Source organism: Melopsittacus undulatus, chromosome 1 (assembly GCF_012275295.1).
Source record: "Melopsittacus undulatus isolate bMelUnd1 chromosome 1, bMelUnd1.mat.Z, whole genome shotgun sequence".
Lineage (NCBI taxonomy): Eukaryota > Metazoa > Chordata > Aves > Psittaciformes > Psittaculidae > Melopsittacus > Melopsittacus undulatus.
Window position 1 is genome coordinate 124,127,166 of NC_047527.1, and position 126,669 is coordinate 124,253,834.

The window sequence follows — 126,669 nt, forward strand, 5'->3', positions numbered from 1 at the left end:
GAGATGGGTTTGGGATGCTCAAGGATCCAAGCCCTGGGCAGGCTTCTGTGACTTAATAGCACAGGCTGGCATTTTGGGGGAAAAGCCTTGGACTGCTTGTGTGCCTCTGGCTCCTATGCAGCCTCTGGCTCCTGTGCAGCCCTGGCTGCTGTCTCCAGTTCTGGGGCCAACCTTGCAGAAAGGTCAGACCAGCCCAAGACCAGCTGAACTGAAAAACCCTTCCAGGGCTTGTCTCATTCTTCAGTTCTCTCTTGTCTTCCAAAAATCAAATCAAGCTATTGCCCTGCCATGGTGAGGGTCACGATCTCTTTTCAGACTGGTGTCACAAAGCTCTGGTACTCAAGTTCAAGGCAGAGATCATCATGGAAGACCACACAGACTGACTAATCAGTCCAGAAAAACAGGCAGCTGTAACAGCAAAGTGACTACTTCAGTGGCCCATGATTTTAATTTCTGCATCTTGTGTGTAAAGGGTTCATTCTGAGGATTGCACATGGAATAATAGCAGGAGTTTGTTCTTTTCCCCTTGTCAAATCCTGCTCCTCTTACATTCAGCATGCTGTTTCCTGCAGCCAGCTGTTACCCACCCACCAAGATGCAGACTGGGTGGATGACTTCATTGTGCAGCACTTCTAAAGGGCTTTTTTTCCTCTCTGCAGCCTGTTGATGAAGCAAGCATATGGCTTCCAGCACCTGTCCTGGGGCCTTTCCTACTGCCGTGGAAGTCCAAAATGAAAGATACACTCTACAGTAGGTTTCTGGGCTGGGTTAAAGGCTTTTGTTTGAAGGGAAGACTGGCTGTAACTTCTTTAACAGCTGAGGTAGGTCTGTAGTCACTTCTTTTCTACTTTTTTTCTCCTATTTTGGTATTTATTACCCCATAAAGATTCCAACAGCAACCAGTGTAAATAGCTGGCAGGTAGAATGAGCCAGACCTTCACCTCCAAGCTACAGCACGCTTCTCTCTTTTTAATTTAAATATTGTAACTTGTTGAAAGCACCCAAAACTTCATACCCTTCCACCGTGGCTTAATTACAAGGTTGGACACACCAAGCTTTTGTTAAGGTAGAACAGTTAAAACTTGATGCACTTGATAGGAGTTGTATGCTGCTGCATGACAAATGGCAATCTCCTTGCTTTGTCATAGCAAGAATGGTTTGAGTTGGGACTTTTGGGGTTGAAAGGGACCTTTAAAGGTCTTAAGTCCAGCCCTCCTGCCATGGACACCTTTCACCAGACCAGGTGGCTCAAAGCCCTATCCAGCCTGGTCTTGAACACTGCCAGGGACGGGGCAGCCACAGCTTCTTCTGGGCAACCTGTGCCAGTGCCTCAGCACCACCACAGTGAAGAATTTCTTAGTAGCTAATCTAAACCTGACCCTTTTTCAGTTCAAAACTGTTGCCCCTTATCCTCAGGCCCTGGTAAAAAATCTCTCTCAGTCTTTCTTATAGGCCTCCTTTATATCTTGAAAACCACAATAAGGTCTCCCCAGAGCCTTCTCTTCTCCAGGCTAAACAAGCCCAGTTCTCTCAGCCTGTCTCCATAGCAGAGGTGTTCCAGCCCTCAGAGTATCTTCCTGGCCTTCCTCTGGACTCACTCCAGCATGTCTAACATGGTGGGCTCCTGTGCAGGCAAATACCTTGTATTACTTAAAGGGAAGATTATACTGGTTTCTAATTAGTCAATGAGGAGAAAAGTCAATTTTATGCTTAGGAGAGCACTGTTAATGAACAGCTGGGTAATGGTCTGATTGACTGTAACGTCAGTCTGCCTCGGAGCTGGAGGCTGGATGGGTTCCCAAGGCCAAATTTGCTGAACCTGCTGGGCCTGTTTGCCCATAGAACCCTCATTTACTGTCATGGGAATGTGAATGTGTGTGTGTTGTGGACATGGTGCTCACTTCCTGTGCACCATGGCAGCTGGTGTCTGTGCACTGAGTACATGCAGAGCGATGCCAGCAGCCCCAGCGGTGAGAGGCAGCTTGTTTGTACCTGGTTTGCCAGCATGACACTAGACCATCTCAGCATTTCTGCTTCTCAGATGAGGCAGACCCTCTGCTGCTTGGCTACTGTCAAGCATGGTTGTTGCTGTTTCCTGCCTTCCCATATGGTGGCTTGTTTAAAAATACGCCATTTGCAAGGAGCGGAAAGTAAAAGCAGGCTCATCAGAGGGGGATATACAGCAAACACTAGATGAGATAGTGTGCCTGGGTTGCAGTGAGGACTCAACTTTTGGTTACTTACATACCTCTAAACAACCCTTATAACCACTCTGGGTCCCTAGCTGGCTGTGGCTTATTATGGCCCAAGTCCAAAGCCTGCAACTAGTCCTCATGGAGGAGGTGAGTCAGCAGGGCTGGGCCAAGCTTCACTGCCCAGCTCTTCTGTGCTGGCCTGCCCTGTGCCCCCTGACAGGAAGAAAAAAACAGCTTGTGCTGGACGACATGGGTGGAAGCAATAACTGCAGGAAAAGAGCCTGGAGGAGAGATTAGGGGCTGCACCTTTACCATGTCAATGTCTTGCAGCTAGTCTGAAAAATCTTTGGGAACTGCACTCAGAGAAGGTAAGTCTTTCCAGCTCTTCTTCCTTTGCTCTGGGGCTATTCCACCTCACATACTCTTAGCAGAAAGCATGGACAGTACAACCACAATTGCTTAGTGGTGCTCATCCAGTATCCCATGATACTGTGGTGGGATGTGATGTCAAATGGAAGAGACAGAGGCCCTGGCAAACCTCATCATGATGCACAAAACCTGAGAGCTGTGTCTTCATGTTAATCTCTGGCTCTACTGAGCATTTCCAGGCTTTGATCCTGGAGCTGTCAGGGCTTGTAGGCCTGCTGCTATTCCCACTTGGAGCAAACCTGCTTCCTGTGCTCCTTCTCCACTCCCAGCTGCCTTGTTGTTTAGGCAGTCCTGTTTTTTCTAGCACGTGGAGCCCATAACATTTGAAGGGCACCCATTTAAAAAAGGGTGTTTGGGGAAGGTAGGTGGTTGCTTGTGGCCAAGTGGTCCCGCTTGGATGTACAACATGTCGTGCCCATGTAATGTTGGATATAGAACCAGCAGAAGGGAACAAGGTAAGTTGTATTATACTATGTTGGAAGTTAATTTTGATTGCTTAACAAAGCCAGAAAAGTTACTTGAAAAAGTTACTTGTTAGTTTTCTCTATGAGCTGTTCTGTTCCCAAAGCACATGCTCCAGTTCCCCTGGAGCAGCTGTTCTTAGATTTGCAGAAACCTCGACTCACCAAAATCAATTACATCAACTTTAATAAACTTCCTGATAAAGACAGTTAATCAATTACCTCTGTTTTCATCTGCCATAGGGGCTCTGCAGCTGTTTTTATTTTAAAACAAACCACTACTAACCCAGAATAAGCCATGAGAATGAAGCATATTAAATCAAGATGAACAATACGGGGGTAAGAACAATCAATCTATCTGTAACTTCACCAGGATGATGAACTACCCTGTTGTCCCCCCTGCTACATCACAGAAAATCTCTCCCAACAGCACTGGGGCATGGAGTGACACTGCAGCCCAGACTGCTGAGCAGCACGTGCCCTACACCTCATTAGAAGTGGGGAAGTATTGCTTGCAACTCTGTAATTAAGATTTTTGCCTGGAAAAAAACCCACCTATTTGCAGGATGCTAGCTTTCTTGCTCTAGTTTGCAGCTCAGTAAATGTTCATGATAATAATGCATTGTATATAGGGATTTCAATTGCTTTTCTTTAAGCAAAATTAATCATATTTTACATACCTTTGGCTTTTTTTTTTTTCCTTCATTTGAAAGTGTTAAAAAATTGCACAGGGCAGAGACTGAGAATTCAAAGCTAAAGTTTACTTGCAAAAATTACATACTACAAGGAACCTTAATGTGAACTTATTAGTAGTGCAGGTTGGTTAGAAGAGGGAGAAGAAAACAACCCTGCAGCCATATTTTTCTTGTGTAAAAGGGACAATCATTCAGATGTTTTTCTACCTAAAATCATGATGAGGATTCAGAGCATCTTTAGCTGAACTTGTGCAATGCCCTTAATTGTTCCAATCAAGACAGGAGCTTTTTTGTTTTTTAATTTAAATCCTGAAAGTCTAAAAACTCTGACCGAAAAACCAAACTCAAACATTTTTTAATGTCTTAAAGAAGAGTTAATTAGCTGTTTTGAAGGCAGTACAGCCTCATCTTTGCTTTTAGCCTAACTGCTTCAGCTACTAAAAATGCTAGAGTAGATTGTCCACAAGTGTTTCAGCAACTATCAAGGCAAATGTAATCCAGAGCAAATTTAGCAACCACAGACTTGCTTAAAGTTGCAAGAATCTGTTTTATGATTTCAGTGGTAACCTAGTTGGACTGAAAAGCAGCCTGTCTATCCCTTGAGCTGCTAATATTTCTGGCATTGCAGATAATTACAGTTTGCGATGAAGAGGACTTTGGGCAAAATCCCATGTTATGAGTGCAAAATACCAGTCATAAGCGTAAGTGCACCCCAGCATAAACTTTACGTATTTCCCAGTTAATCCACTTTGTAGATGTCTTATTTACTGCCAGAGGCTGAAGCACGAAGTCAGGAGTTCAGGCTACCCCTGCAATACTAAAGAAGGTTATGCATCTCACAAAAGACAGCTTATTGAGTAAGGGGTGCCAGTACTAAACACCAGGAAATACTATGGAAGGAATCAATTTTTATCTATAGAAACAGTCAGACATCTGCATTAGCTTCTATGTCTTCGTTAGCAGCCTCAGTGCTGGTAACAGGGGTGGGTCAGGTACTGCACAGAGAGACAACTGTTGTACATGAAAATATTCTACTAAACATCTAAAGAATTTCTCTGGCAAAAACTGAAGCACCTTGACACTTCCAGGCCTACAGTTTTGAATAGAGCTGTTTCAAATGTGCTGAAGGTTCAGCCAGATGAACTCAAGTCAGTTCAACCCCCATAGTCACAGTATGTAGTGTTTTAGCTAGGAGCTGTCAAGTGCACATTAATGCTGCTTAGTGTGGTCATCAATGATGTGTGCTGCATTTGAGAAGAAGCAGATCAATTCAGTTAACTTCTATGTTTATATAGCTATTTTCAAGTTTCCAGTGCAGGTATTTAATTATCTAACAGACCATGAGTCTGAGTGTACAATTAGCTGGTAGCAAACAACTTCCCCAACATAAAAGGAAAATAAACTGAATTAAAAAAAAGCCAAATATAATAAATTACAGAAGTACAGCACACACAACTTGTGCTCTTAAATGACTACTGCCCTATCCTTTTTCCCTTCCTTTGCTGTAAAATGAGAGTGGGGAGGCAAAGGGACACCGGATGAGTTCAAGTTTTCTTACTGTCCTACTGGATTACTGTTATGAAACAGGGTGAGTTATTAGGTACTGTCTAAAAACTGGTCATATGATTTATTCTCAGATGCTTGTTATGTATCAAATCAACAGTGCACCAGCATTCCAGTGGGAATAAAAGGTCCTTTTTCTCAAAATTATTTTATTAAAGAGTTAATGTCACAGCAAGCTCAAAATAACACATGCTTCAGAAAGAAACTGGATGAAAAATACTCCCAACAGAAATATGAATGTTTTAAAAGCATGGTAAAGCATCAGTCATGAGAAACTTCTGCAAACAGGTGTAAATTCTGTTGGTGCAATGGAGAGAAACATCAGAAAAGAAGCCTGCTGGGCATGACTTTTACTTATGTAGTGCAGTTTGTTTAATAAGTTAAATCAGAAAGGGTGCAATTTCCATGGATGCATGAACCCAATTGCATTTCTTCAGTAATTAGCCTTAGCACAGGTTTTTCACTGAAAGTACTAACAAAACAAATTTAGTTGGCATTTTAACAGAGCATTGATATATATTTTAGATACATGATAGGTGTTTGACTCATGCAGCCTCCCCAGTTACATGTTGGTTTTTATTTACTCAAGAAACATTATAAAAAAATAGGTCTGCAATTTGTATTTCACTCCAGTGTTAGCTTTGCATCACCTCAGGCAAAGATGGTGTTTCAGCTGATAATCTAATTTGGCAAGAAATCTGCCCTAATTCTTAACTTCATTTTTGTAAATCCACGTAGAAAATAAATGCGAACTCTTTATACAAAACAAGAGCAAATAACTGTACCTATATAAAAGGGGATTCATTCCCTTTAGTTTTATTATCATGGCACATACTTCAGTTTCACAACAGCATACTAATTTTCTTTTAAAACTCCAAAATAGTGTTGATGAATGGAAGAATGTGAGTTACCATAGGCAGCTGAGTCATGCATTAAGCAATTCATGTTCCTTATCAGTTTTCCCAACAGCATCAGGATTGGATAACGGGTCAAGGTCAGCAAAGAGACTGAACCAGGCAGTCAAGTCTTTAGGATTCTTTGTAGGTTCTGGAAAAAAAAAACAAGCAAAAAGAAAAAAAGTACAGACTTGTCAGCTATTTTAAAACAAAACTGACTGAATGTTTGACTGAGGTCAAACAAATGCTATGCTATTGTCTAATTTATTACTAAGGGCACTTCTGAGATGAAAACCGGAATGAGTGATGGCATTTTAAAACACTACTTTTAACTGAACGTAGAACTTTAGTAAGAATAAATGTTTTACATCTGTCTGCTTGGGCATTTTGTATGCCTCCTATCATGGTAAGTACAGGAATGCTTTACTTAAAAGTAGAAATAATCTCACCCTGTCTAGCTTTGTTTCCTGAAAGGTATTTTATTTGTGTGTAATGTACCTGCATGCCTGCAACAAAGTAAAAGGAAAGTGAGGGCAATTCTTACGTTTAACCTCTATTACAGGACTAAACTCTTTCACCTATATCCAGTTTGTGCAACTGTTCTGTCCCCACTATATATGGCCACACAAGGTCATTACTCATCTGGAACAAAGTTTAATGGGAAGGTATTGGTTTGAGAGAGAGAGGGGATATGTTTGAAGAGCCAGTCCCTAGTACAGCTTCTAGTATTGGAGCGTATTATTTGATTTTTATAAAAAAAAAGTGAGCCAGGAATATGTTCCAACAGCAGCTATACTATTGCACCTATGTGTCTATACTGATTTGCAGATTTCACAGAGGTCTCCTACCTTCTCTTATTCCAACAGGGCAGATGTTCAGGTTAAAGCAGTGGCAATTTTGGCTGCTATAAGGAAGGTCCATCATCACTTGCTTTGTTTTTTGTGACCCTATGCTTAATTATACTGATATTAAAATAAGAATTATACTGATAGTGAAGTAAGTTGTGCTCTTCCACTCAGAGAGATGACGTTGGATGAAAGCATTCCTTCTGACACAAGGAATTTATAGGTAAAATAGACTGTCTGGCATGACATTCATCTTAGGCTCTGCAAGGCTGGAGTATCTGCCACTTTCATAAACACAAGATTTCAAAGCAGCTGAAGGCTGTTCCTTTTTTCTGGTGCAGCACCATGGCTGTTGTATCACACTCATTTCCAAAAGAGCTTCCAAAACACCTTAACCTTCTTTTTTTGTTTTCCTGAGCTGAAAAACATCAGTCTTTTAATCCCAGGAGGCAGGGGAAAAAACACAAGTTACTCTTCTTCTGAACTGAACATCTCTGACATAACCTCTGATCAAACGAGAATGCACAGAACAGGCTACAAAACAGCAATAAAGATACAACATATTTTTGGTTCACTTATCCAGAAAACCCTAGTCAAAATCAGCACGGCTTTGTCTCAGTAGATGGCAGGACTATGCACTCTTGGCTCAGTTGAATGAAGTGATGATTACTGATATGATGTATGTTATCAACAAAATTTGTAATTAGGGCTCTTCTGCCTTATCAGTAGCCTGTATTTTAGCCACAGTATCCTCCTAGAGCTTCAAAACATTGTTCAGCATAGACAAAGTGCATGCAGATGCTACTCTGTGTGACTCAAAATTAGAGTAGTAGAAGAAACTGTAGTTTCAACGCCCTCATTACATAGTAACACAAAGTACCCTCCTGATATACTACAAGCCCTGAAGCCTGCCAAAGAAATACATATACACATAATCAGCCTGAAACAAAGTGATTCATTAGTGAGCACAAGCTTATTGAGATGTAACTACTATAAATACAAGTTTTATTAAGACAGAGTAGCTGGAAGATAGAGTAACTGGAAAGATACAAGAGTCACAGCTAAAAAGGAAAAGCAAAGTAACGGAAAAAAAACATGACTGAATCACCTCTTAAGGGGGGTGTCTTGTTAGCGTTCACATTCAGGCTGTTTGGTTTCTGTGCTGGCTGTGGTATAGATGGCGGGCTCACACTGTTAGCTGCCCATCCTAAAATTCAATAATACAGCAGCATTAGCATGAAAAATGACTTTGTTAACTATAAGTGTCTGGCAGCACAATGCACACATCATGTAACTGAGTAAAACATTACATTTATGGTTATGGTCATTCATATTTTTCCTTGTACACAAGAAATCAGCAGCCAGATACTTCAGACAAGCAACATCCTTAAGAAAAGAATATCTGTGGATCAGTTCCATCACCTCTAGATTCAGGCAACTGTATTCTTTTCAAACCTTTAACCTGGCTAAAAAAGATTTTCTCTTGTTTCTTTTATCTAATCACAGTTAATACTTGTTCACTGAAAGACTAGTACAGCAGTTAAGCACAGCCACAGGGAGAAGAGTATCACTTACATTTGGGTGAAAATATCACATATGCTAAACATTTTTTCCACCTTTCGGTACAGTTCCAAAGGATTTCATTTTGTCAACTATTCCAGAAAAAATTATTTGGAGACCCCAGATTTTCTAGTTAATTTTGAAATAATTAATTGTGGAAAAGAAATAATTCTTGAAAGGACTTTGAAGAACTGAATTCAAGATGCACTACTTTGAGTTAACTTAAAACAAGTTTTAATGGTGCAATTCTTTGTTCTTCATCTGAAACGGTTGTCTCATCAGGAAAAGAGTAACTATGCAGGAAAAAGTAAAATTGGGTATTAACAATATTTTGTTCTTATATGCATATTCCATAGCTACAAGAGAGTAATGATAAATACAGTTAGTGATGCCAGATGAACTAAGGAAAATGAACTAGAGGTGGCTTACCCCTAGTTCAGAAATGTCTTAGGAAAAAAACTGAGCATTTTTATCCTTGACTTAAGATACTTAAATTCTCATGCTTTATCACATTTAGAAGACTGGAGGTCACATTTCTACTTTCAGTAACATCTTCTTTAAGTATAGCCTGATTAATTATCCATCCATCCATCTCAGGGATCTGGTATATCTAACTGCAGTATGAACAAACAGGATACTCATCTGTACGCAGTTATTCAGTCTGGTTTTTCTACAAGTTCATGCTTTCACATCCTTTCCTAATCTCTTTGTCTTCCCCGCCCCCACCCCCCATCAGATACTAGCATCCAGTTGCTGTACTTTACTGACAGTTACTGTAACAGCCATATAAGTCACAAAACCCCTTCCTCTGATTATTCTCATCACTCTTTGACCTTACCTTGAATACAAAAGGTCTGAAGCTCAAGCTGTGTTATTAAAAAGTGGCAAGAACAGTGTTTGTATAAAATCACATGAATTAAGAAGTAAAATTAAAGCCATAAATATCCTCTGTATCTCTAAGGAAATAAATAAAAAAGTTCTTCAAAATCTGGATGCAAAGTGCTCACATATGTTTGTTCTAGGCAAGGGTGATAAAGGCTTATGAGTTAGCCTGTGCCCCCTGAAAAAGAGATTTTGCAGTTTACTCTTTCGAATAAGAAAATCTTAATCATAAATAATTAAAAGTATGGCCCTAACACTTCAGAATGACATACTTTTCCAGGTATTTTCTCTGCTTGTGTTACAAATGAGGAGTACGGCAGAGGACATTACACAAAACTACAATAAACTGCAGTGCTTTGGGGGTGTTTGGAGATGCATTGCTAGAAAGTGTTTTCACGTGTCAATGGATGGCAATGGATAAATTGAACGGCTTAAGTGAATAGGGCCAAATCCTAATTTTATAGAAATGAATGGGAGTGCTGCCTGGAAACTTTCTGTGCAAGTCCCAGTGACTTCAGTGAGATCAGGAGTTGGCTCTCCCAGACCTCACTGATGTTGGTTTAAACTGATGAGACTGGCAAACCACAGAACAAAACACTGGAGACCACTTAACTGTTTTGGAGCCCTCCTTTTGAGTCCCTGGACTAAGGCTGTGTAAGTAGCATGGCCATCCCTCAGGAGAGATGCTGTGGTCTGGTTTTCTGTTCATTGAAACACAGGTAGCTTAAGTACCACTTAGGAAACAAAAAGCAGCAACAAAATCATCCAGTCAAAAAATGCTTCAGAAAAGTTGTGATGCTTTCATAATTAACTTACCCACCTATGAAAGTACCTGGAAAGTCTGCCAGAATTTTTATTAAATACTTTCATGAATTATGTTTCTAGTGTCCACTCACAGTGAGCTACAGAGAACAAATAAAACCAACTGTAGCCTATCAATTTGAAAACAGTTGTAGGCCCTAAGCCTGTTCTGGTTTGCCTGTTCACAGGATGGCTTTGTTACGTGACTAGACAAAAGATTATTGCTGAGACAGCAAGGAAACCAAACAGCTTATTTTTTAGCTAGCATCTTCACAAATGCTACCACAATTAAATTTAGAAATGGAAATGGTGAGCTGCACATTTTCTTACCAACTAGAATATATGCACATGTACAGAAGATAAAGAGGAGCCCTTAGTGGTCTGAATAAGTAAACGAAGCCATAACCTTCATGAAAGAGAAAGCTAATGCTGAAAAAGTGAAAAGACAACCAAACTACAAAGCTGCAATTGGAGGAGAATATAAAAGATTTCTTGGAAGCATGCTTTGTTTCTTATATATAAACACACACACACAATTATATGTATTTTAAACCAGCACCTGGTAGTCTTATAACAATTCAAAGTCTCATTGTGCTAGATCCTGCCTATAAATACAGCCAGAAAAAAATCTGAGCTGGGAATTCCTGACCATAACAGTTTATAACCTGCATAACATTGTGCCTGTTTTACAGATTAAGATCTGAGACAGAGAGAAAACAAAGCCCCAAAGATTTATGAGCATGCTTAACGTAAAATAAGTAAGTAATCCCACTGAAGTTAATAGAAAAGTTAATGTGCTTAAAGTTAAGCATGTGAGTTTTAAGAATCCTTAGGGTCTTAAGGCCAAAGTCACACAGGAAGTATGCAACACTGAGGCTCCAGTGTAGCACCTCACACTGAATAATTATTAAGCAATCCTACCAATTAGGAGGGAAAAAAAAAGTGTAGAGATGTATCACAAATCCTCAGTAAAAATATCCCTAATTCACTTATTCTAATATTTGCAACTTGGATGTTGAGATATGTTTAAACTCTGGTTAGTATTTGGTTTTAAATAAAAGAAATAAAGTCTCTGTTTCCGCATTTGTTGATAAGATCAGATTATGAAAGAAATGCTGTGAAGTGAAATGCAGTTTAAGATTAAATCTGAGATTTGACAAGATATAAAATGGCCAGAATTTCATTTTCTATAAGAAAATGAGAAACAAAAAACTTAAAAAGGAAAATAGTCTATGAAAGTTAGTTTAAAAATGGATTTTACTCAGCAGCCAGAGTCAACTGGGAACACAGTGGTTATCAGATACAATCACTCAGCTGGTTAGCCCTGAGTTTTCAAATGCCAGTATATCAATTACTACAATCTTTTGCCAAAATCCTGGAAATTCACTTGGAAACATCAACGTATTTTATTCTTCCAATTCAGATTTATTCCTTTTCTTATTCAAAAAGGTTTTGGGATACCATGTTGACTGGAATGGATTTTCCACTTGTAGCATTCCTTGAATGCAAAATACGTGAGCTCAGATTTTGAAGTGCAAACAGCACAGCCAATGCCAGTGTCTTGTGCAAATGAGAGCTGTAACAACAGCCTCAGAAAGGATACCCAGCCCGTTTTTAATCTCCACCTCAAAAATATTTTTCTTTCAAAAACATGTTTACATATAAAAATATGTAAAAACTCTGAAAAAAAATTAAAACCCATAATATTTCTGTTGCCATTTTAAGTATTTTGCTTAAAATCTCTTTATGTCTCTGTATCAAGAAAAGGTTTTTTTCATTGTTCTTTTTTTCCCTTTCAATAGATACCATGTCTGCTTCTGTCACAAACTGTTTAATTTGACAATGCAATGACTAAACCTCTTGATTTTTTTTCAGCTCTTATTTTATGAGGTCAAATCCTACACTCTTCCAGTCCCTCTTCACTCTATCAGTCATTCTCATGTATGCATGAGCTCATCATAAAAATTCATTTAAAACTGTGCATCATTGCAAATTTGGCTCCTCCAGTTTCCACCTAAACACTGAAGTCAGTGAACACAAGTATCTGGCTTTAGGGGTGCTGGTGGTAACTGTACTTATAAGGTAAATTTGCCTGCCTTTATTCTTGCCAAAATGTCACAGGTCATTTTACATCATGTATGATTATACCAGTTGCATGGGTTCCAAGAAGTAGTCTTCATGACGGAATCAGTCTGCTAGTCTTTCCTACATCACTCTTCCCCATATGAGATTTAAATTACTTGGGTTAGAGCCTAAAATTGCATAGTCCTCCACTAGCCTGCAAAGCCCTAGGAGAAATCTAGCAGGACTGTTGGGAGGAGGAAGGTAGCTGCTGTTGGCTGGTTATCACCAGTCTGCTTTCCTCCCCCCCTTCCTCAAAGCCAAAGCAGCATCAGGAAAGCTCTGCCCTAGTTTCACCCCTCTTTCCTCTCCTCCCAGCAGCAGCTTGGAAAACCCAAGAAAATTAACTGTATCGAATAAAAGGGAAATAAAGAGCAGCATCTCTAAAAAGAAGGAGTTGATAACCAGCTGTCATGGTTTGAGCATGTTTTGAGGGTGTTTTTGTTCAAGGTTTTTTCCAGCCAGGTGGAGGAGGGGAGTCCAGGAGGAAGGAGAGACAGGACACCTGACCCAGGCTAGCCAATGAGGTATTCCATACCATAGCACGTGATGCCCAGGATGCATACTGGAAAGGAGAGAGCTAGAGGGGGGGAGCTCTGGAGGAAAATGGAGGAAGGAGCATGCGGTGCTCAGCCGGGCAGGGTGGAGTGAGTTATGGGTTGGTGGCTGGTGGGGTGTTGTATTCTCTTCACTTGTTGTTTGCTGTATCATTATTATTTGTAGTGGTAATGGCAGTGGTGATTCTGTGTTATGCCTTAGCTATTAAACCGTTCTTATCTCAATCCGTGGGGGCTACATTCTTTGGATTTTCCTTCCTAACTCTCCGGGAGTTGAGGGACTTGGTTTAAATCACGACACCAGCCTAAAAGAGGAATCCACCTGTATGGTTGGTAGGATGAGACAACCCATTCTATCCTCAGCCATAACCCTGCACACAACAGTATGGGATGCTTTAGGGGTAAAAAAAACAAACCAAACCAAAAACCCAGAAAATGAATGACTGCAACTGATTTTCACCACATTGTTTAAAAATAGTATTCCCAGACAAAATACAGTAATCATTTTTGGTTCTTTGGCCCCTTAACAGAGACAGTTGTGAGTTAAACAGTAAAACTGACTCAAGCAGATTTTCTGTTACAGAAAAAAAAATAAATCTCAAAGGCCTACAAAACATTTGAGAAACTCAATGAAAACATTCAAGACAGTAATTTTGACTTCAGGTTTTGGGTACATCATTCACAAACACTGAATGTGCACAGCTAGAAAAACAAATACGCTACTCACTTTTTTTTCTACAGGCCATGCTGTACTTTAACTTGAAGGTTTCTGCAGCTATGGCACAACACAAGCTGTCACATAAGCTTCTGCACATCAGAAACCCATACTCTAAAACCTAAAATGGAAACACTAGCAGAACAGGATGAGTTCTCACCATGTAAAGATGACTGCAAGTCATTCATGTTTTGGTCTAACAGCTGTGATGGCAAGTAGCCTGATGGTGTTGGTGCCACAGATGATGAAGTACTTTCCATATCTCCAGCTGAAGAGTTCATGGTGAGATCAGCAAGTGCAACCTGTCCAAAAACAGCTGTCCACTCTTTGCTGAATTCCCCATCGTCTGGGGAGGAAGCGTTGAGAATCTCATTCAGTAACACCATGTCATCACCAGGTTCTGACTCCAAGGACTTCACAAACTGATTCTTTGAAGCTGTCTCAGAAAAAGGAAGTCAAGAGAAATTATTTTTTAGATGAACAAATAAAAGAAGGAACCTTTTAAAAATATCCATCTGTTTTGCATGTTAAGTGAGATGGAGTTTTTTTACATTAATATTTGCTGTTTTCTATTTTAGACCTAATTCTTTTGGACATCTGGACTTGTAGCTTATCCAACAAATAATTCCTCAGTTATCTTAGATAACCTCACTGCTGTTAAGACTCATCTCTCATTGAAACCAGTATTACAAGTATGCTTAAAAAAAATCTATTGAACACCACACCAAAATCATTACACAGTCTAATATTTAAAACATTGGAGAAGACTACTTTTATGTTGCTTTTCGAAGTATTATATGAAGCCATCAATCCCCAGAATAGTATAAATTTTAAATAAATAAAAGTTGGGGATTATTGTGGAATTTTGTGAGAACACACTTAAGATCACCTTTCTGACCTTCTGACCAGTGCTTGAGTTATTTGCTATTTCCCCATATGAACAGGCAACTCTATAGAGAGTGAGATTTCTACACTGTTCAGTGTTGCAGTATCTTTATTTTTCCTCTCTTAAGCTGCTGAGAAATAACTGGGTACTTTCCTTCTGATTCTCCTTGCTAGTTTTCTAGCACCAGAACTGCAGCTGAAAAAGCTCTTAGATCACTTGAACCATTACTCCTTAAAATCAATTTTTTCCTATTTTAGAAATGTTAAATGGCTATATAAAATACATGAAACATGTAACCAGGATTGTAATCCTTTTCTCTAGCTTACAAAATATTTGGAAAGTGAAAAAACTACCACGGAAGCCCAAGAGTTACTGTACTTGGAAACTAGAGCTCTACTGTGGGAGTACACAGAGTACAAAAATGGCAGTTAACAATATTGATAATGTTACTTATAGCCAGATCAGTTTATCTTAATAATGCTTGCTTCAAACTTGTGGTAAGGTACAGAAGCAACTTCAGTTTTCCAAAGGTCAGGTAGACCAGCTGAGCTCTCCAAGTTGCATACAACTTGCAAAGATGTCTTTAACCCTTTCTGGTTGGGGTAGAGGATTGACAGTAGCAAAATGGTTGCAAAAGGCCATTTAAATGCCACTGCCTTCTCAGGAAAGTTCCCTTTCAATAGCTGTAATAATTTATAATGAAATGGCTGAAGTTGAGTCAGAGGAGAAAAAAAGCACAAAAGTGTTTTAAAATAGGCAGATGAGTCAGAATCCACACCTACGTACCAAGAAACAAACAAATCAACACATAAGGATTTTATTAATCACTGAAGTGAGCTCTGAGATTCAGTTCCATTCTAATTCACTTTTTTATATATCTCTGTATGCCCTGACAAGGCTCAAAAACTAGAAATAGAAACATTACGAGCACATCAATTCTCCTGATGCTCTCACTAGACTAGAACTAAAATACCGTAGAAGACAATTTGTTCTTACAAATTTTTAGGTTGCTTTCCCATCTTCAGATAAACAGCAAAGAATGTTAATGTTGTCCAAGCATCTACAATCCCCCTCAAGTTATTCACCAGGTGAGGCAGAGGGGTAAAGCCTTCTGCAGGGAAAACACATTTGCTAATTTAAAGGCACTTAAGAACTCCGATCTCTACAGGGCATCACCATCTTGAAGGTGATTTCAGGAGGCCCCTTCATGAACCTGAAAGGCTTGCAGGGGGAGATGCAAAGGCTGCATCATCAGTAACAGATCTACTAAGACATACCGCCAACACTGCACCTAACCACAAATGACCTACAACGGAACAAAAGCTTTGCAGCAACACAGCTCAGTGCAAAACTCTGCTTCACCTAGGTACCCCATTGTAGTAGTCCCATTTTTACTGGGGCAGAGAGTACAACATATAGCTTTACATCTGATAAGCTGGTCTTGCTGTAGTATGAACGACCACCAGAAACCACGGGAGTCACCATTTCTCATCTCAGCAGTTGTCCTTCCAATCCTCCTGCACGGACAACGCACCCAGGGCAGGGGAGGACAGGGTGGTGCTTATGCTCAGGCTACCTCAAGTAAGCAGTGGTAAGTTCTACTCTTGTTGGCAATATATGTAATCTTGAAACCAGTCTTGCTTATTGAGATATTACTCGTGTAGTATCTCTGCAATTTACTGCAATGATGTGGACTTTATCACCTCACCCATAAATGTTCTATTATTTCTTTTCCCGTTTCTGTTTTCACTGCCCATTTTCAGTCAAAATCTTTTTTTTCTGTCTGCACATTCAGACCTAAGCTTATAAATGTCCATGAAAAAAGCCCCAAATTCCCAATAAAACACTGAAAAAGGAATGTCATTATATTTTTGTAGCTGTTTGTAAAAAGCCCCTAGCAACGCTCGCTGCAAACACACCTCATTTTTTTGGTAAAAATAAAAAAAAATGGGAAGAGAAACTAAAAACATTTACAATGATACATGATTGGAAACACAGGATAAAGAATTGATTCTGAAACACACAAAAAGGTACCTCTAAATGAACAGCTTCACTTAATACAGTATTCACTAGTCTAAAGCTAGGTAGTGTGTAAAATTAGGGTAAACAGCTGATATTGTAACATTAACATAATCATCCTTATCTGATGTAGCTACCCCACAACTGTTTTCCTATTGATTAACATTGATTAACTATTTGACTTAACAAAAAAAAAAAAAAAGCTTTCCAACTGACATAGCTAAACCTGGATGACCAACAATTGTACGCATTATCTGTATCTCCACTAAGAAGGTCCAACAAGGAATGGAAGCGAGTAAGGGGAAAACCAGAAGAAAAAAAGACCTTTATCAGACACGCATTCACCTTTTTTTTATTAACCACAGAAAAGAAGTCATCACTACCTTATGTATCCACAGATTAGGGCTGCTTCTGAACAGACAGCTGAGGAACTTTCCCTGTTTCTGCCTTCATGCGTGATTCCCCACATGAGTAATTTCCCCATCCCCACAGTGCAAGAGATTGCCCATGGCAAATCCAAAATCAAGGTGTTTGCAAATTCTCTCTTCCTTACCTACCATGAAGGCAGTGCTTTAAATACCCCAAATTACTCTCTCAATCTGGCTAATTTAGGGATTCCTGACAAAGCGATTTTTTTCTTTGCTTCTTTACTTGCTTTTTGAGTTGCCACAGGTTTTTTTTTATTGTTGTTGAAGATTTTTTATTCATTCTTTTGAGATATATGAGTGAAAAGCAATTGAGAAATTATAGGCAGTACTCCTAGTGCAAAAGAAAACTCACTATAAAACATTTAGATAGATCTTTACACATAGTAAACCAGCAACCTTTGTTGAATTTTTTCAACCAACCAAACAGCACATCCCTTGAGCTGCCACAGATCTAACAAAAGCATAAGGTAGGAGTAGAGCCTGGAATGAAAAATTGCTTTCTCATGTGTGTATGAGAACAGCATAACTGATTTAATTCACTATCTGGCTGGAAGAAGTCACCAGTTCTTACACTGTTTTAATATGCCAAAATAATTTGTACATTTCTGATGTAAAATCTGGTTGTTACTAGTGTATTACCAAGGGTTGTGGTATAACAACTAAAGAACCCAAAAGAAAAGTTTGTGACATGTTATAGGAGGGGTAAGGTTTACAGAGTGGAACCTACTTAAGTGGGGTAAATTTGATATACTCTAGTACAGCTAATCTTGAGTCACCTACTACAATGCATTTTATCCCCAGTAAGGCTTACTTCACATTATAGCATCAGGAATAGTGCCTCTGCATGTATATGGAGTTTCCGTTAACACTGTTTAAATATTGCAGCTGTATAATTTCATTCAGCCTTTCAGATTATGAAAACAATTATGATCTAAGATTAAAATTATACTTGGTGTCTGTAATAGAAAAGCAGATGAACCAGACATGCACTAATTTTTCATACCATTTTCTTCAGGTTGCAGGTCTAGCAAGTCATCTATGGCACCTAAATCAAAAAAGAAAAAAAGAAGAAAAAAAAGAAAAAAAAACAATAAAGGAAGATCCGCAGTACACTGACAATCGGTATTTATACATCTAAAGGCAGTTTTCTTAAATCTCTTCACCTGAGTTCTGCTTGTGGTTACAATTTCCTTGTAATGTAGATGTGACATCCTTGCCATTGTCAGCTGTAATCAAAATCCATAAGCATGTCAAATTGCACTTTGCACAATAGCATGCTTATAAACAACATCACTACGAGATCAAGATGCAGTGGCTAATGGCATTCATGTTTAAAATGAACCTGGTAACAATGGATGAAAGGCCCAAGATATAAGCATTTCTAAGAAGTGAAGCAAACTTCTGAATAGTAACCTGGGGGGAAACTTCCTTTGAATCACCACCTGCCATAGTCCAACTCCAGGCTGAGTGCACCCAACTGAGGTGACTAAAGGGATCAGACAGGTCTCTGCTGTCCTCCAGAAGCAGAGACACTTCTTTTAGAAGCCTGTACTTACAAAGGCCAGAAGACAGCACAAAAATGCCAGGACCTTATGAGTCTCTAAATCACCTTCCTTGGCAACTATGTTTTTCTCATGAAGCCAAGTCCAGGAATGGGGAAAAAGAATCTTTCCCCAAAGTACCCAGGTCAGTATATAAGAAAAAACACCTTTTCTCCTGGAGAAAAATAAATGGGCTAATTTCCCTCCCAGTAGGAGAGAAAAAGTACAGCTGAGGGCTATAGGCTATCAGAGGTGAAAAAATACCACAGTGCTCCAACTACGACTACCTTTAGTTTTGAGTAAGTCTCTTAAATTAGACATGGAGTCAAAACAATAATCTAGATTCCATCTATCAGTGAAGAGAAAGACATCTCCCTCAGGTCAGTAATCCCATTTAAGATATGCAGCAAAATAGGAGGGATGAGTTACCTGCTGAACATGCCTTTCCCCATTAACTGTTGAGGAAATCTAGCTTCTAGACAGCTAAGTCTGTAGCTCTGAAGGCAAATGAAGGACTTGGTCACAGTATTGCCAGAACTGGAAGGCAGATCTGCTGGAAGCCTCGAACTTGAGGCTCAGAAGGAGAAATAAAATTCTCTATAGGGTAATAAAAATTGAATGCCAAACCCTTTCAAGAGAAACTTCAAGGTGTGTTCAGGACTAAGTGAAACAGAACAGCTTGCTGTTTGAATAATATTATTTTAACAAGGCTTTGCTAGGACAATGACAGAAATGAATCAGACGGTCATTTAAGGACCGATGATCACATCTGATTACACTTTATATAAATAGCAGAGGCATAAGGACAAATATACATGACACTTCCATAAAAGGACAATGCGCAAAGCTAAAGGGGAAAAACCCAACCCTACACTGACTGGCAGGGGAGTGTGTGTTGGAAGTGAAAGAGAAGTTCATGAAAGGTGGGATATGAATAGCCACAATTCTGTAATGAAGAAAGAACAACTGTTACTAAAAGCCTGCCTTAGTTCAGTGGAAAATATGGTGGAGCCCACCTTAAAAACATCCATAGTATAATAAAAGAAAATGCAGAGCAAATGACAATCAATTGAAAGTTATGAAGTAGAAGTAGTTGGTGAGGAAAACTAAGATGAAACACAGCTCCATTGCGAGTAGTGCTACATCTGTATTACTTTAGTACATACAGAGTACTTCAAGGGGAAAAAAAAAATCTTAGTGGCACAGACCCACTAGTAAAGGGAGATGGAAAAATTTAGCAGAGCAGGAAGAAGTATTCCAAAATACTTTAGCTCCTTTAGAGATGATGGAGAAAGAGACAGAGCAAGGTATTTATATTATGGACGATGGTGAAATATTTTACAGCCCATAAGTAACTGAGATTCTAGAAAACATCTGCTAAGAAAATATAAGTCAGATTTTGCATCCAAGAATATTAAAATATTTCATCAAAGAGGTACCTGATCTAACTAATTGCAAAATAGGTGAAACTTCAAAACACTCGAAAAGTCCTAATATTGTGTCATTATTACAAAAAACAATCAAACAACAACAATAATTAACAGGATGACTCATTAATTATAGGTAACTATGGACTGGTTGCTCACCATTACTTCTAGATAAAACATTAGCCAAATCCTGTTCAAATATGGGATTCAGCAAAATAATATAAGCATAATAAATATTCCTGTAATAAAAGGTGGGTTTATGGGAAGCAGACCAAGTGAAAAAAAAAAACAACTCAACTGATTTCTCTGACAAAACTATGAGCTTTCTTTGGTAAAAATATTTGTTTAGAAACAACCTGTCTTTGTACTGCATACCCTTCCAGCCAAAAGGCTAGCACTGCATAATATCCAGAATTAACATCCTGAACGGATTAGGAACATGAAAACTAACAGATGTCAAAAAACAGTTGTTAGGGGAAATAATTGCAAAGCAGAAGTGTTTCTAGTTTAGATCTGCAAGGTTTAGTGTTATATCCATTGCTATTCAATGGCTTTAGCAGTCATCTGGAAGTAAACACAAAATCACTCTTCAAAAAAATGTGCAAACAACTAACAGACTATTTAGAGGTGGTCATTCAGGCCAGTCGTGCAGTTGCTGTAGCCAAAGCTGGGAGAATTTAATACCGCCAAGTCATATCTCTAGGATAAGGAATATAAGTTATGCTGCAGAAAGGAAGAACGAGTCTTATAAAGCTGTGACAAAAAGAAATTGAGTCTTGATAAACAACAAATTTAAATATGAGTTTCTAACTCAATGTTGCAAAAAAATGAGATGATCTTCTTGGATTTAGAAATGGGAATGTGATTTTATCTTCTAGAAACAAGACATCAAAAAAGTCCAGTTATATATTTCAGATTTTAAAAGGGATGTTGTATTGTGGAATAGAAATAAACTCCATAAATAAAGTAGATAAGACATCTTCAAGACATCAATATAGTTAAGCCTATCAAAATGGAGATTTGAAAGGAGTCTTGATTTTAATGTAGTATCTTTTAAGTGTCTTCATGGAAGATAAAATACCACATATTAAAACGATTTTCCTCCATTCTCTTTAGTAGAAAAAGACATATTGAAGCCATGGCATTATTTAGACCTCTGAGGGTCATCTTGTTCAAGTCTCTTGCCAGAGTAGAGTCGGCTATGACGTTAGGTGTGGCCTACTTTCTTGATCTCGACACCTACTAATCATAGAATCGTTTGGTTTGGAAGGCACCTTAAAGATCATCTAGTTCTAACCACCTGCCGTGGGCAGGGACACCTCCCACTATACCAGGTTGCTCGAAGCCCTGTCCAACCTGGTCTTGAAAACTGCCAGGAATTAATCTGTAGGTTCTTTCCTTGAAGACATGCCCAAGGTAAGAATTACGCTTTGGAAGACAAGCTATTTGACCTATCTGACAATAACTGAATGAATTGCAGTGTAATATAATATGTAAGAGATCAGTTTAAATGGATCTTTCTGGCCTGAAGTTTCATGCATTTGTAGGGATTTGCTGGGTGAAGCTGAATATATAGGAAAAAAAACAAAACTGAAAAAAACCCATGTATTACAGCACTTATGAAGTTATGATAAAAAGAAACAAAATACCTGAACAGTTTGATTCCTTGGTATGGCTCTCGTCATCTAAAGAAATCAACCTTGATTAAAAAAAGAAAAAATTGATCAAATAATTCTAAGGCTATAGAGTAATATTTTTTTTCCTCTTTTTGGTGATATCATTAAAGAATCATATCAATAACAAACCAAGAGTAACTCAGGTGGGTGCTCACATTTGCTGTATATGCTGGTCTGCTGTTAACTTTTAATGTGACATTGGCAGAAGTCTGTTGAAAACCAAAATTAGATTGAAGACTATCAAAACCTACCACCCTTTCACTTTTAATCTAACTAAATCTATGTAATGGAAAGTATAGTGTAGTCTGCTTCTCCAGACTTGGTCTTTGGTAACTATCATGAAGGTGATACAACTGTTCAAAACAAACAAACAAACAAACTAAAAGTCAACAGTCAGGGGAGTTTTGTCCCATGGCAGCAGATTTCTAAGTAATTGGAACAGCAGTGTTGATGAAAAGCTCTTGACAGAATAAAAAGCTGTGGTTGACATGCGATTCTTATAAAAAGGTAACCACTTCAGTAAAGAATTTCTGCTAGAATACTTTCTAACTGCTGTTACTTTGTGTAAAGCTATTCAACCAGTAGGGAAGGAAGCAAACACAAGGCTGATGTGGTTAAGAGGCCTGTGCAGGCACATTCCTGTTATCCTCTAGTGACAGGACAGGAGTTATCACCTCTCCTGCTCCTGAGGATATGCTTGTGGCAAAGAAGAGGAAAATTAAGAGTCAGGCCAAATTCTAGTATAAAGAATGTTTACTGTCAATGGAAAGTTTTCAGATTTTAAAAGCTTTGTTTTGTGTAATTCTTCTAGAATCTTACATGTTTATTTATAGCTTGTTTTAGACAGCAAAATGGTGACGTATTTTTTATGACAGATAAGAAAAAAGATAATCTATAAATAAATACAAATGCAATCATGACATGCCATCTGATGCATTTGCTAGTAGGTGCAAATGCACATATCTTGCATAAAACATAAATTCATTCTAGAGCTTTATATTCAACACTGAGGAGAATAGTTTATGAAAGTACTTATTATTGTCACATGAGATGCAGCATATTCCAGGAAGTGCTGCAGAGACAACCACCTGCCACATGGCACTTGGCCAAGTCCTTTCTAATCTCAATAGTACCAAATCGGACCAATTTATATACTGGTTTTGGTCAGTGATTTTGAATCTAAACAAATAAATAGGTCTGGAAAACTGAACTCTTTAAAAATCCATTATAAATAGCTGAGCAAAACCCACTAATCAGCCAAGCTGTTCTCTGCTTTTTGACAACTGATCCTTTGCTGGTTACTTTAAGCAGGGACAGCCAAAACAACAGGTGGCAGCAGGATTATATCAATGTTGCATCTCCTCGCAACTGAATCCTGATGGTCCCATAGGGGAGTAATCACATCTCATTCTCCTGTTCTCCTCTCCCCATAGCAGTTCATTCATGAGCCTCTCTCACCTCAGAGCACCAGGTAACTCAAACCCCGATAGCATCAGCTCACTTAGATGTACTTTACCCTAAGTACCTACTGCTTCATTGGATTACTAACTGATGCTGTATACATTACAAAAACTAATCGCTGTTCAAAGCAATCAGGAATCCATATCCTATTCCCAGGTGAAAGGAGATGCTGCTGAAGGGAGAAATACAATGCTCATATGTCTTCTCCCATGTGTAGCTGTTTATCATTTCTTTTATTACAGAAAAAAATAAGCAAAAGCTGAAAAATAAAGAGAAGGCTAAGAAAGATTAAAAGCGTATAAAGGTTTAATGGGTCTTTTTAAATCTCTTAATTTCGCATTAAAATTTATTCATGTACACATTACAACATTTCAGGAATTCTTGTATTAAGCTTCCTATTAGCTAGAGTGATCTGTATTTCCATTTATAAATGTTTGGTGACTAGCAACCAGAAAGCAGATTATAGACAAAAATACTTATTAATCTATAGGCCATGCAACTTACTGACTGTGCTGATCTTGTACTGATTTGGTGCTCTCAATCTGCAGGTCCTCCTTTTCTGCTTTTTCTGTTAGTTTATTCACAGGATCTTGTAAGCTCTAGATAATAACCATAATATAAATGAAGGTAAGAAAACAAAATGGAATGTGTGTCATTTAAGACCAAACCAAACTACAGAACCCACATTAGTAAGAATGGTTTTGAGCTGTATCAAAACTATATCTGTCTCAAACAAAAGCAAAACAAGAAAATGCTTGAAGATACTCAAACTGAGTCACATGAACACCTTTTTATACAAGAAGGTGATGCTTGAATACTTCTAAATTCAGTTCTGTTTCCAATATTTCTAAGTAAAACCATATATATCATGTGCAAAGCAGGCACTGACACCATGTTCTTTGCCATTTTGGAGGCTTTGCCTCTTTTTTTTTCCTCCTTTTTTGCCCCCCCCAGGATGAGAAAAAAATTTATTCTTTATATAATTATTCCTCATATAATGCTTCTTTACTTCTTCAGTCTCTTTTTTCCTGACACAACCATTGACAAACCCTCGGCAACTGCAGTGTAATGGGAAGTTATTGTGTGTATCCTGAATCTGAAAACAAGTGTTAAAATGTTGGATAGTTAGTTAGATAGAGGCCAGGTGTGGTATTAGGAAGCGCTCCCGTCCCTTTGCAATCTGAAAGACCATGCTACAAGATAACAATGTGCAGTTTCCTGGTTAGGATTTTTATAGCCAAAATGTGGACATGTGAACACGCAGACATTATAGACTGACTCGCTGAGATTACAGGAGTGATACATATACTACTGGTTGTCCCTGCTATGCATTAATTAGTACTGCTGTATGAAAAGCTAAATAACTGAATATAGTAATTAAATAATCACAGATGTTAGCAATGTGGGTATTTGGCTTTATCAAATGGGTTTGCTGTGAAGGTGAAAACGTGTTCGTGTTCCCAATGCCTAACTCAGTTTCTGAAAAATAAAACCACATTTCATGTGCATAGTCCTGACTACTTCTGAGTTTATTTATCTCACAGATATACATAGTAGTGCATCTCACCCATCTTCTCCCCCCTTTCCCCAGAAAGCTGAGGCTAAACCAAGTAAGGCACCTTTTGTGCAGAACTTAATGAGCACAAAAATGTAGGAAGTTTAACAAAATGGTAGTAAGTTTCACCAGAACAGTAAAAAAAAAGGAAAAACTGTGGCTGCTAAATCCATCTCATCTATTAAATAAAAATTAGAGAGTCTCCAGCCCATCTGTTACAATAAAAGCAGGCCCAGGCATGTCACAGGTCTTGTTTGCACTGCCCTGTTAACCAGGACAGATGAATCCCCACTAGGGATATTCTAGTTTCTGCTTGGCTCAGTACTTGTCTGTATGAGGAAATGTATACTTCAGTGTTTCAGAAACCAAAGTAACGGATCTGTTGTATACTACAGTTGCATTTTTTTCCTCTTAGTATGTTATTTTTTCTATCTAGAACTTCAGATTAATTCGTCATAAGCTACTTTAGCACTGTAGACGTGTCCAAAGATGAGGTAACACAAAAGCAGCAATAGTAAATAGAGGCATTAAAGAAATTTACCTTATTCTGTGACTGCCACTTTTTTCTTTTTTTTTTTTTTTTGACACTGTAACAGTGCTACCCAGAATCACATGTAAGTGTACTCCTGGATTCTGAATAATGGACACTAGTCATCTCAGGCTAGATCATCTGTGAAGGAATATGTTACCCTTTTAATTGCATTGGTACTGGTTACTGATTAGGTTCCACTTCTTGTACATTAAAATTGATGGGAATTATTCCATTGACTCCAAGAAAGACCTCAATTAGAATTCAAAAATATAAGAATATGCATTATACTTGTACAGAAGTGCAATGCAGAGAAAAACAGCACAGCTTTGCATTACAGGGACTTCCTCTGCTGCAGACTTAACTCTGGTTCCAGCTCAGGGACTACTTTGTGGCTGGCTGTTACAAAATTCCTTCACCTGTATCTGTGCTGCTTTCAAGTCAAGCCAAGATCATCTGGACTGCATGTAAAACCTGTCCTCTGCAGTTAAATAACCAGAGTGTTGACAAAGCACTCAGCTTGCCACACAGCTGCCCCAAAGTGCCTCGGACAAACTAATGTGCTTCCTTTTGACTGAGAAAGAATCAAGGCAACACAGTAAGGGCAGATCCAGGAGCCAGGACATCATGATACATATGGAGAAATGCAGCAGCACCGAGGAGACAAAAACTTGTATAGGTTTCATCTGGGGGAGAGCTGAAAGGGAAGAGGGAAAAGCTGGTAGCCTCAAAATTTCCTCATGGAGATTTATCAGGAAAAACCCAATAAACACCTAACGCCCCCACAAAACCCTAGAGATAAAAAAATGATATACAATGTTGCTGTGTACAGTCAACATGCAACAAAGGATAGGATAAAAAAAAGAATGGATACCCGACTATAGCAGAAATCAGCATGAGGCAAGTGTTGTAGTACCTGCTTGGACAAGGTTCTCCAAACCTTGTAAGAAGCAGTGTTTCACTTTGCACAGAAATAAACGGATGCACTGAGAAATACACCTTTTGACTCTATTACCAGAACTATTATTATCTCTAGCCTCATATGAACTCTCCAGGAAGTTAGGTATTACACATTAAAATGTAAAAAATGTAACTAATTATTCATTAAGTAACTAAGGTAAATAAATGGCGATAGAAATTAAAAAGAGGTATTATTCCTGAAAAATACCGCCTGAAATAAATTTGAATTTATGTGATATAATAATTTCAAGACAATGAAACTTTAAAGGCTTTACCAAAACGGCAGCCCATCGTCTTGAATAGTATAGCAATGGATAGAGTAACAGATACTTCAGATACTTTTACATCACAATACAGAGTTGTTAGCACATTAATAATCATCCTTCATCAAGCATGAAACTCACAGTTAGGAAATACAGCTGCAATAGCATGATTATACTACTCTCAGCATATACCCTGAAGCAAAGAAAACAAATGGGCTGTTTTCATTAAGTGAGTTTTGGCAAACATCTCTAAAGACAATGTTTTCTTTCCAGAAACAACCCCGAGAGGCTTTTAAGAGTCTCTTTCCTGAGGTAAAGGTGGTACATGAATATATTCATACTACTAAACACAGACAGTAATTTTCCAGTACATAGCACCTTCTAATTTTTCAGTAAGACAATCTACATCTAAATCAAGTATTAACAGTTTCTTTAAATTCTTGTTTTAAAGTAAAATGCTAATCCTACATACACATATGCCTAATTTAATTCAAAAGGATCACTAGCAGCAAAAGGTGAATTAAGCTGCTAGATTGCTACTAGGATCATAATAGAGAAAAATTATGTGCAAGTACCAAACTACAAAAACTCTTTCAGGAAAGATCCCTTTGAAGATACAACATAGGGAAAATATTCTCAAAGGGTACCTCCCAATTTAATGTAGAAATGGGCACACTGAAATATTTTGTGTGTTTTAAGCTATTAAATATTTGGCTCGTATATCTTTTAATGTGTAAGGCATCTTCAATTGGTATATTTTTAGACCAAAAGTTTCTCCATCAGAAACTACACTTGCCCTAGATCTCCTATAGCCATTTATTAAACTTCATTAAAAACATACCAAAAAAATCTCAACATAGAATTACCTTGCATCTCCTTCTTAATATATAGTTACTCTGGCATGAACATACGATATGAATGGGAGAGACCAGTTCCCTAACCATAAACATCTACTGATATTCCACACCCAGGTCTAGCAGAGGAGACATGGCACCCCCAGGAGTCCCACACCCTTCAGAAATGACAAGTGAAGGTGAGGTGATTTACACTAGTAAGGCACCTGGAGTAGCAGCAGACATATATTCTCCTAGGCAACAGAATCTCACCTGATGCAACCACCAAATTTTGATTTAATCTTCTCAGGAATCATTTAATGTAAACAAACAGGAACTACTAATTGGGGGAAAAGAGATCATGGAGAAGACTTGGTATAGGATATAATCCTACGCTGCAGAGACTGAAAGAAATAAAGACCTAAAAGGCAGTACCATAGTCTTATTCCAAGCAGCTGTTTTATGAAACCATAGACTTCCATGAAATTCTGTAGCATAAAACTACCTCTGATTAGCATAATTTCTCAGCATACATTTCACTGCAAAACCAGGAAATTGTGTCTTTTCAGTGCAGGAGGCCAGCAATAAAAATGGTTAAGATTATCATAAAGTTAGGCTGCATCCTAAACACGCTACATACAATATTCACAACCATTACTACAGTTACTTTTTGCTTCAAGTGTGTGCTTGTTACATACGTGTCGACTCAATGCAGATTGTATTTCTTCATCACAAATTTCCAATCTGATTTCAAATTTAGATCATACTGAAATCTTTCACAGAAGGAAGTTCAAAAGATAACAAACATCCCCAAATCTCTCTCATCCTCCATCACAAGGGTATTTCACTCTCCAGGACAGGTGAATTTTCTCTACAAGTTTCTCTCCAATGTCCAAATGTTACTATGCTTTTTTGAAAAATCATACATCTTGTTCAAATAATCAAATTTTCAGATATAAAAGAGAAGAAATACCCAGCAACAATATAGGCTACCTACAAAAATCAGAATGAAATTGGTTTGCATCAAAGCAAAGAGAAAAAATTCCTCAGAAACCTTCTAACATTGGGAAGCTATGAGAACAGCCCACAAGCACGATACCCAGGCTCCTGAGCAGGGTAAATCCTGGCCATGCAAAACCCAGGCTGTGATCTAGACATCAGAAGCAACAGTGAGGAAATAAAGGGGATTTTCTTTTCTGGTTTGGAACTTAATGGGTAAGTGTGTAGGTAATTACTAGCAATGTCAAGGTAACTATGCCCTACTGTCTCCTGCTGAAATCTGCTCTGGCAGCTTACTGAAACAAGCTCTGGCTAAAACCCATCTTCCATGATGTGCACTATGCAAGAAAGAAGCTTAGAGTTATGTTAACTTCATAGCAAATGAGGTCTTTTCTGCAAGACAGGATTTTTCAGAGGCTGGGTAAGAGGAAACAAGTTATAAGCCTCTTCATATTTGTCCTTGGTCAAGAGAGACTGAGCTTAAAATTAGTTTGTTTGGTCTATTGTGATGTTTCATGCTGCAGAAGTAACAGCCTCCACAAGCTCTTTATGCACTTCAAAGTTCAGAAACTGCTCCCTCCCAACCCACATTCTAGAAAACAACTTTAAATATAGCATAGTCATGTACAGACAAGTTTGGTAGTCTGGGGTGAATTAAACCATATACCTTCTGGTGCTTTTTTTTCCAGGAGCTCTGGGGTAGCTGCAGGCTAAATAGCATAATGCAGTTCAACTTCCACTTCTAAGTGTCAAATGCACAATCATTTAATGGATTGAGGCTATGACCTGTAATTGTTTTCAGACTGGGTTTTCTCTTCAAGCAAGCAGTGGCTTTGCTGCAAGGCATTCATTCCTCACTTTCCTTCCAGTGATAACCCTTCCCTCAGCCATCCTTCAGACAAATGTTATTTTTCTCCCATGCAAATAGGATAAGCCAATCACATAGTTATCAGGTTGCACAAAATATGGAATAATTGTAAAGATGATAGATTTTTTTTTAATGTTTTCCTATTTCTCTACTGAACCTCAAGAAAAAGCAACTATGAAAGGGCAGGAATGACCAGGAAAATACAGAGCGCTGAGTGATGACTTTTAGATACCCGGTGAAACTCTGAACTCAGACTACAGCCAGATATCACATATATTCTATACTTCAAGATTACAAAGAAACAGCAAATACCACTAGTCAAGCAAAATTATTTCCCAGAGCACTGAAGGGTTAAAAAGTCTCAGTACAGGTGTGGAAACCATGTAACTCATCCATGTACTCAATATTTAGCCCAATAAAGTGTTCTTAAAGAGTGTGAGTTTTTAAAAACAGATGAAAAGGCAAAATAGCATTAATTCACTTGCATGATTTTGGAGAGCAACATAATTCCCTAATTCTGCTGCATTTTATGATTCTTTTGGAATAATCATACAAAATCCCATTTAGCACAAACATATCTCTATATTCCTTACCTTTAACATAGTGAATTCATACGGCTGATAACCTTTGAAACTTTCATGGATGGCTGCCATCGTGTGTGAAGTTTTTTCCCAAAAATGAAGAAGTGTTATCTGTAAGGTAGGATGAAATTTCAATGCAATGTTAGCTTTAATACCAATCTGCTTTCAGTGAAAGTCTCACATCTCCCCTCCAATATTAGTTACAGTTCTTACAGCTGAACATTGCCATGGTAACCTCTTAAAAAAAACATATATTAACAGTAAATCTTTATTTTGGAGGTCAATGTTTTCTTTGGATACCTGATATGTTGTTAACACATGAGAAAGGAGGTTGCATCTGCTTGCTCCCAGAAGATCCACTTTTTGACAGACATCAGTTTTCAGTTTGTCAAAGTTGAGTTTTGCATGTCGCACTTGAGCTTGAACCTTCAAACAAAGGGACAATTGTTCATGTAGTGAATTCTTTTTTCCCTGTGTTTCTCACAGAAGAGGAAATGACCACAACTTTTAGGTAAATGAGACAACTGAGCGGACTCAATTAAAATTTATATAGAACTTTAATATAGCATCTATCCCACTGAAAATAAGATATAGCAGGTTGAGATATGCTAAAATATGGCTGCTGCTATGTTACTATTTTTCTAACAATATTCAGTGAAGTTTTGTTTGTAACCTCTCTTTGCAAGATGAATATTAGTATTAAATATATACTGAGAAGGTAATAACTGGAAAACTCATTTTGCTATCCCTTTACAGAAATACTAATTCAAAGGTTAACCAACAAATTTGGAACTAAAATTTTACTACATAATAAACAGGTGCAAAGGCAGAAATGTCTCCTTGTATCTATTATAGCAGGAGAAGAATTACACTGACAAACTTTAAAACTGATCTGCAACTCATGTTGACAATACAGCATGTCAGTAACTTTGAACTGCTACAAAAATTTCACTTATTGAAGTTTTTCTTCTAAAACAGAGTACTTTTCTTGTAAACAATTTCACTTTTAAAGAGTTTTAGTTTTTCACTTTATTCTCCTAACATCTGTCAAGTAGATACACGATACCCTCTGGTACACAAGCTGCACATGTTTGACAACACTGGTATTCTTATGCTCAGGTATCAGGGTAAAAAGCTGATGTAGGCATTTATACCCAGGATCTCTGTTCTTATGTCAGCTTTGTACACAGTTTGTTTATAGCAAAATCTGTATAAAAATTGAATTTTCTTCCACGGAAATGTGAAACAACCAAACCACAAACATAATTATTTTCCTGTAACTCTTTCACAGTTAAAATAAAATGTTTAACCCCCAAAAAACCTGCACAGTAGAAAAAAAACCCACTTAAAGCAAATTAAATATATTTCCTTTCCTTTACTGGCTAAACTTGGAGAATAAAGTGATTTTGTTCCGAATATGCAGACTCCATCACACAAGATCTGACAAACATGTATGCTCCTCATCTTCACAAATGAATCCAGAACCTTGCAGGAAGGACAAATACATACCTCATAATACAATTCAAAATGTTAGGACTACCATATGACTAACCTCGTTTTCACAAACTCAGGATGTATGAGACTTCCAATCAGCTACAAACCCAGCAAAAGATCACAAATTCATCAGATGACCTAATCAAAGAAATTGTGGGACTTCTGGGATGCTGGATACATGGCAACCTTTTTTTCACTGATCAGATCAGCTCTGCCGAAGTAATATAATAGGGTTGACCATACCATAATTTAGAATTTCTGATAAACGCAGCATCTCACCTGTGAGATTTGAATTACAGAAAATGATGTCTAGAAAAAGAATACTTTTTTTTTCTTTTAATAGAGAAACAGCAGTGATACTCTGCCTTTGTAAGACAGCTTTTCAGTTAGTCTATTCATATAGAAGGGAAAGTCTTCTCCACACGTTACACCAAGCTGTCAATCAACAAATCTTGAGTTCTGGTAATAACAACCATGTCTCAAACTTCTGACCTGATCCAGTGCTCTAACCACAAGACTATATCAACTTACTGATGACTTGCTTTCTTGGTTTTTCAAACTGAAGAGTTTCAAACCAAAGAGGGGTGTCCAGAGCTGGCAGAGTTCTTGGGTAGTTAGAAGATGTTTTGGTGAGGTGGAGACAGATTTGAATTCCCTCAGGAAGGAGGAAATTGCTCCCTTGGCTTTCACTCCTTAGGCATGACAAATGCTAAGCTATGACATAAAAAGCAAAAAGTGGCTACTGCCAAGGTATCTCCCCACAACATACAGTATTTGGCGAAAAGCCTTACCCAGTCAGATCTACAATGGCATGAGCTGAGGCTGCCCCTTACTTTGAGGTCCTCGAGGGACTCTACACTACTACTTTTAGCTCATGCCTGGTGAAAGCCCAAGGGAGGCACTGTGCTATCCATGCCAGGAGTTCCACTGGATGCATGAACTCTCTAGTCAAAACAGCAGATGCATGAAGAGCTTATGAGATTCCAAATTAAGCATCAGTGGATGAGGATGGGAGCAGTGGCAGGACTGGGGAAGCTTTATCCAGTGCTCAAACAACCTTTGTCCTGCATTAGGTCCTTAAATTCGTTATTTGCTTTAGCTGTGAGTGACTGAGAGCACAGATTTACAACTTCAGTCTAAAAATGAGAACTGTGAAAAAAAAACCCAACAAAAAACCAAACCCCATGGGCCTATGCAAAAACAAGCTTCTAACTGAAATCCAAACATGAGATTACCTACAGCTTTTGCCAGAAAGCATTGCTACAACAGGAGGTATTTAAGTAAGAGATGTTGTAGGGTTTTGAAAAACTTAGTGAGACTTAGGACTAAAGTCTCATCTCAGTTGTGGCTATGAAATTCCAGAGAAATTCAAACAATAATGTCAGCAGAAGTGGGTCACATGTAAAACTGTATTATACAATGTTGCAGCTGAGATCAGAATCACTTTCCTATTCAGTATATCACAGCACGGGTGAAAACACAGTAAGAACAGCTGTAGCTTTGTAAACTGATAATCCAAGTAAGTGAAGAATGTTAGCCCTGGGGAATATACATACTCTGTCGGAGATGGTGGGCCACAAGAAAAGAAAAAAAAAAGTACTACTAAATGTAATTATTAATTTCTACAACCTTAAGTCTGCAACAGGACTTTATACCCCAGAGTGGGATTTGAGTCTACCTCATGTCTACAACTACCCGAAGAGAAAAAAATCCAGAAAACCAAAAACCTGTGAAATTTGAGTTGCAGTCTTCCTGCAAACAGTCTGTAGGGACATTTGGCAAGAAACAATGACATATTTATCTTAAGTGAACATGCGATTAGTTTCTCTTTGAAAAGCTAGAACATTCATAACAAGGTGATCCACAAAGCAATGTGGAATACAAACCTGTATGTTTTACATGACCATGTGTGTTATCAAATGCCACACATTTCTCTTGCCAACCAGGGAAGATACAATACTATAATAATTATTAAATTGAGAATGCTTTTAGGTTTTTTTATACACTGAAAGTTTATTGAGCAGAAGCACTCTCCATTTTGCAGCGGCAGTGCAGGTAAGTGAAGAACGAACACACATACTGCATCAGCTTAACATGATCTTTTGCGTTTACGTATGCCAATAAATGCATTTTCAATTCAAATTATTATTAGACATCTTTTAAGATTACTTGTGGCTTCAGGAATTAAGTATAAAAGCTTAGTACTTACAAAGCATAATCTACTCAATACCACACAAATTATAACCTTTGGTTTTCTACTCGAGGGAAAGCTAATGTCATACATACTAATCTCCTTTCTCTGCAATTAGTCTCCAAGACATGAGAAGCAGGACCTCATTGTGGTCTCAGTATTGCACATTTTTATTCATGCATTTAACTTCATTAAAGCTGAACATACAAAATTTTTTCAAATGCCTGGTCTGAAAAGTGTCAGGATTTTACTGACTACAAGAGAACCACACCAAATCCAAATGCAATTTGGATATTTTATAATGAAAGAACTCCTAAGCATCTAAAACTGTAGGTGTTAGTTTTAAGGTTTATGCTGTACAAGAAAAGCTTATGGTACTACTAACATAAAAAAGATTATTACTCCTTATCTTTTTCTTCCTAAGCAGCAACCTGCTTTTAATTTCCCAATGCAAACATCAAAATACAATATTTATGGAACAGGATTCTTTAAAGAGAGCGCATAAGAAAACATAGATTTAGAAAGCAGTATCCTACTAAATCAATAGCTTGATAAACTATAAGATACTAGACAAACTGAAAATAGTTTCAAGACTAAAATAAGTAAATAAAGAAATGTTAAAAACCTGGGGGCCTGAAAATCAGATATTGGAATGTTTGATTGTGAGGGTCAATATTTGCTAACATAGGTTCCTAAACCTATATTCAAACAGAGAAGTCCCAATCTTCAAGACTGCTAATATAAAACCCCCAAACGTTCAGATCCAGTTAAAAAACCCTATTCAGTATGTTCGGTTATAAAAATACGGATTTCTCATGTATTTCCAAGGAATCTTTATATCCTCTATGGTACATCTGTGTTATCACTTTCTTCTACTCCACCATAAAATACAAAATTTATTTTCAGTAGTAGCCCAATTTCAGGGACAATTCATCTAGTGAAGCATCATCTTCAAAAGAGAAGTTGGATAAATGTGCTAACTCACTTTACATACAGTATATTTTTTGTCTCAGCATTTCCAGCATAGAAGCAGAAACAGATGCTTCCAGTCTAATTTGTCACCCAACCTCTCACTTACCCGATCTGAAAAGCATGCACAGCATGTGTACAGGCTGGAAGGAGGAGGGTAAGTAAATCAAGAGGGAAAAATGTCTGGAATATAGCAAACCTTCCTCTTTGGGGCTCTGGGTAAACTCTACCAGCAGATGGAATCAACACAAATCTCTGCATTAAATAAGTATAGCACCTTCTGGCATACCTGATCATTGTGAAGACTACATGAAAATTAAATTCAAACTGAAGTAGGCAGCACTTTGAGGACAAAGTATTTAGAGCATAGTGTATCTTGCAGCATGTCTGCATATGGCACAAAAAGCATAAGGAATTAGATTCTCAGTTCCTATGAAACTGTAATAACTGCAATAACTTTATACCATGAGTGGTGTTATGACAAAGAGCCCCCATTACACTTTTACATGAGCTAGATTTTTTTATTTTTACTTTTTAAATTCAAGATTGATGCTGGGTAGTTAGAGAACAGAAGAGGTAATGTTTTACACAAAATAATGCCTGTAGCTTAAACTTTTCTGTGTGCAATCCAAGAACTTCCACGATCATGTACAGTACTGAATCTGAATTCAGTGAGCTTTGTTATGTTCTATATTTTACAGACTATGCTTTGACTCAGCTGTTCCCTTAGGTTGGACTAGTACTTACCGCATTCATTAATCTCTGCCCAACAACTTGTAGGAGTAACATGTAAGAACAATGGTTAAAGAAGAGGTAGCATACTTCTGTTTGTCTGCTTCAGTCCTTGTTATTAAAATATTAATTTATGATCGGATAGGAAACGCTGATAGAAATTAATTTTAGGACATTATATTTATAAAGCGAGAAACTCCTAGCTAAAGAGGAAAACTTCTTGAACAGTGTAACAGATCCAAATAATACCACTTAGGTCTGAAGCTGAGTAGACGTACATCAGACTTCTTGAAGAAACAAAACTATTCTTCAGATATGAATTTAAGTAACCTAAAGTGCATAATGAGTTCCAATGACACATTTCTTAAATTTGCCATTTTGGACTTAATTACAAATGCCTGTGCTTATGCACACATCCCCATACACCTTTGTTCTGTTAAGCCCGATTAAGCAAATTTAGAATCATAGAATAGAATCATAGAATAGTTAGGGTTGGAAAGGACCTCAAGATCATCTAGTTTCAACCCCTCTGCCATGGGCAGGGACACCTCACACTAAACCATGTCACCCAAGGCTCTGTCCAAACCAGCCTTGAACACCATGAGGGATGGAGCATTCACAACTTACCTGGGCAATCCATTCCAGTGCCTCACCACCCTTACAGTAAAGAACTTCCCCCTTATATCCAATCTAAACTTCCCCTGTTTTAAGTTTTAACCCATTACCCCTTGTCCTATCACTACAGTCCCTAATGAAGAGTCCATCCCCAGCACCCTTGTAGGCCCCCTTCAGATACTGGAAGGCTGCTATGAGGTCTCCACGCAGCCTTCTTTTCTCCAGGCTGAACAGCCCCAACTTTCTCAGCCTGTCTTCATATGGGAGGTGCTCTAGTCCCCTGATCATCCTCGTGGCCTCCTCTGGACTTGTTCCAACAGTTCCATGTCCTTTTTATGTTGAGGACACCAGAACTGTACAAAATACTCCAAGTGAGGTCTCATGAGAGTAGAGTAGAGGGGCAGGATCACCTCCTTCGACCTGCTGGTCCACCTGCAGCCCAGGATACGGCTGGCTTTCTGGGCTGCAAATTGCAACATGAATTGCATCCATGTTGCAATTCACATAAAGAACTTAATTACCATTGCATGTCTCTCTGTCTCAGTCTTGAAAGCAACAAACCCCTTCTAGTGGAAGGTGTCCCTGCCCATTAGAGGGAGCTGGATCCAGATAAACTTTTAATGTCCCATCCAACCCAAACCATTCTGTGATTCTGTAATTTGATGATACTGCCTGCCTTTCTGCCACAAAAGGACAACTGATATGTCAGCTTTGAAAGAGAAGTTACGTCTCTGTGAGGAGAGGAAAAACTGCTGGTACACCTACCATACAGCCTGACTTTTTTTTTTCCTATGCAGGACTACCAGAGTGGAGCTGCTACCTATGACTCATGCTCCTAGCCACTACAGCAGCACAAGCAAATAACACTTTGAAACAACTGTTGAAAATATACACATCCTGTGTTGAGGTAGTTTAAAGGTATCAGCAAATTGAAGTGGAAAGATATCTGTGAAAGCTGCATTAAACATAAATGAGGCTAGCCACACTGTAAGAGCTAAAGATTCTGGAAAAGAAACTGTCACAACTTCCTGGTATCCCGGAAGTAGTAGAAAACTCTCATTATATACAGTCTTGATGAAGGCAAGTCTATCACAAGATACAATACAGCACAAAGATTGTACAGCCACCAAAGATCATTCTAGTGGCTGAAACATTTGTGGCAAGAAACAGACTAAATATTCAATTGAGCCATGGTGATATTCAACATACTCCAATGAAATAAATACCTACTCAAATAACTGCAAATATCTACTAGTAAATCACTTGTCATGATTACCCAGAGATTTTAGATTTAATTGAAGCAACTAATTCACCAGTTCAGGTGTCTCACTGGAGGATGCAGCATGCTCATGACAGTCCTGGGACTCAATGTAAGCAACAGAAGAAGAATGTTAAAGTACACAAAGAAAAAAAAAAAAGAAAAAAAAAAAGGAGACAGAAACAATGCTATACCAAGAACAATTATGTTTCTCTACCAAACCATTTGATCTGAAACATCAATTCTCTGAAAAAAGAACCATAAAGTCATCATAAACTGCTAGAAAGTTTTCTTCCTTTAATCATAATTTTTTTCTAGTAAGAACAATCAAATCTCGACTGTTTTAACATGTATTTTGCTCTCCTTGTGCTATGTCAAAGTGGTCTAGAGGAAAGAACTAGTAAGAAGCCACGTTTTAACTGAAATATTATTCCTCCAAACCCAGCAGCTTTCATGCAACTTTGTCATGCGAACCTGCTATATTTAGCTACTTTCCCAATCCCACCCTATCTGAATTCACATGGTAGAACCATTCTTGAACTTATTTTTCCTCCACAAAAACCGAGTTTAGTTAAAACCAAGATTTTTCATCTACCTCCACAGTCACAATGGGAGATAAAATAACAGCTGTAACAGTTTTAACTCACACACAAGAACAATAGTGTCTGATGATAATTCACATTTTCATTTGAATACGTGACTATCCCCTTCATTGCAATAGTATCGGCCATTATTATTTAACATTTATATTACAGCTGTTCCTGAAGGTTTCAGTGAGACTGGGTCCCTTTGTCCCTGACACCAAAAAGCACTGAATAAACTACAGGTCTGCTGCAGAGTTATGGGATACTTATGCACTAGCCTGAGTGTTCGACAGACACTGGATTGCACTGGCAAAACATACCCTCACCAGCTATATATAAGGGTGAGTGACTCTTGGACCCAGCAGTATAGGACAGTCCACCCCACTTGAGCATTATGACATTATAGCAACCACTTGCTCTGTTTTGCAAAATAAATCAACTAAAAGATTGTCTTGCAAACACAATGAATAGCCTGCCCCACTCCATCATTTGTGTGGTACAATTCTCTTAAATCTCCACTGTGCTATAGAGGACATGTGCATACACACACACGGATCTACTACAGACATTTTTCTATTGCAACATCTACTAATTAAAAAGCATTAGAGCTGCCACTGGGTGTCTGGATATACCAAATCCAAGCAAATGTCAGCCTTCAGCTGTGCTCAGCTGATTAGAGAACTTGGAAAGTTTGAAGGCATTATAGATTTGTTTTTCTGCTTATACTGATTTATAATATAATATAAACATATCCCAACTGGTGTACAAATAAAATGAACACAAAATTCCAAGTTTGGGGGGTGAGGGGGAATAGTGATGGCTTTTTTGTTTTCAATTTCTCATGCGTAGGGTAAGGCCATAGGATTTTAAACACCTCTTTTTAATTCTGTTCCCCTCAGGAAGGGCTAATAAAGATACTATAAACAGGAGAGTATTTGTGTACCAGGCAAGGAAAGGATTACATGACAGAACTGAATTTCACATGAACACTTTACACTGACACATGATAGCTTTGACACAACACACAAGTCTAAATTTCTGTGTAGTATGCAACAGAATTTCTCAAGCTCACAAAATTAACAGAAATAAACCAAAATTTTTTGTGTTTTATTCCCATTTGTGCCGGTGATGCTCTATTATGGTACTGAACAACTGGGGTGCTTAATTGTTTTTTCATCAGGAAAGTGATCATACTCTAACAGTTTTTACTTCTGCCTGTAACATGCTCTACTCCTCTGAGGCACTGAATAAACTGTAATTTGAAATAAAAAAAAACCAAACAACAAACCAGAACTTTCTAAGCTGCATTGAAGGAACTTTGCAAAGTTGCATTACTTAGACCTTAACTCCATATACATATATATGTATATGTTTATCATTAGAGCATCATCTCCCAGAATGGACCACAACAACCTAAAATTCTTTCAAGGTTAGATAATCGTAAAATCACAGAATGGTCTGGGTTGGAAGGGACCTTAAAGATAATCTAGTTCCAAACCCCTGCCACGGGCAGAATCACCTTCCACTAGATCAGGTTGCTCCAAGCTCTGTCCAGCCTGGTCTTGAATGCTGCCAGGGACTGGGCATCCACAGCTTCTCTGCCTTGTCCTTGTCACCCTCATAGTATAGGATTTTTTCATGATGTCTAATCTAAATCTTCCCCCTTTCAGTTTAAAACCCTTATCCTATCACTACACGCACTTGTAAAAAGTCCCTCTCCAGCTTTCTTGCAGGCCCCCTATACCTAATACTGGAATATACACTAGTACCTATACCTGAAATATATACTAGTAATATAATACTAGAACCTAATACTGGAAGGCCGCTGTAAGGTCTCCTCTGAGCCTGTGCTTCTGAGGGTGGAACAAGCCCAAATGTCTCAGCCAGTACAAATCTGTCGTACAGTACTTGATGTTCTATACTTTAAATCTATTAGCAATTGCAACTATTAAAACCTTAGCCACTTAAGAAACACATCCACATCCTTCTTATGCTGGGAGCTCAAAACTAAACACAGCATTTTCCAGGTGAAGTCTCATGAGAGTGGAGCAGAAGGGGATAAACACTTCACTTGACCTTCTGGCCATGCCCCTTTTGATGCAGCCCAGCATATAGTTGGCTTTCTGGGCTGCAAGCGCATACTCCTGGTTCATGTGGAGCTTCTCATCAACATGACCACACGCAGGACCTTGGACTTGGCATTGCTGAGCTTCATGAGGTTCACACAGACTTGGTATATTTATGTTGGATTAAGTTCTCACAGTTTTAAAAACACATCAGATGTCATTTATTTAAGACAGTATAAAAACCCGCACCATTTTTATAGCAGTTCAACTAAAAGTAATGGATACTTAATTTACTTTTCCCAGTATGTTAAAACACTATTAGAAACATTCAGGTGTTTGTGGGTAGCAAAGTTTTAAACTCCAGGAACCTGTATTTTCACTGATTCTGTGATTTGCAACACATCCTAATAGGATATGGACCATTTTAGCAGTTCTCTGACGAGAGCCCCTATAAATCCCACAGTAATCTTCAAATTACGGTAATTATTTTGGCTCATTTTTTGCCAGAGTTTGTCCCTGTGCACAGCAGGATTCCTGTCGCCTTGGTCATTCTTACCTGATTTAGTTTTGGGAAGCTCTGCAGGTGTTCTAGAAAAGCATTCCTAGACAGTTGCTGTATATTTGGCTAGAGAGTTCAACTTCAGAACATATCACTAGATTAACATCACAAAATATTATTTCTGCACTTACCCTAAGGCACGTTTTCCAGAGACACATACTACGTGTGCCCTAATGCTGGTATCTACATGGTTACCCTGTGATCTGCTTTAGTGGATGGAGATCTGGCCAACACAAACAATCAAGACTAGAGTTTGGTTCATATTACCCTAAAAGAGCCTATTTCTCTCCACTGGACTATAAAAGGTGCTCTTTTTGATTACTTTAAAGCAGACATTACACAGCACATGTCTGAAATTAGGTTTGGGAAATCCTAACCTAAGTGAAGTCCAAGAAAAAAAAAAACCTAAACCAATTTCCTTTATTGCTAATAATAACGGTAAGTATTTAAATACACGCCTTATTTACCAGTTGAATTCATCCAATATAAGCTTCCAAGCCATGGTTCTTGATTAAACTCCTCATGAGTAGATTCACCCTCGACAACTTACATACCATGGGCAAGTCTACTCTTCATTTTCTCTTTTTTAAATGATGTAGATTGGCTTAGAAACACCTTGTCTTAAGTAAGCTCCCCTACTCTTCAAGCTACATCTTACACATTTTGATACTTTTCCTTAATTTTTTCTTAATTTCTAGCCCTGTCCTTGTCCTGTCAGTACTTTGGGTCAAATGTCTGACTTTTTTTTTCTGGTTTGAAATCCATGTCTATGGTCCTGGGTCAAGAAGAATCTCACATTAAAAAGGAAAGTACTTAAAAAGCATTGTTACATTTTTTTTTCTTTAACAGTAATATAAAATTATATGGTAAGAAAAGATGCTGTTAGATACATTGAGTAAACTACTACTATTTTAAAACCCTAATAGAGGATTTTTTCCCCCAAAGATATTATACAAATATGTTTACCAAACAGCCAGGCTGTGGACATGCACCATAACTTCTTTGTGGATTTTATTCAGTAGAATATGAAATTTGCCCTTTCTGTCACATTTATACCACATTTCCCTCTTATGTTTTTTAGTACTCAGCCTGTAAAAATTTTACTGCCTTGAGCCTGTTGGCTCACACGCCATGTAACTCCAGCCTGGCAGTAATGAGTAAGCCATGGTCTAAACTGCTTACTTCATAGCCACTGACAGGCAGCAGATGTGTGCAATTCTCTGACCCCTGTGAGGATATAAGGTTATGGCTGGTTTGAATATTCTTCCTTTTTCTCCCCTTCAAAAAACGAAGTTTTGTTGTACCATCTTCTCATATATTCACTGAAAAATATTGCAGAAATTAAATCCTGCTAAGTAGCTTTCCCTCTCTCCTTTATACAAACTCATGCACATTTGTTTTACTCCTTTTTCTCTTTTTTCTTTTTTTTCTACTACCTCACTTCCTTCCCAGCCCTGTGTTTATTCGTGCTGTTTTATAGCATAATTTTTCCAACTCTCTTGTGCCTCTTTAGGGATGGGGAAAACTGAGAACTTCCTTGCACATTATGCATGTGATTCCATAAATATTATACAGTGACAGGAAGAATTTTTTTCACTCTGTATTTTTCTTCCACCCAAAGCTAAGCTGGATCTGCAAGAGCAGATTAGTTTAGGCTTAGCAATGGGGGAAAAAAAGCAGGTGAGAACAAGATGTCTGATCAAAGCTGTAAATTAATTTCTGTAAAAAGATGACATACCAGCATTTACCAGCCCAGAAAAAAAAGAGATGACTAAGGAGGAGCATGATGGAAGTCCATCACACCACATATACTGAAGTTGTAAAAGACTAGAATCGGGCAAAACAGCATTCAGAGGGCATTAAACCAAACTAGCTGTTTGAACTCAACACAGGAACAATGAATCTTTACACAACACTTGTATCAGTAGGGTAGCTTTCTGATCACAGTGAACAGATGATGGCCAAAATCAACACTGGTTCAAAAGGCAACTGAACAATTTTATAGAAAAGACCAAAACACTACGTCTTATGATGCCTCCACTGAGCAGAGTAGTACAAGAAAATGCTATTGTGTATTTCCTCTATTCTGATTGCTAGCACTGGTCACCAGCGAAGACAGATGATGGATAAACAGTGCATTTTTATCTGAACTAACAGCCCATCCTTAAGAAGAAGGCAACCTTAAGGCACGTTTGCAGGTCAAACTGGGCTTGCAAGTTTGCTATGTTAGATTCAGACTGGCTTAGGAGAATTCTGTTTTGTGGTCTAAGGCAGTACAGATACTTCAAACAAACTTTTCCAAGAAGGTAGCAATCTCTAACACCTGTGTAACAGCAGATTTTCCATGATCAAAATTTAACAGCACATTGAGTTATATAATTTGAAACTGTAAGAGTGCTCAGTTTCAATTGCCAGAGTGTATTCAAATATTGCCTATGCCCAAACATGCCGAAATAGCAGAAAGCACATATAAATGCTTCAGATATTGTACCTTATGACAGTATATAAACTTTGCAGTCACACAGATTCATTTGGAAGAGGAGTAGGGACAATTTTGAGATATTCGAACATTTCCACAACTGTAACTGCAGTGCAGAGAGAATGTCAGATCTCAATACTTTACCTTCATAAGATTTTATACCCCTTGTACAGATATCTACATAAGACCTGAGGTTTGAATTTTGGAAATAGATTGTCAAAACCTGGAGGATCTACCTGAACAGGCTTAGTTTATCTTCCAGTATCCACTGTCAAAGCATGCAGCAAATGCTCTTCTCTCCTCATTCAAGTATTAGAGGGTTGTCTGTTGAGTGAAACTGTTACTAATGATATTTAAAAGGGGAGTGGTGCACTCCACAGTATTACTGTATAATGAATCTTCTGGGAAAAAGTATATATAGCTTGCCCCCGCCTTCTATGTTTTAAGAAGGTAGTTTGCTAAAAAATAAATATTTTTGGAAAAGCTCTATTACTGAGTTAGATATTTAATTAGAACAGGCCCATCAATTAATGATACTCTAAATTCATACACCAAAAATGTTCCTGCTATTCAATCAAGGGTGTGTTCCAATTGAAGATATCTCAAGAGAATAATGTTGGGTTTATTTTTATTGCCCATTTAACTTTTTTGACTTGGATTTGACATGTTTTTCTCCCTACTGTCAATACTACGGTAGTGCAAAGACCTGTATCCAAATGTGTAGCAGCACAATTTTGTTATCATCCAATTCAAATTTCTCTGAGACATGAAAACTACCTGTTACAAGTAATATTACTCTCTGTGCTAAGTAACTATTTTTTTAACCGCTGCCCTGCAGCAACAGAACACACTTCCTCCTCCATTATTAAAAAAATAATTTAGTCCCTTCATAGGAATATAAAAAAAATAATAAAAGGGGGTTGAAAAGTATAGCCCAACAGCAACAGAAAACCTCTGAAGGTTTTTTTTCCTAAGGAATTAACAAGTATAAAGGAGGTATTTTTCTCCTCCTTCCTGATTTCTGCCCCTCTAGCATGGCCTAGTGCAGACAGACACAGCACACAGTTTGGTGAGAACACAGCTTCTGCAAAATCTTTTCCACTTACCCAGCAGCTGGACACAGCCCTGATCAAAGTTACATTTCTCATCAGAATCCAACAAGTTTATCCAGGCAAAAACCAGACAACAAAATCTTTTGCTTGAAGTCTCACAACAGCTTTCACAGAGTAGCATAGAGCAGTTCCAAAATATGAATCCAATTGCTCTACCAGCAATGCATTCATTGCAACAAAACATGAAGCAGAATAAACACAGAAATACAATATGACAGCTTTTTGTTTTAAAAAAATATGTCTGTCAAATACAGGATGTGACCAACTCTGAAATACAAGATGTGCATCACTTTCATAACTCCAACCACTATTTACAGTAAATTGAAGGAAAGTTTGCTAAAATTAAGAAGCTGAAAGCAGCAACAGTCTTTACTTTTCCAAAACCACACTCAAAGTCATTATTGAGACTAAGATCACAGTGCAACATAAAAATCAGGCAAAGCAAAACAACTTTACTGAGTCACACCACCTTAAAAGATTCAAAAGCCCCTGAGCGCACAGCCCTAGAAAGGGAGGTTAGGGTTAGGGTTACTTTTCTGTAGCTTAACCAAAGTGTTTTAAAAATGACTTTGAACTAAACAAATGCTAAGCATGTTTACAGAAGATATGTCAAATTAAGAGTAGTTTACTGGAATTTAAACTGGGGAAAATACACTTTAAGCTAAATTGATAGACGCTATTCTCAAATGCAGGAAGTGTTTACAGAGTTCTGTACCAACTCAGCTTCATTTAGGCACCACTTCACAGAAAAGCAGCATCTCTGCATGGCCAAACACCTTCCCTGGAAAAAGGGCTATGTGTAATCCTGACATTTCCTTTCCAGAAATCTTTCCCCATTCTTCAAATACATAGCCTCAAGCTCCTTATGTGTTACCTACCAACTTCCCTATCTCCTGCCTGTGCAGAAAGAAGCAATCTCCAAGTGAACATGTCCACACTTTATGCAGGGTAGTGCCTGATCTCAGCAGTTTTGACACAAACAGCTGTAGCTCTTGCTCCAAAGGAGGGCCCAGGATGAAGCAGCACTCAGCAGCTACATCGCAGCTGACACCACTGTTGGCTGTGTGAGACTTCTCAATTTTCTCTAGCATAAAGACAAACTACTTATGGTTAATCTGTTTAACTTCAAACTGTATCAAAGGAGGGACTTTTCATGCAGCCAGACATGCAACAGCTGAGAGCTAGAGTGCACACAGCCTTTCCTCCTAACTTATTCACATTGGGTCATTACAGGAATAAACTGTGTATGAGTGCAGCTCTACCCCTCAGAGCTTACACCTTCTGGGTACTCTCTGATTATTGGCCAGCATAGAACATAACATGCTCCTCAAGCTATTAAGATGGAAAGGTTTCTCACAGAAATTGTATTCATTTTTACAGTTTAGATAAATACGCAAATTGTTTTAAAAAGGGAACAAACATGAAATGACAATTTAAATGAAGAAAGGAAATAAATACATTGCTTCTAGCCTTGTTAGAAGGTCTTTTTTTTTTTCTACTGTAAGAAGCCTAGATACATGCATCAACTTTCTGTTGGTAACAAGTTTCAGGACTAGCCAAATCCAAAATATGTGCTTTACTAGGCTGAAAAAAAAAACCAAACCCCAAATGTGTTGACAGTAACAAGACCTTGAAGCAAGGACATTCAAAGACAATAATTACCAATGATTTTTCTATTCCTGTTACCAGCAGGCTGGTAAACTGCATACAGAATGACAGTCAATATAATTACTTCAGAGCTTGGGGATAGACTTCTGTTAAAAGCCCCAAATACAGTTCTAGTAGCGAACACACATCTGTCAATCTGCAGTGGTAATTACCACGACAGCATCCTTGGACATACACAACTCTAAACTGCAAATGGGTGCACATTTTAATGTATGAACATACATCCTCTTCAGGGAAGAATTTGGTCCTGATAAATCTCCTCAAATGACTACAAAGACTTGATAAAATCAAAGTTCTTTGCACAGATGCAAATAACTTTATGATGTAGTCTAGAAACAAAGAATCTCATTTTGTTAATATGATGAAAGTCTGCAAATTGCCAAAAACAACTGAAAAAAAATGCAGCAACAAGCAGACCGACCAAAATAAATGTCAAAAAGCAAAGAAATAAGCTTTCAGGTCTGAAAGATCACATTCAGCTCTAAACCAGAAGTAACCTGGATTTACAGCTAAAAGTACTGCAAATTGTTGAGTTTATCATAACTCAATCGGGTTAAACATACGAGACAACTTGAGAGCAAAGGATGGTTGGCACAGATGGTGCAGGGGCAGGGGGGATGCTGGCAAGTAGAGAGTAATTAGAGAGTTAATCCACTGCAGGAAATGGAAACAGGTAATTACTACACCTTTGAACACTGGAAAACCAGAGGGGCAATGTAAAGAAAATCGTAATATAGCATAAACCTAATCTCTCTACTATGCCCACGATTTTATTCATCTAATAATTACACAGTTCAGTTTATCTTATTTCCTGAAGATCTTTTGGAAGTTTTCTTGACCCCTTTAAGTGCAGTGTCATCATAGTTGGAAAATGTCATTTGTATTTTTCATTTCTTTTCACCCAAATTAAATTCTTCAAGGTCTGACTAAGACTGTTAACTTGATTCTAGGTCCCTTCTGAGTAGGCAGATGGGGGGAGTGAATAAGCTGGAATTAGGTAAAGGGATGTGAAAAGCTCTAGTTCAGGTGCAGTAACATTTACCCCACTGAAAACACCACAAACCAGTAAGCTGGCCTGCAAGATCCTCTGGGCATTGCAAAGGGCGGTGGAACGGGCAGATATACAAAGTGCCAGGGAATGCCACTGACAAATCTAGCTGCAAATCTAGCTGGATGTTACACCAACACTCCAAGAAAGATACCTTTAACGAGATCACCATGATGACCAAGTTGCCGTTATAGAATCATAGAATAGTTAGGGTTGGAAAGGACCTTAAGATCATCTAGTTCCTACTCCCCTGCCATGGGCAGGGACACCTCACACTAAACTATGCCACCCAAGGCTCTGTCCAACCTGGCCTTGAACACTGCCGGGGATGGAGCATTCAATTTAGATGCATCATATGCATCCCTACATCTAAATGCAGGGATGGAGCATTAAATTTAATCCCCAGATGCAATTCCTGTCCAGAGCACAAAGCTACTCTGTCTACAGTGCTAATGCAGGAGTGGAAGTCCTATAAATTCAAGTTTTGGATTTTGTTTTCTACTAAATTCTTTCAACACAGAATATGAAACAGCACCTGCTAATAATCATGATTCATTTGTAACACTAGGTCTGTGGCACACAATCCCATGTGTCATTATTGCTTTTCCTGGTTGGCATTTAATGCATCAGTAAGTATGCCTTGTTTCCCTCAAACCAATTTTATTATAATTTATCCAGAAAATACCTCAGAATGATTGCACTTATGAAAAAAAAAACCAAAACCGAATCTTTCTGTAGTGCTCTTCAGACTTCACACTGTGCTATTACAGAAGAAACAACATTTGCAATCTAAGCAAGGTTCAGGCAGAATATCCCTAAAACAGAGATGAAATGGCATATTAGCCATTTTTCTGGTTAGAACAGTACCCTTTTTTTTGTCGACATTTTTTGTAGTCTATCTTCATTTTGTTTCCTTATGTGAAGGAGAAAAACATAGAGCCTTTGTAATCATTCAGAGCCTATGTAGCATGCCTATGCAGCATACAACTGAACAGCAAAGGCCTTATGAAGTAAAAGCAGATGGACTACATTATGTATGTGCCCAGGCATTTTAGGAGAGTATAGGAAGAATTCCTGGGCAGTGATGACCATAGAAAAACTTGGTTCTTTTGTGTAAACAATGTTTTCCCCAACAGCTGTATTCCCCTTCCTGTTTATTCTTCTCTCCTGCAGAATTCTCTCAGTTCAGTCACATCTGCATTTCATTTATTTTTAAAAAATATTTCTTTAGCTATTCTTCTACCCTTTTCAGACTATTAAGGCTGAGGGAATTTTCAAAATCTCATTTCTACTCTCACAACCTATTGCGTTTACATTTTTTACACTTCATTTAGGTTCCGAATTCACATAATGATCCACATGGGTTAGGGGCTTTGCCCACACAGGCCTGTTTGCCAGGTTAGAGTTTTAATGTGAGCAACAGAACTTGCCTAAGCAATCATCTTTTCTCTGTGATTTTAAGACCACACCACAGCAGAATAATTAACTGAATAGTGTTCAGTTGTTCCTTTTTTTTAAAAAAGGAAATCAGTATTACATTTACAGCTTACATGTCTATAATGATTAAATGTAAGAAAAATTCTTGGAGCTTAATTTTTGTCTCATCATGTTTGAGAGTGCCTTTTTAATACATGGGCTAATAATTATTATATTAAAGTTGAACTTAATGTTACTATTGATTTCAACCACTGATATTAATTATTAAAATATTTGCAGCCACTTTGGCAAGTCTCACCTCAGACTCTTCTTTCTTAAAAACAACTGAACAGATGATGAACTGCCTCTCAAGGGCAAGCATCAATCTCTGGAAGGAACTATACTCTACAAGCAATACCTATTAAGATGATGTAATCTGTTCCAAGAAGCCTGTTTCTATTTTTAAGTGGCATACTCTTATGCTTTAAAAGGGCATCTCCATCATATAGTTACTCTGCTTTTAACTCAATAACAATCATCAGTGGTATTTAATATATAATGAAACAGTTTCAGAAAATCATTGATTTTATCTTATTGCCTACCCCGATTCTTATAACTGGTACTTGAAGTGGTGAAGTTGCAAGACTATAAAATGCTTACACTGTGAAGAACATCTCTGCTTAAGGTCACGTTTTCAAAAAAGGTGCATCTTTCACAACCACCTTAAAATGCTTGAGCATTTTGTATTTAAAGTATCTTGAAATGTTTTGTTTTCTCCAATTAATGTTATTGAATTTGACATTGGAGAACCTGGAAAAAACATTACAGCAGAAACTGCACAGAGAAAACACAGTGTTGAAACTCCATCTGCTTTTACAAGGAGAGACAATAACGACAAAGCAAAACCTCCAATTTTGTATAAAAAGCACTTTGTGTGTGCTTTGTTTTTAACTACCAAAATTCTAGGTAAGTCATTAAATTTAACATTTCCAACACCATATATTTTCCTGTTAAACACCCCCCCCAAAAAATCCTAAAAAATAATGTTCTTGATGCTATTCCCTACCAGAATGAAACCAAACACATTCTTGGTGGCACAGGCATGTCACAAGAAGTGGTATGTGTAGGTGTTGCTTATCATCATATTGTAAGAGCATGCTGTTATCTCTTTATCTCTGCCATCACATTGCTACACTAAGAGGCGGATCTCAGAGTGCAGTGTGACACCATCTTACTAATTTTAGAGCACACAGCTCTCTTGCAGAGATTAGTGTTGGATCTCACCTATTCATCTGATGAGCAGCAGCAATCCAAAAGCAAACAGATTGGGGGAAGGAGTGGGATTTCGTTTATTTAAGGAAGATTTTGAACAAAGAGTGATAAAGATAGATTATCAAAGGGTTAGACTTTAGCATCTCAAATTCCTAGTGGCTATTGTGAAAGACAGCATTATTTTTCACATTATAGTACCATATATATCTAATGTGTGGTCTACTAAAGCTACTCAGATCTTTCTGACTTTTCCAGAGCACAACAATCATCATCTGCTCTCACATGAAAAGGCCTACATTTCTGTCACCCCAAGGCTGATTTAAGTTTTCCAGGTGCAGTTAACCTTGGAATTTAATGGAGAAGTATAACCTAAAAAGAAACAGAGTCAATGGCTGTCCGCAACATTTTTTTTCTCACCTTTTTTTTTCTCTTTAATTTTTTAAAAAATGAATAAAGTTGGTAAACATTGACTACCACAGCTGGCTCTAAACGTCACACTGCTATTTGTAACTATGGCAGCTGAGTCTATTTGTTACACCACTGTGACTGCAAGGGCCAAAGAGATTTTTCTCTGAGAAGCCGGTATACTTTGCTGCTTGGAAAACTAAAGGCTTTCCAGCTCAGTATCGTTTGCAGACGTAATTATCATTAGCAAATTTTCTTTTGGTTGGCTTTTTAATAATTAAACTAGAACACCACCAATATCCACAAAACTTCTAAGAGTGCCACCCTCAACTGAATTATATTTATTAGATGTAGAAAACCACTTGGAAAACGTATTACAAATGCACAATTTTGTGCTGGCAGGAAGAAAGCTTAGTTGATCTTTAAGGTATTTTCCATCTTTATATTCCATGGGTCTCTGAAACTTTGTTTAGTGTCCCTCAGCCAATATTCTCCACTCTCAGCTCCTGAGAGCTCTTATTTTTCTAAGCAAAGTTAAATTCATTTTTTCCAGTAATCACACATGAGGAACTGCAACAATCCTGATTTGCAATTTTTTCCTAATTTAATAATTTTATTAAAAATGAGAAATAACACAAAAAATCTGCAATGTTATTTATAAATTTGTGTTGTTTACTTACTCTTCAGTGTGTGAGCCTCTAAATGCCTCCAGATTCCCTTTTCATTTTTTTACCAGGAACTGAAATTAAATTAACAAGGATGGAAACTGCAAAGTATGTTCTTAGTTCAAAGATCAGCATTACATTTACTTTTTCCTCCTTCCCTATTTTTTTGTTTGTTTGTTTGGGGTTTTTTTTTTGGCATTTTCTCAGCTCTTCAAGAGTTTTCAAGATATAACAGACAAAAATCCTCCAGAACATTTTCACAGTGACTCCAGGTTTGTGGGGCTGCTTTAAGCTGATGTTAATGGACAGGCAAGTAGCAGATGATGCTGTAACATAGTATAGCCCCTTCATCATCACACAAGACAAAATGCACTCATCTGAGGCAGTGCTAATAGGCCACGGGACAGAAGGGGAACAGAGCTGTGGGTACTGAGACTTCCCTGTCAGGCTGCAGCAGATGTATCTTACCCATACTTGCTGTGATCTATATGATGAATACATATACTTCAGCATTTCCCTTCTGACCGTTTAATCAATGGATTTATTTAGATCTTCATCTTTATTCCCCAGCTGTTCCCACAAGCTTTAACTATCATTTCTTAAAAAGATATTTAACAGATATAGATAGATCTGCCACTCCCTACATAATTTTGTACATTTACAAAAATGAAAGTTTAAGGTACTGTTATATCATTACAAAAAAAGTACTACAAAAACAACAGTTTAAGGTACTGTGACATCATTATCAGTTCTTGTTGAACTTCCCTTTTCTTCACTGCCTTTCCTTTTGTCTTGCCAGATTTATCTTAAAAATGCCATTTAAGGGCATTAATTTTATTTCAAGTATGTGGAGTGCTACAACTAGGATGAATATGAGATAAACTGTGCCCAAACAACTCAGTTGCAAGCTTTCAAGTTTCCTGACAGCTGCATGCAAAGTAAAAGTTAGGCATTAAGGGTCCTATTATCATTTAGGATCTTTTGGGGAAATATTCTGACAATTCTCATCTGTGGTAGGATCTATTCCACTTCCTTAACACTTCCGAAGTAGTTCAGAGCTCTGCCCTGTGAGGAGCTCATCCATGCTCCTTGTTCTCCTCACAGATCCCACGCAAATATATCGATCAAAATCCAACTCTTTTTCCAGATAGTACCCTATCTAACACATACTGTTTTACAAAATCACACGTATGCTGTAACATCCAAATACCACAGAAACAGATACAGGACTTACATCATATGCCAAGCAGATCAGCCTCATGGCATTTACTTAGGTCTGCTGCAACCAGCCCATGCACCACTCCTTACCCTTATACAGCTTCAACCTACTCTTTGTCCCATCTGAGCTTCATTTGATTCATATAGAAGCAGAACTCCCAAAAAAGCAGCTTTGGCAAAGCAGAGAGGACTAGACAACAGGGAGAAACAAAGCCCAACCCTTCAGGTACCCAGTTCTCAGTACACTGCTGCAGCACATCATGTCTCAGGTGCGCCAGCATGGTCACTGGGTATTTACAAAGACACTCCAGCCTGAGAACAAAGGGGAAGCAGAAAACTAGAATAATAATGGAAATGAAAAACAAATAAAGGAGTAATATGCACTAATAATGTAGCACGATATATCTCCTGTCATGTTCCCTGATTTTAACTTGCTATGGGTGGCATTGTAATGTCTAGGTTTGAGAAGAAAGTCTATATTGCAGTGTGCAAGCGTTTGAGCTTAAATAAGTAAAATTAAAACAGCAGAGTCTCTTCTGTGTTCCCGCAGGCTGCACATAGTAGGCTGCTGGTATCACAGCTTATCACTCTGTGCATTGGCATGGTCCTGCTCAGAAAATGCATGGCAAAGCTTAAATTTTGAGGAAGGACACTGGGGGACTATCAGCACTTGGGCAATTTGGTCTATATTTTTACAACAGAATGGCAGAGCTCATGCCATAGTGTACAGTCAGGAGACAGATAAAACAACCTGGATTTAAGAAGCTTAAAACTCTGATGTGTGGTGGAGAATTTGGTAAAACGCTACAAAATTATTCAATTTGTTTTAAATATCACAACACTTCAAACTGTGAACTTGGTGTGGAAGACCTTTATCTAGAATAGCACTGGAGTACCCATAAAAACTTTCAACAGAAACAAAAAACAAACAAACAAGAAAAGAACTATATTACACAGCATTTATAGAGCTCTGCAGGGAAAAGTAAATACTTCACCCATTTCCTTGGTTTGACTCAAGTAGCTACAGTCACATAGGTATCTTCAAACAACAATGTAAAAAGCTGTTCTGCAGTGTTCTGGGACACTTTGAAAGTGGTAGTATTGCCATGTCTTGTATTTTTAGACTGATGCCTTGAGAACAGCATTAGAAAATTCTTTCAAGTACCTCATTGCTTTGAAAGACAGCTACAAAAATGCCAATGATTTAACTCAGATTTTATCCGTTCTGAAAATATTGGCTCAACTATTGATCTTTTAGCCTGAGCTATTCTGATGGAAAGTATGAAAAAACAATATGGATTGATTTAACTTTGGTCTCCAAAATCAAGTACTGTATCTGTACACATAATGACACACTTAGGATTACATTATAAAAGGCCACATTCTTCAAAAACAAGTCCTACAACCAAGTGATAGAAATAGTGCTGATGCACTAGGTGCATTAAAAATAACTAAACCATCACTGTTTACCTGAAATAAAAAAAGTGTTTACTGAAGTAATACTTAGGATTTTTACAATTAGAAGTCTGAAGAAAACTTTCTTTCAAGTGCTCTGACAGGATCAGCTTCATTAACTGCTTGCTGCTGTATCACTACATATGCAGCTCCAGATCAAATACCTCTCTCTGGTGATGGTATATTTTAGAACCAAAACCCTTACATCAATAATTATGATATCTTTCTCAACACAGAACTAGAATGACTTTGTAAATTATTGTTACAGATCCAAAATAAATCCTAAAATCCCAGCATTACACTGCCACACTATGGCACAATTAAGTTCTGCAAGCAAGAATAGAACAAGATGACAATAAAAATAAGTCCCTTAATTACTTAGGACTACAGCATCCATCATTAGTTTTGTTTATCTGCTACATTTGCAAAGCACTAAATCTGAACTGTTGTGTCTTGTTATGCAACACCTAGCTAAGTACATTATGCTTGAGGATTTATTTTTTTTCCCAAAATGAAAAAAGAGAAAGTTTGCTTTCTCCAAGCGTTAAACACTTCAAAGACTAGTTTGATGTGCCTGTTGCACAAATGGAGTATGCAGGGAAGTGGATACCAAGGACATTTCTTTACTCTGTTGGCTACAAAATACAGAGCTTTTTGTTCTCTGCATTACGATGCAATCTGAAAGGTCTTCAGTTGACAGGCAACCGGAGAAAAGAAAGGTTCAAAAGAACTTCTTCAAGTTTTGGGTGTTTCTTTTTTTTTTTTTAATCTATTTGTGGTAATGCTACGTAATTTTAGAATCTATATTATTACTTTATGTCAGAATATAACTAATTTCAGACTCAAAAATATTCCAAAATACTTAGTATTTCCATATTTTTACTACTGCTTTGTAAGACCTGTAAAAAAAAATACCAAAAACCCTGAAACAAATATTTTTGCTGACCTTGAAGCACAGCAACCCAAGATGGCTGAAATTTCACATCTAACTTTTTAACTACAGCAGATCACTGTACAAAGCATACATTATTTTAATTACTTTGCCATTTATATAATTTATACCTTCCATAGCATTTGTTTTGCAAGAAAGCTATAAATCAATTTTGTATGACCATTACCAGTACTGCTTTATTCATTCTAACATTCCACTTTTTAAGTGTTTTTCTAATAAATCAAATATTATACATAAGCAATTGGCTGAGGCCAAGACCGTACCAATTATTTTACCTGCAAGGACTCGCCATTATAAACATTTCCCACAAGGCATAATAAAACACGTCTGGTGCCACAAGACTTACAGGAATACCCTATACTGAAGCATTAAATAAAGATTAGATGACTAGCTGGAGTTTCATTTGTTCCACCCCTTACTTAATTGCTACTGTCACCACTTCAGTTTACAAAAAATGGCATAGCCTAGATGCATGCCAGTGCTTTCCTGTTAGGATGGATTATTCAAGCTTTTAAAATCACAAATGTAAGTATCTTTTGTCTCCAAACACTTTCAGCCACAGATTACTTAAACCACTGGACACTGTTTTATCTTTTGTACATTACCTGTCCCTAAGCCAAATGCACATACACTTTAATACAATTTTTGGTTTTAGGCCTCTGCTTTCAATCATCAAACAAATCCTGTAAAATTTTTACAGCCTTTACTCAAAGCCCAAGCCACCATGTTATACTTAGGATCCTACCTCCTCCTAATAGTCAAGATGTATAAACTGCAAACTGTGAACATTATAGTCTTCTAACAAAATCGGCAGCAGAGCCTCACAAGCAAATCTGAAGCTTTCATGAATGTTCTCGAACTGAGTGGGACAGGATGAGTCCAAGTAAATTCTACACTTACACCTGGTAGCAAAACTGCAGACTGCCAGACTGTGATTTTTGGAAGTCCTTTGGGAGGAGAGAAATTTAGCAAACTTGAGTGATACTGAATGAAGATTTATGGAGAATGCATTATCAGCAGTTTTAGTGTTTAGCAGTTGCCCAAAAGTCATCCTGGACTGCACAAGGAAATTGAAAACAAATTCCAAATTTGCAACTTTTCCCCAAAATCAAATTTTTAATTGAATTTTGAACTAAATTCAATTCAGCCAATTTTGAAAATGTTGGTCTTTAACTCTAGCAAAAAAAATTAGCAGCAGACCCTGCAGTACTTCCGTTACTCTGTACTTTTTTAGTTGCAAAAATAAGTTTTCCCTTCTCTGGCTGACAGCAATCATATCTTCTTGCATTTAGTCATTCAGGCATCACAACTAAGTACTTAAAATCAGATAACCTGCTTTAAATGTTGTATTATTTAAATTATAAAGCTTTAGGCTGAAGTTGAAAAGGCTACTGAAAAATGACGTTTCTTAGTGCTGTATCTTTCTTCCCAGCCCACTCTGTGAAGGATACTGTATTCCATATCAGAGTAATTGGACTCCTGTCACATGGAAAAGATTAGTTACAATAAATTGCATCCTTAGTGTTGCTGAAATTTGTTTTCCTTGCAAGACCTAAACCTATGCTTCATTGTCACTCATCAGGCATACCCTTCTAGGAAACTACAGGAAACTTCATACCTTCCTGAACTTTTCCATCTGTTTATAAAGATCTGGATCCAGCTCCTGAGACACATCTTTCATCCAGAGTAGAGCTCCTCTATATTCAGTCCGATACTGTTCCATTCGGTTTACTGTCAGAGAAGTGTCTGAGATGGCCCTGTACCTGAAAGTCTCCACTTCTTGGTATAATCTACTCAAAGGTGTACGCAGTGCTAATCTGGAGGAAGGCATGGAGGAAAGAAAGGAAGGAGAAGAACACATCAAAAGAGTTGTATTAATCTGTCTGCTTTTGTGGAACAAGTACTGACATATTAGTAGCAATCAAAAAACCATATACTGCCAAAACAGTTCACTTAAGTTTAGTATGTGTTCAGATGGCCCTACAGCTTGGTTGGGGGTACACACGAATGGATTAATTATGTATGAATATTGTATTTGTAATCTTCCTGTTCAAGTAGTGACTTTTCACTTACACGTGCAAGTAGACAAGTAACCTTTTCTAATGTGTATTTTAGTTAGCCAATTTATTTAATATTTTAGTTAGCCAAGCTGCTTGTGGGTATGCTATTACCATTCCTCTTCACAAGCTAGACTTAACAACTCTAAAAACGTACCTGAGGTAATTATTACTGGATGCATACCACAGATGTATCAGGATTGTCACATTAAGCCTCACAAAAAACACTTCCATTAGCACTTTAATCTTCAAATGTAAAGGTAAATAAAGAAGTCATCTGTCAAGTAGATAATGATCTCATTCCTTCTCATTTATTTATTTATTTATTTTAGGAATCTGAACAATGCCTTTGAAAGACATTCAACTTTTGGAAGGATTTAGGCATTTTCTTAAACATTTCTTCCAGCAACTACACTTTGGAAAGGCAGTAGGGGACATTGTTGTCTTCCCTATGTCATCACTTTAGCTCCTAATGTGATCTTAAAACTAGATAGGACTACTTTTGCTTTGCTTCCTCCTGTTGGTTCTGCTTTCCTCTTGGTTGCCAGTGGCCACCTCACTGAAATGGGTTCAATCAGTTCTACAGCAGTGTTGAATTAGTTAAATGTGTTAATTAGTGACTTCCTAGGCATATGAGAATTCCTAATTTCAGTTCCAATAACCAGTGAATTTTGTCTTCTTGATCTCTAACTACCGAGCTAGCTATTAGCATACAACATAAACAAGAGTAGCCCCAACTTCATGACCTTGGAGACGGCTCAAGAAGAGAAGCCAGACAAACAACAGGTTTTATTTTTATGTGATTTTATTTTTAAAGTTGTTTTAAAAATGCATGAAGTGAGAGATACAATAAAATGTGAACTTGTTAGTGTACTTCCTCTCAATTTTTTTTCTTATTCTACAAAAACTTACCCAGCCCTTCAAAAGAAATTTTGGTTTATGTAGATGTGTCATACACTGGGGTTTCTGTAAACATTTAGACTTTATGAAGAGGAAATCACCAGTGCTTTTTCTCAAAGGTGCCTTACATGTGTTTTAAGGATCCCACTCATGGCTGTTACTGGATGTGCTAATGACCAAACTCTAACCCAAGATAAACATAGGAAATTCTCAGTGCTCTGTATGTGGTGTTTTATTCTGAGCCAAGCAGCTGCTCTGTTAAGCTAAAGCTGGAAAGTATCATGGTAGTTAAGAGCAGAAAAAAATCCTGTAAAGTATCATAGAATTTTCCGTTGCAAATGATGGTGAATTTCAAACTTTCATAGTCCCAATACTGTTAAAAAAAAAAAAACCAAGACACCATAGTACCCATCAGGTATTGTTACTTATAAACTCTCTGAGCAAACACAGGGTCAGTGAGACATCAAGGACTCTGGGTAACAAACATATTTGTGTATATGTGTGTCTCTGGATTCCTTACCTTTTACTGATTTGTTCCTACCCAACCTACACAACCTCACTGGGGTTCCAAGATCTTCTCCTGGGGAACTTCAAGATGTAAGGCTGCGGCAGAAACTGGCAACCTGACTCCCCCTTTCTCCTTTATTTACTTGAGGCACGAGACTACATGACTCAGAAAATGGTATTTCCTTACCCATTTCCCTGCCCTACCAGGACCCAGATACCTCCACAATAAGCCTACCATAGCATTTCTCTGCAGAGAAGTGCCACAAAGCAGGGGAGGGACCTGACATCAGCTCCTTTACAACCTCATTGCTAGAGATGCGTGCAGATGCACAGCTTTCTGAACTGCTGAGCTGTACAGGTGCAAGCAGGGGATCTGGAGATACACAGACGACATAGCAGGTCCATAAGACAAAAACCAGGATCAGGCAAAACTACAGAGAGCAAGCCATTAATATTGCAAATACTGCAGGAAGGTTGGTCAGTAACAACTGTTATCATTTGGTTCCTCACATATTTCAAATGGCAAAATTAATTATGCCAATGGTGAATCAACTACAATTATCCCACATACTTTGTAAATCAGACAGCAATTCTGACACATATACCTTTGCTGAGAAGAAAAGCAGAGAGCCTTTCCTGTGGCTTGCATCATTTTTCCTGCTCTCGTTTTATCCTGAGAGCCCTGCAATCGAAGAAATTTCCCCAATTCATTTTCTTCCTGAGAAAGAACTAACGAAAAATAAATGAGTGGTCAAACATGTTATTTAATAGGTTCCTAACAGCTTTAAAACAGGCTTAACATCAAATAGGTTAAGTTACTCTAAATCCAAGCAGCACAGCAAAAACATAATTTCAATGAATTTCTACATTTAGTAAACAGAAGATCTGATTCACTTGAGACATTTGCTGATAATACTTAAGAATCACAAAATTACATCAATGTCAAAAGCCAACAGGAGAAAGAAGAAACATGCTATTACTTCCTCGAATAAAAATACTAGGATGGTTCGATTACACAAAGGGCTCAATCTTGACTAAAGTAACTTTTAGTCATGGGTTTTAAGACTTGTTTGGTCTGGGGTTTTTATTTTACTTTTTTATAATCATTATTATTTGGTTGATTGCTTTTTGGGGTATTTTTGTTGTATTTTACCATCTACACTCCCTCAGCTGTTCTTTGGTAGCATACCTTCTTTGAAGTTAATTCTGACTTATACTACCTAAAGCTTATTCACTTCCTTTTCTCTTGCTCTCCATTTTTATGCTTGACTACAGAAATTAATTTTTCATATGGAAAATCTAGTATTTAATTTTAAAAAACATTCATTTTCAAATCACTCTTCAAGATTATTTTACAACTTCAATAATTTACACAATTCAAACACTATTTTCAAAATTATATTTCAAATACCTGAAATATTTCTAATAAAGTGATTCTTTTTTAAACTAGAACATGACAATGAATTTTTGACTGCTTCCAAGCTGGAACTATGGGTCTTCATGATCTCACATCCTTACAAAAACATTTAATTATCTATTAGTCTTCCAAGGCAGCTATTTACTAAAGTAACAATTTCTTCCTACTATGAAGAGTGAGAATGGTGTAATATAATGAAAAGAGATTCCCTGAAGTCCTCATCCTTTTTCCAAATGCTGGCAGTCAAATCCAATGCAGATTCTAGTAGAATGTGCTGCATGCACGTCTTTGTGTCATGAGATTTCACCTGCTACTATGGAACACTTCTCGAACACTACACTTCTTGTACACTACTATTCTATACTCTGTTTTTACCTTCAGATCCTGAAACATTATATCCAACTCTCTTTGGACAGTCAAAAGAAGAAAACCCAAGAAAATATCAACAACATTCCACAGAAAAAACTGAATAGAAAGATATCTCCAAAGCTGGATTCTCTTTTCCAGGCCAGAAATCGAAGTAGCAAAGAATCAAACTATTGATTGCAGAGAACCTTCAGAGGTCATTTAATACAACCTGCTTCTTGAAGCTTCTTAAATGAGGTCCCTGTGTCCCCCTGTAACTGCCACTAATTACTATACACCCATTAGAGCCAAGTCAGCATTACCAAATTTATTGTAATAGAGTGGATTACTTAATTATAAAACTAGTATTCAGCCCAACATTCTTCACAGTCAATCCTGATTAAAAAAAAATTATGCCATAATGCAGACCCACTTATTTTAACTACTGTATTCGATCATACTTACAACAAATCCTTTTTTGATAAAGTTCAATTGCTTTCAGCAGCTCCATACATGTTCTCTGAATAGAATGGAACAGCTGATATTGAAACAAAATACACAAAAAAAATTGTAAGCATATACAAGAAACATTAACAATTCAAATACAAGAAAGATTAATTTTTGTGGAAATTATTAGTATCACCATTTTCTTCTTGAACAGTGAATAATTTTTCCAGCTTGAAAGTAATTTTTCCTTATCAATTGTGTTTTTCTTCCAATTAATTTGTCCACTGAAACTAAAGACAGGCCAATCATAACTTATGAAAGGAAAACAAAGACAAAAATAATTTTGGAAAAATATCTATTATAAATAGCTGATAATTAACAAACTACTCATGTTGGGGGTTTTAATTGATATATTTGCATATATATGAAGGTGTAGTACGAATCTTTCTAAAAAAACAAAATAAAAAAATTAAAAATCAAAATAGAATGTTATCAAAATGTGTATCATCTTTATCAGGTGTAGCAACACACATACTGAATTTTTAATACTACAGAGTCTACTGGAACAAGCTTGCATTGGTATTCCAACATAGGAAGTTATTGATTTAAAATGAGCTTTTAGTGGCATAGCTCCAGCTCTCTAACCAAATTTATGAAGAATCATTTTCCATAGGAAGTAGAGGGGGGTGAAAAAATAAAAAAAATGGAAAAAAGTCAGTCTTGACTAAATTTGGGAATTGTTTCTAGGTAATAGAAAAAATACTCTTTCTGTCTGTACATCTAAAATCTCCAACCTGTAACTTAAACCTCATCTCCAGCGTACAAACATATGCAAAATGGACTTCCAGAACTGTCTTTCTTCACCTTTGAGTTCCTGTCTTTTAGACTGTGTTACTTGCACTTGAGAAGTTGTTCAAGTGAAAACATGCTTATAGTTTTGTATCTGGTAAATGCAACCTTACCCATTTCCAATCCCACAACTAACAAAGCATCCTTTCTGACGAATCTGCAACACAGTAACCATGGTAGGAACTCAGGTACCTATTTATAAGAGATTGTTACAGCCTTCCAGCTTGTTTTAAATCAATGTTCTTGATTTATAACCCATCATGAAGAGCCCATAGATAAAATCATCATGTTCTAAGTTATCACTATTATAGCTAGCACTACAAAGATTTGTTTGTTATAAACCAGCCTCTTGTATTTCAGCTAAAATGTGGATAAACTGAGAATCTTAAGTCAACAATTTTCTATGAAACTGCATGAAAACCAGTAAGGCAAAACTTTTCTCCTTATATAACAAAACAATACAGATAAAACTTAGCTGGACACTAACTTGATTACTGCATTTTGGAAGTCCATTCTCTCTTTTGCTTTGTGTCAAAGATGATTAAGCTCTTCAATTTGTAGAGCCTTAATATTTTTATTTTTCCAGTGGGGTTGAGGATAATGATAGTAGAGCTGTATTTGTCACACAGCAGGATTCCTTCTCTTGCTGACACTGTCAGAAGCTTCTTGGGTCATGTCAGAACACACCTATCTGCACAAAAGCTCCAGAGAGAAGGGCGTATTATGCACCTTGCTCCTTCTTGGCACACTGCATGTTTTCCCCTGCTGTATGCAGTATTTTATAACTGTATAAAGAATGTCACTTATATATACTAAGAATACTATTTTTAAAAAAATCTTGAACTGATATAAGCAAAGGATAAGAATGCCTAATATAAGTAGAAATTAGCATCTTCTGCTCTCCTCTAACAACAAAAGGACCAAAACCTCTAAGTAAGAGAACTATTTGGTTCCAAATAAAGGTTGAGGGATGTGGGTTCGTGTTACAAAATGTCACTATGCTTCCTATACTTACATAGCTACTTTTGTAAAAAACTAGAAAACATTACAATAAAATAATTATACAAATGTATATACACTCATATACTAGGCACACACATATTAGAAGCTTGATGGAAATGAAAACATTTTAAGAACTAACAAAGAATACACATTATGTAAACATTACAAACCTCAAGTTTTGCATCCAGATCTGCATCTGAAGCCACAACATGTTCATCTTCTTTTTTTCCTGTAACTTTTATAAGGGTTTGTTTTGTTTTCCAGTATTTTTGTTGCATCTTATTGACCACAGATTTTTCCTGGCTTTGAGCATATTGGTCATAAAATTCCCTTGGATAATTGCTAGAATATTAAGAAACAAAATTACAAAGCTTCAATATGATGCTTAAGAAACCAAATCTAACATGCCAGATTAATACATTTCCATCAAGATTGCATTTGCATGCAAACATGTACCTTCCTACCACGCATGTCTTCATTATGCATTAATAACAAAGCAATTAATTTAGTACATTAACTTTCCCCTCCTACTTTAGAAAATAACACACTGCTTACAATTTGAATGTATTTAACATGTACTTTAGTAGTACTGCCAAATGATCAGCTGCAAAGAATTCTTCCCAACGCATTAGGGAATGATTTATAGCCCATGTAATTAAATTTTTATTTTTATAACTAATAGGAGAGTTTCAAATGAACTAGTAGAGTTGCTTAGGCAGCAGTCTCATGCAAATTCAGCAGTGTTGGTGTTTCTCAAAGTTCATTTTATGAATGGAATTCGATTACTTCTTGCCCTCCCTTTTTTACAATTGAATAATAAAGAATTAGAAAAGTAGTCATCTCTTTTGAGCATGGTATGTGAAAGGTAGATCCCTCATGACTCTTTTTATACATGCAATGACTACATGACAGTTGTGGGTGCATATATATGTAATCTTTCCTCAAGGATTATTTTCTAGTGATAGATGACTCTAAATTCCTTTAGCAGACCAGCAGAATAAAAAGTGTAATCTAAAGAGAAACACAGTCTAATCTAATCTAAATCCCACAAACTCCCTATCCCACAATATTTAAACCACACAAAGACGTGTGCCTGGCAAAATCTTGGAGCAGATTCTCTTGGAAGGCGTGCTAGGGCACACGAAAAACAACAAGGTGCTTGGTGACAGCCAGCATGGCTTCACTAAGGGGAAATCCTGCCTGACCAATTTGGTGGCCTTCTATGACGGGGCTACGGAAACGATGGACAGGGTGGAGCAGTTGATGTCACCTACCTGGACTTGTGCAAAGCGTTCGACACTGTCCCACACAACACCCTTGTCTCTAAATTGGAGAGACATCAATTTGATGGATGGACGACTCACTGGATAAAGAACTGGCTGGATGGCCACATGCAAAGAGTTGTGGTCAATGGCTCAATGTCCAGCGGGAGACCAGTAACAAGTGGTGTCCCTCAGGGACTGGTATTTGGACCAGTCTTGTTCAATGTCTTTGTTGGTGACATGGACAATGGGATTGAGTGCGCTCTCAGCATGTTTGCCGATGACACCAAGCTGTGTGGTTCAGTTGATACACTGGAGGGAAGAAATGCCATCCAGAGGGACCTTGACACGCTTGTGAGGTGGGCTGATGCCAACCTCATGAAGTTTAACCATGACAAGTGTAAGGTCCTACACCTGGGTCGGAGCAATCCTAGGCACAGCTACAGGTTGGGCAGAGAAGAGATTCAGAGAAGCCCTGTGGAGAAGGACTTGGGGGTGTTGGTTGATGAGAAAATGAACATGAGCCAGCTTCAGTGTGCACTTACAGCCTAGAAACCCAACCATATACTGGGCTGCATCAAAAGGAGCATGACCAGCAGGTCAAAGGAGGTGATCCTGCCCCTCTACTCTGCTCTCGTGAGACCTCACTTGGAGTGTTGTGTGCAGTTCTGGTGTCCTCAACATAAAAAGGACATGGAACTGTTGGAACAAGTCCCTCCCACGAGGATGATCAGGGGACTGGAGCACCTCCTGTATGAAGACAGGCTGAGAAAGTTGGGGCTGTTCAGCCTGGAGAAGAGAAGGCTGTGTGGAGACCTCATAGCAGCCTTCCAGTATCTGAGGGGGGCCTACAAGGATGTTGGGGATGGACTCTTCATTAGGGACTGTAGTGATAGACAAGGGGTAATGGGTTGAAACTTAAAACAAGGAAAGTTTAGACTGGATATCAGGAAGAAGTTCTTTACTGTAAGGGTGGTGAGACCCTGGAATGGGTTGCCCAGGGAAGCTGTGAATGCTCCATCCCTCGCGGTGTCCAAGGCCAGGTTGGATAGAGCCTTAGGTGATACGGTTTAGTGTGAGGTGTCCCTGCCTATGGCAGGGGCATTGGAACTAGATGATCCTAAGGTCCTTTGCAACCTTAACTATTCTATGATTCTAAGATGACTTAATAGAAAATATATCTTTACCATTGAGTCTCTTTCAGGAAGTGTTATTCCATTATTAACTTCCACAAAAGTACATGTAAAAGCTGCACTAATTTTTCAGATCTTCAGAAGTAAAAGGTTGCTAAAACTTGCTATATTAAATATTCCAGGAAAATAAAAGAGGTTGAGTTTATTTTGAGAAAAGATACCCTTCAACCTGTGGAGTGAGAAACTGTGGTTCACTACTGAGATACTGCCCACTAACTCTGTTCACAACACACAGACAGCTCACAGATGTTATCCCAAGATGTCTTAAGACCCAACATGCACATTGGTTCTATATATGTATTGAGACACACAGGTATGTGTATATATATGTGTATTAATTGCTGTGAATACTATGGTCATTCTGAAACAAACCATTGGTACACATCTTCCCCAAATGGATAGCAAATCTGCTCTATATAGTTACTAGTGACACAGTTTAAACTGGAAAGGAAATTTGTCTCACAGTGATTTGTTACTTCCTTTAGTTATTTTTTAATCAGTTTTAGGACACAGTGGCTTAATCACAAAGATGTGGTAAGAAATTGAACTGGAAGGGAGCAAGGACAAAATTCAAAATGCACTTATATACAGCAATTCTTTGCTTCTTCCCCAAACTTTGAAAGCAAAGATTTAATTTGCTTATTTAATTCTACTCAAATATTAGTTTCAAAAGTTTTATTAACTTCATTAAAATTAAAGGACATTTTGGTGCTACAGAACAAAATAAACAACACATGCAAACCATACCATATTTCATGTGAAATTCTACAGAAACAAACCCTTAACTGCTCTGACAACAGACAGCCTATCAAATCAGGTGAAACCTATATTGACCCCACACATGCTGTAACTTTATAAAAATCTGCAGCCTCTACAAGAAAATCCTCCTGGATAATATGAGAGTTTACTAAAAAAAGCATTATTTTAATAATAATAATAAAAAAATAAAAATCAAACTGCTCACAAGCTAGCATAAGGACCCGAGCTGCCTGGCTAGTTGTGTACTTTAACTTCTGCTACAGCTGTGCAGATAGCCAATATCTCAGTTCAGTGGTCAACCGAAGAAAACACTGTAATTCATCCGATGTCAAACAGCCTCAATATCTACCTCACCTGAGGTCACTAGAGATTCTGGGGGGATAGTGCAAGGAGTAAATTATTAGTATTAATATGACATCCCCCAAAAAATTAACAATGCTGGCATTAATAGATTCCTGAATTAGAGAGTGATAAACCAATTGAAGGAATAAGAGGAATATAATCGCAGCGTGGTTTGGGTTGGAAAAGACCTTAAATATTATCTAGCTCCTATCCACAATAATCTTTTGCCAATATACACAAATTAAGCTTCTAATTTCATTTGGAGAATTTAATGGCTCCTGTTTATACTTAAGACAGTGAAAGATTTATAATCCCATTACTGAAGTATTTGGTAGCCATTTTTACTGGTAGACACTTGTCAATACTTTTTAAAATTGATTTTGTGTCAAGCAATCATGGACATATTTAGGTTTTGTTGAACAATCAGAACATAAAACTAAAAGGAAAATGTATTTTACTGTGAAGTTGACAACCATGGATAAACCTCTTGAAATATGACAGTCCATACACTTTTTTCTATTAAACAATAAATCAGTAATGTGTTATTTTTCTATCTATTCAATTCATTTGTTTTTCCATTCTTTGGCAGTCTTTCATCTTTTATTTTTATCCTTTTTAAACAAAATGTCAATAGGTGCCAGAATATTACGTGTGATCAACTCAGGCTGTGACAAATCAGCATGCCAAACACCATTAGCTCTTTAGAATAAGAAAAAAAGTGACCAAGGTACTTACTACTTATGACCTTCCATGTTTCTTGTTTTCTTCAGACACTTAAATAAAATAAGAAATTATCAGTTAATACAAACATCTTTAAAATGTAATGTTCAAGTTATGCACTAGAAGGCCCTTACCTTTTTATGTAGAAAACGACAATGTTGTAGCATTGTGTTTACAATATTACAACAGAAAACTTTTCAATCTGTGGACCAAATGCCTTCCTCATGTAACACAGAATTCTCACTTAAATCCATGACAAACACACTTAAGTGGTGTCATGGGTGTTGCCAATTATTATGTTAGCAAATTTTCCAATTTACTTGGCATAAATTCAGTGATTTTTTTGACGAGGCAAGGAATCTTCCTCAGTGAAGTTTTTTTTCCCCAATGTTTTAGCCACAATAAAAGTTCAGCTACTTTTTTCACACATGTCCCACTGATCTACGTTTTGAAAACACTACCTATACTACATCTTGAGGCAAGGATGAGAATTTAATCACCAGGTGTTTTTTCAATGAGGGACACCACACTTCCTTAAGACTTGTATGCATTTGGACTTTAGATTTTAGAAGTTAATATCTCCAAGCTTGGGTACTCAAGTCTCCCACTATACTTTGAGCTGACCAGATGGCATGCACATCACTTCCCAACAGTAACTGAACACACTCGAACACACTCTTTCCAGGCCAAATTTGTAAGTGAAGCCAGACATTCCTTATAAACAATGAGCAAGTGGCTTTTCCTCTGCTGCTTTCAGAGAGAATGCTATTCTCCAGCATACAGCCAGCATGGAAATGGAAGAACTGCAGCATGATCATAGATGATACCAAAAAGAAGCTGGTCAGATGGTGCTGCTGAGAAATGGCCTTTGGTAAGACAAGGCACAATATGAACACACCAACATGCTGAACTAAGATATGAAGCTGATTGAGAAAGCAGGAATGGAAAAAGTAGCTATGAAGGTAACGGTGTTGAAACTGAACTTGGGCACTCATCTGGATGAGAGGGAAAAGGGGCTGCAAAAGGGAAACATGACACTGGAAGCATATACCATGGTGCTGCTTGCAGACAGCATGGTTAGCAATGGAGTGGCATAGGGACTGGAACAGATTGCAGGAACCGAAACACGGGAACGTGAACCACCAGAGTGCTTCCTGCAACTGAGAAACACATACACTTCCCCTTGGAGCCAAATGGAGCCGAATCGCAGATTTCTGATTCTAACCTCTCTGCTGTCAGCACCTGTGAAACTTGCTGGCAAGGTTCCACAAGATTCTACAAGATTATATCAGAGCAGAAAATCTTCCTGAACTGGAATTTGTAAAGCACTCATAAGAACTGCCAGAGAAACCATGAGAAAACTGGTAACTGCCAGTAACTGCCACTGAGTGAGGCAATACACAGAATGGACAGCATCAGTCATGGCTTTGCTGTAGTTTCTAAAGCCATAAGGCACAGGCAACATTAACTCTGTTTTTCTAACACCATTCTGCTTGACTTCACTGGTTTAATACTGGTCCTCCTTAAGTCAACTGTGGGTGAGTGCAAGTGAGATAAGAACACAGGATTTAGCTTGTATACACAGCCATGACTCAGTCAGCAGCACACTTGGTTTGACAGGAAGCAAGGAACAGTCTCTGTATATGGAAAAACACACATATTATGTGAAACAAAGTGTAAATTACCATCATGGGGAACAGGTATAAGACACTGACCTCACACATTATACAAGTCCACCTGTCTCTCCTGGAAACTAATGTCCCTAAAAAAAATTTGACCTTGTATTTTGATTCTGGGATCTCAGTTATATTCCATTGAGTTCTATATAACACCCCTATGCCTTTAATATAATATTTGTGGAGATTTTTTTTACTTCAAAATGAGGACTGTATGAGAGCTATTAGGCCAGTGTTTTCATGGTATGAAAACAAAGGCATGTATTCCTTCCTGCTGTGAGGCATTATGGCATTTGAGGTGTTTGAGGCTGCATGACCTGCTGGCATCATGCTGCATGGCTGATTAGGGTGGAAGGAAACAAAAGTGGAGCCTTACCTACACTGCCTGCTGGAAATGGCTCCTGGCATGTGGCATCCCCCAAAACACACCAAGAGAGAGAAGGGTCCTATAAAGCTCTAGGTGGTACAGATAAAAACTACTCCAGGAAGACTGCAGCAATTAAACAGCGGGAACAAGCAGCAGCTCAGTTCCTGGGTCCATTTTATTTCCAATACAGAGGTAGATTCTGGTCTTAAATAAGAATTCAGTTTGTATAAAGACAGCTTAGTGAGCACTGGCATTGAGAAAACAGAACTGTGATTGCTCAAAAATGAACCAGATGACTTTTGATAAGGTTTACAGTGTTCACCTATGATTTCCATCGATGTTCCTGGATCCCATCCATTCCAGCTGAGTTTCACCTTTCTTTGTGATTAACACTCTGGAAAACCTAGATACGCACTACTGTTATGCCATTCTTTTAGCTGTTAATTTAGGCCATAAATATGGATTTGGCTTAGGTTCTACTGATCTCAGTGGTAACCCTAACAATTTCCATTCACACAGACCTTATTTCAAGTTAGATACACTTGTATATTTGCAGCACTGTAAACCAATTCATAACACATGTTTCAGCATCACACTTAAGCCCTACTGAACTGGAAACAGTATATATCAACATAGACATTAAAATCAGGAATGAAATTACAGAAACATTATAAAGGAGCTGTATGTAGCTTATACGCTATCACAGGAATTCTCATGGTTGTATACAAGTTCTGCTGCAAATGTATCAACTTTTAGCTTGTCATGTTAGGATTTTATTTTTAAGAAACATTCACTCTTTCTAGATAGGTCATATCCTTAACTGGGTTTTCAGGAGGAGGTCAGAACTGTGCGATCTTTGAGGTCAACTTCCTCAAAGCACATGCACAGCCCATTTGTATGGGCAGAAAGCTGAGCACCTGTGGCAGAAGGCCAGAATAGATTAATTTTAATGAACTTGAATGCAAAACTCATGCATGTAGAAGATGGAGGTAGAGACAAGTTACGCAGGAGAATGCAAAAGTATGCAGGGGTGGAGTTAGGAAAGCTAAAGCCATGCTGGGGCTGAAACTAGCAAGGGACACAAAGTTCAACAGCAGTGATTCTGTGAAAATTTGTATAATATAAATTAAGATGAGACTGGAGAGCAGCAAATTTGCTGCTACAACTGGTTTAATACAGAACACTTTCCACACAAATAACGTAAATGGGCAGCAGAATAGCACTGCACCAACTCTGTGTGCATGTCTGTGTGAAGCTACACACACACAAGAAAAAAAACAAACGTGTAATGTTTTCTTCTTGAGAATTACCTACATTTTCACCTGTTGATCATATTGTTTATCTTCATTCATAGCTGAAACTTAACATAAACAGTTTTCATTCTTCAGATTTTGGTACATGTACAATGTAACTTGTCCCTGCACTCATTTAACAGGGCCATAATTCTCTAACTTCATATGTTGTTACTGTCTATTCCAAGTTCAGGAAGCAAAGAGGGTTAAGATATTGGTTCAATGTATCAAATGACATTATTATTAAAAGTATCTGGGATAGCTGAAAGCAGTGAGATTATTTTTTTTTAAAAAAGAAATCCCAAAGTCTAAGTCTAGCCACAAAAAGTGAGAGATGCTACTAAAAAGGGACTGGAAACAGCCCATGGAAGCATCCAGGAATTAAAAGGAACACTTTATAATAAAGAATCCCTACATTTGTGAAATACTGGTAATGAGGCTGCAGAGAACAAAGAATGAGCACATAACCTTTGACTACTTTAGGTTTTGAACTCTATTATGCTTTCAAAGAACAAGACATAAATGTCCCAAACAGAAGTAACAAGAGGGTTGCTCTTTGTTAAAGCTGACTACAATGAAAACATATGACACTAACTAGAGTCCAACAATTCCTTCACCCAAAATTGCTGTCAAAAGTAACCTATACTGTCATACAGCTTTACATATGAAACAAAGTTAATTTGTCAGGAGGTGACGTAAGAGACTTTTTTATCTTCCCAGCATATTAAAATAATAAAAAAAAGTTTTGATAAATAATAATATGCTGACATTGATTAAAAATAAAATAAAAATAGCATTCACCACCCCATCAGAAAGCATTTGCATCAGAAAGTTCCCATTATCTTTAATGATGAAGAGTTACACAACACTTGCGATCTCTGTGACAGACCACCTTTATCTTGGTAAACAAAACGTAGGGATACTACAGATAGGGGAGGAAAGCAAACATAGGTGCTCTATAGCGCTGCTTTCCCTAGCATGCTGTTATAGCCGACTGATCACAAATCCACATTTAGTGCTGCACAGTGCTGGATCTGACGCATCCTGAGAAGTCCACACAGGGCTCCACGTGATTTTGCAAGTACTTCCCAGTGTTTTTTGAGGCAGACAGATACTACCTCAGTTTCAGCATTGTCATGGTTTGAGCATGTTTTGAGGGTGTTTTTTGTTCAAGGTTTTTTCCAGCCAGGTGGAGGAGGGGAGTCCAGGAGGAAGGAGAGACAGGACACCTGACCCAGGCTAGTCAATGAGGTATTCCATACCATAGCACGTGATGGCCAGGATGCATACAGGGAAAGAGAAGGCTGGAGGGGTAGAGCTCTGGAGGAAAATGGAGGAGGGAGCACATGGTGCTCGGCCGGGCAGGGTGGAGTGAGTTATGGGTCGGTGGCTGGTGGGGTGTTGTATTCTTTTCACTTGCTGTTTGCTGTATCATTATTATTTGTAGTAGTAAATGGCAGTAGGGGTTTTGTGTTATGCCTTAGCAATTAAACCGCTCTTATCTCAATCCGTGGGGGCTACATTCTTTGGATTCTCCTTCCTAACTCTCCGGGAGTAGGGGGACTTGGTTTAAACCACGACAAGCATTAAATCTGAGCTGGCCCTATACATAACAAGTCTGCCCAGAACTTAAAGGACCACAGTGATAGAACATCCATTCCCACACAGAACCAGCTGGGTTCATAACCCCTGCTGAAACCTTGAAAACCCCCAGCAGGCCCTCTGAGGCGCTGCCAGGAAGCCATCATGTTGCACAAACCTCCCTGTTTGCAGACTGACTCCAGAGGGGACCATCACAGCCCATTGGCCTGGACAACTGTTTCTAGGTTCAGCCCGGTTTCAGAAGCCGTACAAGCATCCAAGCAGTGCTCTCCCACAACCAACACAATGCACTGGAACCACAATGGTCCTGCAAACAGTCAACTATGGCAGCTCTGCACATGTGGCAGAGCTTATCTGGGTTGTAGGCTATTTACTCACAAATTATTGCCACCAGAAGACAAAATAACTGGAATGAGCACAGAACATATTTCTGTATAGTGTATCGCCTTATGTCCCTGTTAAGATATTTTATTAGCCATGATGCTGGAATGAAACTTGATGGAGGACACTCTCATTAGCAAATAGCATTTCTATTTCTATGGAAAATCCTCTGACTCTTTATAGTCTCCAAGACCATTTGAGTACACCATCTACATTCTGCTATGCCAACAGAAAAATGCTTCCATCATGTTTTGACATGATCTAAACTCCAGCATACCCTAGGCTTACCTTCTAGCTCATGTTCTGTACAACATTTGTATATGCTTGCTTCTCAGTTCTCTTTTTTAGCTTCATTATATTACGCTTTTGCATCATAAGTTGTCAAATTTCCCCTGAACAGCTTTATACAAGTGGTATCTGAAGATTATTTATAACATGGTATGAATGCCTTCTCTCCAGCAGCTAAACTGAATATACAGAGCTGCATATTCTCAATGTCACTCAGATACTTTTTCTTTTCCAATAAGTGTAAATGTAAGAAGTATCATCTAGTGAGGTGAAGTTCACATCTTAAGATCTTAAGTTCAGATCCTAATTCAAATATCTCTCCTTGACTGAGCATTGTTTACATTGCTCTTCTGTGCTCTTACCTTATCTAACAGGTCTTACAGAGTAAAGCAAGAAGCAGAGACAGAAAACAGGAATCCTTTCAACTGCAAAAACTGTATCTGAAAAGTGTTGATCTAATCACAACTTCTCAGAACCAAGAGATGAACTGAAATATTTGCAAAAATGTTATAAATGCTGATCTACAGATCGAGTTTAACATCCCAAGATGACCTAGGATAGTCATGTAGGGAGGCAGTATTGAACAACAAGTTCTTTTGAGATGTATCCAGAAACAAGAAAAGGGAACAGAATGAGAGGCAGAGCCCAATTCAGCAACTTCTATGTGAAAGAAATGTAAAAGACAGGGTCTACACTTTCACTGGTAGCACTGTGCTCACAATTTACTGTCCTTTCAAAGCAGCTAATACGTTCTCTGGTTCTTCAGATCCCAGACTCTCTGCATCCTAAACCCCTGCAACTTATAACTTCAAATATGGCAGAATCATGTATTGCAGCTGCTTTACTTAATATAACAGTTTTATTAAAATGACTGCTCTTCCAAGAAACAATGAATGCAGTAATAGTACAGTGGTACCAAATACAAAAAATAAGAATTTTAAGCAGTTCTATCTGTAGAAGTTAAAAGTGATAGTTTAATTTATGTAAAATACTCTGAAGAGAAGAAAATGTGCTTAGGTGAGGGAATCAATGCCATCTGTGCCTCCAACAGCTCTTGACTGACAACCTATCTCCCTCACTCTGCTCCCTGGAAACTGTGATCAAACAGAATCTAGTAAATGGCCCTGCAGAACAAGAGGCACTCTCACTGCAAGATGAAGATTAGGCAGGGCACAGTTATATTTTTGCTGGTCTGTCTACAAACACACAGACCAGGATCTTCAAATTGCGTTTTACTTTGCCTTTCCCAAATAAAAGTTAATAGAGCAACCTATTGATCTGAATTATCCGTATTGTGAAAGCAGGAAGAGTGAAGTCTGGGCCTGTATAGGCATTCAACATCAAGATTATATATAGATTTACAAGTATTCCTACTATTAACCACATGAACAGCAACTACTCTAATTCAGGTAAAATTAATCTACAGTGTAAATTATATCAGTACGAAAAATGATGAGATTAAATTTTTTCCTCTAAAGCTCTTGAGGTTCATTCTTGATGTTCTAATCCCAATGCTGAGCTTTAAATTCAGGATTTTCATTCAGTTAGCCTCTTCACTGATGCACCTGTTTATTAATTCCAAAAGTTTGTAGAATTAGTCAGCAAGTGCTGCACAGAACTTCCTTCCACTTTTGGTCTGTTCCTTTGTCTCAAACAAATCCACAGCTTTGCTACTTATCCTCAGAAGCATATATCTTACAGATTATGCACAACTACTCAGGAGAAGAAATACCATAATCTTATACAAGGAGTTGTATCAAGAGAATTACTCTTTCAACCTATTTCAAGGAGCTGACATCTAGAAATAGCTTCACATGTTCTTAAAAACAGCACAGAGCAAAACAGCATCTGTTATACAGAGAGGAACTCCTGCTATATTCATACACCTGGGAGGTGCTGAGGAGGAAATAAATTCGTGCTGTTTGACCCCAATTACCTACTGTGATGCCTAAATTTCCATATAAATCTCTCAATAATAAACCCCTGTAGAGATAGTGAATAGAACTTCCAAAGAGGAAGTCTGAGCCCCTGAACCAAAGCTTCAACACTGTCCTCTGAGCACACAAAAATTAGTTTCTGCATGAAGCATCTGAACTGGATGGCTAAATGATGCAGTAAGAGCACTTCTCTACTCCTCTTAGAACTGGGATTTCAAGGTGGTCTGTTGAATTACCGGGGAAAAAAGATTCAGCAGCACACTCAGTAACACATTGTGCTTGGGACACAGACACATCTGTAAGCCTACTGCAACCATTTTTTTCTTTCACTGCAAGCACTCCTGGAACTAATATTTCTATATACAATTTCTTCCATTTCCTTCTCCTCTCTATCGAGGTTTAAGAGACACCCCAGAAAAAAAAAATCATTTATTCCATTCTACTTAGTCATTTGTCTTGATCCTTCAAAGGATAAAACAAAATAAAATAATTAAAACCTAAATTCCAAAGGCAGAAAAACCCCAACCACGTACTCAAAAACAGTAGATTTGTCAGAGAAATTGGACTTTGTTTCCCAATGAGGTAATTTGAGCCAACCTAACACTTATTTTCCATTCTTTTTCAAGCTAGTAAATTGTGTTAACAAACCACGGTAATACAAGCAGGTATCTTAAATGACTATGACTGTGTGATTAAAGACTTGTGCCATTAGAAACCATGAACAAGATATGAAAAAATCTGTATGTTTTGGATACTTTTGTCATTTTACAGTGCTACCTGGACACCTGTCTGCAAACAGTGTATCCAACAAAATCAGTACTACTGCTACTGACATTATGTATACAATGAACCGTCTTTCACTGAGTTTTACACTGACCCTTCATACTCTTTGCAGGGCAGATGACAAAGAGCTACTGCAGAGAGTACTGTTAAGAGTTACTTCATTCCAAAAATAACTATAATTCTTCTAATGTTTCAGAATACACTATTAACATAGGAAATTATTCTGCTTAATTTCCTGGTGTAGTCTAAACAGAGAATGATATCCAGGGCCCTGTTTCTTATGCTGTCATTTAGTCTTTTATTTTTCTATTCCCAATTCTGATACATACAAGTTAACAGAAGACAGCAGCAGATAAACAGAGAAAATATGTATATTGGAAATTTATTGCTCACTTATACCTAGAATTTAATCTGAACTGCACTAATTTTCAGCACTCAAGTGGTTAGAGGTAAGTTTTAATCAATCAAAAAAAAAAAATTTGGCACAATGTCACCATTTTTTTAAAAACCTGGTTTTGCTTCCACAAAGTGCAAAGACTAAGTCAACCATTAACATTCCTCTCTAAAAACCAATTTTGTGCCTATTCAGTGCTCTATGTCCATCATATTATTCCAAAGACTATCAAGTCAAACTTACAGCCATAAGTGATCTCCTTCCTAGAGCATAACATGTACTGGAATAACACTTGAAGCTGGGTTTGTTTGTTTGTTTCTTTTTAAAAAAGCTGGTTAGCAAATTCCTAAACCCAGCAGTTTCTCACAAAACCTCTGATAAGAATGGCACATGCAGTCACTACACAGTACATGTATTCTCAGAACAAAATATTTCAAACAAATGCCGGCAGGCTCATAGTTAGAAGATTGATGAGCAAACAACAGCCTTTTCTAGGTAAGTTAATTTGCATGCACTTCATCATTTACATAAAGACACAGACATTTAATTATACATAAAAGTATTTTTAAATTCCTTTTTCAGGTGATACTGATTGTTCAGCTGATTATTGTGAAATAATATACAAACAGCACATAGTATCAGCCCTCACATAGCATCTTTTACTTGACTCCTAGTATTCCTTTTATGCTTGTAAAGAACATTAAGTGAATGTTTTTTGGAAAGAACCAGGTAAGTATTGTAGAGTACTGGGTGAGTTTTATTGAACAGTAAGCTGCTGGGTGGCAGGTCCAACCTCACTCTACAAATGAGCAAAGCTGGGGATATATGCAATCCAGCATTTAATCTCATTCGATATGCAGACTTGTTTCATATCTCTGAAAAGACTATCAAATTGTTTTGTAACATACATTTGTTCTCTTAGCTTAAAAAACAGTCTTTTTAAACTTAGTAGCTGAAAACTACTAAAGAAAATGCCATATGGAACACCTGCTGTGCATAAGTTATTAAAGACAATATGAAAATGGGCTTTATGCACATTCTACCTGTAATCAGTCTAGAGTCTTAATCTTCGGAATCCTGCCATCTGCAGAACCTGTGAGAAAAGCAGTGGATGTATGAAAAAAAAATCATTAAACCCTTTTCACATGTATGAACAGATATAGTTTTAGAAGTTCAGACTAATGGCTCTCTTATTTAGATACCCTATCTGCTGACAGTCAACACTCTCAAGTTTCTGCCTCCCTCCCTTTTTATCCATGCAGTAGCTGGGAAGCAATGCCATTATACCTGAAGGGGGACAATGTAGGGGAAAGGAAGAGAGGAAAAGAATTTTCACTGGATTCCCTCAGGAGATCATTTTACATCCATGGATAAGAGATCAGATTAACAAAACAGTTTCAGCATATCCAGCAACAACAATATAAGGTGATGTTCTTTCACCACCCTTTGAGTAAACACCACGACCAATGCAGACTGTATATTCTTGATAGCTGCATACGCAACTCAACTGTTGCATTACTGTTCTCAGATCCTGGCACACCAGCCGACTGTCTCTAGAGCAGCCGTGATCCCTATAAAGGGATGTGATGGACCAGAGTACTGTTTCAGTGGCCCAGAACAGACAGCTCTCAAGGCTGACATAAGCAATTGCGTAACTGGTCAAAATGCCCCTGGGTTTGCCATGGTTAATTATAGCCACAGGAAAAACTACTCTGATGCTATTACTACTAGCAACTCCTAAAAGGTCATCTGTTTCTATTGTTCTTGATTGGCTGGTTCTTAACGTTCTTCACTCTCCAGGCTTTTGTATTTTTTATGCTTCTGCATCGCATGGTATAATTTTGTCTTTAGAGAGATTTTATGGTTGAGAAGTGGCAAAAAATCAAGAATCAACTCCTTCAGAGCAACACAGTTGGAGGAGATTTTTCAAAAAGTATTAAAAGAGACTTTGAGGACATTTCTCGACTTCTAGTTTAGCTGAGATGTTAGCACATTTTTTTCTGCCAACTCATACCAACAGCTTTCAACACTAGTTGAAGAGTGAAAAGAGCTGTTATTATTCATTTCTTCCAGAAAAAAAGGTTACTTGGGAATTCATCAGAACAATTTAGCAGCCCTGTAGAGCATAGATAACAGAGAACCAGCAAGATGGGTGGGCTTGGAACTCTATTAAGGGGGAAAAGACCCTATCATAGGGCTCAAGAGGAATTCCACTTTGCCTCCACACCCCAATAATATAATTGGGGTGGGGGAGGAGGGGAGAGAGAAAAAGGGAACAAAAAAAGGTAAAAGAAACCTTTCCCTTCCATTCAGTCATAACTGGTCTTCTTGAACCTGCAAACATTCAGTAACCTGCATATTTGAATCTCAGTTCCCACAAACACAATGGAAGAAATTGTCATTATACAAAAGGCACTCAACTTTCACAATTAAGAAAAAGGCAAATTCCAATTACCAACATGTAACTCTTTTTGAGTAGAGGGTTTGAACTTTCTGGAGATAACAATTGTTCACCTATGAAGTCGTGACAGTAAAAACAACTTTATAAACTCAGACCTAGGTTTGGCAGCATTTAAGTGCCACGTCATCTTCCAATAGAGCTTGGCGTGGGAAAAATGTGACTGGTTTTACCAGTTACGGCAGTTTGCTACTCAAAAGTTGATCTCTGTGACTTCACACTAACTTCCGTCTTTAGTGCTATTAACATACATCTTAAATTATTAAGTTACTCAGTGTAAACCAATAGGCTACCCTATTCAAACAGCAGTCTAAAAAAAAAAAAGTCTAAATGAGGTGTTTCTGGACTGCACGCTAAGTACCACCAAGAACTGCAACTCCTAGACCAGTGCCAAGCAGACAGCACTATCAAGTGGCACTTCCACTCACTCCTCAGGAAGCCTGAATAGACAAAGTGGGAAAAGAATGGGTTACAAAAAAAAAACAGATGAAAGACCACAACCAAATGCAGACAGCACTGAAGACTATAAAACCCATTTTTCTCTGCCCAACAATTTTGAAAAGTGATCAAAAACAGTTTTCCCCTTGCAACGACAGCCTTGCTAGATTAAAATGTGAAACCAGTTTATTTTCAAGAAGACTGCTCTGGAACAAGAGTCATAGCTGCTTTCTGACCTAAATTAAATAACATCCATCCAGAAACAGAAAGAAAGAAGATAACAGAAAGAAACACTGGGAAACAAGCAAACAAAATAAATGCAAACAAAAACTAACAAAAACACAAAGAAAAAAACCCAAACAAACAAACATAAAACCAACAAACAGGTGCTTCCTGGAAATTAGAGGTCACCTTGGTTTAAAGCAAGGCTTGCAGGCAGGGACAAAATATACAAACAACAGAACAGAAGAACAGCTTAATGCCAAGCTTCCAAAATATCTACACAATGTAACTTCAGGTTAAAGGATGTACCGGCAAGATTACCCAATTCAGTTTCACATTTACACATTTGAACTGAAGTAAACTTAAATTACTATTTTTAGAGGGTCCATGCAGGACCTTGAAGCTATCAGCATTAGCTAAAACAGCATGGAACAAGAGACTTATTTACATTTGGTGCTGAGCATATGCACAGTGATACAGATAACTAGGAGAACATAGTGCCCTTCATCCTTTTCTGTTACTAAAAACTGACCTGATGTTTCAAGTAATTTTTATATTTCTTCTTCTAAACGACTACAGGAAATAAACAACACTCATGTACCAGGTGGACGAATGCAGAACAAATCCAATTACTAAAATCAACCTCTTCAAAAAATATAACCTTTAAACGGGAAGTTTGGGGGGTTTTAAACCCCATTCCATCAGCTACTAACGCCTCGATGCCTGCTTTGGTAACTGACATTACCACAGGCACCCTGCCGCCCCTCTCATCGGCCGGCCCGAAGCCCTCAGGTACAAACGAGGGCCGCGCCCTGGCTAACGGCCCCCGCCGGAGCCGATCAACCTGCGCTTCAGCCCGGAGCCGAGCCGGAAACCGCTGAGGAGAAGCGGCCGTTTTCCTCCCCAGCCTCCCCGCTTCCAGCGGGCACGGCGCCAGAGAGGATGTACGGGAGGCAGAAACGGATAAATGCAATAATCATGGCGAGATAACCGCACGCCGGGAGGTGGGGACGCAGGCAAAAAAGAGGGGCAGATGCCATCTTGTGCCTCGGAAATTTCAGCCCTGGACATGTCCAGCTCCGGCTACACCCACCGCCGAGCCCTGACGGGCACCAGCGCCTCAGGCCCGACCGCCGCACCGCCTCCGTCCCCCCAAGAGACAGGCGTACAGTCCGCGGGGGAGGCGGTGCCCACCCACGGTTGCCCGACATCGGCCGCAGCAGGTGGTGGCGGAGCCCGTTTTCCCCGCCAGGATGCGGTACGGAGTCCAGCGATCCCCCTTCCCGCACTCACCTTGCCCGCTGCGAACGGGAGGGCAGGGCCGAGCTGGAGGCACCGCCACCACCCCTCCAGGTGTTCCGGCGCCGCCGGCGTCACAGCGCTGAACGGAGCCGCCCCTGCCAGCCCCGCAGCGGGGCGGAGCTGCTGCTGCTGCCGCCGCCCGCGCAGCCCCCGAGGCTGGAGGGCGGCGGCTTCTGGGTCCCTGGCGCCCGGGGCTGTCGGCTTCCTGGCGTTAGTGTCGGCCAGGCCCTGCTTCCTCGTCCTTCCACGGACTCTCCGTGAGGGAGGCCTGGGGGAAAGGCGGCAGGAAAGTCAGCCGGGTTTGGAGCCCTTCCGAGGCTCCTCACTGTCTCTACCAAAACCCTTCTTCTGCTGGGAACCGTAGGTAACCCATGAAGAGCATCGAGAAGTATTAAAATGTTTTGGCTGCTGTAAATAGGCAGTTGTCGTCAAGGTAGTGCAAACGGAGAAAAAGGCCCTTTGACGTAGCAAGCAGGTAGCAGTGTCAAAGGGGATCAGAGCATTGGCTTTGAGCTCAGGTTGGAAACAAATCATTAGGGATTTTCTGAGAGCTGTTTTGAGTAAAGTGCTTCAGGTGGACCTCAAGCTGATCAGAGCTTGACATGAGGAAAAGCTCACAGGCAGCATTTGAAAACGATCTTTTGGATAGGTGAGAGGTAAAAGGGGAAATAGGAGAACAACGAGGGTGTAAAATTATCCCACTTAAATGGGAAAGTGTTAACTTCATTGCATGTGAAGAGAGCAGCAGTTCAAGCAGGAGTAGAGGAGATAAAGTTGAGTTGGTAGACTCAAGGCAAGGGTTGAAGAAGAGTGGACTGGAGGGCACTAAAAATAAAGAGTGAAAAAGAATGGATGGGGCATCATTTGCTGAACCTTGCAGAGGTCTAAAGCACGCATGTCAATACCTCAGTATTTCTGTGAGGCATAACTGAAGCACTTCACTGGAAATCACATCTAGGTGTGAAAATGCAAGATATTTACAGCAGCAGGGACTTTACTGCAAGACAGTAGCTCTGAAAAAGACTTGGAATCCTACCTAATGTGTTTGTAGCTAAGCATACACTCCCAGAGCACTGCAGAAGTCAAAAGGGATGGTTTAATTAACACCTGTATAACCTGAGGAATTTCAGGTAACATTTGGGAAGTTCTGTAATTTCCCTATATGATACTGGTATGGCCACTAACAGCAAGTTGTTCCGGAGTTTGGTCTATGTAGTGCAAAAGTGCAGAGAAGTGCTGACAAAACTAGAATGGGTTTATGGCAGTGAACATCGGATTGTTTTCCAGAACTACAGGAACCCTAATGGTCTTTGTGTTTAAACACAGTAACAGTGAGCAAATATTTTAATGGAAGACAAATCTTTTTATGGGATCCTCAATCTTGCAGGGAAAGGCATACTAACATACTTCAACAGTTGGAAGTTGGTCACAGGAAACCAAATGTTGGGTATCTTATTTGCCCTTAGATGTTATACTGTAGACACTGTGTTGGTCACCCAGAGCTCTTTTTAGAGCAAATCGAGAAAAAAAGCACCTTTTAGGGTGCAGTTTATCTGATGTTAGTTTCTGTTGAGATTAATTCTCTGGACATGAGTTCCCTTAACTATGAAAGAGTAACAGGCTCAGATGTAAATGCCAGCATTAGAGGTATTGTCTGGTTAGTCAAATGAACTCTAGGTATTACTAGTTTTGAGAGGAAAAGTATTAATGGAGTTACTTCTTACCTTTCCAGAGGGAAGTGACAAAAGGGTTTTCTGCAGTGGCTGGGGATCTGAGATCCCTTCCGCCAGGTCTGGCATTGGTTTTGGGTAGTCTTTCCTTCGTAAGTGAAGGAAATTCATTGTGTCTTTCAATTTATATGTGAAATTCTCCTAGAGGAGGGTGAAAAAAAAATCTCACAGCATGCAAAGGAAGTACTTTAACCATTGCAGGAACAGAACCAAGACGCAAAGGGAGATTATATGGTAAACATTCTTAGCTGCAAGAGGGTAAGGTAGAAGGGCAAATAGTCTTGAATAAACCTTGATTCTGAAAAAGATACTTTTGTAATAACGGAACTGTTTTTATGCCAACAGTTATGTGTATGTGTGAATATACCTAGAATCAGGGACTTAGCTTGCAGTTTACACAAGGCCAACATTTTGCAGGTTAAAGACAACATCTAGCATTGTCCGGCTTAATATCTTAAAGCATTAGCTGAGAATACTATATAAGCACAAAAAAATAGTTTTAAACCTCTATTCCTCACTAAAGTGATTGAATTTCTTAATCTTTTATTATATTACATATGAATGTTATAAATATAAGCAAGTACCATCTGGTTCTTCTAGCACTTCTCTTATCTCCCATACAGATATTTTTAGTGCAGCAGAAATACAGAAATGTAACAAAAGAAAACAGTTATTGCAACTGGTGCATGAAATAAGGTGCACTTACTATTTTTCACAAGCTTATTTTTTTGGCAAAGCTGACTGGATGCATGAAGTGCCCTGAGGCATGGTGCTACATTCATTCTGTTTCTGACATTTTTTTTCAATTTGGACATCAAAGTACTGTGGTTGCTTAAGTCTACTAAGCAGTTGATCCATTGACCTTAAAAAAGTCAATTTTCTCTGTTTTATAGAAATCCACATCCTCTTGCAAACTGAGATTGTTAAGATGACATCACCAGAATTGCTGTAAGATTCAAGTAAATATAAAGTACAGCCCTCTGAAGTGTAACTATTAACCACACCACAGTTGGAAATGTCACATTTTATGGAAGAGTGCTGACTTTCCAAGCCCATAGTCATACCAACCTAGAACTTTCAAAAGAGTGAGCTAGCAATAAACATTAGCCCTCTTCTTGTAAGATCTTTCTCACATCTGAGCCTTTTGTTACACTTTGCTCCATCTACATTTAATTTGTAAAAGGACAAATAAAGATTGGAATCACGTGTTGACTAGGTGAGACTCACTATTCCATTATGTTTACTGTATCATATTGCTGCTGTAGTATACTATGGAACATCCTCCTTTTGTTGCTTAGTTGTATTCTGTGCTACCTGTGTAATACAATATTAACAAATGTGTGGCATTCTAAACCTAGGTTATTGTATTTCTTTAAGTGGTAAGACAAAAATTCAGGTATGAAAATGGACAACCATCGGGACCAGGAGACAGTAAACTGGAAATTCAAGTATTTTGGAAGCCCAGTGGTAGTGAGCTGTTTGTCAGTTGAAGCAATAGGAACAAGTTTTCCCTTTTGTACATTATTTTCCTAAGACTTCTTAAGGTTTACATGTGCTGTAATTTTGTTTCCCGTTTTGAATTATCTGTGAATTAGTTACTTTGTAAGTTTGCATAGTATCAGATATCCCAGAAACAACACTGAAGGTTTCTCAGGTTCCCTAGACTGTAACATTATTATTAACAACTAATGGTTAAACTTTCACACATCAAGATGATTTTTAATCTTTCCAACATTTCTCCTCTGTTTTTCCTCACCATAAGGAAATACAGACATGTAATGCTGTGTTTTATAGACACAGTTGCTGCATGTTTAAGTTTCTGCTCAAAATTTGGAAACCAGGGAGAAAAATGATGCTCCCCTGAAACTTCCTTCAGTCCCTTATATGAATATTTTTGGTCTTTTGTGTCCTTTCTGATCTGCTGGTCTTTTGTTTTTCTTGCCACGCTGCTCTGAATGTCTGGAACACCACTTTTTGCAGTTTTTAAATGGCCCTCAATCTTTAATGTGTTTTCAGTTCTCTCAGAAAAATTATCTAGTTTAATGGTGTTTAATTCTTCAGTTTGTGTTCTGCTATCTTGTATTTGTTCCTATAATTCAGTGTTATAAGGCATGTGGTTTGTATTGTTTGTGTGACAGACCCGTAGATGAAAAGCCAGTGGAAAGTAGAGCATATTCTTTTGGGCATTAACATTATCAACTGAAGGAGCCAATCCACACAGATTGAAAGAGACTCTATAAAGTGGTATCTTCCTATGACTAGATTAGTGAGAGGCTAATGTAGACCAAGTCTAGCTATCAGTTGAAGAAATTATGTTGATGTAAGGACTGCCTGGCCACTTGTGTCTGTGATACGCATGATTCCTGCTTAGTGATTTCTTGAAAACCTTTAGCCTATAGGCAGCTTCAGAGATTTAATTAATTAATGATTTGCTTCTGCTTTCATGAATTGGCAAATACATACCAGGATAGTGAAGCTGCTGAAATGACAGCCAGGTTTAGAATTAGAAGGCTCCAGACTGTAGTGGTGCAGCATCTCTGATCATCAAGCTAGGATCAAAATTTTGCCAAATATGAGTCTGCCTGTTATAGTGGCTTTCATGCGTCTAGTCACCATTACTTTCCTATACTTCAGTGGACTTAAAATGAAACAGTTGTGAGCCCAGGAGCTTGCCTGCATTTTTCTGTGTGCAGGATTGGTTTTAGTACTAGATATTGTCCAAAGTTCTGACTTTAAATGTTGCTGCCCAAGTAAAGATTAATAAACTCTTTCTGGCAATTCAAGATTAGTGGGCTCTACAGTACTTGTGTTACCTCTTTGCTGTTATTATACTTTCTTCCACTATCGTACACTATTTCTCTCCCATATTCTCATTATCAAGCTCCTTGTGAGCAGCACACGATGTACTCTTTCCTGTCAAGTATTTTTCATTTGTATGACAGGGAGGGAGCGTGTGGATTGACCATCTATTTTCTATACCTGACATTTTGAATCAAAAGAGTTAGTTAATCAGTTGTTTAGATGGAGTTGGTATTTGTGGAAATTCATCACAGAATTTCAAGGCATCAAGATTAGGTTTATCCTTAATAAAGACAAGTAGACTGTAGAAAGATGAGAACTGATTTCCATCTGAGAAAAATATTAATAAAAAAATAAATCTTTTTAAGTATTTACTTGCAAACATTAACTTGAAAACACACACACACACACAACCTGCAGTCATAGATTGTATTCTGAAATGCAAATATACTTAAATTGAGGTTATTTTAATCTACTGTGGACTTGGGTAAGCAATCCAGGCCCTGCAGTGTGCTATGATTTTTTTTTTATTATACTCTACAACAGCATTATCAAATAATTGTATCACAAAGCCAAATCCTGTAGTTTTAGCCACTATAAATATGTTGCAAATCATAGAATAGTTAGGGTTGGAAAGGACCTTAAGATCATCTAGTTCCAACCCCCTTGCCATGGGTAGGGACACCTCACACTAAACTGTATCACCTAAGGCTTCATCCAACCTGGCCTTGAACACTGCCAGGGATGGAGCATTCACTACCTCCCTGGGCAACCCATTCCAGCACCTCACCACCCTAACAGTAAATAATTTCTTCCTTATATCCAGTCTAAACCTCTGCTGTTTAAGTTTCAACCTGTTACCCCTTGTCCTATCACTACAGTCCCTAATGAACAGTCAGTCCCTCCCCAGATCCTGGAAGGCTGCTATGAGGTCTCCATGCAGCCTTCTCTTCTCCAGGCTGAACAGCCCCAACTTTCTCAGCCTGTCTTCATACAGGAGGTGCTCCAGTCCCCTGATCATCCTCGTGGTCCTCCTCTGGACTTGTTCCAACAGTTCCATGTCCTTTTTGTGTTGAGGACACCGGAACTGCACACAACACTCCAAGTGAGGTCTCATGAGAGCAGAGTAGAGGGGCAGGATCACCTCCATTGACCTGCTGGTCATGCTCCTCTTGATGCAGCCCAGGATATGGTTGGCTTTCTGTGCTGCAAGCGCACACTGAAGCTAGCTCATGTTCATTTTCTCATCAACAAACACCCCCAAGTCCTTCTCCACAGGGCTGCTCTGAATCTCTTCTCTGCCCAACCTGTAGCTGTGCCTGGGATTGCTCCGACCCAGGTGTAGGACCTTACACTTGTCATGGTTAAACTTCATGAGGTTGGCATCAGCCCACCTCACAAACATGTCAAGGTCCCTCTGGGTGGCATTCCTTCCCTCCAGCCTATCAACCGAACCACCCAGCTTGGTGTCATTGGCAAGGTGGCACACTCAATCCCACTGTCCGTGTCACTGACAAAGATATTAAACAAGACCGGTCCCAACACTGATCCCTGAGGGACTCCAGTCGTTACTGGTCTCCCGCTGGACATTGAACCATTGACCACAACTCTTTGTGATCAGCCATGCAGTCAGTTCTTTATCCACCGAGTGGTGCACCTATCAAATTCATGTCTCTCGAATTTAGAGACAAGGATGTTGTATAGGACAGTGTTGAACACTTTGTACAAGTCCAGGTAGATGACATCAACTGCTCCACCCTGTCCATTGTTTCCGTAGCCTCATCCTAGAAGGCCACCAAATTGGTCAGGCAGGATTTCCCCTTAGTGAAGCCATGCTGGCTGTCACCAAGCACCTTGTTGTTTTTCATGTGCCCTAGCATGCCTTCAAAGAGAATCTGCTCCAAGATTTTGCCAGGCACAGAGGTAATAATTCTTTCCCAAAGGAGCTTAGAATCTGAAAGAAAATGCAAAATGGGAGAGAGACATCAAGGATCATGTTCTCCACTTGTAAGCAAGAAACTGAGACACAAACTGACATAGTAGTTTGTCAAAAAAACCTATGGCAGAGCTGGCCAAGGGTTACTACATTGATTTACCAGTGCCTTTAATCATCCCATTTTCCTTCCAATGTTTTCAGAGGCTTGGGATTCATAAGATGTGCTTGCCTTTTCCACAAGGTTGAAGATGAGTGCTGGGTACTAACAGAAACTATGTTTCACAAATAAAACTTCTAGGCAGGAGAATATATAAAAAAAAATTGTTCTTAATTGAACAGACTTGTATTATGGCAATATGAATTGAATCACACATTTTCATTTAAATACAGTCTTTAGAAGTAAATACAGGCTGAAACTCCTGGATGTTACTCTGTTCTCCTTGATGTGTTCGTGAGAGTTGTTCCATCTGAAAAATAAAATCTTGAAACAATTATATTATTAAAATATTCTTGCCCATTAAGAATATGAGTCACCTAATTTTTAAAGATCTCCTGGAGGTGTTTCATATGTTTGGAGGATGAAAGTCTATTAAAAAAAATAATAACAGTCATTATGCTGTGAACTGTAGGTACTGCTTGTTCTCAGAACTGGAGAATAATCCTACTATGTCAAAAAATAAACCTTGCAGTACATTAACTGTTGCAAGCAACTAAATTGCTTGATTTGCATTCAACCCCTCATTTCTTGTATAAACACTACTATATTAAATTGTATACTTACTGAATATTCTGAAGGTATGATCTTTAGTAGATATTTCCTACCAAGTAATACTATGGCTTGGTATCTCAGGTTCCTGCTGAGCAGCATTAACAAAACAAACTGCACATAAATCAAAAGATTTGATCTCTTCCAAAACATGTTTATGTTCAGTTTTGGGAAGCATTCTGTTAATTACTTGAAAAAAAAAAACTAAATGAAGTAATTGTGCTTGATAAACCTTTGTAACATGTGCCAAAGAATTCTTGGTGTTGAAATGGAAGTAAACACAAGCATCATGTTTTAAGTAATCTTTGAGATTTTGACTGGTTGAATCAGATCCTCCTTTGCTGTATAACCTCTTTGCCCTCCAAGGCAACCTGATCTGGCTGTCCCAAGATAACCGTGTTGAGATAGAAGATATTTTTCAGTTCCTTATATCATAAGGACTGTATGATATTTTTACAGTCTTAGCAGAAAAAAATGGCATTGCTTGAAATTGAGTAACAGAACATTGGTGGTTTCAACTTCTATTATCCAGGGATTTACCTTTACCAATCATTTTCTTTTTTTGTTGCCCCAACAGGAGTCATGGAGGCTGCTATTCAGAAAATACTGCTTAGTCCAACTTCAGTACCTGTTTGCATTTGAAAAACAAACCACTTAATCTCCTGAAGTGCAAGGTAGATTTTTTTAAGTGATGGGAAATATCAATTATTATTGAAAATTCTACTTTCCAGCCAGTTTTGTACTATGCTTTTGCAAAGCGATTCACCTCACCATAGGAATATTATTGAGCTGAACCAAGAAAAGAAAAGGTTGAAGTGTTCTTTTAAATAGAGAAAGTATTTGTTAGTCAAAATACTGCTGCATCTCTCATTCAGCAATGATTTTTTCCCCCTCCTTTTTGGGAACAGCATGGATCATTTGTCCAAGGAGACAAGATGTGCTCTCTCAGAGGTTTGATTTTTTTCTGATTGTGCTGTTCCTTTTTTCTATCACATATACTAAAGATATATGTCCACATATAAAGTCCACATAACTAAAGATAAGTAGATTTCTTGCATAATGCTCATGAGTTTATCTTCAGTCTGATTCTGTGAGAGATGTTTTGTTATCCTCAGACTGTTTAAAAAGGTGAAAATGTTGCGGGCAATTAAGCTATTTTGCTCACCAGGTTGATGTGCTGTAGCTCAGCTCATTCCTGCTGAAGAGAGATCAACATTTACTTGAAATACACATTTTAAAAAATCTTGAGATTCATCTTCTCTCCTAACTCAGGGTTTGAAAAAGCTTCTTAAACTCCACAGGTACTAGTAAGAAGACTTAAAATATCCATGTGATTTTGGAGAAATCATATTATTTTGTTTATTGTGAAGGCACAATAGATTATTTGTCATTTTGAGTTATCAAAAACATGGATCATCATAATACTTTTAAAGATAAAGCCTGCTAAAATTTGCTGGTTTCTCATGATCAGCTTAGTGATTTGTATGACAACAGTTTACTGTGCTAAGCTGCTGCAGTGAAAGATCTGTCAGCTTTTCCATTATCACGTCCTTTTTGGAGAGGATCCCAATTCATTCATTTTAAGTCCCATCAGGATAAAACTTGGGTTATAATACAAATTATCTGTAGTTTTAAATTCACAGCTCTATTTCAAATCTGTTGCCTCTACAGCAAAGAATTCATTAGACTGAATTATGGAAAATAAAATATTCAGGGCTAGACTGTTCCTTTCAGCACAGCCTTGATCCATGAATGACATGCAATCTGTGCAGCTCAAAGACATTGTGCCTTTGAGGCAGTTTCCTGTGGTGAATTATGGTCTTGCTTCCGTCTGGTCTACACCACTAGCTCATTTTAACTCCCCTTGCAAGGGGTGGTTCCTATCCAATGTAGAGGAGAGAAAGCTCTATCTGTTCCTCTTCCCAATGAATCTAATCAGTAAAAAATGTAGTATTCACTGTTTCTGCGTACTAGCATATAAGATCTAAGTAACTGGCTCATTTGTACAAAGGCAAACCTTTTACATACCTAGCTGCTTTGATTGAGGAATGCAACCCCAATATTATCTTTTTCCTTTCTGAATATGCGATTAAAAAGTTTTTTAGCTAGCAATATATTTTTTATATTTGACAGTATATGTTATAGGGATGAACAAGTAATAACAGGGCAAACTTTCATTGAATGGATTCATTGTGGCTAAGTAAAATATTAGAGTTTGAGCCCCTTAAACGGTTTTAAAATTACAGGTCCAATCCAAAGTCTCAATGAGTTCAGTGGCTGCTGGTTCAAGCTCCTATAGTCCTTCTGTTTATGTATTTTAGAATCTCCAGCCCAGTGAACTCAGTTCAGTCCCTTAGCAATGTGTTTTTCATGAATTCCTTAAAATGGAAATGCATGCAGTCTTAGCAATCAAACTAAACATTAATACTAATTCAGACTAAACCAAGATCCATTTATGATGCTTATAACCTCATCTCTCAGGTTAACATTTCTCTTTTGAACCAGGAAAAACAATGCAGAACCAAATATTTGAGTAATGTGAAAGACATTAAGCTATTTAACCATACCAAACACGCACTACAAAATATGGCATATTAAAAAAAACCTCAAAAACCGACCAGTTTTAAATATCCTCCTTTCCTACTGGCTTTATAGCTACCTTTATATACCTTTTTTGAGAGCTACAGAAGTATGTGTACAGTCATAAGTATCTTTATTGGTATTTGTTGGAAGATCTGCTTGCAGGTCTCCCACGTACCTGTTACTTGAGGCAGAATTATGAGGAGGGGAATACTAGCCACTGTAGAGAAAGGCTGGGTTAAGGACCACTTAGGCATGCTGAACATATACAAGTTCATTGGACAGGATGGGATGCTAGCTGGTGTCATGGAGAGGGTGCTATCTGTCATCCTGGAGAGGCTGTGGTGGTTGGGGGAGATTTCTGATAGCTGGGAAAAGGTGAACGTCGCATCTGTGTTTAAGAAGGGCCATAAAGGTGATCAGGGAGGTGCAGCCTGCTCACCCTCTCTCTAGGATGACTGTGGAGCAAATCCTTCTGGAGGCCATGTCCAGGCACTTAGAAGAAAAGAATGTAGTTAGAACAGCCACCATAGATTTGCCAAGGATGAATCATCACTGAGAAATTTTATAGCTTTCTGTGATTAAATACTTTGCCATTTAGCAACTGGTAGAGAACAATGGATATTGTATGCCTTTAGTAAGCTTATATCAAAGTATTCCATAGCATCCTTATAACCAAATTAGAGAGAGGGATGGATTACAAGGTGGCTGGAAAACTGGCTTAATCAGTAGGCTCAAAGAGTCAGTGGCTTAAAGTTCAGGTAGCCGGTATTGTAGTCTTCATTGGAATGATGAGGTGGAGCACCCTCAGCAAGTTCATGGCTGCCACCAAGTTGAAGGAAACAGCTGATACACTTGAGGGCAAAGAAAGGGGCTGATGTGCTGCCTAACATGCATCTGTCTTAAAATGTAGATGCATATACATAGACTTAGCTTGGGACACATACAGGAAATGGCTATTACCAGTTCTGCAGTATGACTTAATTATGATGAAGTGCCCTAATGTAGAAATATTTTTTCTGTTTAATAGAACTATTATTGGTGATATAGTTCCAATCTCTGAAAATCACTATGGGCTGCCTGGCACCCAAGATATGAAGTAGAACACCTACCACATAATGTGTCCTAAAAGGGCTGTGCTGCACTCAGGTGCAGTCAGATTTGGTAGACGGGTTTCCAAAGAGCACTAGCATATATGTCTTTCCACCAACTTCAGTCATGCCTGGATTTTACTTCTAATGGTACAATCATGTAAACTGGGTACAGGCTTTGGAGAAAATAGCGGCAATTTACCTTATATCATGCTGCTCATAAGCACAGAACAAACCTTATAAAATACGTATATATTTCAGTGTTGTAGAAATGTGTAAACACTGCTACTTGGTTCCTCTTACATCAAAACTAAATTCTTCTATTACATTGCTATAAATGTGAAATTAATGGATTTAGTTTTTTCAGGTATGTATTTCTATCTGAAGCCAGAATTTGACCCATGAAGCTAGAATAATCAAATAACAACACATCAAAAGATATTCAGTGATCCTTAATGTGACAAGCAAGCATGGCTGTTATATGGAGAATCACAAAGAGAACAGTAGGTCTTTCTTTCATGAAGCTTCTATGCAAATTCAGTAGGAACTGGCTGAAAGAAATCATGATATTTGGCATGGATGGGAGGCAAGATTAGGTGCTCTGTTATGGCATTACAGCCAGCATATCCACAAGGATTTGCTTGAACACAAATTTTCATTTTTTCCAAATAAATTAACTTCTGTGTCTCTAAAAGGGAACTCCATGAAGCCCCATTGCCAAGAAGAAATAATGCTGGTTTGTGGTGAGGAAATGATTGCTTTGTATGGCTACTTCTCTCCACCTCTTCTGGAAAAAAATGGCAACATATAAAAGTGTTCCTTTTTATTTTGGCATGCAAATGTGACCTTACTATTCTGGCCTTGATTAAACTTATCTTGTATATTTTTCCAGAAAGATATCATTCTCTAACCCTACCACTAGAAAGCAATAGTGTATCAGTGTGGGAGAATTATTGCATTTTCTGCATATTGGCTCTTTGAAAAAAAAGTAGGCTATGAGTATTTTGCATTAACACAGACTTACATTATAATAAACCTTTATCTATAATGACAAACATCTCATCTTAGGTATTTTCAACTACAATTTAATCAATTACAGCCATTTTTTCCTGTGATTGTTATTCATTAATGAGTGGAGCACATAGCTTCTAAACTCCAGTCTGCTGAAAATAATGAAATTAGATCAATAGAATTGTGTTTAATGGCTTGTGTTATGCAGCTCATCTGAAAGGGCTCTAAATGTACATTTTCATAAGGTCTGCATTGCTCAACTCATTGACCAGAGTGTGGTGATGAGCTAATGCTGTTATTTTTAGTTCCTGCAGGTTTTATCTAAGGCATTTTGGAGATAAAGAACTAGAAGGAATTACTACACTGAACGGGGAAGCAGGCTGCATTATGAATGACTTTTAAGTTCTGTTTTTCAGCAATGAAAGTTTGTTAGACTTGAGTAGTGTTGTAACTGCAATTTCCTCATTTTAACGACTCCAGTTCATAGCCTTAGGAATATAGCTATTTTCACATTTTCATAGCCAGCGTTCACTGACTAAAGGAGCAAAGAGATTGTACTACTGGATGAAATCAGTAGTTTGTGTGCTGTCCTGTGTCTAAATGTGATCAGCACTAGGGGAAGGTACAAAACACTGTACAGGAACAGATCACATATTGATCTCAGCCTGATCCTCAGTCCCTTGATTTAAGACTATAACCATGAATTTTTCTTACTTCTACCTGTTTGTTACTCATTTTGATCATTATAACCCTCATATCACTAGTATGTAGACATGGTTAGAATTACTAGGAGGTAGAACAGAAGTGCCTTTACTGTAACTCTTATTAAATTCCTTTCTAAGAAAAGCAGTATTGTCATTTTCAGTCTCCCTCTGTAAAACTCCTCTCTTTTATTCCTTTCATTCTTCTTTGAATTTCCTGTGATTCTGCAGTGCTGTTCTTGAGACACCATGTACAATCAGATGCACACCCAGTGCAGAGAGAGAACTCTTTCTATGGCTTATCTAACATCCTTCTGATAAGTTTGGTGATTTTGTCTAGCCCTTTCCTCATGTCACCTGCCAGTTTGTTTTTGTGAGAAGAGGTGCACATTAAACAGAAGCTTGCCCTTTTTCCCCTTGCCATAAAAGTCACTTTTGCCTCTATTAGCTTTATTAACATTGTATTGTAAGAGTACCCATTCATCTGCTTTGCTTGGAATTCCTTAAACTTCCCTATCACCTTCTCTGGACCTCCTTAATCATAACTGTGTTTCCTAAATGTAAAACCCATATAATTTCCAGATTGACCACAGACTCATAGAAGAGTATGGAGTTTAATACAGTGCTTTGGATTCTCATATGCATGGTACCACACAGAGAAAATGGAAAATAATAACGTTATAATACCAATTAGCTGTGTTCCATTTCTTGTTGGAATTCTCTATGTCAGAGGACATTGTGACTGGGCCAAAAGAAACCTGATTTCCTAACATTGCCTTTGCTTTTGCTAGCCTTAGGTTTATAAAGACATTTGAAATTCATTTGAAATTTACATGCAGAACCTGGATGAGTGCCTCTTAATGAACAGTGTTGGCTCAGGTCCAAACTCTTTTAAATAATTAGAAAAGTAAACACGGGGCCCCACAAATATCCCCACAGGATATTTTCAGTGGCACAAAGGACAGTTAAGTAACCAAGTCCCAGGACAAATCTAAGACTTTCTGCAATTTGAGCCATTAATAAAGCTCCATACCTACATAATTTTACACAAGCTGAAAAATGCAACCCATAGATACCGCCATATTTCTGCAAAGTAAATCTTGAAAAACATCTAATTTAAAAGAAGTGAAGAGAGAGCTGTAGCAGTGGATTGTGTCAAGATACATAATTATAGCACAGGAAATGGCAGCAGATTATAAAAGTTCTTTTGCCTGAAATGATATAGCAAAAATCTCTAAGCAGCTGGTTGAAGATGTCTATTAGCAGGTGCCTGAATTTCACGAGACCTTCTGTGTTGACTTATGTTGGACATTTTCAGCTGATGAGAGCAAGTGTGTGTAAGACAGTGACTTTGATTTCTCTTTTGGCAAACAGGTGCTAGCAATTGTCAGTTCCTATTTGTTAAGTTGGTACTCCACAGCCCAGCGAACACAGCTTCTTCGGATATGTCTAGAAAGCAGACTAGAAAGCAAACTAGAAATTTACAGTCTCATACTGGCCTGTGCTTGTGTGCAGACTCTGTGTAATGTACCAAGCTGAGAGATGTTTAGTGATAACTGACTGTGCTGTCATCCTGTAGTCATGGCCTTGCTTCTATGTTAAGAAAAGAAGTTAACACAGAGGCAGCATTTTGATAGCATTTTGATACTACTCCAGTTACCTTGCTACTTAGATATGCTGCTGCTTCTGTGTTCAGTCTTCAGACTGCGTGGTGTAAATATGTCCAAAGAGTAGTTACAATTTGTACATTAATCCTCTAATTCATTAATATGGTTGCCAACATGATAAAAAAATATTTATTGCCTGTTTGAGTTGATTCAGCTTTCTTCTACTCTGATCTTGTATCATGTACAAATCCAAATTGAATTACATGTGTTTGTAATAACCTGCATATGAAGAAACCTGTGTACATTTCAGTGTCACTGAAATCAACCTCTCACTTCTAAGGTCCATACATGTAGATGTGGTGAAACTTCATTGATGTTAAAATACGACAAATAATTAACTCCTTTATTGTATTCTAATATGAAAACATCAATTTCCTGCATGAAATCCCAATATGACTAGATTTTTAAATTATTTCTTTAAAAATTAAACAAAATGTTCTTTCTATAAGGTTCTTTCATTACATAAAGAGAACTGAAAAGGAAACTTGGACAAAAATTGTCTGATTTCACGCAATGTTAATGTATTGTTGTAAAAAAAAATAAAATTAATAAATCAATAAAGCATGAGATGGATGGCCTTGCTTATATGACCCAAATTGTAAAGCTATTTTCAGTGAGTTGACATTTGCCATGGTATCTGTGATTTATTAATAATGCAGTTGTAACTGTTAGCAGAATAACTGCATTGCTTGAGCACTTGAACATCCTGGAAATATATGGTCTCTTCTTTGTACACATGGTGTAAATAAAATGGAAGGCGGTCTCTGTCTCTGAATAATCTTAGCAGGCAAGACAGAAAAAGGATAGCAGAAAATAAGCAGAATTATAGTGAAAGGAAGTGACTTCTCTGTGGTCCGATCATACATAAGTGAGAAAGCTGAAAATAGAAGTCAAGTCTGTCGAGCAGCAGACAGCTGAGGCTCAGTCCAGTGGCTTGTTTGTTAGTCTGATCTGTCTCTTAAATACTTCTTGATCCCACCTAACTGCAATGTCCACCAACCAAAACTTAACAGATCAGTTTTAAAGGCTATGTTTAATACTCATGGTTGCACAAAAAAACTTCCAAATTTGCAGAACATCAGTAATAAAGAGGCACTAAAACACAGGGTCAAAGAAAAACAAGTTTCAGAGGTCTTATGCTGACACTGATTTACTCATGACAGTATCAAGCATCATGTTGATTATGTGCTTGCTATGAACATGTAGTTTGGCTATATCCCGTTTGCCACAGGGTATTGCTCTGCTTGGTGGTGGTACTTGTTAGCTGACCTCAAAACGGTTGCTGGGTGTGTATGTCTGCATTACTTCAGCTTCATTCTAAAAGAGGAAGCTATTGAATTTCCCTCTTTTTTAATGAAAAAGCAGTAGAAATTAGAGTTAGACTGCACAAGACCCAAGCAGATTTTTAGCTGGGCAGTCAAAGGGATGTGCCTCAAAATTGACCACAAATTCAGGAACTGATGCATCGCTTTGGTGCAATTGTCTGCCTAAAGATGAATAAGAATGGAAAATAGCTAGAGAGCAAAGGAAAATGTGAATGTAGTCCTGGGTGGAACTCCTGTGAGAGAGAGGGAAGCTTCTTTTGAGCAGATGATTGGGTGATTACAGATCCAGAACTGAAATTTTTTTAAAGTGGGAAACCTTTGATACCATCTTGTGGGAAATTTGTCTATGTTCTTTGTGTGCATTTGTGATAAAAAGGCATGAGACCATGGAAATAATCCGAGCCATGTATTTCATTTCTTTTTCAAATGGAAACAAGATGGCTTGGGTATTGACTAACATTTGAAGGTTTTTGTGGTTGAAACAGATGAAAGGATTTTAAAATATGGGACCCAAAGGGCGCTTACATATGAGAAGCCAAAAAATTATTTGGGATCTCTCAAAAATGACTACAAATCCCTACATGAAATTATGGCAAGACTTAAAGCAGATAATAATATGGAGTCAGGTGTCTTCCATAGACACATTTGCTCTGTTCCTTACAGGTACTTCCCACAGGTTAGACTCTTCTGGGGCAGTGGGGAGTGGGTTTAAAAGATCATTTGAAAAGAACATCAGAAATAAACAGGGTTGTGTGCTGCACCCATCAGAGTGACTGACTGCATCCCTGGGAATTCAGAGTGCCGTGGAAATTGGAGTGTAGCAAGAGATAAGGAGCCTTTTGGAAAATAAATTGCCCAAGGACTGGGATTTTCCCCACTTAGTATACACAGTGTGTTACAGGACTTTGTCTTTATAAAGCCGTATTTTGAAAGTTTTATTCCATGCATTTTTAATGAAGGAAACACTATATTTTTTTTGCATGTTGTGACACAGCAGAATGAGCCCTGGCATTGCAAAACACTACCTGTGTGATGGGGATATGCTGAATGAAAGCCTACACATAATTTCACCAGTTAGAATTTGGTATGAGGAGAATAAATGCATTTCTTGGGTGAATGCCTTGAAAACAGGCATACAAATAACTGTGGAGAAACCATAAAGGTATTATGGACACCATTTCCCTTGTGCAAAAAAATGTTGCATGTAAAATGTAACTGCCAGATCAGACGAATTTCTATTTAGCTCTGCCTACAAACACTGACATATTAATTGGATTTCTCATCAGGAAGTTGTTCCAGTCTTCTAATTCCCCTAGCTACAGCCCATTTGATGCAGCAGTTGCTATGGTAACAGCTGTTTCAACATTTTAACCTATATAAATATTGCTGGATATAGTCTTCTTTGATAACACGGTTAACTTGTGTAACTGTTACCCCTCACAAGAAAATTACTGTCAATATTAATAATCAGATCAAACAAATTTGCAAGGATTTGCGTGCAACCCTGGGAGAGGCTGGTTGTATAAAGCAAGGCTGACACCTGCCGGCTCTTTCACTCAGATGCAAATGTGTTTTCATGTGGGACACATCTTGCTTTATTTCAAATAGTCTTTTTAATTCTCTCTGCATCAGGAGAGTTTTGATTTTATAGTATTGCCCCATATTTATTATTTTGTCTTTTTTTTCTGCAGGCTTGTGAAAGATTCTTCTATAGCGCTTATACCTCATATTACAAAATGTAAGCATATACTCTATAAAAATATGCACAGAACTGAGGCTTCCAATTCTGACTTCTCAGACTGCTCATTCATAAATTTTGACATTTAGGACTAATTCAGTGGCATAAATTGGCTAGTTAGGCATGCTGATGATTCTGATTCAAGGGTGAATAAGGCTTTTTATATTCCTTTTAAAATACCATTTGCAATTTTTTTGCAGCAGAGAATGAATGAATATGTAGCAGTCTCTTCCAGACAGAACTTAATTCTTATTAAGCATCATGCATATGGCCAGTGCTTTAAAATACCATAAATAAATCCAGCAGTAGGACATGCATAAATCCTGTGTGATGCCTATTCTCCTGACACTAGCAAGGGCACAGCAAAATGATGGGGGAACTGCAGGTGCACTGCAGCGCTGGTAATTCCTGAAAGCACTGTGCCTGTCAGCTCTCAAGGGCAGATGGAAAGTCCCAGTGTCATGGAAAGGATTTCTTCAATGACAAGTAGTTTGTACGTCTCCTTTGTGGGGGTATAGAATAAACTCCCTCTGTTTAGTTTGGTAGCTAATGTGAGAGAAAGAGAACAGAGCCTTAACTGCCCTCCCTTCTGCTCCACTTTCCTTTGAAAAGTGTTCTGCTGCTGGCATTATTAACTCTGAAACTCCCTATACAGCTGTGGACTGCAAGGACTGGCTCTCCTATGCAACCATGGAAGAGGCACAAAGGTTTCCTTGTGACCACTCATTTTTTTGTGTCCCCACAAAAGGCCAGTCACAATGTAGTATGCTGTTAATAGCTGAAGCACAAGATGTGGTAATGTAAATGAAGCCTGAGCAGCTGAAGCTAAGGTTTGGGGGAAACTGGGGCCTAAATCACTGTGCTTTATCTTCCTTATTGAGTCACTGCCACATGACTCCTTTAGCTTAATCCCTTCATAGGATTTTATGCAGAGGCACTCTGTTCAGATGTTTCAACATGAATTCATTATATGCCATGTATGCTCAGATGTCCTTGCGTGTGAATATGACTGTTATTATTCTGTCCTCGAGTATATATTTCACCTGCCTATGTGAATACTGAGCTACTTTGCCAAAGTGCTTCATTGCAGGGCTGTACTTCCCACTCCTTGAGCTAACATTATGCTCTTCTCATTAGCATGTACATAACTGCACTTTTTGGTTTAATAAGGGGTTATTAAGAATCTGCAAAATAGCAATTTGGAAGCAAAGAAACTGAGCATTATTGAAGTTATGCATGCAGTAGAAATGCAAAGAGCTCTGGCTTTTCAAAGAGAAGAGAGGTGCAGTGGTGGGGGGAGGGCCTGAGAAGTGTGTGCATGCCATGAATATCCCTTCTGTTTGTTAGCTCTGCAGTGGTGTCAAAGAAGCTCCTATCTGTGACAGGCAGACCTGACAGGCAGCATTTTTTTTTTGCTGTTTTTATTCCTGCCTCATCTTCCATTTGAGTTTCACAGATCCCAGTGTCAGGATGAAGTAGGCCCAAGTAAGTGGTCTCAAGAGTCCTGCTCTTCTAGGGCTCAGGAGTCCAGGATGTGGGAACTACACGTAATTCACATTTTGCTGGCAGGGACTCTGAGATGACAGTGAAATGTGAGATTTTTTTTTTTGTTAGAATGCGTGAAGATTTAAACCTATTTCTAGATACAAAATATGGGCCTCTCCATAGAATCCTTAATTTGTGTACTTTTCTGTGACAGCTTGCCAAGGTGAGGGAACGGTAGTGGTGCAGGCTGATGCTATAGAGGCTGTGAAAAAAAGATGGCAAGAATAAAGTCAGTTATGTTGGTGCTGTGCAAAAATCCTGCTGAGTTTGTCTTCTGCCATTGCTGAACAGTGCTGTTATAGGGCACCTGACAGCCTCACCATGTTGGTTAGTATTTTCTGGCAAAGAATTTCTGTTCCTTACCTGACACATGCAGCTAGCCTGGATGTCTGTGACTCCTAAAGTGGAGAACTACTGTACAGATGTATCTAGGGTGGTGAGAACCACAGTGAGTTATTACCGTTACTGGAGTGTGAGCATCTGGAGCTAATATGGTCTTATAACACTGAAGTTGTAGTCCCCATTGCAAGGAATCATATGCAGCAAGGAGCCCCAGTTCTTGCAGTGTAAAGCAGGCTAGGAGCTCAGGACAGAAATGTCAACCCAGAAGGAAGATAGGCTAAAGTAGCTTCAAGATACTTTTGTGCTCCTTTAACCTTGAATTGCCCTGGGGTCTGGTGAAAGCTCTAGCATAATCTGTTCAGCTCAGACTGTGGTTCCTCTGCAGTGTCCTGTGGGGATGTGAAATAGGATTACATGAAATAAAAATGTCTTGGCTGAAATAACCATAATGCTGTTCCTCTTGTCCCTGCTCCAAACTGTAGCATGCTCCTTAAGCAAGACCTTGAGAAAGGATATTAGGAACGGGGCTTATCAAATCCACATTTCTGGGCATTCCTATTAGTGCTGGAGAGCAAATAATTAGGACAAATAATTCAAAACCACCACACCTGACTTTATATTAGGTCATTTTACTTTCTGGGAGTAGAAAGGACAGGGGGCCAGCAAATGACTCACTTTCATTATGGTGACTTCTGGTTCTGAGGACACCTCCCAGAAACATCACTGCAGTGACAATGTTAAGTCCAGATTTCTGGAAACTCTCCCGTAAGAGCTCTCTGCTCTCGACAGGGTGCTAACGCTTCCCTCCCCATGCTCCTTGTGCCAAGCTGAAGTTTCAACTCATCATCCTGGTAATTTTGATGCAGGTCATCTTGGCAGCTGCTGAGGTAAAGGAGTGATAAGAGAGTCACATAGTCTTTCAGCTGCTTCCCACTGGGACAATTTTTGGTCTTTTTACCAAATGTCTATTCCATAAGTTGGCTTACTTTAAGCAGAACAGCACGATACTAAAGGCCTTTAAAACTTTTGTAAAGCAGTACATTTCAACACCTGGAGTTTGCTTGTGTAAAGACTAATTAAAGATCATTATAGAGGTAGTGAGAAACTCAGGATTTGTCCTTGACCTGGTGACACATCTGTTCCTGTTCACCTTTTAACAAGAATATGGCTACCATGTTAAATGTTACACTTTTGCAGTTATTAAATATTTGTCAATACTCCCATTGTTATGCAAATCATATGTCCTACTCATGTATTCATGCAGCACTTAAAATTGCAATTGCAGGATTATGGCAGCCTTTATTATCATAACTGAATTTTTTACCTTGATTTAACTCAAAACTTTAATGCTCCATTAATGTACGGTACATTGGATATAAGACAGATGATGAGATTTGAATGAGTTCGTATCTCTCAGGCTTTTCATCTCTATGCATATGAGTGGGATAGAAATATGGTTTTGAGGTCAACAAAAGTTGGAGGGATAATGGAGAGTAAAACAGTATTCAGAACTACTGATTTAGATGTTGAGGAAGGAAAATATTTATAAATTCAAGTATCCATGAAATCCAATGGTGTCGAAAAGGCAAACACTGACAGCAAAAGAGAAACAATTGTAATACAACAAACAATTTTGGAGTTGAGATTGTGTTGTCACAACAACTAATCTCATTCATTTCCAGTTAAATCAGCAGAAATAATTTTCCTAAGTGAATACTGCAGATAGGCCTTGGTTCTCCATCTATGAAGGTGTCTTTATCCTTTCTGTCTCTCTGTCTTCTTTGTCTCCCCTGAGGATGGAGAAGATACTCAAGAGGTAGGTTAGTGTCTATGTGAACTAAGACCACTTTGGGCTTGTTTTTTTAATTATTATTATTTTTATTTTCATTTTTTTTAAGCCTGACAATTCCTGGGCAGTATGTGATAATCTGTAAATACTGATAAAACTATTTCAGCTCTGCATATCAGAGATGATGAGTGCTGTCTCATCTCTCTATGATGATTATGAGCTACACTAAAAATGATCAAACTGTAATTATATTACCTTTCTGAAAAATAATCTGAACTATCATACAGGAAAACAAGATTATTTTGCATCTCTCCTTGCTAAGATTTTTTACTAGCCTGTAGCAGTTTTGATGGCCAACTTTATCTGTGTTCTCTTCTCACATTCAATGTTTTAATTCTTGTACCTTTAACTATTGGAATGAAATCAAGGGACCTTCCAGCAGTTTGACTAAGTTGCCATCTCCAGCGACCAGTGACTAGACTGTTTAGTGACTAGATCACTTCTAATACAAGGTAGCAGTAAGAATACAGCAGTTAAAGGAAAAGGTTTTAAGACAAGTCACTTAGTCTCCCTGAAATAATATTTCCTTTTACCAAAGAGGGGAAGACCTGCTTTCTTCAAGCGTTACCAGCAGACAATGCCTGGTAAACTTACCTACATATTTCTAGCTGTCTTGTCCTGGTAAAGAGATATTTATTAACTTTTTATGTGTTCAGAATTGCTTTAACTCCTGAGTTCATGGAGGACAATATATGGGCTCAACAGTCCTCCTAGGGCTAAGGAAACTCCCATCACCCAAGTGTTTACAAGCAGGTGCCTTTTCTTCTCACTGACTGTCCGCCTTGCTCCTTGTCCAAACACCATATTGTTTCAACACCATATAATCACAGTGGCTTGGGTTTAATGCCATATCTGATGTGTACAAATCAGGGCAGCATTAACAGATTATTGCAGTGCTCAGGGCAGTATTAACAGATTATTGGAGTGCACTGTCAGTGTGGTTAATACAAGTCATTCAGATAAATCAGATTTTTCTAAAAGATCGGACTTGCCACCCTTAAAGTTGTCTGTTTTTTTTTCAAGATGCACCCTAAGAGTCTATTTTAAGATTCAAGGAATGAAGCTGACTCCTCATTTAATTTGTCTTCTCCTGGTAAGCTGGTGCATAGTACACAGATGGCAGACCTATAAGTAACTGCTTCAGTGCTCTTGTTCTGAATTTTTTCAGGCTTTTCTCAGTGATATTAGGACAGTTCTTGGTTTCCAGTTTATTCTTTTGGGGTTTTGTACTGAGCTCATGACCAAAGCACAAGAGTGACATGCAGTAGAGCATGGAACAGCACAAGGAACAGCTGGTGTATGTGTGTTCTCTTATCCTTTCCTTGGGGGGATGAATATTTGCAGCCAAGTGTTTTCATTTGGAATTATTTTTAAAGTTGTGCTAATAAGAGAGAAGTGAGGATAAAAGTGATGTGCTTGATGTTCGATGTATGAGCAGTGAGACTGGTTATGTCCTTTTTTTCTTGCTTACCCCAAGCACTGAACAAGCCTCCAGGCATTACCTGTCTACCTCACAGACAGGCTTTACTCTTTGCAGAGAATACAGTATGGATGTTATGTCTTAGCTGCTCTAGGGGGAAAAAGCTGTTGTTTGGTTTTTTTTTTTAATGGAATAAGCTGAAGGAAAGCTCAACAAAAATTTAATTTCTCTGTCTCCAAACCCACAGATAGTTATTTTTTCCAAGGAAAGTGGATGTTCCTAAGTAATGGGAAGTTGTGCTGCTATTTCAGCAAAGCCAGTGGTAATTAGGCTTATCTACAGTACAACCTCTGTGTATGAAACAAGATGAAAATTAGACAGGAAACAACACTGAGAATTGTTCTCTTGGAAATGAACTTTGGAGCCATTACATATTGTCCATGGCATCCTGTTTGGAGCAGTAGAAATGAACCAGAAATGAGATTACTGTCATTTTATTCTCAGATACTTCTTTCTGTCAAAGGATATTTTCTAAGCTAAATCTTGTCTTTAATCAGGCAAAATTTGATTCCATTGTCCTTATGTTGTATCACTATGGCAACACAACATGAAATGGTGCTTTAGGCTGGCTGTCACCAGCTGCTTCCCCAACCATGTCCAGTAACTAGCCTCCATTATAGACTCTGCACTCCCTTGAGTGCAGGGTCCAGTGCATCTTGTTGTCTCTAGCAATGCTATCTTAGCTTTGTGAAGGAGTCTGTGGTGAGTCAGAATACTACCATGGACATTTTGGCATGTTATACTCCCACAAGTATTTGGACACAGCAGACCTGTTAGTATACAGTAATAGGATGTGGCACAGAGCGGATGATCTCTAGGAGCTGTGTCACTCCTTGCACCATGAGGCCCCTGGTTCACAGGAGCAGAGGCACTACACTCACTAGCTCTAGTATGAGGAACAGCCCCCTATAGCAGCCGAGGCTTCACAGCTCAGCACTTGTTTACAGTTTTAGGCAAGGCAGTGCAAAAAATCTGCAGACATGCTGCTGTCATTGCTGGTGCTGTACAGGTTATGCCTACCTGGACTGTAGTCATGCCTCTGTGTTGACATAGCCCTCAAGACTTCAGGTTTCCCAGTGTCCCCTCTTGCCAGAGGAGGTTGGTGTGCCCTCAGTGTGGAGCACTGAGTCAACTCAGCCTAGCCCAATTTTACTTACTTCTTAATGAATATGCTAGTAAACGATGTTTCTGTTCTAGAAGGGTAAAAATTAGTCTTTCTGGAGCAAAGCTTTATCTCTAGCAGGATAATTACAGTGAATTATCTGGGGGTACAGTTCCAAGGCAGTAGTTCCCAGGCACTTGCTTTGAAGAATGTACCTCTGCAAATGTGAGAAGGATGATTTTTGACAATCCGCTATTGATTACAGAAAATTGTTAAATTCTAGTTTCACCCTCAAACATTTGTCTCTCTGCTGCCTTGTTTTAGAAGATGAAGCTTCACAGAAAAAGAACAGTAGGTCTTATTGATATCATCTCTATTTTACCTAACAGCTCATTTAACTCCGTCCTCTCTGCCTGCCTCCCTCCCTTTCTCTTCCTTTCCTTGCTGCTGCTGGCAAGCTAATTAGGCTGCTCTCTCAAGAAAAATTCATCCAAGGCCATAATAGCCATATCAGATGAAGCTAGGATAAACCTCTATCCTATCCTCTAGAGTATAAACCTCTGCTGTTATACTCTACACAGTATAACCTCTCAGTTTTTCAGAATGTTTCCCTGCCTGCTTTCTTCTTATTGCTCACTTTGTAAGGAGGACTCTCTCATCCTGTGTTCTATGCAAGTATTGAGTAAATTAATTAAAAAAAAATTATGATTTGTGTTTCCTGAAATATGCTGTTTTATTTCGCTTTATCCCTCATATTTATACATTTTAAGTGACGAATCTCAAGCTTTGTCCAAAAAGTTCTCATTGTATATTTCTATATCTTCCCTTTTATAAATCTTTAACCTTCTGTTAGACTAATATTAAAATTCTTCAGACACAGAGAGTAGCAATGTTCATAATCTCCAGTTCATTATCTTAATTAGATCTGTCTTACATTATCCCACAGTTTATTCTCACACTTTAAAGGTGATCAGTCTTAGAAGGGAATGTGAGCTGAATTTAGTGAATTCTATTGTGGCAGCATTTCCCTGATCTCACTTTGGATCTTTCAGGTGCAATAATGATAATGCTGCTGGTGTAGTTAATTAAAAATTGCATTTGAATGGTATGAATATTCATTTTAGGGAATGAACACAGGATTAACTCAAGGGGGTAAAATGTCTGCAGTGGCCCAAGGATGTGAAGTGAACCTGGATCCCATTAAACCACAAATGAATCATTAAAAATGATGGAAATTTAAAATCCTCCCACCCTGCAAACTATTAACAAAGTATTGCCTGGGTCAAGCCTATCTCCTAAGGTGGCAATAGACATTACTGTTCATCCTTCAGTAACAAATTATAAGACATATACTTGACATATGCCTCTGCCCCAGAGCTAATACCCAGTGTTAAATCTTCATTCAATAATTAAGAAGGGCTACTGGCTTTTTAAAATTCACAGGTTAAAGTGCTCTATCTGTAAAATTCAGGTTACTTTTAATAGCTTTCTGGGGAAGATCAAAATTACTTTCCCAGGAAGTGATTGTGACATCCAGGATGCTGTTGGGGAGGATACAGACAAGAACTGGTGAGACCTTTGATAATGAAGCTCTCTGTACTCAAATCATCTCCTTGGCAAAACTGAGGACTTTATATTCTGGTCAAGAATGTTGAAAATGTATCTTTTATTTGTCTTGCTCATAGCACCACTGAAAATACCAAAGTGGTTTCCTTTTATTTGACCAACATTTATTTGTCATTTTTTCTGAATGAGAGAAACATCAAATAATGAACAGATTTAAAAAGTTTATCTGGTGCTGCAGGATGATTAAAACAAATGGGACTACAAACTAGAGATAAAGTCTCTTTGGTGCCAAAAAATTATGTGAAGTTTAATGGGCATTTGCCAGAGAACATTTTGTTGTCCGCTAGCTAGTTACCAAGGGGATTCACAGGATGCATGTTCTAGAATAAAATCATAGAATCATAGAATTGTAGAATAGTTAGGGTTGGAAAGGACCTTAAGATCATCTAGTTCCAACACCCCTGGCTATGGGGAGGGACATCTTACACTAAGCCATATTACCCACGGCTTCATCAAACCTGGCCTTGAACACTGCCAGGGAGCATTCACAACTTCCCTGGGCAAGTTTCAACCTGTTACCCCTTGTCCTATCACTACAGTCCCTAATGAATAGTCCCTCACTACCAACCCTGTGGGCCCCCTTCAAATACTGGAAGGCTGCTATGAGGTCTCCACGCAGCCTTCTCTTCTCCAGGCTGAACAGCCCTTACTCTCTCAGCTTGTCTTCATATGGGAGGTGCTCCAGTCCCCATATCATCCTCGTGGCCCTCCTCTGCACTTGTTCCAACAGTTCCATGTCCTTTTTATGTTGAGGACACCAGAACTGAACACAATACTCCAGGTGAGGTCTCACGAGAGCAGAGTAGAGGGGCAGGATCACCTCCATTGACCTGCTGGTCACGCTCCTCTTGATGCAGCCCAGGATACAGTTGGCTTTCTGGGCTGTGAGCTCACACTGAAGCCAGCTCATGATCATTTTCTCATTGACCAACACCCCCAAGTCCTTCTCCACAGGGCTTCTCTGAATCTCTTCTCTGCCCAACCTGTAGCTGTGCCTAGGATTGCTCCGACCCAGGTGTAGGACCTTACACTTGTCATGGTTAAACTTCATGAGGTTGACATCAGCCCACCTCACAAGCATGTCAAGGTCCCTCTGGATGGCATTCCTTCCCTCCAGCGTATCAACAGAACCACACAGCTTGGTGTCATTGGCAAACTTGCTGAGGGCGCACTCAATCCCACTCTCCATGTCACCGACAAAGATGCTAAACAAGACCAGTCCCAACTCTGTGAATAAACTAGGGTCAGTTAAGGTACTGGGGTCCAGGCTTACTGTGCATTCAGAAGTAAGGGCACTGATATGTCTCCTCTCCTTCCTTGCCATGCATATGAGTTACTTCCAGTTTCAGGCCTGCTCTAGACAGCTCCCTGGGAAAGCCCAAATTCACTCATCACTTATCCCAGACAACACAGAATTTGTCCTTCCTTGTGCAAAAAACAGAAGCAGGGTGTCTTATTGATCCAAGCTGGATCACCAAATAACATTAAGGAGGCTTTTCACAGGAAGAATCCCTTCCTTCTATTCTCCTAAGTGAAGACAGATAAAAGTAGAAGGATTCTGGTAACTCATATGTTTTTTTATACTTCTTATACTGAAGAGGAGATATTGTCAGCCTTTCTCTAAGGGAGGATGTAACAGGGACATAGATAGTCTTTGAGTTAGTGGGGATCTCCCAACTAAATTGCTCCTTTTTGATCATGTGGGATAAGACAAGTGAGTCCTCTCCTTGGCCTTGCAGGTGCTTGTATTCAAGAGGGCACCTTTTTTCTAGTCCCATGTGGGTCCTTTGGAGTTGAGCTATAATTTGAAAATAGGATCATAAGAGTAAATACAGGAAAGATTAAGAAGTAACAAAAATCTATTATCAGTGTTTAATCTGATATTTAATTGCTATTAGCAGCATTATTTTCTGTATATTAGATAAAAGAAATGTGATAAATAGCTCAGGGTCACTGTGTCTAGATACAGCATACATAATGGCTACAAATCATTGACTTATGGGGGCACATTTCAGATTCCTAACCATTGGTGAATAGTGTCATTGAAGATAATGTAGAGTATTATCAGGCCTGGTAGGCCTGATACAGTGACTACAGTGGATCTGCCCCCTCTAGAGTTTTAATTAGTTGACTCACTCTGAATTGTCTTTGACGTCTTAGTTTCCTTATACAGAGAAAATATCTGGGTGTTAGAACACTCAGCCCTTTATGAAATCAGATTCCTCAACATCTAAATACTACCAGAGAGCTGCTTAAAAAAATTCTCTACCATAGCACATTAGTGCAAATGTATGCCACGTGCAAACTCTGCTGAACAGAGTAACATGAGGACTTAATTTGGCCTGTTAATTAGACTTGAGAAGGAGATTGTGGCCAGACAGCAGCTGTGGGAAAAAAGAATGAACAAACTCAGACTTTTTGTTCATCTGGTCATGCTTTTCATCCTTGTTTAACTGTCTGGCAATTATTGTGCATATATTTTATTGTTCTTTAAAATTTATCTTGCAAGTGAATGCAGATAGTGAAGAACTGCTGTTTCTTTCCTCCCCTATGGTTTCACACTGCTGTGAAGACCAGGATTAAGGTGAAAGGGTACCTGGCCTTGCATTTGTGCCAGATGTTTTCCTTGGGCTTTCTTTGGAGAGTAATCACATCTATTTATTCATGGAATGTCATGGTGCTCAGTTCTGAGGGGGAGTATGCTCTTGACTTTTTACGATGCTTCTGTTTTGTGTATTTTTGTGGAGTCCAAGGGTCTATTATCTGATAGTTAGTCCCACTGGTAGTGTGATTTAATAAGAGGAAAGAATGATATGGCTGCATCCTGCCCATTATGCCCTTAGGAAGAGATTTTTATTTGCTGTCAGATGTCACTGATGGAGCATTTGGCTTCCTTTCATCAAGCGACAATTGCAATTTTAAGAGTACAGTATAGAGTGCCACTTTAAAGCCAAACATCTCAATTCACAAGTGAGGGAAGGATAAAGTTGTGCAGCTGGAGGATGCTATTTCTTCTCAGCAGCTGTCATTGAAAAGGCATGTGAATGCTCTAGATGTCAGGTGTCCTAAATGATCCATCCAGAGTTTGTCACGTGCCTGGTAATGTTGTGTTAAGTGTTGGAAAGAAGTTTCTGTACACATTAAAATTCTTCTTTAGGCAAGCTTGCCCTGGAATTTGCTATACTAAAATTTTAGAAAATAAGGAATTAATGTGAGATCTGCAGCAAGCTGTCCATACGTTTTACCAGAGTCACTGAGCCTTTTTATGTCACTCAGATGAAAATGCTTGATTTCAGTAGGAAAGTCATGACAAGTCCTCTGCCCTTGCCCCAACTCCCCATATCTATAGATACACCTGCAAGGTGACACATTCATCTTCTAAAGACAGATGCATGTATGCAGTGGTGGCCATGAATTCAAATGGGGATAAAAGAGTATTCCAGTATAAGGCAAGACTTTATACTGTAAGACTATAAACTGTAAGTTTTCCTTATATGCCTCTTCACCTTTTTTCTCCCTTCTTTACTGGGAGCTGACTTCATCAATGGGAAGAAAAAAAAAAGAACAGCTGAAGAGCTGAAGCCATGAGGAGCATCCAGGTCTTTTCACTTGATTCACACTCCTGTCTTCTTCTAACAGATCCTTGCTTGGAGGAGTACAATGATTGAGAGAGCTGATGTATGGAGGTGGCTGGGAACTCTGTCTATATGAAGGATCCCAAGTCTCAGGTGTGTGATTAGTACATTAAGTACCCGAGATTGCCTATGGAGTGATTCCCAAGTCTGCATATAGTTTGGTCTTCAGAAAGTAGATGGGTGCTGAGTTGCACTCATTTTGCCCCTTTCTTTCTGGGATGTATTCAGTGTGATCTGTGCTTTATAGCCACTGCACTATCAATCTACAGGAGCACTTGTTATGAATCAGTGAAGACAAATATGAACTTAAGAATTGTTTACATCTGATAGGTCTGGTGACAGCTGGGGGCAGGAAAGGGTGAGGTTTGAATCTTATTTAGAGATACATTTGGCCTTGGACTCTGGTGTTAACATAAAGGTTTTCTGTGATGTCCTGTTCCTTTTTGGTTGCTGCTGGTTGGCTTTCTCTGTGTACCAGTTCTGTCAACTACTGAAATCAGTGTCTCTTCCTATTCCATCTGGCAGTTGCCAAAGGTATGTGAAACAGAACTGAGTATACAGAAGAACACATTCTTTTGTTGTTATGTCAAGTGAAGATGTAACACTGGAAACATAAGGATATTTATTAATGCAGGGGCCAGTAGGCACTGAGTGCTGGAATTATGCTAAAAGAAGCAAGACAGATGGGGAGTGAGGAGAAATCCCCACTTGTCAAACATCACATCATTATAGGTGAGTCTAAAGAGTAACAGGTAGCATCCTCTTCCAGTCCATTAGTGCCTCTGCACAAGGAATCCTTTGCTAACACATGCCTGTGGTTCATTTAATTGACTTTTAGATTAAGATTATGAAAACATTATTTACAATGTGCCTCACTGCATTGAGTTCATATCACATTTTATGAGGTAAGGAGTACTGGGCTTCACTATATCAGTATCTCTTCTGTGCTCACGATCATAGGATATTTTGAGAGTTTAGATCAAGGCCAACAAGGAGAGTGAGCTATGGAACTACCAGTAATGTCTTACTCATTTTGCATTGCAGATGGCAAATCTGTGATTATTATGGATGATTGGATGCATGCAAGTCTCCTAAGAACTCATGATCTCCCTTTTGTCTCAACGGAATGCAGTTGGTTCCTTGTTGCACATAGAGACTTATTTTGGATATTTCCAAAGGCTGTTTTATACTTAATAAATCTTAATATAGTTGTAATGATTGGTAAACATTACATTTAGATTTGAGCATAAGATTTGTTTTCCAATTTGTATGAATGGTAAAGAAATAATCTTAACAGCTTGACTGCATATCTGGCCTTACAATTTTCTGTGATACATTTGTATGGTATGTTGAACAAAATGTGACTTCTAAGATGAAAGCATGGTTTGATTTCCATGGAAGAGTAACAATGGCAGGAAGAAAGGGATACAGAAATGTCAGTCTTCAGAATATAATGAGGACAAGCTACATTTGTATTATTTCCTGTGCTTAAGTTTCATTACGTCTATTTTCCCAATGAATACATTGCATAATATGCTATTTCCTCTTCTCATTACCATCTTTGTCATGGAGAGGAGGTTATAGAATCTTAATGATTCAGTTATTTAAAGCTTTTTGATAGTCTCTGTATTTTGAATAACCTCTCTGTTTCACCTCTTCCCTAAAGTTACTGAATTTGAGAATATGAGTTGCTTTCAGATTAAATTACTCAGCAAGAAAAAGGGCAAGGTAGTTCAGATTGCTATTATCACAATTACAGAGATTAGAGCAAAGATGAGAAAAATAAAAAAAAAGAAAGAAAAAGCACAGTCTAAATCTTCACTAGCTTTTCATTGAGAAGTAGAGGAAACAATAGTAATTATTATAAGTGAGTCTGAGTCAAAGCTCACTGGAAGTGACAGGTCCCCACATACCAGTGCTAAAGAGATTGTTTAGGCTTCAGACACTATCAAATTGGGCAGTTCTGGCTTTGGGGTAAATATTCAGGTCCAAAGCACTGATAATCGCTAACACTCTGGTCTTTAAAAGTTTTACCATCTTAAAAAATGTATGAATATGACTGGTTACACGCATCTGAAATATTTCAGGAATGATAATTTATAAGACTTCTTTGTATTCAAATGAGAGGAGAAGAACAGATCCCCCTACAATAGGATTCAAGGTGCTTGTCAAGTGATATGGATTGAAATGGACTGCAGAGTGCTTGGGATCCATAGTCCCTGGACAAAAAATTGCGTTAAAAGTGCTTAGTAAAAACCAAACGTTTATATCAAGATTCAAAGTATGTTGCCACACAGTGTGACTGAATGTATTCTGCCAGCCAAATAACTCTCACCATTTAAAGGCATGACTGAGTAGTCTGTGATGCTTCACAGACACCTGAGGTACTCAATCAAGAGCATTAAATGGTAAAAGCCAAGATTAAGGATTCAGCACTTTCCAGTATCATTAAGACCCTAAATGTGTTCAACTGACCATTCTGAATGGTAAATACACTTCACAGGCATATGCCCTGTCCTTTCAATAAAGCTTGTTTTCCTACAGTGGGCAGGGAGATTTTGTGAGAGGCTCATGGAAAGTGCACAAGCAGCAGATACAGGGAAATATTTTACCTGCAAAGAATTTTTAGAGTGTGGAATTGCTTTATTTACTCACATTCTCCAATTTTCATCTAAATAAGTAAAGTACTGTCATGGGATATGCTGCAATACTGACAATAAGTTTTTATACTCATTCACCCTGAGAAGTTTCAACATATATAGTTTACCTGTCAAATGGATTTAAACTTGTATTGTCACTGCCTTGAATTCTGCACCTATTGCTTTTGGATTGCAGTTCCATGCCTCAATAGACACTTTGATTGTTTATATCTGCTACTTTGTTCACATGTGTCTCCCTATAATCTGTAGTATCAAACCCTTCATTTTAATACTAAAACTCAACATGTGCTCCTACAATGATTATGAACGTAGGGATATGGCAGCCAAAACGATATTTTGCTTTCTATTCTCTCCTTTTTTTAATGTGTACGTGGCATGGTAAGCAACAATCCAGTTAGTTCAAGAGCTCAGCTTAATAAAGGAAGACTTTCAGAAGGGTGTTGCGGGTACAGCTGCAGATATTTCCACAGGTTTGATTACCATGCTCTACACAGCCATAATAATAAACCTTGGCTACCCTTGGCTTGGCTATTATTTTAAATTCATAAGATCTGAATCATAACTTTCAGCACAATGTATAACTACAATTTAACAAGTCTTCTAAGCAAGTAGTTGATCTTAAACACATTTCCTAAAAATGAATGTTAAATGTCTTGCAGGGCGGAGGTTTTAAGGCTTTATCTTAAGTCTTAAAACTTTAGACTTTAAGACTGATTTTTATCTGAAATGAATAAATCTCTCCACAATTCTTAATGTTTATTCCTCTTTTTCTTCTACTGTTTGAAATAATTTCAAACAGGTTCAGCTTAGTTTCCCAAAGAAAAGAGGCTAATGAAATAATTGCTGGATTAATATTCATGTGGATACATGTGTGTTTTACTGTTATTCTCTCTCATTTCCTTATGACCACTGAATTTTTCAGCCTATTCCAATCAGTGTGAGAAAAAAATAGTAATCTCAAAGATGAATTTCCAAACACTTTGTGAGGTATATAGCTGGGTGGAAACAGAAAGAAATGTCTTTCTCTTGGCCTAAGGAAGACTACAGTATGAGAACCTGATACCCAAATATATACCATAGAACTCAACTGTAGGACCCAAATTTATAGAAAATTGTCTATACTGTTACTTTTTTTTCTGTTGTTTGATTGGGTTCTAAGGATGACTGGTTTTGGAAGGTGTTGGGGTGATGATAGCAGGTGTTTTCCATTTAGAGACTCCTAACAAAAATTAGATTATTTGAAGTTATTTCAGTCAAGTATGAAGAGATATATCAGCGGACTGTGCCTATGATATTACAATTTCTGGAAATAAATACTTTGTCAGGGATGATAAGTGATAAGGACGGGGATTAAAAAGAATTGAATGTAAAACTGGGTTAGGAGAGTTACTTCACAGAATGAAGTTTCAGTTTTGTTTCTTGCTGTGAGGGTTTCTTACTTAGTTCTTTTCATTTAAGAATTTATTACTTTATAAAGGTTAATTATATCTCTTAATGAATGCCCCAGTGCTGGCTTCCAACCTGTCTTCTATTCTTTCAGCAAGAATACTGAAATACAGGGAGTCTAAGTAGATGACTGAAGGCTCAGCTGCAAGTGTCTGGTTATATCTCCAGAGCCCAGTACTCTGAACAACCCTACTTGGTACCAGAAGCACCACAGTCATTCTAATAAAATAGCCTTTCTGAGATTAAATTACCCTCAGCAAGTGACTTGAAACTGTAGTAGGTATATCTTCAGTCAAGATAATGATAACATTCTGTGGTTTCACAATTTATACTTTTGGTGACACCCTGGAATTTTGCCTCCTTTAAAAGAAGACAAAATGTCACTTCTAATCTGACAGAATACACTGGTTTATTGTGCTAACCCCATGGATATAGGCTTTTAAATATGTACAGTATAAGAAACTTAACATAACCCATTTTCTTTAAAGAAAGGTGATGTATAAAGGAAGAATTCCATACACTGAAATGGAAACATAAACCAGAAACCATATGTTTCACATTTTAATTCTTTTTGGGGTGTGCTAGCACCACAATTTCCTAATACATATTTTAAAACTAATTAAACTGTATTGTTTATTTGTAGGCAGAATAAGAACCATTCATATTTCTTCTTGAGGTCACTATGTCTTCTGATTTCCATCTAGTGAGCTAGATGAACATCTAGTGAAACACAGAATTGCATTTTAATGTCAGGTAAACATAATCAGCAATGGTAAACATAATCCAATAAAACAAAATAGTATACACTAGTCCTCTTTATAAATTCCTTTAAAGTGGGAGCCTTACAAACTCCTAACAAGAAGACAAGAAAATAAGAAGGCTATCAAAGAATCTCTTAGAAGAAAGATTTTCTTTACCAAATTCAGGTACGGAAGTGGCATTTATAACTGTTAATCCTTTATTCCCCCTCCCCCTAACTAAATTCAGTCATCTATTTAACTCACACTTCAGAATTTGCATTTGAGTTTCATGGCAATAATAATCAAGTGAGATAAATCAAATTAATATCCTTGCAGATACAATTAGTTTAATAACTTTGCTATTTCCATTCCTTTTTTCATCTGCATTATCACAATTTGATAACTACAGGAAACCAATGCCTCAGTGAACTTCTCTTTGTGCCCAGCTTGGAGAGATTAGGATTTCTAATTTTATTGCTTAAATTGTCATATCTTGTGTTATATAGCACCCTTATTGCAAAAGGAAGCCAGATGCTTTGATATAAAGAGGGATGATGTTTCTCAAAGTTGGTATGTATGTACTTTTGGTGTGGAACAGAAGTCTTTCTCCCAGACACCAGTAATATCATACAACCATTAAAACAGAATGCCCAGAGAACCTGGATTAGCATATAATAGTTTTGTTGGGATCTTGTGGCTTCCAGGAAATATAGGATATATACTTAAAAGCAGATATATGAATATTAATGTATACTCAGGGATTTTGACATTGATTCTTATAGACTCTTGCTGAGAGCTTCTCTGCTTTAACAGCCTGAGTATTTTGTCTTTAGGTAAATGGAATATAGATGGGCTGCAGAGGACAAATCTGCTTTTTAGCCTAGGGCTACTGAGCAGGACTATGAAAGTCCAATTGCAACCATTACCCACACACTGCAGTTTCCATGCATTCTCTGTTCTGGAATTACTGGATTCGAGTGAGGACAACTCCAACACTCTTCAAGATGATCTTCTTGAATTATGTGTCATGAAGAGCTTTTCTGTAATATTTTTTTATATTTCTCAGTATGAATCAAACACCAGTTACATACACATGTATATGCAGAAACACTCCCTTTAAAGGATCTTAAAGATCACCCGGTTCCAACCTCCCTGCAGGAGACACCTCACAATAGACCAGGTTGCTCAAAGTCCCATCCAACCTGACCTCAAACACTGAAAGAGGTGTAGCAGCTACAGCTTCTCTCAGCAACCTGTGTCAGTATCTCATCACCCTCACAGTGAAGAACTTCTTCCTAATATCTAATTTAAATCTACCTTCTGTCAGTTTAAAGACATTCCCCCTTGTCCTATATTACATGCCCTTGTAAAAATCTCTTGTTGGCTCCTTAGGTCCTGGAAGGCTGCTGTAAGTTCTCCCCTGAGCCTTCTCCAGTCTGAACAACCCCAAAGACTTATCCCCTGTAGCATGCCAGGCTTCCAGCAAGTAAACTGATATGGCTGTAACCCTGTTCATTCCTCACTGCCTTATCTGGTGAGGTTTTCTCTCCTCATCTGGTGAGGACATTTTCCTGACAGCTCTGGAAAACTCAGTCTCTACTCTCCCCTAGCCTAACAAAACCCAGCACCAAAACTGTGTTTTTTGTTTTATTTTTTTTCTTTTTTACCCTGCATGACTGATATCTCTCTTTGCCATCCATTTTCTGCAGGATGTTAGGACCCAAGTAGGATGTCCTTCTTAGCAGAAAGGACAGGTATCTGTGGGAGTTATGCAGTAGTAATTGTGTTGGGTCAGCAGTCTATTAACACTGGCAGTTTAAGACACCATGTCCCTAATTGTCCTATGTATGTTTACAGAAAAGATTAATATATACGCATACAAACCTTTCAAGCCCATATGTGGGCTGGTTAATAGTTTACCAAGTGTTATCAGCTAGCTTAGTCCTCCCACTTATTCTTACTCCTGCTGCTGAGTGTGCCTGGAGCAATTTGTAGTGGAAGGGTTATTCATTATATGAATAGGCAGGGCTTTGGTCCTCAGGGCCATTCCAGGTGCACAAGAAGGGAACAATTCATTTGAGGGAAAGAATTTCAATCTCTCACTCTATCACAGTCTTGTACATGACCTTGGCCAAATCTTGTATACTTTGCTTTTCACGTATAGTCAGGCTCAGATCTGAAACGTGTCTGGCTCTGGGTGTGGAGTTGGCAGATTTGAGTTAGGTTCCTAATGTATGGGAAAATATAAGCATTTCAAACAGGGATTCCTTTTGTTTATGCCTCCATGTCAACTCATTATAACAGTTAATTAAATCCTTTTCTTCTTTGAAGGTACAGAGAAAGGCTAAGGAAAGAAATAGTCCCCACCTTTTATATCGCATTTGGGAAGTGAAAGCTTTCCATCAAGCAGTAGAAGACCTGGGTAAACAGATTTTGTAGGTGTTTCCAAGTTTCTGTCTTGATAAAGCATAGCAAAGAGTCAAAATTAGTGGGAAAGTAAAAGTGATATAGAAGGCTGAACACACTGTGGTTTTCTTGTAATTAATTTCAATAGTTTTTCCTATGAACACAATGTCACTATTTATTATTTCTGGTGTAAAAAAGGCTTTATTTTTTATTCAGCAGTGAAAGAGAGGGGGAATACAAAAATTACATACACAAAAAACTGCATTACTTTTGGTACTAATACGATTCCAGAAACACTTGAACGTTGCTGTGCTCATGTACACTCTACTGAAATAGTTTTAGTTTCCTCGAGGCTCTCCTGAGGCTGCTCTGACAGGCTATTTAACTCTGCTGAGTTTAGTGACAGCTGAAGCTAAACACATTCAGCCTTTGCAGAATAATGAAAGAAATGGAAAACAAAGATTTGTAGATCTAAATAAATAAATAAATAAAATCCATCCTTTAGGATTTTTTTAAAGGATTGTTAATATTGTGGTTAAAGTTTCTCAGGACTTCTGGGTCTTCTGCCAGATCCTCTTTCCTGTCTTCGATTGTGGGGGCAGTTTGCTACTTCTGTTGGTGTTGCTTGTAAATTCCAGTTTTAGATATCTCCTCTATCTCCTCTTCCTGTCCTTCCTCTGAGTTGCTTCTGTTCTCCATTCCTTCTTTAATTTGATTTTTAAAATTATTAAGAATTAATGGCTCAGGCAGTGACTTCCATTAGGTTGCTGGAGGGAAGACGTTCAAGGCTCCGAGGACTTCTGTCTGTCTCTCAGGCAGGGTTTCTTTTTGCATAAATTTATTCCCTGTTGAAAATAACAGTCATAAACAGAGTTCATGAATTAGTGATAATTCATAACTCTAACTGAAAAAAAAAATATTATCCAGGACATCACCCAAGACCAAGAATTAAAATATGAAGGGTTTTCAAAACTCTCTGTAAGTTGGTGGTTGACCCCAGAATGAACTCCAGGAATGTCTATGATTGAATCCCTTCAAGATCAAATACTACACTTATTTGATAAAATAAGTTAAGTTCTGTGAATGCATCTTGACTTTGCAAGTGTTTCAAAACTTTAACAAAAATATTTTAGCATGAGAGAAAAAATAATGTAACAGAATTGCACTGGACACTGAATTTCACTTGCCCTGATGGTGTATGGCTTAGACAAGTTACACTGTCCCCCAAAGGTAATAATATATGTTCACTGCTTCACACTGTGTGATCATTCAATGTAATGCATGTTCAAAAATGAGGAATGGATTCATTGGTATCTCAAGTTTTTCCTGAAGAGATTCAAACCCATATGCTCCTCTCATTTGACCCAATGACCTATTGATCTATATATAGCCTTCTTTGAGCCAAAGTGGCCTGAGAACATCAAGGGAGTCAATATGTAATTTATTTTTATTAGGATGTCACTCTGGGGAATTCTCTAGATGACTTTCCTATGTATTTGACATGGTCTAAGAGGAAGGATATTTGAACATTTACTGTGGATTGTCTAGCACAAGATAACTACTTACATGTTGTAACTTGATGGTAGACCTGAGCTTTTTGATTTGGAAACAGTCACTGAAATTACTGTGTGTGACAATCACTGTCTCTTAAGGTAAATGAGAGCAGATAAGTGATAGTAGATATTAAGTGGCAACTGATACAATGAGGTTGCTACTATAGTCACTGACAACAGATCTTGGCAGCTGCTATTTTCTGGAAAGCAGTCTCAGAACCTAAGGAATCTAATGAACAGAGAAGAATATCAGCAGTCAAGAGAAAAACAAGCAGAAGAGACCAGAAAAAAAAAAGAGAAATATGTGTGGCATGGCTGAAGGAAAACCAAAGTGGGGAGAAAGAATCTTTGGGGGCAGAATGATTTTTAAAAAGACAGATTTAGAATAATGAAAGATGAAAAAAAAAACCCAAACCAAACATTCTATTGTTTGTTCCTGTCATATCAAGGATTTATGCTTGCTCCTGATAAACAAAATGGGTTGTACTGGAGCAATCACAGACTCTCTCATCTATTTATCCCCATAACTAAACAACTGAGAAAACCCCAAATATCTGGTTAACTACAGTGACAAGAAGAATAAGGATATAAAAGAGAGAACAATATTTCCAGCTGTGGAATTTTCTAGATAGGCAGTGAAATGCGTTGTTCAGCTGAGTTTTGCATAAGAAATACATTTATGTTGCATTTCTAATGCAAATTGCCTGTATTTTACATGGACAGAATGAATCCTTGCTGGCTTGATCTTCAGCTTTTCAAATCAATAGAAAGCCTCTAATGTATTTTCAATAGACTTTGGAGCAGGCCCTTCCTCCTATGCACTCAAAATGATTTACAATCAATTTATGGCAAGAATCCACTTCACAAAGCCTGAAATCTACAAATATGCAGTTTCATGGGGAAGCTAGCATCAATCGCCTAAAAATAGTCTCAATTTCAATATACTGATCCAGATGCCCGCCTGTGAAGAATTTACTCTCTGTGCATATGCTATCTAGCTTTTAGTGGCTTGAGCAAAAGAGGCAGAAGACTATGTTTAAGGAAGAGATGACAAGTGCCTCTTTTTATCAAATGTTCTCTGCACCAAAATGGAAATACTCAAGGAGTTCATTTTGATGACATGCTATTTCTTCCCCCCCAGTAACTTGTCAGGCAACTGATTCCAGAATTGTTATAGAGAAATGGATCAGCCACTTGCATTCATACAGATGGTCTGTTCTATATGGTCTGCTCTAATGCAGTGGCTTGTTTTTTTTCCCCCTGGCTATATCTGTACCTTATGAGTTGGGATATTTTGCAGCTGCTGGCTGCAGAGGCATGCACCAGCAGTGTCCCAGCTCCTTGCTGAGCTAAAACTTAGGAGAAATACCTTCTTCCTTTTGTGCCTCAGTGTTCATGCAAAAAACCCATAAATGAATAAGTCACATGCACTGGCTGGAAGGAGAGACACAGTTTACACTAAGAGATCCACCAATCTGAGAAACTAGGGGATGTGGAGAGATGTTTTGCAGGGTTCATGCCCTCAGTGATGCAGACTCATAACACTAAATTGGGGAATAGAGTGTATATACGAAACCCCTCAGTGTTCCCAGTATTTAGAAAGAGAGCCTGAAAGAGTCAGTGAGCACAGTGAACTAATAGAAGAAGATGAGCTAGCAAATCCAAAAAGGCACAGAATATTTTGGAGTTCAAAAGCAGGATAAGACAAGATGATTAGGAAAGAAGTTTTATTGCTCTGAGGAGGCAGATGGGGGAGTAGAGAAAGAGCAATAGGCAGTTCAGAGTTGAAAACTACCTGGAGCAGTTTGTGAATAGAAGAGGAGAAAATGGGTGAGGATGAAGGATTAGTATTCTGCCCTAGCAGCTGATAATTTACTGTTTAGCATCTGACTCCTTGCAGTGTGAAATAATGGAATTTGGGGAGTCCTGATTGGGGTTGAAAGGGGTCATGGGAGTCTTGTGTTCCAGCAGTGTTTCTGTTTGTTGTGTCAGTTAAAGCACATTGTATCATATCCGTACTATGATGGTTTTGATGGGACAGCAGGAAAACTGGTAGAGATACTAATTAAAAGGCCTCTGGCAGATTTAACTATTCCATATTTAGTATTGTAAGAAAATTGCAATCAGCCTCTTAACACTTTACAGAGAGCCTAGCTCAGGGATGAAAAGGAAAAAAGGGCAAAAGTCTTGGTACACAACTAACAATCTGTGTTAATCAAACAGTTAATCCTAAAGTAGTCATGAGACAGAGCAATGGTGGGAATCCTAACCCTGCTAAAGCAAGCAGCAAAGCTCTGGACAGAGTCACCCCCACCATAACTGTAAGAGAAAATGATGCATTTAATTTTGAAATGCCTGCCACAAGGCCTTGGCACCATGAATATCTGAGCAGATTCCTTTAGAAAGCAACTCTGTTGATCAAGGAGGATGCCCAGAATGATGATATTTGCTGTGAAGATACTGTACACTCACTTGGGCATCTAATAGTGCAGCCAGTGAGAAAGCTGTACTTCAGAAGCAGATGCAGTGACCATTTTATCCTTTGCAAATGATAGGAAAATACTTTTCCCTTCCTTTTATTTTGTTGATATAAACCCAGGGTTTCTTAACAGTTTCAACCTAACAAAACTAAAGCTGAAATATACCTAGGCATTTGTATACCACTGCAAAATCTGCCAGCATCCTGTTGCTATAGACAGGGATCTCATTGAGTCAGTGGAGAACAGAGCCAGCACCTGGTGTGAATGCACCTGCCAGCAAGGGCTTCCTAGGATGACTTCCTTCCTTTTCTCTCCCTTTGTATCTGTTTTAAAACACTCCCCACCATCTCCACCAACTGTTGATTAAGAATTTCCACTGTTTACTGCCTCATCCCTCCAGACTGTGGGAGAAGTACATGAGGAGATTGCTTCCAGCCCACAGGCTGGGTGCTCCATGGCATTTGCAAACTCCTGCTGTAGAATTGCAACCTGCAAAGAATAGAAAACATTGCATAAGGTTGGGGTCTTAGTGGGATTACATCGAGGCTGCAGCTTGGTCTGTGAAAGGAATAGAGACAGATACATAAAAAATAAAATGTTGAGGAAATAACTGTGCATTTATACAAAGTGAGGCTTTTCCTGAGTATCCTTTCTTTCATCAGAGTAGAAGAATTTTAACAGTGCTGTTCTTAAGACAGCAAGAACATAATTCCTAGAAAAGAAATACATTGGAAAAAGATTTTTCTCCTTATCATTTTTGTTCTTGTTTTTACATCCCATTTCATCCCTAAATCTGTTGCTTCTAGGCAGTGAATCCTGGCACACGCTGCCCCACAAATGCATGTTTTGATACTGATAGTTCAGCTCTGGACTCTTCTTTTCTTCCAGACCAGATGTTCTACTTCTCCCTGGTAATGGTGAAAATGGCGCTACCTCATTATACACCTCTCTCTGGAAATTATGCCAGTGCTACTTCACCATTAGCCAAGAGCTATGCAGAATCAATGAGACAGCTGGCTCCCTCCCCGGGGATGGAGGGCTTTACCTTTTGGATTCAGTCAGTCACTGTGAGCCAGGATGCCATGAATGATTTTTTGTACACAGGTGAGAACAAAAGCGCTTTGAAAACCCACTTCAATATAATCTGGGGATATGGGGCTCAGTTGATTAAAAAAAAAAAAAGTACACACACAGTCCAGTTGCATTTTCATCTTAATTGATTTTTGTATGAGATGGAGAAGTGAATTTTGTTGAACAAAAGCATTCATAGAAATCTTTTCTTTACATACCATTAAGTAGATTTTTGCATGCACAACAGCTGTGTTGTGTTTGCAAAAATCAAATGATTCCCTTATAAAGCTCACAAAGTGTAAATTGATCTCTTTGATCTTGACCACAACATATGCTAATCCTCAAATATCCAGGGAAGAAGGGAATGAGATAATGCAAACAAAATAAACACCTGGTTAATAGAAAACATTTGTAAATTAGGGTTTGGGGCTAGTCCAGTAGTCCAGTCTGTAGTTAGTATATTTACATTTGGGAAAAAAGAAAATGGGAAAAAGGAAGTTAAGACTTTGAAATGAGAGTTTAAACAGAAAGAATTTGGGTTTATTCTGTGAAGTCTCATTAAGCCTCAAGCTGGAAAATTCTCCTGAAAATAAATGAGAATGGACTGCACTTAATTTTCTTTCTAGAATGTATATACCTACTTTCACAGAGGAACTTGAGAAAAGCCATCAAGAATAAAGCAGTCCATTTCTACAAGCACCATATAACTAAAGCAGACTGTAGGACTCTCAAGGTCATTCTTAGCTTATGACACTGCCTAGCTGATTTACTCTGTATTTTTTTCTACATTCTTTTGCCTTTGATGCTGTGTTTAATTTAGGACTAGAAGGTTAGGGACTGTTCTTTGTTGCTACTTGAAAGTTTCTCAGTCATGCTAGATGCTGCCAGAAACAAGTATTAATAATAGACATTATCCTTCCAATGCAGTTGATCCTCCAGTATAATAACTAGAGATGTTTCCAATGCCTCTCTCTGCCAGGACTGCGTGGAATAGCATATAACCATGCCCTGTCTTTGCTAAGTTTGTTGAAAACAGTGTTAACACCTGATTTTAAACACATTCCTTTGCTTCACCTCATGGGTTTAGTTTTTCTTGGATGGCAAGTCTCCAGACCTGCAAAACTCAATGAAATAGGAATGAAAGTGAAAGGTACCAATGAAAACTAGGCATCTGACATCTTTTTCATGAGGAATTGCACTGGCTGTGTGACTACTGACAGACATCTCTCTGTGTTTCTTTTTTTCTTCCTTTGGTATTCAAAGCAAGCAATAGTGTTGCTGAATAGAAAGAAATACAGCTAAGTCACGTGTCTTCAAAGTGGCTGCAGGAAAAGACCTAAAAACATAAATACAACAGCCATCTTTCACAATAGTTTTTAAATGTCCTGTAGAGATCATGCCTGGCAGAGAGAGCTATTTCCTTTAAAGAAAATCACTGTAGTTGGTTTTTCTTTCCTGTCTGGATTATATTTTGATTTATTTTACTTTGCCTAATCAAAGCCAACTTTGTGGAGGAGGGGGGGTTGGAACTAGGTGATCTTAAGGTCCTTTCCAACCCTAACTATTCAATGATTCTCATCTCAAAAAATGAAGGAAACTGAAATGTCAAGAAAAAAATTATGATCTTAATTATTTGCAGTCAAGATCTGTCAATTCCTTGTAAATACACAGGCTGTCTGTATACCCATGGTGCTTTTTATCTCAATCCTCTTAAAAAAGAAAAAAAGAATAAAAAAGAAAAAAGGTAAATCTTTTCGTAAAAGGATTATTTCACCCTTTACTGAGATACAGTCACCTCCAGGGTGAAACAATGTGGTTGTTTAACTGCCTGTAGCCACACAGCACAAGAAGTGAGGGAAAAGGAAATGAAAACCATCCCATCCAATTTAAGTTTAAGGAGAAAATAGATAAGTGGAATGTAAGGTTCACAGCTGAGATTTCACCAGAGTAGAGGAAATAGCATACCAAAGATAAAAGTGACACAGACTGCAAGTAGGTGTAAAACTCGTGGGTTTACACTTTATATGGGAGACAGAATCCTCTGCAGGTCATTGCTCCTCACATCACCCTGCAATAACAACCCAAGAATTAGTGTTAGAGAGGAAGATGCAAGGTTCCAAATTACTATTTTTTCCTTCCTGAGGATTCTAGATACTCCTTAGAGGTTTGCTATGCAAATACCACCTGTGCATCACTGATGAGTTATGATGTGCAAGGTGGCAGGATGCAGCAGATGTTTGAAAGTGGCATAGCAGAAAAATACCAGGGAAAAGGTTGTCTACCGAAAAGGTTTATTCACTTTCCCTAGAGCCTCACAATCCATATCTGCCTGTTTATCCATTGCTCTGTAGTGATTGGAAATGTTTAGATGGCTTAGGGTCATTTGGACATTTTTTCCCTTCTGGGAATGGGCTTTTGCACTCAAGGATGGAGAAATAAGAAATCACACTTTATAGTTTGGTCATGTTTCATTGAAATGGAAGAAACCAGAAGGATGGAAGTCAAAGACAAAGAATAAAGACTTATATTTGGGCTGTGCTTGTCTTTCTTGACAGTTACCATGAAGGTGTGGCTGCAGAGCAGTTACCTGATGTTGCTAAAGAGAGAAATGGCTGTGTCCATAACCAGGATCTCTCTGATGAGGAGGGATGGACTTGTGGCAATGCAGTGAGAGGGTGCAGGGGAGCAGAAGCAAGCAAAGAAACCCTGCCACTATTAGAACCAGAAGTGTTTGATTTAAAGGAAATCAAATTGTGCTCTTGTGAAAGGGAAGTGAGGAGGCAGAATATTTTGTTCTTACTTGTATACTTGTATTCTTTTCTTTCACTGGATGTATACATGCTTCTTTATCTTTGAATGGTATATTCCTTCAGTAAGTGGTTAAAGCAGTGTTTTGGACACATAAAATGAAGAATGAAACCCATTAATGGAAACTCCACTTTGTACCTTTTCTTTTTCATTCAGTTTGAAAAGAAACCAAATGTCAGGACCCACAACAGCAATGTTCAGAGTTTGAATGACCTCTTTTTCTGCACACCTCTTCTATAAATTGCACATTTATTCCTAATTTGCCTGGGTAAACCTAGCAATCTGCTGTACTGTTTATGGGTGGCCTTCATGCTGCCATTTCAAGTTACAGCTATGTCCAAGCTAACCCAGGACATTCCTCTCATGTTAGGAAGTCTGTGGGCTGTGGGGGACCCTGGTGAGATGTGTGTTCACATGAGGTTTCTACATGTTCTCAGCTAGAGGAAATGATTTTAAACTGCATGGTCTGCCTTGCTTTGTGCTGTTAGGGCATAAAGCTGTTGAATGTTCTGCAGTTTAAAGAGGACAACAGCACTGGTAACTGTGGAGATTTCAAATAGTTATTGATTTCTGAGTAACATAGAGAAGAACCAGTGTTACTTTTTTTCTGGTCAAAAGAAGTGGGAACTGAAGTACCCATTGGGAGAAGAAAGTAAAGACCCTTGAAAATCCAGGCCCAAAGATATTGACCAAATCAGTCTGTGTGCTGCAGAGGAACATTCAGCTGGGAGCCATGGCAGCTGCACCCAGGGCAGTGCTGCTAACTGCCCTAATCCAAGGTCAGTCCTGTGACAACAGAACATACTGATGGCTACCTCTGACTTCACTTCAGCAAAGCAAGCACAGCTAGGAGAAGCAAGGGCCAATTTGCCTTCCAATGATCAGCAGTGAAGGCCCTCACCTTGCCTACAAAGTGAGAAGTGGACAGAGTTTCAAGGAGAAAAGGAGGAAAAGGAATGAATAATTTCTACTCAGAAAGGAACAGAGATGTGACCCTTAAGCAGAAACAACACCATGTTTTAATGGTAGAGTGTCCAAGATGTACAGTTTTCACAGGACTGCCGAAACTTGGAAGCTAAAGATGTGAAAAATTATGTGTATCCATAATTCAATTTCAGTTTTATATACTGGAAATTAGTGATGATACCATAGCCATGGAAAGGTCTCCAGCAACTGGCAATGTAGAAAGAATAACTTAGCAGTCTTTCCTTTTATTTTATAAATGCCGAGGACTATCATGCTATCCTGTAATAGACAGAATACTGGTTTTGAGTCTATGATCTAATGCTCAGAGGGGGTTCTCAAAATCCAGAAGCTGAGACAGTGAGAAAGGAGTCAGTTATCTGCATAAGAACACTAAAATGATTTCAATGGAGTTTTGCAGAATAGACCAAGCTGGTATCTCTTACATTTTAGTCAAGTGATGCCTGAAACCAATGTGAATCAAATCTTCTCACAATTTATTTGATGTATATTCCTGTCTCCTTCACTGCTTTCCTACTATGTGAGCTTCTTTATCTTCTACTCTGTCTAGTACTTTACTTGTTTTCTCTTTAGAGAGAGAGAGAGGAAAATGGTCTGAGGACTTATTACCTTATCCCCAAGGCAACATTGGAATGAAGACAAGGGACATCATTGTTGAAAGACAGTAAAATGATGGGATGCAATGAGAAATACACTCAGGGAATGCCAGCTAATGCTCACAGCCCTCTGAAGATAGTTGTAGCACAGAGCATCTTGCATTTGTCAGAACCAATCATCCTGAAATCGTTAGGGTACTTACAAACAAAGAGTTTATATCTATGCATATATTACTATATGCTCAAGAAATAATGCAGAAAGAAGTAGTGCAAAGGCAAATGAAATTTCTGATTAATATCAATAAAAGCCTAAAAAAGTTAAATAGGACTGTGAATAACCTGAGCTGTCATTTCATATAAGTGTCACTTACTTGAGATAACCAGGACTCCCTTCTAAAAAAGTTCTTTTGAAGAATATTGACCAAATATTACTTTATTAGGATTTTTAAAGGTCACTTGTAACTACATAGTTGTTCCTAGGTACTCACACACCTACTCAGGGAAGCCAAACTGGCACTGTTTTCAAAAGGTGTAATATGGAAGGATGCTGTGACTTGGTAGCCTGGACCTAAAGGGAAAAAGCAGAGTCACACTCGATATGTTCAGGACAGAATTTCTTACATCTATACAAAGATAACCAAAGGGTATTTCAGATCATTTCTAAATTGGAAGCACCATTGGAAGCTAAGGGATGAAAAGTACGGAGGTTTCAGTCCTGTGAAGGACAGAAAGGGTCTTATCTCCGTTTCAGTACAGAACAGAAGTAGCTAGCTGCCACAATTAATACATTTTCTATCAGGTGCAAACACTGGTGACATTTCTGTGTTTTCTTCCTATTATTATTCAGAGCCACACTACCCAGCAGCTGCATCTTCCAGAGAGTCCAGCTGAGGCTCAGCACTATGAACTAATCTCACTGTGCCTTCAGGCATAATTTTAGCTAGCATCGCTCATTCTTTTAGCTTAGCTAAAGCAGAAGACTGTCTAAAGAGTCTGGCTTGCCTGTTTTATGTGGGCAGGAGCATGCAGGCAAACTTAGACTCGCAAAGAGTTGCATGACTAAGTGACAGGATCCGCACACACTGAAGCACCTGCTGTTCTGGCAGCCCCTCCTACAGGATGAAAAGGAGAGGGGCTTGTTTCAGTCAGACTTTGCAGCTCTGAGGTTTGAGTAGAGGTAGGCAAGAGAAAAGGGCACTCTGCAGGCTGCCCTAGGCTGTCGGTATCCCCGGTCAGAAATTTGCATCCTGGCAGTTCTTCTCCTGTGTCCTTTGCCCACTCATCTGCTCACACAGCTGCTTGTTTGAGCTTACCTGGCAATGCCTCACATTTTTACCACTGAGCTATCTAGGAGGCAATACTACCATTTACAAAACTTTGCTTATTCCAAAGATATTTACAGTATATTACTGTCACAACATTTTTTACTTTTACTTTCTTGCTCTTACTCTCCAACTGCTTACTACTCTTGCTCTTCTCTTTGATTAGAATTTAAGTGAAATTCAGGCAAACACCACAGTAACAACCCCTGTAGCAAAATTTTGAACTACATCTTAACCCATGTGGTCACCTGCCAGTTCCCTAAGGCTTTCTTCAGTAGCCTGGCAAAACTTTTTTCCATGGTTCTGCAGAACTTCCATACTCCAAGCCAACATATCTCCTCACTACCAGCATCGTTGGAAACTTACTGCACACCCAGCCACACCTACTAAGCCGCCAACACCCTTTCACAGGCTGGCCTATCAGTAGTGGTGGGTTGAACAACTTGGGATTTTGGGAACATGGAACCAACTCTTGCCCCTTGATTTCTCACAGCTCTTGATTTCTCTCAGCTTTCTTGATGGCTGCTTTTGCAGTGTGCTCTGATGAACAGGCAATGTTTTTGTAAGGGCATGCAGTGGCAGACACTTTCCTACTACTCACTAGTTCTTTAAGCAGTTTGGCAGCAATTCCATACATGTTCTAGTCTTTTCATTCACTTTTTTTTATCCTGTTTCTCCTTGAGTAATGTCACTTTCAGAGAGTCTTTCACTAGCAGCTCAATTAGCATCAGCTGATACACAGTAGTACAATATTTCCATTTTCAAGAACCCGTTGCTGCACATAACAGGAATCCTTTCATCACACAGCATTCTCTTTCATCTTTGTCAGTCATTGA

General features: G+C 38.4%; 1 protein-coding gene across 3 annotated transcripts; it reads right to left on the reverse strand.

The window, feature by feature from the left end:
- Positions 1-5,457: 5,457 nt before the first annotated feature.
- ICA1 (islet cell autoantigen 1) lies at positions 5,458-78,936 on the reverse strand. 3 transcript variants are annotated; one of them, XM_034069377.1, is made up of 15 exons: positions 78,836-78,916; positions 75,468-75,517; positions 65,720-65,757; positions 61,599-61,770; positions 59,596-59,668; positions 57,974-58,097; positions 55,523-55,721; positions 30,047-30,172; positions 29,759-29,857; positions 23,663-23,757; positions 21,671-21,720; positions 18,057-18,098; positions 13,881-14,156; positions 8,193-8,291; positions 5,458-6,390 (listed from the first exon to the last, which is right to left on the reverse strand). In XM_034069377.1, exons 3-15 carry the CDS (start codon positions 65,734-65,736, stop codon positions 6,269-6,271), a joined length of 1,494 nt encoding a protein of 497 aa, XP_033925268.1. In that variant the 5' UTR covers positions 65,737-65,757; positions 75,468-75,517; positions 78,836-78,916; the 3' UTR covers positions 5,458-6,268. The 3 variants fall into 3 exon arrangements, with proteins under 3 accessions (XP_033925268.1, XP_033925275.1, XP_033925282.1); XM_034069384.1 differs by lacking the exon at positions 75,468-75,517 and having other exon boundaries at positions 78,836-78,936; XM_034069391.1 differs by lacking the exons at positions 5,458-6,390; positions 8,193-8,291; positions 13,881-14,156; ... (3 more) ...; positions 29,759-29,857; positions 30,047-30,172 and having other exon boundaries at positions 55,517-55,721.
- Between the last annotated feature and the right edge of the window lie 47,733 nt (positions 78,937-126,669).

Excerpts from the sequence above, each read along its gene's own strand:
- ICA1 (XM_034069384.1), bottom strand. Across the intron at positions 23,758-29,758 it reads ATGAATTCACTATGTTAAAG|AGCTTACAAGATCCTGTGAA; the intron begins GTAAGGAATATA and ends GTTATTATCTAG. Across the intron at positions 6,391-8,192 it reads CAAGACACCCCCCTTAAGAG|AACCTACAAAGAATCCTAAA; the intron begins GTGATTCAGTCA and ends TTTTTTTTCCAG.